This window comes from Lontra canadensis, unplaced genomic scaffold, assembly GCF_010015895.1.
Source record: "Lontra canadensis isolate GAN:19392208 unplaced genomic scaffold, GSC_riverotter_1.0 scaffold60, whole genome shotgun sequence".
NCBI lineage: Eukaryota > Metazoa > Chordata > Mammalia > Carnivora > Mustelidae > Lontra > Lontra canadensis.
In genome coordinates, this window is record NW_022631054.1 from 12,686,885 (window position 1) to 12,824,296 (window position 137,412).

Below are 137,412 nucleotides of genomic sequence, written 5' to 3' on the forward strand. Positions count from 1 at the left end.
TCCATCCCTAGTTGTGGAGAGCAGATCAGTGGTTGCTAGAGTTAGGGTTGGGGAGGAAAGTGTGACTATAAAGACAGGGCAGGGGCTTTCTCTGGGTCACAAGTCTGTGTCCTGATTATGGGTCCATAAACCTATACATGTTGTAAAATTTCATAGAAATATATACAAAAAAAAAAAGAAAAAGAAAAAGGAGGGGATATAAAAACTGGTGAAATCCACATAAACTCTGTAGGTTTTTTTTTTTTTTTAAGATTTTATTTATTTTATTTGAGAGGGGGATGGGAGGTGCAGAGGGAGAGAATATCAAGCAAACTGCATGCTGAGCATGGAGCCAGACACAGGGCTGGAGCTCAGGATCCTAAGATCAAATCCTGAGGCAAAACCAAGAGTCGGCTGCTCAACCGACTACCCAGGCACCCCTAAAGTCTATAGTTTTAATAACATTATACTAATGTCGGTTTCCTGGTTGTGACTCTTAGTGTGATTATGTAAGATGTTGTCACTGGGGGAACCTGAGGGATGGGTACATGAGAACACCATCATTTTTGCAACTCCTATGTGGTCCAAAATTGTTAAAAAAAATTTTTTTTTTTTAAAGTGACCAAAATTCTTATCAATTGCAAGGTATGGATCTTCTCTGGATCCTGATATGAACAAATATATAAAACTATAAAACTATAAAAAATGTTATGAAACAGTTGAGGAAATTTGGATGACTGTACTTTTGATAATATTAAGGAATTGTTGTTACTTACTTTAGGATTTTTTTTAAGTACTTGTCTTTTAGAAATATAAACAGAAGTATGTATGGATGAAACAATACGATGTCCAGGATTTGGAGGGAAAGTGGGTGAGGGTATATATGAAACTAGATTATTATGTATTGAAAAATTTTTATGCTGAGTCACAGGGACTTGGGATTTATCACACTGTTGGCACTACTTCTGTATACATTTTAATACTTCAATAATAAGTTGATACTTATTAACAATAAGAAGTAAACTTGATAATAATATGTATTACTTAAATAATAAATATCTTAAATAATAAGTATTTACTTATTAACAATAATAAGAAAGTTGTTAACAGTAAGTTTAAAAGAGGAACCACACAAGGACAGGTTTCTAGGCATCTCTCACAGTGATTTTGTTTCAGGATCTCTGGAATGGGTTCCAGAATCTGCTACTTAGCAAGCTCCCCAGTGATGTTCATTCAGAAGACTGAGTTTTGAGAACATCTGCTAGAGACTGAATGCTTATATCCCTCCCCTGCAAATTCATATGTTGAAACCTAATCCCCAGTATGATGGTATTTGGAGGTGGGGCCTTTGGGAGGCCACGAGGCCATGAGGATGAAGCCCTCAGGAATGAGATTAGTGACCTTACCAAAGAGACCCTACAGAATACCCTTGCCTCTTCTACCATGTGCGGATACAGCAAAAAAATGGCCATCTGTGAGCTAGGAAGCAGGTCCTCACCAGACAGTGAAACTGTGGACGTCTTGACTTTGACTGCCGAGCCTCCAGAACTGTGAAAGATACATGTCTGTCGCCACACAGTCTATGGCATTCTGTTACAGCAGCCCAGAGTAAGACCACCTCTTCCTGTTCCCTGTATCACCTCTGGCGGGGGTAGAGGGGTAAAGCTGGAGAGCCTCTCAGAGGGTAGGTTGATGTCTTCTAGTAATAATGGTAGTAAGTAAGTATAGCTTCAACATCTTGTGGAGACAGTGTGTGGAGTGAAAAAAGTATGCCTATCTGGTTCATTTGTTCATTTACTCTTTCATCCTGTAGGTATTTACTGAAGGGTCACTAGATGTCAGGCACTGTACGTGGCCCTCACGCAGACCTTGTCCTTTCTTTGTGGGTGATGATAAAAGCCTCGGTCTTCTAAGGATTTTCCACTAGGCCCAGGTATCCCACTTCACAGCTCATAAAACTGAGGCTGCACTGGGGCACCTGGCTGGCTCAGTAGAGCATGTGACTCTTGATCTCAGGGTGGTGAGTTCAAGCCCTACTCTAGGTATAGAGCTTACTTTGAAACAAAACAAAACAAAACAAAAAACCTGAGGCTACAGAAGATCATTATGTGCAATAGGTCATAAAAGGGTTGGCTCTTAAAGGGGAAGGGTCCAGTGACTATTATCACTTCATTTAACTTCCTCAGAATAAATGGGGAAAATGAGGCACGGGGAATGAAAGGGATGGGCCCAAAGATAAATAAGGACAATAAAAGCCTTTTATATACCTGTGCTTGAGATGCATTTTTTATTCCTTCTTCTCATTGACCCTGGGAGGGAGGGAGGTTTGTCTCTCTAGAGCTGTTAAATTGTCCTTCCCTCTACAGGAAGGGACGGAGGCATGGACAAGAGAAAAAGAAGTTATACCAAGGAGGAAAGAAGGCACTGGACATGTTAGGATGACACCCCGCACTCTTGCCTTATAGTTCTCTCTGGGAGAACCCTGAGGTCCCCATCTTGGCTTCATTTCCCAGGAGGAGGGAACACTGCAGCCCCTCCCAGCCAGAAAGCCAAGTGGTCAGGCAGTGGGTGGGGGCCGCCTCTGTGTAGCTTGAGTTCCGCCGCCAGCACGGCTTGTGACTTCCCAAAGTTGTCCTCCAGCTCAGCGGGGTGGGGTGTGAGTTGGGGCGGTGTTGTGTTTAGGGCTTTTCAAGAAGCAACTGGAGGAGTGCAGCTTTGCCCAAGGCAAAGGGAAATCAGGGTGTGCTCTTCTCCTCCAGGGGAGTCTCCTTCCATGACACCATCTGCCTGGAACCAATCCTCCTCATGGGGGAGCCCTTGGCACAGAAAGTTCTTAGTGCTCCGCAGATCCGCTCCCTGGTGAGGCCCATGAGAAGTCTTCCCCTTTGGACAGGAAACCCTGAAAAGTGGGCTGTTACTTATTTTACCTCCTCCCCTGGGTCCCTGTAGCAACAACTGACAGTTGTAAGGTACGTTTTGGTTTACAAAGTGCTCTCACCACTCTGGTCACTTTTGAGTCCTGTAACAACCCCGGGAGGCTAGGACTGGCTCCAAAAGGTGAACTCAAACGGAGGCCTCTGAACTCCAGTCACAGGTCCACCCCCATCTCCCCCTCCCTCCCCACAATCCCCACCCCACACTGAGCACTTAGCAGATGCACAGTTTAACAGCTATTTCATATGGCCCACCCGCTAAGTCAGGGAAAGGAGAACCAATCAGCTTGAAAGGGGGCTACACACTTTTCTAAAAATGGTCTCCTGGGAAAGTAGATGATAACAGACACCTGTACCTGGATCCATGTCAAAGCAGTTAACAGCATTAAGTTCACCCACCATCCTCAGTAACCTTGACACCACCTCAGAGTTCTCGCTCATTCTTTTGATACCCTTGCAAAATCTGCTAGTACAGGTCATATTCCATACATTCTACAGATGGCATCCAAGAAAGGAAGTTGTCAGGGTGAGCTGCAGGTAGAAAAGGAGAAAGACACAAGAAGGAATCCAAACACAGAGAGAAGGGGTTCAGGAACAGAAAGCTATCTGAGGGTCACTTGGTTTCTAGAGTGGAGGGTCTCTGCCTCTGGGAAGAAGGTACATGGTAGACCGCCACTGAGATACCCAGCTTCCCTGACCTTGACAGTAATTCCCTCTCCACAGGGGCGATCAGAGGACCCAGAGCAGGCTGCTGGCCTGAGATAAACTGAGAAGGGCGAGAAAGTTCCAGTCAATCAATCCCAGCTCCAATGGGGTGTGAGTCTCTCAGCCAAGCTCCACAGCTGAGTTCCCATCCATCCCCCATGCCTGCCCAGCTTCCATACATCATCCGCCTCTGCTCCCTCACCACAGGCAAGAGCAAATGTGCACAGGATGGATGGAGAGCTTTGGCCTGCCCAGGCAACATACAATTCTCTGCGCAGCTACAGGAGCTGGGCACAGATAATCCAGCATTTGGCTCCAGGCGTCATAAACTGGGGAATTCTTAGCTCTTACAATCAGACAGGGAAGCCGTGTGGACTCCGAGAGTCTGAGAAGGCCTCTGCTTTTCTCTGTTATCCTTCAAAGTCCTTACCTGGGACATGCTAGGAAGATCTAGTCTCATCCCAGAAATACTGCATAAAGGCAGACAATAAACAAACCCTTGTTTCTCAGATATTTTACAGGTGGGCTGCCTAGAACCAAAGTGGAGAGAAAATTTGCAACAAGGAGAGAGAAGGAATGTTGCTACCAACACACTGTGTGACATTGGGAAAATCATTTCGTCTGGTCTGGGGACTTCTTCAGGGAAAAAATTACTAACTTATTGCAGGAGTTCCCAAACCAGACCAAGCCTCAGAATTACCTGGAGATTTTTTTTTTTTAAATGAATCTTTTCCCAGGCCTCACCCCAGACCAGAAGAATCCATATTTTCATGGTGAGGCCTAAGGCCTAAGAATCAACATCTTTGACAAGTTCTTCAGGTGTTTTTGATGCTCAACCAGGTGGGAAAATTATGGGCTCTGGTCTCTTTAACCTTTAAACTGTTACACCTAATGCTAAGAAAACAAAGGTCTGTAATCTGGAGGAACCTGGTCTCAGGAAAGCCATCCACCATTGGGACACCTGGGTGGCTCAGTCAGTTAAGTGTCTGCCTTCGGTTCAGGTCATGATCCCAGAGTCCTGGGATGGGGTATACCTTGGCCCAAAACTCCAAGAGTCACCTGGTTCCTGACCCTGTTCTAAATATGGGCACTGGGTCCACCCAGCTGGTGATCAGAAGAAATAAATAGTGCTCATTCTAACCTGTGTGCCCTGGACTGGGCTTAACCCAGCCTTCCCCTCCTTGCTCCCACCTGCCAGTTTGTGAATCCAGTCTTGAGATCCCCAAATTCCTCCTGCCATGCTTTCTGGCATGATAACTGTTGCTCAAGCCTCTTCATATCTGTGGAAGAGAATTTCTAGAAATGACAACATAGTGCAGGAAGAATAGTACAAAAGAAACTTGTATTTAGAAGTAGGTACATGTTGGGGTGCCTGAGTGGCTCAGTGGGTTAGGGCCGCTGCCTTCGGCTCGGGTCATGATCCCAGGTCCTAGGATCGAGCCCCACATCGGGCTCTCTGCTCGGGGGTGGGGGGCTGCTTCCTCCTCTCTCTCTGCCTGCCTCTCTGCCTACTTGTGATCTCTGTCTGTCAAATAAATAAATAAAATCTTTAAAAAAAAAAAAAAAGAAGTAGGTACATGTTCTAGAAGTAGATCTATGTTCCAAAAGCAGATCCTACCTCTTCACTATAGGAGATGTGTGCTTTGAAAATATGAAGTACATAATCTAGCAGCTACTATGTTGCACTTTTATAATGTGTGAAGTATAGTGCTAAATGCTGTATATACGCCATATCATTTAATCCGTTCTTTTGAGATAGGACTTTTTTTTTTTTTTAATTTACAGATGAGAACACAAAGGCTCAGAGAGACTGGGTAACTTATCCAAAGGCAGACCTGGGATTCTAATTTATACCTTACTCTTTAGGTCTCTGATGCTGTCTTCTCAATGTCCTCATTTGTAAAATGGGAGTAATATTACCCTGATAGTATTGTTGAAAAAGATCAAATGGAAGAAACTTAAGTAGTGGAAGCAAACATCTCAAGAGTCTCCTGGGAGTCGTGTACCAAGCAAGGCTCAGCAAAACCCCTCTCTGCTCCCTCTCTTTCCCTGCAAAATACAAGATCTGTCAGCTACTTCCCACCATGCCAGAAGGAGGTCAACATGGGAGAATAAATGTGGGTTGAAGAAATATGAATGCAAGACAGGAATTCATGCCATGCAGTAAATGTAGGAATAATAACAACAAGAGCAAAAGTGATGTGGGGATCACAGTGGACCAAAAGCGAAAAATGACCCAGTGGTGATGCAAGGATTTTATTGGGGTGGGGGAGGTTAAGTGAAACACTTGAGGGTACACCTGATCACTGCCATTGCAGAGGTAGAAGACCAAGCAAAAGTGAGTACCACACGTTAAGAGGGACACAGGTGCTGGGCAAAAGAGTCAAGATTCAAGTCAAGATGTTTTGGGAACACTGGCCTGCAACCAGCCAGATGAGAAATAGGGATATGTATAGAAGCCTTGAAGTCAAGAGTTCCAGATGGGAAAAGCCATGTTTGACAGCAGATCGTGGGAAGACAGTGGAGGGTGGGAGTGGGGATAAAAGTGAGAAAAGGACAAGGTGGAGGGGTCAGAAAGGTGACCTTGGTGAGTGGCAGCAATGTGGGGAGATGACTGCCAGGTGGGCCGTGGCAACTCCCAAAGGACTGCCACCTTAAATCCACTCTGTTACCCTACAAGGTCATCTTAGGCTCAGCTCCAGGCCCCAGTGTGAGGCAGACACTGGTGGGTTCGACTTTGCATAAGCAGGGGCTGGGATTTTGACTCATATAAGGAAAGACAGAAGGTGGTTTAATCTGCTGCAAAGACTTCAAGGCAACTTGAGAGCTGTTGCTATACGTCAGCAGGACAGGCTGTGAGGTAGAAAAGTGAACAGACTTTTCTGGGGGCCTCCAGCTATGGTGGGCAGAATGAAGCCAGTGAGATAAGAAGTGAGGGGTGGCTAGGTCTCAGTGCAGGGTGGGGAAGAACTTGTCATTACTCAGAGCTATCTCAGCAGCGCTCAGACCAGCTAGCAGGTGGACAGCTACTAGGCCCTGGAAGTTTCTAAATAGTTGCCTGGTGGCTAGGGGATATTGTAGAGAGGGCTGCTGTCATGGTGGGAGGTTTAACTAGACCACGGTTTTTCAGTCTTTCTTGGAGAAATTGTTTTTTTGAATGACAGCTTAGGGGAAGCCCAGAAAATAAAACACTGCTTCTCTGGTTGAGTTAGGGGTAATAAGGACCAGGCTTCTGGAAGCCCCATCTCTAAGGAACTGTTGGCATTCCCTGAAGCAGTGTTGCAAACTAGCAACTGGACAGTCTCTAAGTCTTTTGTACCATTAAGATTTAGGAAGCCAAGATAGGAGCTTGAACATGCTTTAAAATAATTATCTTGCTCCAAAAGTTTGGACATTGTCTCTCAGTTTCTCCTGCTTATATACCCTGAACCTGGTTGCCTTCTCTGATGGCCCCGTGGTTTTGTTTTCTACGTGCAGCCTCTGTAATAAGAGCAAGCAAAATGCCCACTACCTGGGCTGGGACATAATCACAGTATGTTTTGCTAAGGCTAGATCTCATGGTGTGGGGGATGTTTATGGGTGCAGATGGCCTGAGTTGAGTAGTCATCTAAGATAAATTTAATCCACATTCACTGGTATCTTATCTCTCTGTGTAAGCTTCACGCTGGTCTCTGGGAAGATAATGTCCAGTAAGATATGATCCCTGTCTCCAAAAAGTGTCCAATCTATGGGAGCAATAGCCTTGTAAACACCAAGCACGAAATGCTGGGGAAGCACAAGGACCATGTGATGTGCTGGGAAGCACCGAGGAGGCAGAGGGTAGCAGGGAGGAGGGCAGGTGTCAGGCCGGCTCTGGATGCTTCCAGGGAGCTTTGAAAGGCATGTAAGAATTAACCTGATGAAGAGGGAATGGCATTTGAGGCTGGTAGACACATCCTAAAAGACCAGCACAAAGGTGAGAAGAGCACGGGGTAATTTGGGAACTGCCGCTCATCCAGAATGACTGGAGCTAAGGGAGTACGTCGGGGCCCAGCCCGAGAGGGGCCTGGAGAAGCTGACCAGATCTTGAAGTGCCTTTGTCTTGGGAGCTGATGGAAAGGGACTTGGTTCTGAGAGCTCAGGGGAGCCTGGGAGGATTCATAATGGTATGAACCAATTTTTCTCACAGCTTCCAGCTCCTGATGTCCACAGAACTCAGACATGGTCCTACCCAAGTGATGAGTCGGCTCACTGGATGTCACAAATGACACCATTAAGCCTGGAGCATGGACAGTCGCCTTCTATTCCTGGCTTGGCTCCTGATGCAGGCAGTGACCTTTCAGTCTCTTCCCTTTTTGTGTACCAAGTCTCTCCTTCAGCAGAACAGGGATAAAAATGCTGCCACCAACCTGCCACATTAGGAGAACTGCCAAGACCAAAGGGCTATGGGCAGCACAAAACAACCCAAAACAAGTTCTCCTTGGTTAGGACACGATGCCTTTGGAAATAAGGTTTGGAGAAATCAGGAATGTCTAACACATGCATTTGTTCTTTAGTTGACAGCAGGAAAAACTGGCAAACCTGTGTCTCAGAGCAAGGGCTGATTCAAGAACCCCCATGACTTCTCAGGGCCTGAGCTGGCTGCTGGGGCTAGGCTTAGGCGTAACTAACTACCGTCTTTTCTGAGCTGGAAGTAGAGGAGGTCAGGGCTGGTGCAGAGAGAGCAGCCATGCATCTCACCAACCAGCAGGTTCTACTGATCTCACGGGCTTGTGAGAAGGGTAGATCTAACTCATGCAAAGGGCTTACACAGTGCCTGGCACTTGGTGAGTTTCCGATAATCAGTGCTAGTGGTTACTGTTAATGGGTATAGACTTAAGGCCAGCTCTGAACTCACTGGATCTCTTTGCACAGAGCACATAATCTTTGAAACTTTGATATCATCTACCTGTTACTCTCTTTTAGAACCATAAGCACTTCATGGTGGGTGCCATGGTCCGGGAAGACGTGCATCTCCCCACAGTACCCAGTAGCGTTCTTGAGCCCTCTTTGCCCCTCTTCTGAGATGGCACTGGTCCATTGCCTTATACTATAATTATTCATGTCAGTGTCTTGCCCGCTGAACTGTGAGCTCCTCCAGGGAAAGGAAGGAACCTTGAAATCTGAGCCCAGAAACAATCATGCTTAGCCAGAGCCTGCTGCAAAGGCCTCAGCACTTGCCATTCTTTCTACCTGGCACTTTTCCTCAACTCATGTAGCAGCTCTCACCTCTGCAGACACCACTCTCCTAACCACTAAGTTATTGCTTCCACTCCACATTCTAGCACACTATTTTTTTTTATTTTCATAGCACTGCCAGTATTTGAAATAATCTTATTGGTTTATTCATTTGTCCTCTCCACAAGGGATAAAAGTTTTGCGAAAACAGGGGCCTTATTTGTCCTATTTGTTGCTGCAGTCACTGGTTTCCTATAACTATGCTTGGCATAGAATAGGTGCTCAATAAATATTAATAACTGCTGAATCAATGCTAAATCAAATGGCCGGGGGTGGGCATTTATACCTCTTCTCCAAGACCGAATAAGAGATCAGCATTGTGGAGACTGCAAAAAAACCCAGAACATGTAGTTCCTGCTTCCAAACTGTTAGAGGAAAGCAGCAGCAGCATAAACATCCTGAGAACAGGACAAGGCAAACTATGGCCAAGTGCCAGACCTGAGGCCCGAGGGAAGAGAGACACAGGCAGTGGCCAGAACAGACCTGGAGAGCAGGGATCATCTTCTCCATCTTCCCGTGTCAGCACCTAACATGGCGGCTGGAGCAAGTGCTCTGTGAGGGACTGCTGAACTGCCCTGAGCCCACAGCCTGCCAAGGTCATGCCAGGGAATTGGTGAGATACACAGACTGTATATATAAGCTGGCATCTTGGCTTGCAAACATTACTACTTAGTAAGTTCCAATCTACTTGTCTTGAGAGATTCTCTTAAATTCAGAGTATTTAAATACAGGTACGTAAACATATACATAACAAGATAATGTTTTGGCTAAAATCCATGTCATTTATTTAGTCAACAAACAACTGAGTATCTTCTATGTTCCAGGCCATGTCCTTGGCACTGGGAATGGAGATAAACCCTGGCCCTCAGGGAGCTCACAGTCTAGTGGGGAAAAAGATACATACACACATACTTATACTGGAAAGTATGCAAAGGGAGAACACCATGGGCGGCAAGAGCAAAGGAACCAATCGTAAGTCTAATGTCCATAGGAAAGAGAGATCTGGCTAATGGGAGATTTTTCGTGACGAACAGACAAGGCAATGGTTCTCAACGTGTGACTGGTGAATGACCTAAACTCGAATCATCTGGAGCACGTATTAAATGCAGATTCCCAGCACCTCTGGCAAAGATTATGATCTAGCAGGTTGAGGGACAGGAGAATATGCATTTTAAAGTGCTCTAGGTAATTCTACTGCAATTTAAAGTTTGAGAACTTGTGAGATAGGGTTTGCTCTTGACACGGCAATGGAGAATGATCTGCATGTCTGAAATGCTAATTTGTGCTGGTCTTTAAAGAAAGGAGGGGGATTAGAAAAGAGGAAGGGTGTTTACATTTATTAAGCTCTACCATAGTGTATGTATAAGCCTATTTAATTCTCACCATAATCCTATGAGGTAGATATTATCCACATTTTATAGACAGAGAAACAGAATCAGAGGGTTTAAGTAATTTGTTCAACAGCATACAGCCAATGAAACCCAACACTGACATCTGAACCCAGATTCATTTAACTCAAGCTTGTCCACTTTATATATCATGTTGCACCTGGGTACAAACTTACTGACTGTTAACGATTTTCTTTTGTTCTTTGCCAGACTGTACCAGGTAAATATAAAGAATAGCCAGATGGCATTTTGATCATGTCCCATGTAACTGTCCATGTATATATCCCTTTCTGTCAAGTGGGGATCTAGGGCAAAGCTGGGAGGAATGAGCAGCCAATTCTTATGTCTTTTCCACCTCTGGTGGAGATGTTATAAAATGTACTATGGCCAAGAACTGGGTGTATCTGAAGGGCAAGGCAAACATAACCGGATACCCACAAAGGCAACTCCACCCAGTGTCAAAGATCAAAACATCCAGAGTCAAGTTTCTCAAAAAAGGAACTGTCAGAACTAGAGGCAGGTCCAGAATTTGCCTTAGGAACAGTTCAGCCTGTAGAGAAACTGTGAAAGGGTAGCAGCAATTCCAGGTTAAACAAACAATATCGCTTTCTATGCAGACTCAGAAGTATGACAAAATAAACAGAGCTCAGAAAATAATGCCAAGTCCAAGCCCAGCTAAAGAGCTTGGGGACAGGTCCAACCTATAAGCAAACTTCTGTAATAAAGAAAATACACAAACACACAGGCTGCAAGTACTGGTTACCTTCCCACTTACCAATTCGGGGTCACACAAGCAGACCTCAGGCAGGAGCAGCAAAGTGGGGCATGCCAGGTCAAGAAAAGGAAACACATAGTAAAAGGGGTTGACAACAATACTGGGGGGCCCCTGGGACCTCAGATTCAGAAGGCTGGTGTGTAACCACTGCCTTCTTCTAGCGCTGAGCCTGGAGCCACAGCAGTGACACTACAAACCAAATGTGAGTTTTCAGTGCTGGAGAATACCTTTCTTATTTTTTGCATTTCAAACAACTGCTGAGTCCAAAGATGAGATTTACACTGACACCAAGGATAGCACATAGGTTAGATTTCACTGTTTGGTTAAAAAGACTGTAAGCCAGACTTTATTTTATTGCTACATTTTCCCCATACCCAATATGGGAACATTTGCTTCCACTTACTTTTTCATATAGTACTGGCATGGCTTAGAGTTGTTTAAAACAAATGAAATAAAACACAACATGCAAATCGGGATGGTTCCTCTCTTTTCAAAAGTGTTGATTTACTTACACTGTGCTGATTCACCCTCTCCAGATACACAGCTTCTAATAGGCAAAGTGAGAGGAGCAGGTGTAACAAACTATGGTTTAGAAATGCGCAGGCATTTCTTTTGTGTTTCACTATACCTGAAATCTACTGACCCTCCAAACCAGCTCCATGAAAGGCAACTCTGGAAACATCTAGATGAAGTCTGAATCCTGATGGCAATATCTGGTCATTCTAGAGTCTAAACAGGATATTTGGGCTATACCTTTGGCCAGCCAAGGGGCACACAGGAAGAGTATGCAAAGCCCACATCAAATTATAGCAGGTCTTCAAGCCTACTATCCTGTCACAAATTTATAAATATGAAGAACTAATCATTTGGGAGCTATGAGGTCAAAGGGATACACAGCACTATTATACTGTATAAAGTCACCATCATGTGGATCCTTAGCTCTCTCTGGTTATGACCTCAAACACTTAGAAAGGAAGGCTTAAGTATGCTGGGATATAATTATCAGAATGTTTGGGTACATTCATTCCTGAATATCAAGTAATAGGGCTCACCTCCACGATTACTTCTTGCGATAAGCCTACAAGGCAACCCATCAGAGACTGCTCCTTGCAGCTGCTAAGCTCCCAAAAGTTCAAGGGGCCAGGTGGGCTGCAGAAAACTATCAGGGCTAAGCAGACTCTGTAAGCCAGCCCTCATAGCTCTAAGTCTTATCCTGGTTCTGGGCACATTTCAGTTCTGCTCCAAGTCCACTCTGCTCCAATTCAGCAATGACAGACATGTACTTGAACTCATTTGGTCTGAAGTTAAAGGTCTCCACTAATCCGTAGGTCTCCTTCCGGTCGGTGGCATAGAAGAGCTGAACTTGGTTGGCAATGCACTGTGCCTCAGCAACATTCTGGAAGGTAAAAAGAACAATGAGGTCGTTCCCTACAAAGGGCCATAAACCTCTGTGTCTGAGTCCTGTGGCAAGTAGAGGGCCTTACCTAAGAGTCACTGTTTCCAGAAAGCTTCTCTGACTCCCTGACATCCAAGTCTTGGTAAGGTGCCCCTTGTCTATGCACCCAATTACCCCACGTTAACCTCAACCATATGTATCATACGATATTGTATCTGTCCTTTTCTCTTTTGCTTTTTTGTCCATCTTTCCTAGTATGAATCCCTCAAAGTATATGCTTGCTTTCCATCCCTGCACATGATCCTATCTAGTCAATGTTTGCTGAATACATTAACTCACATGTCTGAAATTTCCCTCTTCATTCAGTTCCTTAAAAACTGTTGTGTAGGGGCGCCTGGGTGGCTCAGTGGTTAAAGCCTCTGCCTTCGGCTCAGGTTATGATCTCAGGGTCCTGGGATCGAGTCCCACATCGGGCTCTCTGCTCAGCAGGGAGCCTGCCTCCTCCTCCTGTCTCTCTCTGCCTGCCTCTCTGCCTACTTGTGATCTGTCTGTCAAATAAATAAAAACAAACAAACAAACAAACAAACAAAAACCTGTTGTGTATTTTCGGGGGGGGGGAGGACGGGGAAGAGCAATAGTTACTTAGCTTCTAGAACCAGTTTATGAGTCAGTACTAAGTTGTTAACTAACCAGGCATACTCTTGAGAAAAGCCTGTTCCTGGTACTACCTCAGTTGGAAAACTAGTGCCAAAGCCAGCTGTGCACTTCTACAATTTGTCCACAAATTCTGACACTTCTCTTTGAGGGAGCCTACTTTCCCTTTCCTTGAGTGTAGGCTGTACTTACTGTCTTCCTTCTTCCAAATGGTGGCAGAATGACTTCTGCTACTAAGTCACAGAAGACACTGTAGCTTGTGTTTTGCCACCTCTCTTGAATTACTTGCTCTGGGGAAAGTCAGCCACCAAAGTCATGAGGATATTCAAGCAGCCCTGCGAAGAAGCCGATGTGACAAGGAAATGAGACTCCTTGCCAACAGCCTCGTGAGTGGGCTTGGAAGTGGATCCTTGAGCCCAGTCAACCTTCTTCAGAGGATTACGGCCTGAGCCAACATCTTGGCAGCAACTTCATGAGAGACTCCACACCAGAGACACCCAGCTCTGCTGCTCCTGAATTCCTGACCCACAGAAACTGGGAGGTAATAAATGTTTCTTTTTTTTTTTTTTTTTTTAAGCCACTAAGTTGAGCAGTAATCTATTCTGCAGCTACTTCTTACTACTGTATCAGCAAAGCTCCAGGGAAGAGAAGGGTCTGCCTTCTCTAAAGCTCAGTGGCAGAGAAATGGTGCACTCTGTGTAACAGAGGTGGGGTCTACTCTCAACATCTTACAAAACAATGTCATCAAACTATTATTACTTTTGCTTCCCATACGTTTCCCTGGTCCCAGCTGGTCAGAGGCACTTACTTACGCATTATCACTGTGTTTGTATGGCTAAAGCTCAACCCCCCCCAAATACTGGAAAATTCCCACCAAAACTATCAAAAGTGTGCTATGTCTAGCTACAGAACGATGAAAACGGATTTATAAATACCAAAGGCTCCTTTACCTCCACTCCGTCCCACAGGGCTTTCAGGTCATTTCTTACTGGCAGGGACTAATCTCTGAGACTGGATTTTTAATCAAAAGCCTTTTTCCAAAATGCTGGCTATTTCAAATTAATAGAATTTTAGAACTAGAAGGGGCCTCAGAGATCACCCAGTCTTCATTTAATAGGCCAGGAAACCAAAGGAGAGGTAGTTCGGGGATGGTCCAAGGTCATACGGCTAGTGAGTGGCAAACTGCATATGGCTAGCAAGTGGCAAACCGCGGGACTACTAGACTGGTACTCCCTCTCCTTCATCCTGATCCTGTTCATGGTGTGGCAAGATAATTAAGACTGATCAAGGTGGTAACTCCACTTCATCAATTTTACCTTTCCTATACTCAAACATGCCTCAAGAGGAAACCATTTCTTTTTTTTTTTTTAAAGACTTTATTTATTTGACAGACAGAGATCACAAGTAGGCAGAGAGGCAGGCAGAGCGAGAGAGGAGGAAACAGGCTCCCTGCTGAGCAGATAGCCCAATGTGGGGCTCGATCCCAAGACCCTGGGATCATTACCTGAGCCGAAGGCAGAGGCTTTAACCCACTGAGCCACCCAGGCGCCCCAAGAGGAAACCATTTCTAAAGCAAGTGCATTGCCATAGTTGGAGACAGATACCACTACTTTCTGGGCCCATGAACTGTAGGGGTCCCTGATAACTGATTTAATTTGAGGCTCAGGTCAGTGGAGGTAGGGGTAGTTTCAGCTGTATTCATTCTAGAACAGTGCTGTTCAAACTGCAGAGTTGTAGGGGCTCTGTGGAGGTGTCTCAGGTCCCTTCACCTCTGTTATAGCTCTATTTTTTTTTAATGTTATTTACTTATTTATCTGAGATAGAGTGAGAGCAATTGAGAAAGAGAGAGAGAGAGATAGCACGAGCAGGGGAGGGGCAGATGGAAAGGTGGAAGTAGCTTCTTCCACTGAGCAGAGAGCCTGACACGGGGCTTGATCCCAGGACTCTGGGATCATGACCTAAACCAAAGGCAGACACTTAACCTATTGAGCCACCCAGGCACCCCTGTTTTAGATGTTGTATCAGAGGTTTCACATAATAAGATCTTGTTTGGAGGCACCGGTGGCTCAGTTGGTTAAACATCTGACTCTTGATTTTGGCTCAGGTCATGATCTCAGGGTCACGAGATCGAGCCCCGCATCAGCAGACTCTTTCCCTCTACTGAGCGTCTTTCCCTCCCCCCACCCTTCTGCTCCACCTCCGCTGCTCTCATGGTCGCTCTCTCTCTCAAATAAATTCTTAAAAAAAAAATAAGATTTTGGGGGCGCCTGGCTCAGTTCTTAAGTGTCTGCCTTTGGCTCAGGTCATGATCCCGGGGTCCTGGGATTGAGCCCCGCATCGGGCTCCCTGCTCAGTGGGAAGCCTGCTTCTCCCTCCCGCACTCCCCCTGCTTGTGTTCCCTCTCTCACTGTATGTCTCTATCAAATAAATAAATAAAATCTTTTAAAAAAATAATATTTTGTTAGGATAAAGGGTTCTGACGACTAGCTTAAAGACCACTAGTATGTTGGGTAAGGAGACATGTGTATTTGTCTCTCAAGGAGGGTTATGGAAAGCCCCCTCCCCACTGCCTTAGTTCTCAACATGAAGCAGTAGTCTCCTCCCTTTCTAGGACCTGAGAAGATAAACATTTAACTCCTGTATTGGTCAAAAAGGAGATATACTAAAAAACCTGATTCCTCCCTTTCTTTCAATCTTCACAGATACCATCACCTTACCAAGTCCTGCCCATTTTATTCCCTAATATATTTTTTTAAGATTTTATTTATTTATTTGACAGACAGAGATCGCAAGTAGGCAGAGAGGCAGGCAGAGAGAAGAGGGGAGGAAGGCTTCCCGCTGAGCAGAGAGCCTGATTCAGGGCTCAATCCCAGGACCCTGGGATCATGACCTGAGCTGAAGGCAGCAGCTTTAACTCACTGAGCCACCCAGGCGCCCCCCTAGTATTTCTGCGGTCATTCTTTCTCCATCATCTTTACTATTCTACTTCAGGTCTTCACTATCTCTTGCTCATACTACTGCAATTGTCTCCTAAATGATCACAATGACCAGGTTAGAACTAAAAAATATTTAGGAAGCAAATAATTAAGATTAATAGCTTTGAAGTCCTACTCTTTACCAGTCACTCCCTGTTCAAAACCCTTTCATGACATTTTCATGTCCTCAGGATAGAGCCAAACCTCTAAACACAACCCACCATATCTTCTTTTTAATATATTAATGAGAGCAAACGGTTTGTAATACCTCAAGTCATTTTATGTGTCCTAACATGTACTTATGTGATTCCCTCTATCTGGAACATTCCTCTTCCCCGCCCCACTTCCTTTATCTGGTTAAACTCCTGCTCATGTTTGAGATTCAGCCCAGGTGTCATCTCTAGGACTTCTCTTTTTCCTCTTTCTGGGCCAGGGAAGAGCCCCTGCACGAGCATCCTAGCATTCTATCTGAGCACTGGCTGCACTCCAATGAAATCATCTATTAACACAGAGGTGGAATCAAGTAAGGTTCAAATATTCTCCTAAATCTCAGCATTAAAGTTATTAGTGCAGAAGAAACCTCTAGTTTCTGTGTATTTCTATTCATTTGCTTTACTGTATTTGGAAGTACTACGCCAAAGTGTAAATTCATGCACGAGTAGCAAAGGATCATATGTTACATTTCTGTTTCCCATCTCTGAACTGCATACCCCGACAATAAATTCTAACATGTCTAGTTCTGTACTGCATAAGAAACTCACAGTCAAATTGATTTCTATGAGGCAAATGTATGTTGTTTGATATGTTTTCCAGTATTATAATGGCAAGAAGCAAATTTTCATTGTTGATGAGGCCTGTGCAGCAGTGTAAGACCACCAGAGTGAGGTGGTAGAAATGCCATAACAGAAGGGCCTCCTGTCACCTCCAGAGTCCACTTTCATTATGGTTAGATGCTGGGCTTTGCTGAAGACCAGAAACTAAAGCCTCTGTGTCACTCCGTCCTTCTTGTGGGAAAATCTTAAACCTTGTCCTTATTGGTAACTATATTCGCTCCAAATCTCAATTTGAAACAGCCACACTCAGCCTACTACTATTTCCTAATGAATTAATTATAGGGGCTTGAATTCAAGACCCTGAGATCATGACCTTGAGATCAAGAGTCAGACACTTAACCTACTGAGCCACCCAGGCACCCCAGCTATTTCCTATCTCTTAAGCTCACTCCCAACTTCGAAAATCCTTTAACTCCACCAGGACTCACAATTCTTATGGTCTCTAACTTTCTTTATGTTTCACCTTCCTCTTTATTCAGCCTGCATTCCATGGTCAGTAATTATCATCATTCTTTTGCACTCACCTTTAACTTTCTGTTCCCTACTTACTTCATTAGATCACTTGGCTGAACCATAACCCCAGGTAAACACAAATCTCAGCCCTCTCTCTCTCTCTCTACACCTGTCCCCACACAGCCATTCTCTCTTCTATTTTTCTAGACCACATGTAGACACTTTCAGGGGATAGCCAGTTAATATTTTAGGTTCTGCTGGCCCTACAGTCTTTGTTGCAACTACTTACCTCTGGTGTGGACCTAAAGCAACCATAGATAATATGTAAATAATAAGCATAATTGTGTTCCAATAAAACTTTATTTCTAGACACTGAAATTTGAATTTCACTTTTCACAGGCCATGAAATATTATTCTTCGTTAGTTCCGCCCCTCTCCCTCCAATTATTTAAGGATGTAGAACAAATTTTTAACTCATGGGCCTTCTAAAAACAGATAATGGATTGGATTTGGCCTACAGGCTGTGGTTTGCTGATTCTGTCCTAGAAAATAATTTCACACTTTTTCTTTTCCACTCAATTATCCAACACCTATTCTTCCATCTTCACTCTCTGCTGCTAAGTCTTAGTCTTTTCACTAAGCAATCTGGAGAGAACTTCTACAAGATACCACCACCCCTCTTCATTTAACTGTATTTGTGTCCTCTTATTTTGGCTTCTCTCCTATTGTTATATTTCTGGCAAAGATCAATCACTTAAAAATACTTCAAAAATTCTCTCCTCTTTCTCCTGCATTATCAGTATTTCCTTCTCTACTGAATCTTTCCATCTGCATACAAATATAATGTTCTTTCTCTCATATTTAAAACAAAACACATTCTTGTTCCCACCCCTCCCTCGCCAGCTAGTGCTCCTACTCTCTCCTTCTCTCCACAGAAACATCCTTGGAAGACTTATGTTTACTCTACAATTTTTCTTCCCAACCTCTTTTAAACATACTCCAATGATGTTTCTGGCCTACCACTCCTCTGAAACTGTCCTTAAAAAGCTCGGTATGACTTCCACGTTGTGACATCTAGTCAGTTCTCAGTCTTCATCTCATTTGGCCTACCAGCAAGTGAGACTTGGCCAGTTGAGTCCTCCTAATTTCTTGAAAAATTTTATCTTAGCTTTCAGGCATTTTACCATCTTAGTTTTCCTTCTATCTCACTATTCCTTTTTAATCTTCTTTGCTGATGCTTCCTCATAGCTCCAGACTCAGTTCTTAGACCTCTTTTCTTTTTATCTTCATTTACTTCCTTAGTGATTTCATTTAGTCTCATGGTTTTAAATAACAATCTGTATGCCGACAACTCTCACATTTCTATCTTCAGTCTGGACCTGTCCCCTGACCTCTAGGCTCATATGTTTAACTACTTACTACCTGGGCATCTAATAGCTATCTTAGATTTAACATGTCCAAAATTGAGCTCCTGATCTCTCTCCCAAATCTGTTCCTCCTTCATTCTTGTCTACCTCAATCAATGGCAACTCCAGGGGCACCTGGGTGGCTCAGTTGGTTGAGCATCTGCCTTTGGCTCAGGTCATGATCTCTGGGTCCTGAGATCAAGCCCCACAATGGGATTCCTGCTCAGCAGGGCGGGCTGGGGTCCTTGTTTCTCCCTCTGTCTCTACCTTGCTATGCTCTCTCTCTCAAACAAGTAAGTAAAATGTTAAAAAAAAAAAAAAAAAGGCATTCTATCCATTCTTTTGGATAGGATTTTGTGTGACTTCCAGCTGAGTGTGATGATGGAAAGAAGAGTTCCAATTCTGTCCCAGGCTTATTGCTACCGTGAAACACTAGTTGAGTGTCATCACTTTTTCCTTCTCTGTATGTAGCTGGTAAGAGAGAGAGGACAAATAAGTGGGTATTGTATTGAAGAATTTTAGGGAGAAGAGGCACTACAGTGTTCACTATTTTGACATCCTGAACTTAAATCCTGCCAGATAAATGAGACGGAAATGAGCAAGGACTAGACAAACCAGTTGTATAACAACCATAAAACGGCTCCTGGCCCTGGATATATAGAGAAAACAAACACAATGGGCATCACCATCTACGGACGTATGGTCAATGCTCTATCCCAGGGAATGGGAAAAGGGGGAAGGGAAATCATTATGTATGCTGAATATAGTACATGTGAACAGTGTGGAGGAAGAGAAAAGATTGAGAACTATTCCAGACTTTGAACTCATCCTGACACTCAGAAACCATTTGCGTGTCCACAGTCTCTTACTTGAAACCCCTAGGGCCAGATGTGTTTTGGAGTCAGAATTACTGTATTCTAGAAAGGCAACAGGTGCATTATGTAACGCCGTATGATCAAACACATTAAAATTTTCTTAGTAAAATGCATGACTATTCCACACCAAGTGGGATTAATAAGGACTACAAGTGGCCTTCTATCAGTTTAAATGAAGATTTAGCTACCAAATAAGTTCAACTCAGATAAGGTCTTGTAACCAAATGAATTATGAGAACTTTGTTTTCAGAGCTTTTAGACTTCAAAATTGTGAGTAAGTGACTGAGTCAGTGATTGCACTAACTTCAACTTGGAAGAGCTCATGCAAGACAAAATTATTGTCAATGTTAAGAAATAAGTACATGTAGGTCTCTGGAATTTTACCTCTCATGATCTTTGACAGAAGAATAGTACCTTCAGGGCTACCAGGTAAATCCAAAGAGGTAAAAATTAATTCTTACCAGAAATGTGGGATCCATTTCTGCTGTCATCAGCACTATGCCCTTTTCTTCCTTAAGTTCAGGGTAGTGATATAAAACCAGCTGGCTGGTTGCAGCATCCCCTCGGGTCTGTAAGAGAAACACTTATCAAGGCTCAATAAGGTACCACCACACAAAACTGCAATTTCAGAGCAATAGAGAGTCTAGAGGAAATTCGGGCTCTTAACAGCCCCTTGGGTGGCTAGTGAGTCAGAGGACTGGTAGGTGGGGGGATGGTCAGGCTTGCCAAGGCACAGTGAAACTGACAGTTCTCACAGTGTTATTTGTGTCTTCAATTGAAAAAGGTTTGGCTTTTTTCCCAGAAAATGTTTACAGTAGGCAGTGAATCCTTCATCATGCCATATATTTAAAAACAAAATGGCACAAGCAGCTACCAAATCAAGTTCTAAAGAAAGCAATATGCCTGTGTAATTGCCACTTTTATGGACTAGTGCATTTCACAGTTGAAATCTACTCCCCTTGGCTGGCTCTGAAGACTGAGCTCTTTTAAGCTGTAGCAAACAGCTGGAGAGTTTGCACATGGGCTAGATTTGTAATGTGCAGTTTTAAAATATAATCTAGATGGGAGACGGGGGAAAAGAAGAATGGGAACATCATAATTTCATGAAGAATGGACAGGGCAGTGGTTATCAGACCTCAGTCCAGACTAGGAAGAGAGGTGGGGTTCAAAGTTAAAGCCCTCATATAGTGTAGGAGGAAACAACTGTATGTTAAAAAAAGATCTCTGGGTTTCATCTTTAAATTTCAGCAAAAGTCCTTCTAATTATTAGCTAATTATTGCTTGGGTTCAGCTCATCTTTCAGTTCTCCCCTATAGGCTTTAAATATACTGATCATTTTTTAAAAAATATTTTATTTATTTATTTGACAGAGAGAGAGAGAGCACGCACAAGTAGGCAGTGAGGCAGACAGAGAGAGAGAGGGGGAAGTAGCCTCCCTGATGAGCAGAGAGCCTGACGTGGGGCTTGATCCCAGGACCCTGAGATCATGACCTGAGCCGAAGGCAGAGGCTTTAAGCCACTGAGCCACCCAGGCGCCCCTATACTGATCACTTTGATTATAATTACGTTTCTGAATCTTCTTCCCATAGTCATCTATATGAGCTTCAGGAGGTCTCACAGGTCTCTAAGTCCTAGCATTGTCTCTAACACAGTGGCATAAGGGTTCATTCAGTTCACAGAATGGAATCAATCAAATCCAGCTCTGCCACCTATTACCACACTCATCCGCACTAGGGACTAACTGCTCTGAGTCCATACTCTTCTCTATAAATAGCAATAACAACAGTGACTATCTTCGTGGGACATCTGTGAGGATTAAATGACATAATGTATACAAAACACCTGGCACATAGTAAGTACATCAAATGTTGGTTATTACAAGATGTGCCCAATAAATGTTATTTTATAATTCACCCAATAATCCAGTAAAAACTGCTCCCTCATTCTGCCTTTTCCTTTTTTTCCTCCTCCCCCCCTTTTTCTTAAACAAACGTAATACAATTTTAGGATACAATTACATGGGATACAGTCATGAGCAAACACTCATTCTATTTTGCATTTCCTTAACTCCAACCTTCAAAGCCATTGAAACATATACTTGGTTTTTTTTTTTTTTTTTTTGGCAATGTGGCCTCCAAATATAGAATGTTAATCCTAGTTATGATCTGATTTAAAATACTGACTTTATTTTTAAAAGCTGCAAATGCTTTGGATTGAACTTAATCCAATATTTGAGAATAAAACAAAGAAAAAAAGAAAGGAAGGAAGCAAACAAAACAACATCTCTGGAATGGAAATGATGCATCTAGCATCTCGAAAAGTGCTGATCCTGTTAATAAAATACAAGTAAAACATGAAGCCTAACTTAGGGTTAAAAAGATAACCATCGTAACTCACCCATGTTTGTTAAGTGAGGCACAAGCAGTAAACGTTATAGAGGTAGGGGGAAGAGACAGGAGAGACCAAATGTGGTCAGAGAATATGTTTTCAGGGTCTTTTCCAATTTCTAGGTATTGAGTAGAGCCTAGAAAGCTAGCCCAATATACAAAGTATAACAATTCATCAACACCAAAGCAAATACTGCTGGGAGTTAGTAGATACTCCGTGTCCTCAAGCCTCAGCAAGGGCTTCAAGTCCCACAAAGGAGTAAGCTTCTTTCTTCTAGGGGATGAGCACAAGCCACCTACCTGAATATTTATAAGTGCAGTGAAGTGGAGTTCAGTACCTGTCCATTGTCCTACAAAGAACTCATAGCCTTCCCTTCTTGGTAGTGCACAGAGAAACTGTGGGAAAGATAGATGAATAAACACAATCATTTGCTCCATATCCAACTGCCTGTATCATTTACTCCATTTTTTTCACATTGGTTTTTAAACATTTTTTTAAAAATTATGAAATTCATGAGTGACAATTTAACAAATACTCATAAACTTCCCAACCTATCTAAGAAAGAAAGCATTAGAGATCTAACTGAAGCTTTCTCTGTAACCCATTCTAATCCCATTCCAGAGTAACATTTATCCTGCATTTGGTGTCTGTCATTCCCTTTCAGGTTTTTACACTTTAAAAGTACACACACACATGCATATCTATACACAAGAACTACTACATGCTTAAAAACTTAAATCTTATCAAATTATATGTCCATTTTGCAACTTGATTTTTTCACTCCACATTATACTTTAGAGATTCATCTATGTTGATGAATACAACTCAAATTCATTAATTTTCATTGCTGTATGGAATTCTATAGAAATTTACCACAACTTATCTATTCTATTGATGAACACTTGAGTTTTTGAATTTCTAATCGTTCTAATGCTGCCGAGTTAACTTTTGTTCCAATTAGAATCATTTCCTATTCTATCATCTGAGGCGGATACTGCAGCATGGCTGTAAACACAAAGAATGATTAGTTTTACGCTATAATGTTTGGAATTGGGGATGAGTGGTGAAGAGAATGGTGTCAGGACAAAACAAAGTATAACCAGTCTAGTACGCCTTAGTCATGGAGCTGTCTCCTTATGGCCAACCACTCAGGTCAGATTTTATCTATTTTATTTTTCTTAGATAATATAATCTCAGTGCCTAGCTAACATATAACTGATTTGATTTCTGTTGCTCCTGGTCACAGTGCATTTTCTAGAAGTTTCTATAAATGGAACCAAAGAATCTAAACTTCTTTTGGGTATGATATCTTTCATTTAGTTTAATTTTTCATGATCTTTCCATGGTATTTCATGTATCAATAGTTCATTCTTCTTATAGCTGAATATTACTCCACTTTATAGGTCTATGTACACACAATCCCTCTCCCCCTACAATATCTTTATATACCTGCGATAGATATCTTTTAGTATTTGGTTATTACAAATAAAGCTGCTATGAACATTTGTGTTATATGAACATATGCTTTCAATTCTTGGGAAATATCTAGGGAGTAGAATAACTAGGTGGTATGGCAGGTATATGCTTAACTTTTAAAGAAACTGTCATTCTGTTTTCTAAGGTGCTTATACTGTTTTACATTATTCTATCATCAGTATATGAGAGTTCCAGTTCTTTCATACCCTCACCAATACTTAGTACAGTCAGTCTTTTTAGTTCTAGTCATTTTAGTGGTATCTCACTGTGGTTTTAATTTGTAATTTGCATTGTGACTAATAATATTGAGCATCTTTTCAGGTGCTTATCTGCCATTCCACTTGACTGGCAAATTGTCTTTTGCTCATTTTTTAATTGGGTTGCCTATCTTAAGTTTTAAGAGTTTTTAACATATTCTAGATACAAGTCACTCGCCAATACGTGTCTTGTAAATATCTTCTCCCAGTCTGTGGGTTGTCTTTTCGTTTTCTCAACAGTGTATTTTGCAAAGTAGAAAATTTTATTTTTTATTTATTGTGGTAAATAAAATAAATAAATAGTATATAAAATTTATAAAATATATAAAAATAAAATAACATTAAAAGTATCATCTTAACTTTTTTTTTTTTAAAGATTTTATTTATTTATTTGACAAAGAGAGAGACAGTGAGAAAGGGAACACAAGCAGGGGGAATGGGCAGAGGGAGAAGCAGGCTTCCCACCAAGCAGGGAGACCGATGTAGGGCTCAATCCCAGGACCCTGGGATCATGACACGAGCTGAATACAGCCGCCCAATGACTGAGCCACACAGGCACCCCATCATTTTAACTATTCTTAAATGTACAATTCAGTGGCATTAAGTATATTCATGTTGCTATGCAAACATCACCATCATCCATCTCCAAAACTTGTAATCTTCCCAAACTGAAATTCCAACCCATTAAATGATAACTCCTCATTCCCGTTTCCCCCATTCCCTGGCAGCCCTCAATCTTTTTTTTTCTTTTTATCATTCTACTTTCTGTCCATTAGTTTGACTATTCTAGGTACCTACACCTATTCTAGATACGTAAGTGGAATCATACAGTATTTGTCCTTTTGCATCTGGCTTATTTTACTTAGTATAATGTCTTCAAGGTTCATCTATGCTATAGCATGTGTCAGAATTTCCTTCCTTTTTAAGGCTGAACATTCTATTGGGTGTATATACCACATTTTGTTATTTCATCTATCAGTGGATACTCGGGTTTCTTCCATCTTTTGACAATTGTGACTAATGCTGCTATAAACATAAGAATACAAATAGAATATTTTAATTTTGATGAAATCTAATTTACTAATTTTTATTTTTTTTATAGTTTGTGTTTTTTGTGACATATTTAAGAAATCTTTGCCTGAGATCACTAACATAAGATAGTATTTTGTAGAAGTTCCATTTATATCTATGATCTATTTTAATTTTTGGATACAGTATGAGGTAAGATTAGAGGTTCATTTTTTACATATGGATATCCAAATTGGAGAGATTATCCTTTCTCCATTTAATTACCTTGGCACCTTTATTAACAAATAACTGACTACACATGTTGGTCTATTTCTGGATTTTTTGTTCTGTTCTATTGATCTATATAGGTCATCTTTTTAAAAAAAATTTTATTTATTTATTTATTTTTAATTTTTATTTTTATTTATTTTTTTTAAGATTTTATTTATTTATTTGTCAGAGAGAGTGAGCACAGGCAGACAGAGTGGCAGGCAGAGGCAGAGGGAGAAGCAGGCTTCCTGCTGAGCAAGGAGCCCGATGTGGGACTTGATCTCAGGATGCTGGGATCATAACCTGAGCCGAAGGCAGCTGCTTAACCAACTGAGCCACCCAGGCGTCCCTTTGTTTTTAATTTTTCAAGACTTCATTTATTTGACAGACAGAGATCACAAATACACAGAGAGGCAGGCAGAGAGAGAGGGGGAAGCAGGCTCCCTGCTGAGCAGAAAACCTGATGAGGGGCTTGATCCCAGGACCCCGAGATCATGACCTGAGTCGAAGGCAGAGGCTTAACCCACTGAGCCATCCAGGCGCCCCACAGGTCTATCTTTATGCCAATATCTTCATTATTGCAGCTTTATTTTTTTTAAAGATTTTATTTATTTATTTGAGAGAGAGCACAGAGGGGAGGGAGTAAGAGAATCAGACTCTCCACTGAGCAGAGAGCCAGATGCTAGGCTCAATCCCAGGACCCCAGGATCATGACCTGAGCCAAAGGTAGACACTCACCTGACTGAGTCACCCAGGCACCCCTGTAGCTTTATAATAAGCCTTGAAATCATGAAATGTAGTCCTCTAATTTATGTTTTTATTTTTTTCAAAATTATTTTGGGGCAACTCCCTTGGGTCCCCTACCTCTTTGGGAGCTTTGTACTATCACTCAATAAACTTTGCTTCACTATCACTCAATAAACCTTGGTTTCTTGCCCACCAAAAACAAAAACAAACCTGTTTCGTTAATCTAGGTCCTTTGGATATCCAAATGTATATTTTTTTTAAATGGCTTGTCAATTTAAGTTTTTTTTTTTTCTTTCTTAATTTGAGAGAGAGAGAGAGAAAGAGAGAAAGAGAGAGCATGAGAGGGGAGAGGGGCAGAGGGAGAAGCAGACTCTCTGCTGAGCAGGAAGCCTGATGCAGGACTTGATCCCGGGACTCTAGGATCATGACCAGAGCAAAGGCAGCTGCCTAACCAACTGAGCCACTGAAGCACCCCTATCAATTTCTTTAAAGAAAAAAAAGCCTACTGGGATTTTGACTGGGATATTTACTCTAGAGATCAACTTGGGGAGAAACGATGACAATACTGAATCATCCAATCCACCATCACAGTCCCCCTCTCCATTTACTTAGATGCTTTTTAATTTCTCTCAGCAATGTTAGGAAAATCTTTCTGAAAATCCTAGAAATTATTACTGACACCAAATCAGATGGTCCACCTCACCAATTCCTTTTCCCTTGGGTCTTCTGGCAGCTCATGACTCCAACAATATCATAATTCCTTAGGCACACCCAGGCAGAATAGCATGGCCAAAAAGGAAAAGACATTGGCAGTAAAACAGAACTTAAAGGAGGGTGAAAATGCGAAGGGCTCAGGTGTTGCCTCCCATGTTCACTTTTACTGACAGAGATCCAAATCAGAAAGGGCTGCGCTGTGTCAGAGAGCTAAAAAGCCTGAGCCACCTACTGGGACAAACCCACATGATTCCTTACAGCTGAAAATCTCACTTATGGAGTCCAGTCAACATGTGAGCATCTTTGTTAAATAAACAGAGTGCTATACCACATGAGACAGGATGGATTATGAAGGGGTAGGTCAGAAAACATCCTTGTTTGGCAGCACTGATAAGCAATCCTCATCTGGTCACTGGAAACTTACTGTTGGACAGGACTGAGCCCGGGACCAGATCAAGTCAAACTTCTCTTTCTGTAGGTTAGAAAAGAATAAAATTCAAAACCAAGAAAATGTAAGGCTGCAACCACATTTAAATTCACCAAACTTAACTGCAGGACGAAGATACAACTAAAAGTATCTCTTACATTCTATCATTTTTAAGTCCCTCTTATGACAGAAAGAAAAACCGGGTGTGTGTTTGGCTGCTCAATGTCAGAATCCATGAGAAGTGGATACTCCAAAGCCTCCAGACTCTGTCAGAGACTTCAGGCCACTGAGGCTAAGGGAGAGCCAAGAAGGCCTATTCAAGCAATGAGTCAGTATTGCAGATCTAAAATATCACAAAAAGTGAAGATCCTTTTGGCGGCGGAACATTTCAAGAGCAAGCGTCTGTGTGTGTAAGAGCTGGGGTAGCAGTACTCTCAGACCAACCACAAGACCCGGCTTTACTTTTCTGTCTCTAAGTTCTCCTCCTTAATCTTGAACTCATACATGTAAACTCAATGTTTGATGTAAACTTAACCTAAACGACTTACTCTTCAGGGAAGAAGAACAATTAAAGAACTAGCCAATAACCCAGGACGGCAAATGCTTTCTTATGCAGAAGTTAGTGTGAGGACGTTAACTAGAAGAAGCTAACAGCACCTGACAAACCTCAGTGGTCAAGAGTGGCCAGTGACTATCTCAAAGACAGCAATTTCAAGAAGGGAAAAAAATAAAGAAAATGCCACTTGCTAAGGGAAAATGCCAGAAAAAGCCTAGGAAGAGGCTTTAAAGTCAGCTCAGTAATAGGTCACTTATAGACAAAGGGGAAGAAAGCTATGCTTGAGGCCCTGTCTGAAATTCCAACAGCGTGGCTAGAAAACACCAAAAAGAAGTAAAACACATTTGGCAATTGCTCAGCAACATGAACTTACACCATGCTCCCTTGTCAGAGACTTGAGTCAAAGAGACATTTCTAAACCAGAAAGAGGGAAAACAAGAGCCATAAATATACCATATGGAGCTTCCAATCTTTGGTGCTTAGGGCATAATAAAAACCCTTGGAGCTATAAATATAAGTTCTCAAGAGGCAATAAACATAGAAAAAGTAAAGACAACTGCCTGCTAAGGTTAGAGCCCTGACCTTCATGCTATAACACATTCATTTTCCCTCCAAACTACTTACAGGAATAACTGCGTAGACCGTATCTTTTGCTGCAAAATACTGCTGCCAAATCTGTACAAAAAAGAGAGGGTGTCTGTGACATGTGGGTAATCTTTTCAACCTGTGCCAAGAAACAGTGACAGCTTTCATTGCTCAGAATTAACATGCTATTTGATAACAAGGAAAAAACCCCAATGTAATGCTTTTATTACTAGTAAATGATTACAAAAAAGATTTAATACCATCTACTGTTATAGATGATTAAACTGTAACTCTTAATAATAAATTCCTGTCAGACAAATGGATTCCATGACCTTGTTAATCATTTCTCTCAAGATGTGCCTGTATGCAACAGACATGTTCTTTTCTCATATCTTCTCTTTTTCTCCCCAAAACCCATATTCCCCAGCCCACTGTGGGCTTCTCAGACAGCCAGGACAACAGTCATTCAGAACCCAATGTCTGGAGTCAGGCAGACCTGGATGCAAATCCCAGCTCCAATCATTTGCTGGCCATGCTACTTAGGGCCAATTACTGAAAATACTAAATAACATAATACTAAACAACATAATCATCAGTAAAACAGCAATAATATCAATCTAACAGGATTATTGTGAGGACTAGTATGTTTGTGCTTAGCACGAGAGCATTACAGTGCAAACCACAGCCAAGGTGCTCTGAGGGCAACAAAGACACACTTAACACAAGTTAGGAAATGAATGGCAGAGGAGGGGACACTTGAACTGTATCCTCAAGAATGATCAGGAGTTAGCCCAGTGAACAAGGAGGCTAGGAAGATGAACAGGTAGGATAGAAGACACACATCTTAAGTAAAGAATGACAGCATTAGCAAAGGCACAGAAGTCAGGGAAGGCATCACAGCCAAGGTGACACCCGAGTGAGCTTTTGAAGAACAGGGCCATCCTCTTCAGAGATGCTCTGCTTTGCCAACATTTTCAATAAGAATGGGAGGGGGGGCCCTAAGTGAAGATACTAATCAAAGTATAATCTAACTAACACAGGGTACGGAAGGACTATTACCTCCCAGGACCTGGGCAAACCACTATCAGTGCAGCCCAAGGTTGTTTTCCCATTTTTTTTTTTTTTTTTTTTTTTACATGTCAGACAGTCTTTTCATTTTAACGACAACATATCCTGCTATTTTTATTTAATCTATATTAGTAGATAATTCATGAATCAACAATGAAACTTATAGACAGATGTTTCCTAACATAACTGACCTTGGTTACTCAAAATTATTTTAACAAACACAAACTTATGTTTAAAATTATAGGTCTGCATGATATTCATCACATGATCAAGGCTCCTGGGCCTGGCTTCTCTCTCTCTCCCCTAAAAAACATGGTTGGTGTCCGCTTTCTATTGGCATCTCTTCCCAAAGACACAGTTTGAGACTTTGCATAAGCCTCTATTAACACATATTAGAACCCTATGCTGTTCTTGTCTGTTTCTGTCTCTGTCCTTCTACGGGCTAAAACTCTTTGAGAGTAGGGGATTCTCTCATTTATTTCCATGTCTGGCATACAACCTGGTATTTAGTAGATATTCAATAAATGCTTCCGCTGATACAAATGACACAGTACCCAAAGGAAACTCATGGCAATTGGCACAACTTTCCATAGGGGAATAGGATGCAGAGTCAAAGAGACATGGGTTTGAGTCCCAGCTCTACCCTAAGCTACTTAATCTCTTTAAATTATAGTTTCCGTGGTTGTAAACTGTAAATAATAGCACCTGCACTTCAAGACAGTTATGAGACTTTAATGAAATAGCGCATAGGAAGCACTTAGTACCTGGCATACAGTCTACTGCTTTATTATTTTGATTTTCTCAATATACCTAAAATAATTCATGGAATTACAAGAAAAGCCAATAAAGAGCTTATAATAGTCTAATTAGAGAGAAAAGGATCACAGATATGAAAATGTAAACAGCAGTGCAAATTAAGGTGTATGGAATAATCAAACAGGTAGGACATAAGTGCTCTGAAGGAAGGTGTCCAGAAAGCTCCCTGAAGAAGGTCCTATAATAACAAAGGACTCTGAATGGCAAGCAAAGGAATACAGGAAGTCACTGAACATTTGCAAGCAGGTCACTGACATAATATTTATTTTTATTCATTTACTTAAAAACAAAAATGTAGCATTTACTCTGTGCCATGCACTGTTCTATGTGCTTTACAAATATGAACTCATTTAATTCCCCAAAGAACTCTACAAGTAAGTACTATCATAACTATTATGAGATAAGTACTATATTTTTTTAAAGATTTTATTTATTTATTTGACAGAGAGAGAGAGATCACAAGTAGGCAGAGAGGCAGGCAGAGAACTGTTGGGCTGAGCAAAGAGCCTGATGTAGGGCTTGATCCCAGGACCCTGAGATCATGACCTGAGCTGAAGGCAGAGGCTTAACCCAATGAGCCACCCAGGTGCCCCAAGATAAGTACTATTAATACCACTATTAGTATTATTATCTCCACTTTACAGAGAGAAACTAAGACTCAGACAGGTTAGGGGTAGGGTTATAACTTATCAAAGTCATTAACGTAGTAAGTGGCAGAGCTAGGACTTAAAACTCGTGGCTTGGCTCTTGAGTCTCTGAGTCTTGGTTTCTTTTTTCTTTTTTTTTTTTGTTAAAGATTTAATTTATTTATTTCACACAGAGAGAGGACACAAACATGGGGAGTGGGAGAGGGAGAACCAGCAGGTGCTCAACTGACTGAGCCACCCAGGCCCCCTAGAGTCTGTGTTCTTAACGAATACACTATGCTTTTTCATATGAAAGCAGAACTTTAAGAGCATTCAACTGGCAAGGCTATGAGAGGTGGAGAAGCAGGGAGGAATAAGAGCAGGGAAACCTAATTAGGTTTCTGAACACAGTACTGACGATTTTAAATAAAATGTGGGCAACGGGTTTGGGGGCACCTTGGTGGCTCACTCATTAAGCGTCTACCTTCAGCTCAGGTCATGATCCCAGGGTCCTGGGATCAAGATCCGCATCAGGCTCCCTGCTCAGCAGGAAGCCCACTTCTCCTTCTCCCACTCCCCCTGCTTGTGTTCCCTCTCTCACTGTGTCTCTCTCTGTCAAATAATAAATAAAATCCTAAAAAAAAGATGTGGGCAATGGTAATGAAAGAGAAGGGGGTAATATGAGTTGATTAGACATATAGGAGTAAAATCAAGAAAGGTTAAGTTTTCTTCTGCCATTTTGTTTCACGTAATTGATCACTTTTGCTTTCTATGACCACCTTTCATTTTGGCTAGAAAGAGGGGTCAAGAAATATATGCTCCTTTCTCCTTTCAGATTTGGCTTAGAGAGCACACATTTTCATGAAGTATGCAAGCCCATTTTCATTCATTACCTGTCTTATTTCTTCTGCAGTTTTGTCTTTCACCATCTCAATGTTGAAGATTGAACTGAGAGTCTGAATGAGAAAACAAAAGGCAATTAACATCCACAATTAAAAAAATAAAACAGTTTAGCTACCTGTAAGCCTTGTGGGAAGCGACAGATCGGGACAGTGGAGCCGATCTTCAGTAAGTACAGAGTGTGTATAATAAAACCTGCATGCTCAGAGAAGTGAACCCTTAAGCCCAGGCAGGTTTTCACAGTCCTATTCCTGGGGGGTATATATAAGTACTTTCCAAATGCTTTACCCTCACTGATGAGCACTGCAGCATTTTGCAGCTGGTAAGAAGAGAAAATCTGGTTGTCACCTTTAACTGCTATTCTACTGGGGTGGCTCCTTATTTGCAAATTAAATGAGTAAACATATTTTGATTTTTAAAAATTACTTCCTATAGAAAGAAAGCATATGACTAGGATTTCCATCATATTTCCTCTAGCAACCCCAGGACCCACACTATGCCAGAAATTATATCAAGGACATAAAAAGTCATAGAAATATTTTTCATCTCCACAGTTGGAAAAAAATCACAAAATCACTGAACCACAGTAAGTATGTTCAAATCTGCAGCCTCCTGTTATATATATTCTATATGACTTCAGATTTAGATCTTTAGAAACCTACCTTGCCCTTAGTGAATCCTCTGCTCACAGGATGTTTCCCCAGGGTGTCTGTCTGAAATACATGATGAGACAGGATATTTATCTGTACACCTTACTCATAAGAAAAAAGACCATCATGCTGGGTGAGGTGCACAATATCTCATTTAGTAATCTGACACTTAAAACCTCACTTTTCTACATTCTATATAGTAACTGTACACACTGTTCTATGAGTTATCGTTTGGAGACAGCTTTTCTATGACTAAGCTTTTGAGATGGAGAGATGAGAAAAGACTTGTTAGTAACTACCATGTTCCAGTACATAGAGTCCATTCTGTACCTGCCACTACGGATAATGAGGGATTCCTTCCCAGAATGAGGCCTGCTTGGGTTTCCTGTGCTCTGCTCTCTGATCTGCTCCACAGCGAGCCACAAGGAGGTGAGCAATGGAAAATTTGTATTTTCGAAGGCTGTTTCTCATCTGTGACACACTTCTGATGGCAGGCATCCTTACCAGACTAGTCTTTCCAGCACTCACTCTTATTATCCCTCTATTAAATTAGTGATTATTTCTTCTCCTAGTTCACTATCTCTGATAAAGGCTACGGCCAGGAAATCCTATTATGAGATTGCTGATAACAGGGATGTGTTGTTTTAAGTCATTCGCTCAATTTTTCAGTTCAAGCCCATGCCTTTCAGGAGGAGTACAATCTACACCTGGGATTCCGAGGCTGAGAAACACTGCATAAAATCTTGTCTTTTGTTACTATGTGCCTCAAGGAATCCAAACCTTTAATGAAGGAAGCCCACAGAACCAGTACCAACAAATTAGGCAAAAGTCTGGTGTAGAAAAATCTGTTGGATATACCATTGTCTTTTTGGTCATACCCCTATATAGTGGCAGCATCCTAATGTAGTCTGTCCTTCACTCATAAACTTTCCAGAAAAAGAGAATTGATTTGCTTTTCATACCACTCACCTTCAGTTGCACTGTGAAAACAAAACAAAAGGAACCCTCCATTTGCACAGCTGCCTTCTCCTTTTTTTTTTTTTTTAATTTCTTTCCAGCGTAACAGTATTCATTGTTTTTGCACCACACCCAGTGTTCCATGCAATCCGTGCCCTCTCCAATACCCACCACCTGGTTTCCCCAACCTCCCACCCCCCACCCCTTCAAAACCCTCAGATTGTTTTTCAGAGTCCATAGTCTCTCATGGTTCATCTCCCCTTCCAATTTCCCTCAACTCCCTTCTCCTCTCTATCTCCCCTTGTCCTCCATGCTATTTGTTATGCTCCACAAATAAGTGAAACCATATGATAATTGACTCTCTCTGCTTGACTTATTTCACTCAGCATAATCTCTTCCAGTCCTGTCCATGTTGCTACAAAAGTTGGGTATTCATCCTTTCTGATGGAGGCATAATACTCCATAGTGTATATGGACCACATCTTCCTTATCCATTCGTCCGTTGAAGGGCATCTTGGTTCTTTCCACAGTTTGGCGACCGTGGCCATTGCTGCTATAAACATTGGGGTACAGATGGCCCTTCTTTTCACTCCATCTGTATCTTTGGGGTAAATACCCAGTAGTGCAATTGCAGGGTCATAGGGAAGCTCTATTTTTAATTTCTTGAGGAATCTCCACACTGTTTTCCAAAGTGGCTGCACCAACTTGCATTCCCACCAACAGTGTAAGAGGGTTCCCCTTTCTCCACATCCTCTCCAAAACATGTTGTTTCCTGTCTTGCTAATTTTGGCCATTCTAACTGGTGTAAGGTGGTATCTCAATGTGGTTTCAATTTGAATCTCCCTGATGGCTAGTGATGATGAACATTTTTTCATGTGTCTGATAGCCATTTGTATGTCTTCATTGGAGAAGTGTTTAATCACCAAACCCGGTATATTCTTTTCCCACAGTGTCCCTCCAATCCATTCTTTATTTCCATTTGTACTTTCAGAAATAACAAATTTAAGCTCCAAGTATAAGCTTATTGCATTTTATTTTAAATTAAGACATTACTTAAGAGAAACCATTATTTTATCTATCAGAAAATGATGCCAACTAAATAATAGCACAATACTGTCATATCACCTCAATTTTAAGATAATTCTGGAAATGTTAAAATGCAAAAAAAAAAAAAGTGGGTTTTAGAACCAATGAAATATGGTAATTAAAATTATAGTTGAAGGTATGTGCCGAAAGCCCTAAGAACACTTAATAAAGCATTTATCTTTTTTAAAATTTTATTTACTTATTAGAGAGCGCATATGCAGGGGGAGTGCCAGAGGGAGAGGGAGAAGCAGACTGCCCACTGAGCAGGAAGCCTGACTGGGGGCTCAATCCTGGGACTCTGGGATCATGACCTGAGCCAAAAGTGTTTCAGATGCTTTAACCAACTAACTACCCAGGGTCCCTTAATAAAACATTTAAATGGGTACTTAACTACTTCCATGTAGATGCTTTGGAAATCCGTGTGGACAACTTTTCTGTTATCACAATAGTTCACTGGATGAGGACATTTGTATTTGTGAGCGGGTAAGCAGTGCCAGGAGCTGCAATCTTATAAAGGAATTCCACATAGTGAAGAATTTTCCCTCACTCTGCACTTTTCAGTGTCTAGTCAGATGTCCTCATAAGTGAAAAACCTTTTTATAATTACCTGGGTCTAGACTCTAACCTCTGTTTTGCTTTTCCTTTTTCTTTTTTAACATGGCTTTAATAAACACCCGAGTTTTTTACAAACACAACTACTATATAACCTAAAAGGTTGCATAGTGTGAAATCTCATGAGGATCACTGATAACACCACTCACAGTTTGGGAGTTTTGAAAAGTAGTAACACAATACCCCTATACCAGTCAGCATTTGCTGCTTACGTATTCATGGTGATTTCACATACAGGTAAGAGCCTCTGATGACTGCATTAGGTTTCACAGCATAATTGTGCTCAAGAATTTATATACTAAAGTTCACTCATAAAAATTTCATTTATATTACTCATTCATTGTAGAAATTTCATATCATCTACCAAATAAGTATTTTATTTAAAAGTTCTTTCCTTGGGACCTCTGGGTGGCTCAGTTGGTTAAGCATCTGACTCTTGGTTTCAGCTCAGGTCATGACCTATGGGTCGTGAGATCGAGCCAAGCATGAGCCCTACATCAGGGCTCCATGCTCAGCAGGGAGTCTGCTTAAAGATTCTCTCTCTCTGCCCTTCCCTCCATTCTTACCTGTGCTCAATCATGCACACTCTCTTGCACACTCAGGCACACACTCTCTCAAATAAATAAATAAATCTTTAAAAAAAAGTTTTTGAGGTGCCTGGATGGCTCAGTTCGTTAAGTATCTGACTTTGGCTCAGGTCATTATCTTGTGGTCCTGGCATCAAGCCCTGTGTCAGGTTGCGGGGAATGCTGGGTCTCATGTGTTAGGGAGCCAATGACTCAGAGCAAAGAAAAGGCTTTGTGAGTGGAGTCATTAGCCCCCTTTATCTAGCTAAATAAGAAAGACAGTAAGTCATTATTTACCCAAGAGTTGCCATACTTTAAGGTAAATCTTGACTTACGTTTGCATCTTATCATCATGAAAGTGAATTTCTATGCCTGTTTACAAAAGAGGGCAAAGAGCTTTCCCATGTCATATTCAAAGTCTATAATACAGTAATATTCCAAGAGCTACTGATTTGTAACCTTGGCACTGTGTTTACCATAGGAAATTACGTTTCTTAAAATATCTGTAATAGAGACTTGTTTGTTCACATAAGGTTGTAAACTATGTTTGTGATAGGAGGTTGGATTTGCTCCCCAACCTTATAATGATTAACCCAGTGACTTGCTTTTGTTCTCATGAACTCAACCAGTAATTAAAAGACTAAGTGGACTCTCTTAAAATTTAGAATACTCAAGGCAAAAAAGTTACTGTCCAAATTAAATAAACATCTTTCATTCTAAAACACAATGCAGAATCCCAATTTTCCACTGTATGTTATTTCAGGCCCAAACAGCTCACACCTGGATTATTGCATATCCTTCCTGGTTTCAGCCTTTCCAACTCCCAATTTGTTCTGTGTACCACCCTAGGTTAGTATTTTTCAAATCTCAGGTTGTGAAATCAATTTCCTGGATTGTGGCCAAAGTTTTTAAAAGAAAAAGAAGTGCACTGCATGTAATAAAAATAAGCATTGCTTTGTAATAGCTCTGCTTTAGTTATAATCACACACATGTATATGCTGAACTGCAGTATAAAATAGGTTTCTTACTGCAGATCACTTCGTTTGAAAAGCACTGTATTAAATTTCAACATGCTCCCTCCCGGCTTTGATTCTTGTTTAGGGCGAGTAGCTATTAGGCACTTTTTTGTCTGGAGCTCCAGAGTCCCCTTGCCATGTGTGCTTTGCCTTAACCATTCTACCACACCCGCCAGGAGCATGGACTGTCATTTTCATCCCTCTGTACCTCTACCATGACCACAGTACTTTGCCAGAAAGAGGAGGATACCATTTATGGTTGGAGACTGAGCTGTGTAGAGAGAGGCTACATTCAGCTCATCCAGCTGACCCATCAGTGAGCCCACTCCCAGCATAGGGTTGGGGATGGGGGTGTAGCACACTGGGGAGCCAATACCACAAAGAGGAGCAGGTCTTACCTTCTGTTCTACACATTTGATAAAGTCACCTTGCCTGGAGTGCCCCACTGGCTGCTTCCGAAACTCAACGCGCTTTTCCAGTCGGGATTCAAAAGCAGCTGGGTCAGACCTGATTAAAGGTAAACCAAAAGTGAAAACGTTTGGGACTTTTTGAATTTAGAAATAACTAAGTATCATGTTGCACTTCCAGAGAGAGAGAGGACACAAGCATTCAAAGGCTGAAGGATTTGCCTATAAATCAAGAAAGTGGAAAAATAAATCCAGTTATTTAATTATTGTTAACCTTCAAGGGGCCTGCATAACATTCTTCTCCTGCAGGTTACTTCTTAGAAGATGTAAACCTTGGTCCCTCAGGTACTAATACTCTGGGTACTTGGAATTCAAATCCTCAAGACGGGAAGGGGACTCTGAAATCATCTCGCTTGGTCATCCTACTCAGGCAGAAATCCAGTAGCCTAGCCGGTGTCAAGCTTTTACATGAACACATCTAGCTCTGGACATCTTCTTCAGCCCATGCAAAGGTTAAACATCTGTTTATTTAGATGCAGGTAATTTAGAGGCATTTTGTAGGAAAAGATTTAGCACCTGAGTTTCTCCCTGACTCTCTCTCCAAAGAACTGGCTCTTGCAGATGAAACATTAGAACTGGTCCTTTATGTCAAAACGAAGCTGGTCTTCCGGCCCAAGTCCAGGTCGGGGCTGCCATCCTTGTTAAGAATTCTTCAGGCTGGGGCGCCTGGGTGGCTCAGAGGGTTAAAGCCTCCGCCTTCGGCTCAGGTCATGATCTCAGGGTCCTGGGATCGAGCCCCGCATCGGGCTCTCTGCTCAGCGGGGAGCCTGCTTCCCTTCCTCTCTCTCTGCCTGCCTCTCTGCCTACTTGTGAACTCTGTCTGTCGGATGAATAAATAAAATCTTAAAAAAGAAAAAAAGAATTCTTTAGGCTGTGTAGTCAACGATGTGGATGTGATATTTGACACTTTGGTGAAGACATCATACAGGGATTACAGCTCCTGGGCCATGAGACCTGTAGTGTCATAGGTGCAGTCTGTAGGATCCAAGAACATCCTGATCACTTTTCTGGTGGAGTGATTCCTGGTCAAGGCATTGTATGGGGCCCCTCTTTCATAAAAATCAGTTCCAGAAGTGACATTAAACACTATGTCCTTCATGCCATTACATGGGCAGATCTTCTTCCTTCCCTCCACAGCAGGCCAGCAACTCAGTGCAGTCATTCCAGGGGTCCTGTCCTGTGGGGTGTGGCACCTGCTGTGGCTGCAAATGCCAGGACCAGGGTTAGTGCTGCAAGCATCCACAGTCAAACCTGGGCTGCCATGGTGAGTGGATAGAGAGTGAGGGGTGGCCTAGGCACTGGAGTCTATGCATTCCCACCTTGGACATCTTTTATTATTAAAATGTTCTGAGCTTAAATCTATTCATCTATATCTTTCACACTCAAGAATAAGAAAAAATGTCTAATCCCTTTTATCTGAGTACTTGGAAATTGCTATTATGACACCCCTGAAAGTTTTCTGTAAGTTAAATTTCCTTAGTTCTTTTGGCCCTTCTTCATACATGTGATTTGTGAGTATTTCCTCACTGTAAACCTGCTCTTTGGACACCCTCCAATTTGTCCACACTCTAGATAAAGTGGGCCTGCAGCTAGATCAAATATTCCCAACTCACCAATGCAAAGTGTGATGCAAAAATCCAGATACTGGGATGAAGGGGTGAAGAGGGCATATAGCCTTGTCCTTTTATTGGCTCACACCAAACTTGTGGCTGGTGCTCCAAGGGCCCAGGTTTTAGTGAATGTAGAGAGACTGACAGATGCTACAGCATGAAAACCTTGTATAGAACACTGAGGAATATGGACATTATCTAGAGTCACTGAGGGTGCTTTGGGATGCTCACTCTTTGAGACAGCAGTGTGTGAAAATATTGATGGGAATGATCTGGTGGGGAAGGAGAATAAAACCAGCCATTCGTTGGTTCATGAGTGGGAATGAGTGGGAACTGTGAAGTATCCAAAGTATAAGTAGACAACTCTCCTAAGATGTAGCCTGTGAAAAGGATCAATGAGAAAAGGCCAGAGGGGAATGTAGGTCAACGAAAGGTTTTAAAGAAGAGAAATCCTTGGGGCGTCTGGGTGGCTCAGTGGGTTGAGTCTCTGCCTTCGGCTCAAGTTATGATCTCAGGGTCCTGGGCTCGAGCCCCACATCAGACTCTGCTCAGCGGGGAGCCTGCTTCCCCATCTCCCTCTGCCTACTTGTGATCTCTATATCTCTGTCAAATAAATAAGTAAAATCTTTTAAAAAAAAGAAAGAAGAGAAATCCTTGAGTATATTTGAATGCTGCTGGAAAGAGGCAAAAATATTCATTCCTTTATTCTGTCAGTTTTTTTCAAAAAGGGAGGAAGGTCACCACAGCAGCAGTGAGACGGACCGGGGTGGAAGAGGGGAAGACTAGCTAGACGATAACTGCAAGAGTCCAGAAGATGATGGAGAAGTATGTTCAGGCCATGGAAGTAGAGATGAGACAGAACTCAAGGAAGTTACGGTATGCAGTTTTTGGTTTCCTTTCTAAGACAACTGCTTGCCTACCCTGCCAGATTCTCTTCAAAGCCACTCTAATTTTCACCTTTCATTTTCTTCACCTCTTTCCACTTTAACTCTTAAGACCGTCTCTTGGTCCCCTTGCACCTACCTCAAGCCTCTTGATCTCCAAGTCCTTTCATCTGGAAGCTGAGGGGTAGTGTTAGAAACCCTGGATTCCAGATCAGATGAATCCCAAGGAGCTGTGTGACCTCTGGCAGGTCTTTGCTGCGGATTCTGTTTCTCCCTCTCAATGAGACGGTTCAGTGGATGATCTGTGACTCCATAAGTCTTTGATGCCTTGCTCTCTCCCCAGCCTCCTTTCCTTGTATTCAGGGCTGTAGCTAGAAGCTTAGGAACCCGAGCTCTAGGCCAGGCCTCAGTGACTCAATATGTGACCTTGAGCAAGTCAAGTCCCTTCTCTAGAAGGCTCTATGTTCCCATTTCTATAATCAGGGCAGGTTTCTTGGAACCGTCTACCTCATTAAGGCTGACACAGGACTCCACCTCAGCGTTTTGAGAACTAGAGCACTGACAACTCGGGGAAGAGCCAGGACTTTGCGGAGACTCTCATTTCTGGGACTAGCTGTGTGATGTTAGCAAGTCATCCTTTTTCTCTGAGCCCACAGACAGACACATCACCCACAGAGTGCGGACAGTAACCGAGCCTGCTTCGCAAGGCTGTTCTAAGCACTGAAGGCGTGGGGTCCACCAGAAACGCGGGTCGCGCGCCGCCCCTCCCCGCCCGCCACTGGCCGGCCGGGGTCCGCACCTGCGCAGCTGCTGGATCTTGTCTCGGTAGCGGTCGTAGAAGGGGTTGGCTTCGAGCTCGGCTCCGACCCCGCTGCCGTCGGCGCCCCCCGCGGGGCCGCCCGAGCCGCGACGCACCGGGAACACGCGCAGCTGCGCGGGGGACACGAGCCCCAGGCCTAGGGCGCGGGTGCGCACGGCGCACAGGCCCCGGTACAGACCAGCCACCTGCAACACGGCCGGGCCTGCACCACCTGCCGCGGCCACGGCAGCCATGGCCGCCCCCGCCTCCTCCTCCTCCTCCTCCGGCGCGTCGGCCTCAGCCCGCGGCCAGCGCGCCTGCTCCATCGCGCTCCGGGTCCGCCACGCCCCTGTTCCGGCACCGAGGTTCCGCGCTCGCAAGGTTCCGGGCCCCCCGGGGCGGGGAGGCGGGGGCTCAGGGCTAGCGGCTCAGGGCTAGCGGCTCCGCCACCCGCTCGGCGGGCGGCTCGGGGTGCCACCGCTTGTCTCCTCCCTTCCCCCCGCCCCAAGTCTGCCCGGCTCCACGCCCTCCCGCTCGGATCCAGCAGCCTCCGCGCTCCCTCTCCTCCGGAAAAGCCGCTCAGATCTGCTGCCTTGCAGATTCTCTTGGCGCTCGCCGGCAGTAGTTGTCTGTCCTTCAGCATCCAAGCCCCTTTCCTCAACTATAATCACAGTAGCAGCTTCTCTTTCCTGGGTGTTTCTTTGTGTAGGACACCATCTGCTTCATATCCTGTGAGGCAGACCTTTTCTGTTTTTTTACAGGTGCAGAAACTGAGGCTGAGCGTCATTAAGAGACTTGCCCAAGTTCTACCCAAGGACTGAACTCTTTGCAAGATGCCAGCTGCCTCCAAAGACTTGTCTTCCTGTGCCTTGACCTAGAGCCAAACCTCCTCTCCAAAGAGACACCTGTGTCTGTCTCTAACAAGTATTGATTTGGGCTGTTTTTGATCCTTGTAATGCTCTTTTTTTCCCTGTTGACCCAATACCACCATCTTCTTCATCCTCTTGAACCAAGTGGGAGTTCCTGGGGTCAGACACAGTGACATCAACATCTCTGTATCTCACTTTCTCCCAGGACAGGGCCAGGCCTGGAGCAAGCCCACTACAATGGCATGATCAGTTTGCCTTTTCGGAAGTCCTTCCTGTCTGGGTCTTACCTGGTAGAAACCCCTCATGAATGGTGGACTCCTCCCGGGCAGGAACAGAGTGCCTTCAACTTTTCTCAGTCCAGCCTGCACTCATAGAGATTGGCCCTAGGCCCTGGCCTGTGCTAGTAGTAGTGTGGTGGACTCGAGATTAGTAAGTCCTTCGAGTGTGCTGACCTAGACCTGCTTCAGGACTCTTGCACTGGCTGATGATCCCTCTGCTTGGATCTGCATGTGGTGGCCTCATCATTGATGGCTCAGTTCATAGGTTGGCACCTCAAAGGAACTTTTCTTGATCCATGCTGTCCCTTTATATTCTTTATCCCATTACCTCATTTTATTTTCTTCGTAGTCATTATGACATAGTAGTTATGATTAGGTATTTATTTCCTTGATTACTACTAATTTATGGATCTTACATTCTAGAAGGATGAAAGACAAAAAACGAAACAGCTGACCCTTGAACAGCACCGGTTTGAGTCACAGGGGTCCACTTACACGTGGATTTTTTACAACACTGTAAATGTGTTTTCTCTTATGATTTCCTTAACATTTTTCTTTTCTCTAGCTTACTTCATTTGTAAGAATACTTATTCTATTGTAAGAATATGACATATGGGGGCAACTGTCGGTTGAGCTCCAACTCTTGATTTTGGCTCAGGCCATGATCTCAGGTGCACCCCCCACCCCATGCTCAGCATGCAGTCTGAGTCTCTTGCCCTCTGCCCCTCCCCCCGCTTGTGTGCATGGGCTCTCTCAAAATAAATCTAAAAAAAAAGTACAGTATATTATATAATACACATACAAAATAGGTGTTAATCAACAGCTTGTGTTATTGGTAAGGTTTCTGGTCAAAAGTAGGCTATTAGTTAAATTTGGGGGAGTCAAAAGTTGCACATGGATTTTCAACTGTGCGGGGATCATAGTCCTAATCCCCATCTTGTTCCAGGGTCAATTGTAAGGTTAGGTGATGATATAAGCTATGCAGGAAAACAAAGCAGGTTAAGAGTGAGAGAGAGAGAGAGATAAGGGGATGCTTGAGCAGAATGCAGATGGAAATGAGGGAATCATCTGTCTGGCTATCTGGGAGAAGGGCCTTCCAGACTGAGGACAGAGCAAGTGCACAGGCCTTGATGCAGGAGCGTACTTGTCCTGCTTGTGGGATAGCAAGGAGGTTCTTACGTGAAGAGGTATGGGGAGGGGCAGTTAGAGCACTCTAGGCCCTGTAGACCTTGGTTAAGGACTTTGGTTTTTTTTCTAAGTAAAATGGAAAGTCACTGTAGGCTTTGAGCAGAGAAGTAACATGCTCTACTTTTATTTTTTAAATTTACTTTTGTAAAGGATCATTCTGGCTGCTGGCAAAATACAGAACGTGGAGGGAGGCGGGGGCAAGGATGGAAGCTCTCCCAAAGGTGACCAATTTGTCCTAGTTTACCTGACTTCCCTGGTTTTGGCGTTGAAAATCCTATGTCCTGGAAACCTCCTCAGTTTCAGGCAAAGTGGGATGGCTAGTCACCCAACGGGGAGACCAGTACTCCAAGTGGTGGAGGGTGGTGGGTAGAATGCAGTGATAGTGATGGGAAAGGGGTCACGTTCCGGATGTGTGTTGAAGGTAAGACCTAATGATTGTGGAACGGAGTGAATGTGGCTATGAGGAACTGAAAGGAGTCAAGGGTGACTTACAGGCTTTTGGCCTGAACAACTGGAAGGACAGAGTTGCCATTTACAGACAGGAGAAGGCTGAGATAGGTTTTGGAGGATGGCTGATCTGGAGTTTGGTTTGGGGTGTGTTCCTTCGAGATAACTTAATAGACTTAATCCCCTTAATGGTAGGCCTGTCAGCCAGGCTGTTAGGTGAAGGAGTCCAAAGTCTGGAGGAGCCGTTTGGGCTGGAGATAGTGTGAGTTGTCAGTACTTGTGTAATATTTAAAGCCATGAGTCTGGAGGTGATCACTGACAGAAGGAATGAGACAGAGGGCAGAGGACCCAGTCCTGGGGCATGCTGGCATTTAGAAATCAGGGAAAAGAGAGATCAGCAAAGAGACTGAAAAGCAGGAGCCAGTGAGCTAAGAGAGCTGAGCTTAAGCGGAACCTGGAGGGAAATCAGAGCTGAATAGTGCCCCGAGGCCCATGCTGGGCGACTAGAAAGGGTGAAGTAATTAAGTGGTCCCACTCGCTGGCCTAGGCCCAGGGGTGCAACCTCAGGGAGGGGGACTTGGGCTTCACTAAGGCAAGGCTTTCTAACTGAGCTGCCCCGGGAGGCGTGGCAAGTCTCCAACTCTTGGGTGAGTCCTTGCCCTGCTGACTCCCGGGTGGGGGACCTCTACCTCCAGGGCTCAAGCATCTGACAGGAACTGCCCTTGGAACTGGAGAGGATGGGATTCAGGGAAGCCAACAGAAATGACTGTGACAGAGTTGGGGGACTGAGCTGGGCCTTGAAGGATAAGTAGGTATTCAGTCCGGGGGAAGTGGGGAGGCACTCCTGGGTGGAGGAGCAGCGCGGGCAGAACTCCAGAGATGTGAAGAGGCCGAGTCTGTTTTCAAGAGTCTGGTCTGGTCAGAAGGCAAGGTGTGTGAAGGATAGGGAGGATGGTGAGGCTGGAAAGAGATGTAGGGCTGGATGGTGGGGAGTTCCTACAGGGCCTGATGCCCAGGAAACACTTGCTGAAGGAAGGTAACTAAACAAAAGAGAGATTGTAAGAGCCAAGGATGGAGGCACTGATCACTTAGTATCCTTGAGCAGGTTTTCTCCTGCAACTTGGTCATAGAAGTCTTGAAGGCAGGGCGCCTGGGTGGCTCAGTTGGTTAAGCATCTGCCTTTGGCTCAGGTCATGATCTCAGGGGCCTGGGATAGAGCCCCGCATCAGGCTCCTGGCTCAATGGGGAGGCTGTTTCTCCCTCTGCCTGCCACTCCCCGTTTGTGCTCTCAAATAAAATCTTAAAAAAAAAAAAAAAAAAAGGTTTTGAAGGCAAGGCTGCCCAAAGCTGTGTGTGCTCCCTGCCCCACTCCTCCACTGGCGACAGGTAACCATCAACTGTTTCTTGAAGCCCAGAAACATGGATAGACCCCTGAAACACCTGGGGGCTCTTTCCTGGGGGCTTCTCTGTGGGCTCATCATAAGAGGTGGAGGGCAGACCGTTCAGTGGGTGGGTCATTCCCCAGCAGTAGAGACACACTAGGCCTATGAGACATCATTGGATAGAGTCCCTTGCTTCCATTAACCCAAGACTTCACAAGCCCTGCCCCTAGAATGTTTACTGCTCAGAATCCAGAGACCTCACCTTTAGGGAACAATGGGACTAAGTATTCCAGGGCCTTCTATTGGCAGGGCAGATGGGTAGGTGAGCTCCCTCTCCCCAGAGCTATCAGCTGGGTACCAAGGCTTGACCTTATGGATTCCCAGCAGAAGGACCTGAGCCTCCCTGGTGGTAAATGCCCTTCTAGTCCCCGCCTCTTGCCTTGTGCCCTTAGCAAGGGGCAGACACTCAGGGAAGAGCTTTTACATGGATGGGGGGGGGGGGGTAGCCCGTATGGAGGAGTGCTAAGCAGTTAAGATATACTTTCCTCTAGAAAACTACAGATTGAGGGCAGAGATTATGTTTCTCTACTGAACCGGGGGCGGGGGCAGGGTACGATGAATACCCTAGAAACATCACAGTTGAATGGGTAAGGGGTATGGTGGAATGGGATGGGACACTGGTGTCTAGACTTACTCTAGACTTACCTCTAGACTTACTTCCTTGATGGGCTTTGCCTTTATTTAATAAGTCTTCTACATCGGATGGATTGGATGGGTCCAGGGTTGGGAACAAGAGGCTTGACCAAGTCTGGGCAGGTCATGCCCCCTCCAGACCTAGCTTTCTTGATCTGTAAAGGGCTAGCAGTGGCCTGAAATCATAGCACTGACCGAATAAGAGAATGATGAGACAAGCCAATGAGGAGGGAAGGGAGGAATGGAGACAGTGGTTGAGTGGATGGGATAACTGATGACTGGGTTAGGGAGAGGCATAAGAAATAGCTCAGGTTCCAAGTTAGAGTTATCAGCCCACTTGCCTCTTTTTCTTTCTTGCCTTAGTGTGGGTCTCACTGTACTTCGGCTTCCTGGGGCTGTGTTCTGTCGTAACCGGTGGCTGCATTCTCTTTCTGCACTGGAGGAAGAACTTGCGGCGGGAAGAGCGCGCCCAGGAGTGGGTGGAGGTGATGAGAGCTGCCACATTCACCTACAGCCCGCTGTTGTACTGGATCAACAAGCGTCGACATTATGGCATGAACACAGCCATTAACACAGGCCCTCCCCCTACTGTCACCAAGACCGAGACTGAGGTCCAGAATGCAGATCCTCTGTGGGAGCTGGACATCCCCGAGAGCAGGAGCTCTGCTGCCCAAGACAGCAGTCCCAAGCCGGAGGTCCCCACCCTGCTACAACCTCCGCTGCAGCCCCTACCTTCCCCCATGCTGCCATCCCACACCAGTGACCCAGTTCCGATTCCCATCTTTCAGGAGGTACCCTTTGCTCCTTCCCTGTGCAACCTGCCCCCAATGCTGAACCACTCAGTCTCCTACCCTTTGGACACCTGTCCTGAAAGGAATGTCCACTTCCATTCCCTCCCCACTATGGCCCATGGAGACCACTGCTTCAGTACCAAGCCTCTCGCTTCAGAATTATAGCCTCCTCTCCAGGGTGGGAGCTGGAGGGACCGGGGGCAGGGCAGGAAAATACAGCTAATCCCAGGGAGGTGGGATTGACACAGAGGCCAGAGCCCATCTGGATGTCACATTATGAAAGACTGAAAAAAGCCCAAGGTTCCCTTGTGTCTCATTTGTCGTTAGAAGGGCAATGTCCTTCCCCTGTTTGATGGGGGCACTTTGCAAAACAGCTGAAGGTCGTAAATGGGAACTGGAGGGTTGGATGTGGGGTGAGACACCAATCAGTACACATGAGTTCACCATCCCTCTGTTCAGTATTTAAGACCAAAAATGTATGCCAGACTGTGGGCCAGGTATCCAGTGGTATTGCTGTTCTGTGGGACATTAAGCACAGCTGTCACCAGAGAGCGAGCTGCTGGGGGTGCATGAGCGATGGCAATTCACAGTGGCCGTGTCACATGTAAAACAAGTCACCGTGACATCCAGGAGCCATGCTGCATTGCTGGCTGAATCACATTCTTTATTAATATTGATGATGTACTGAGTTCTTTTACGGTTGTCTCCACATGTCTAATACAAGAAAACTGCCAAATGGACCTCACAATCCTCCACGTATAAAAGAGTTTCCAAGGGCATACTGTTTTCATGTTGCAGAGTTAGGTCTCAAATTCACATCTGCCTGGCATCAAGTTCTTGGTCTTCTCAGCATACACCATAGTGTCCCTTCCTGATGAAAAGTCCGGTTAGAAAACACGTGGCAAATGATTGTGTTTGTGTGTGTGCACATGCACATCTGCAGGGTATAATGAACTTGGACCATGGATTGGCTTAGGGGGAGGGCTGGTTATTGAACCCTTCAAAATTACACACAAAATGTATTTTTTTTTAAATCTTTCTCAAAGGGATCCATGGACCTTCCAAAAGTTAACATCCAGACTATATGGAGATATTTTTGTGCATTTTGGAAACAATCCTAAAAGGAGAGACAAAGAGAATACTGGTTATTTGGTCCCACTTTAAAGATAAGCAAGCCCAGGGGCGCCTGGGTGGCTCAATTGGTTAAGTGTTTCCCTTCAGCTCAGGTCATTATCCCAGGGTCCTGGGCTGGAGACCCCTTATCAGGCTCCCTGCTCAGTGGGAAGCCTCCTCCTTCCTCTCCCTCTGCTGCTCCCCCTACTTGTGCTCTCTCTCTCAAATATTAAATAAAACCTTAAAAAAAAAAAGATCCCAGCTCCATCCCTAGGAGATAAATTTTCCCCTTCACTTTGGGAATGAGGAAGTCATCTGACCATATTTGTAAATGAGTTAAGCTTTATGTTGTCTTCCTTGAAAGGAAATGCCACCCTGACCGGGTATGTTTGCTTATGTGTGTATGATCCTAGAACACCAGCAAACTTGTAGAGTTAATTTTTCTTATTCTTTTTTCTGTGTGTGAAAAAGCCCCAGCCCCTATATGACCATTCTCTTGGAATGGGTTTCACACACCCGCCCCCACCCGGTATAAGAAGGCAACGGAACATTCCTTGTCAACACTCTCTTCTACTGAATCTTAAAAAACAAACAAAATACCTCCAAGAAGCAAACAAAACAAAACAAAAAACCAACAAACCCTCAACCAGCCAACCAAACAAAAAAAAAAGACCCAAAACACAAACACCAATGAAGACCCAAGTGGAGCTTGGCTGATACAGAGAGAGGAAGGGACTCCCTCCCCGCTTAACCCACCCCCTCCAACCCCGAAGATGCCCAAGCAGCAGCCTTCTCTTCTTCAGGCTAGATGCTGCAGTTTTTTTTTTTTTTTTAAAGATTTTATTTGCCAGAGAAAGAGGGAGGAAGCAGCATAGGGGAAGCGGGCTTGCTGCTGAGCAAGAAGCCTGATGTGGGACTTGATCCCAGGCCCCTGGAATCATGATCTGACTTGAAGGCAGAGGCTTAACCAACTGAGCCATCCATGCGCCCCTAGATGCTGCAGTTCTTAAGGCAGATTCTTCACCATCTGTTAGTTCTTGCTTTAAAAAGGAGAGTCTATAAAAATAGGGATCAAAGTAGATTCTTGTTTTCTTAGTAATCGAAGGTATGGCGGGGGAGGGGGAACCATTAGTCACAGACACAGTGGGAGAAAAAGGAAATGTTTTATTTAGATAAATTAAAATAGCTGTATTACTGATATGAAATAAGCAAAGCTCAAGTCACAGACACCTTGAATTCACTCTCCACAAAGAAGCAAAATTGCTCAGACATTACCAAAATAGCTCCGCTAAAGCAAAGTAGATTTACATTTCTTAATATGAGAAAACAACAAAGGTAGGTTAGGTTCGTATAACAAACAATACACACTCTATATAAGTCTCAGGAATACCCAAATGTGTTCTGGTTTGGATACGAAAGAAGGGACCACATCTAGCTGGTGTTGGTAAGTAAGCCAATGAGGTGTGTAGCAAACAAAAGCTGTCACTAAAAACAACTCAACAGCAGCCCATTATGAGTATGAGCCCATCACAGTCAAAGTCTTCAACTGTGACCGGCAAGACCAGCAGTGGCAGGTGGGAGCATCGGAGTTCCATCCAGCAAAGCAACTTAAAATGAGGAAATGGCCGCAGGTGTAGGGTGTCCTGTCCTAAGTGCCGGGTCTGGTGCCCTTAAGAGGATGCTACCTTTTCCCCCTAAGTCAGGTTCTCTACTCCTTTGACTCTTCTCTTCCTAGAAGACCTTTTTGGTCCTCTGATTTCTAGGGAGGCTCTCGAAGTAAACATTATCCCAGAGAGTACAGGCAAAAAAAAAAAAAAAAAAAAAAAAAGGACCGAGAAGCCATGCTTTGGGTCACTAAGGAAAGCAGCAGGAGGAGCTGCCACGGTGAAAAGGTGAAAGTATTTAAAACAAACACCAAAATCCAATCTTCCTCTCAGAGCTGAGACGTGAGGCAAAGAGGCTTGAGTACAGCTCAAGTCACAGGTTAGGGAAGTTAAGACAACTTCCAAAGAAAACTCCCAAATTGTCACTGAAGAATAGGTTCGTCAAACTCTTTAAGCCAATGAATCTCCTCAACCTGGGACAAGAGTTCCAGATGCCCTCGTTCTGCCTGGAAGCTAGGGCAGTGGCACGGCAAGGATATTCACAGTCTGAGAGTGTGGCCGGAACACCTCTGCCAAAGGCGACAGGAAGTCCAGCGGGCTTCAGGACCATGCGAGCCAGATGAGCTCGAGGTGGGGGCAAACAGCTGAGAAACTGAAGAACAAAACTGAATTCTCCAGGTGGAACTATCTGATACAAAAGAAAAGTACAGACCACAAAGAGTTAAGGGGTCCTCAGAGTATCTGCCCATGAATAAGAATTTGAAACTAAAATGGACAAGCTACATTACCCTCAAGTATATTTCATATAAATCAGTTCTCAAAAAAATACCTTCCAGGTACAGACATACTATTTATGGTACAGTATATACAAATATAGCAGTATAATTCAATTTATTGCTAGAATTTTATTTGGTTGTTACAAAATCTGTAAGGGTATATATATTTAAAAGGGGAGGGGGTGTTCATGGAAGGCAGCCAGAAGAAAAAGAGTTGTCTTCAAGTTGCCTAAAGTGCCAGGCTAATTTTATGCTATATTTTAACCTTTCTAAGAAAGAGAAAGAGCTCAATAGGAAAAAAAAAAAAAAAAAAAATTTTTTTTTTTTTTTTTAAAGAGAGAAACACAAGCCATAGTGAGGTAAGCAGACACATTCATGGGAAAAGACTTCATCTTGCTTTAACTAAATGTTCATCCTTTCAGAAAAAAAAAATCAAAGTCAACATTAAACTGAACACCACATAAAGAAAAAACCAGCCCTTAAATGTTTGAAGGTGCTCAATGGCATCCCTGGGTAACAGGGCAACTTGGATGAAGTTAAAATGGAAACGAGCTCTACTAAAGAAGTCTGTGCCATGAAAGCTCTAGTTTCTCCCTGACTTGGTCTACAGAACAGTTAAGTTCCACAAAATTCTTCCTTTTGTGTTGCCCAAGGCCTGTTTCTAAGAACAGCACAGCACACACACACACACACACACACACAGGTGACACGGAGATGTGGTTCCTTCCAGTCTGGGGACCTTTTGTACCAGACCCATGGAAGCATTCAAAGGGAAGAGTATTGCACATGCTTGTTATGAGATTTGAAAAAACTTGCTACCATCATGTGATGCCCCCTGCTTGATACTGTTCAGCATCCTCTGGACAGAATGCCTCTAGCTCCTTGAGCTGACAACTGTAAGGGAACCTGACCTGATTTCATGTGCTGCATTTCACAGCAGAGCCCACAGAAGAACATACGAAGTTCTTCTTGGTAAGCCTCCAGGCGAAATGTCAAGGGGTTTCCGGGGTTACAATGAGGGGCAAAGCTATCCCCTAAAGCCCCACCTGGGTAGCCAGGTGGAGACAGTGAGCGGAGGAGCACAGACCTGCCATTCAGAATTGGAGGCTGGGCCTGAGGCGGCAGCCAGCTTACAGCTGAGAGAGGGTTGAGTGGGTGGGTGGGGGAAGACAACGTAGCTCACTCAGTGGGGAAAATGCAGCTCCCCACTGCAGAACTGTTTATGCTCATAAACCCTGAAATAGGATTAAAAGTGAGAAAAACCCCCAATAAGACTTGTCTGGTTCACAGGTTGGGATCAGCTGAGGGTACAGCAACAAAGAGCCAGACTCTTACTTTCCTGAGCCTGGAGGCAGCACAGTCCTGACAGGGTCACCTCCCCATATCTGGTCCTCCAGCTTCCAGGCCAAACCCCACAGCAGCACCTGAAGGAGGTACCTTAAGGAGACATGGACATAGTTTTAGCTGTTACCACATTAGTGATTTTTAATTAACAAGTCATTTGTTCACAGCCTGTTTCAAGCCATTCTTCTGACGTCCCACAAAATATGCACAATTCTTTCTTTCATTTTAAATATTTACAAACAGAAAAGGTCTAGCTTTTAAAAGAAGACATTTTCTGAGTCTGTATAAAGTGCAGCTAATTTAAGGCAAATTTAAGTGAAATATAAAAGGTGGCTTAGTCTCTCTATATACACATTTTCCAGTTTTAAAAGAGAAGGTCTCCTTCCCTAAAAAAAAAATTTAAAAAGGAAAGAGAAAAGAAAAAGAGGGCCTGACTTTTTTTTTTCCTGGCAATTTTGAAATTAAGATCTTATTGGCATTAGGAAATAATAGATTTCTGAATATCATATAGGTAAAATGGCCTTTTTTAAAAAAATAACTTTTCTTTATAGCTTTTCAAACAAGTTAAAAGGTGGCAATGTGTCTGCTACAGTAGTCTGGAGGACTGGAGGATCGATGGGTAAGTAAAAGGGTTGTTTGTGTTAGGTGAGTAGATGTTAGGTAGTCCTGGGTATATACCCATTTCTAAAATATGCCTGATGAGGCTAGACACCTAAAGCTACCCTTAGCTCCAGGAAAGAGTATCTTCCATCGTCATCAGAATCAAATGCTCTCAAAGTCTCTAGTTCTGGCACAGGAGAACCTAAGGAGTTCCTGATTTCCTGGTAGGTCAGCTTCCCATCCATGTCCTGGCCAGTCTTGTGGAATAAATCCTGAAGATCTGTTAAAAAGGAATTACAAAAAAATGTTTATGTCTATACATATAGCTAAATTTACTCAACAGTTTAAAAAGTAGTCTCAGTTGAATGCAAAGCACTAAAAGCTATTTTGTGGACTTTGTTTCCAAAAGGTAAGGCTTACTATCTCACTGAATCAGATGAATTCTTGACTCTTTAAGAATGAGAGGAACAGGGACACCTGGGTGGCTTAGTCGGTTAAGTGTCTGCCTTTGGCTCAGGTCCCTGGGATGGAGCCCCACATCAGGCTCCTTGCTCAGTGGGGAGCCTGCTTCTTCCTCTGCCTGTTCTGCCTGCTGCTCTCCATGCTTCAGTCCTCTCTCTGACAAATAAGTAAATAAAATCTTTTAAAAAGGAACAAGAGGAACACTGGAACTATCCTTCCAAAATAGAAGCAGTGACAGATAATCACAGAGAGAAATGAATGGGCTGGCATTCTCTCTGTCCACGGCTTTCCTTTTAGATTTGCCAGATTCTATTCTTCTGCTGAATGGGTAAAAAGGACTGGAGAAGCCTTAAAAGCTAATGATAGGAGCTGAGCCTGTAAAACAAACTATGGCATACTATTAGTCAAAACAGGGTTATCATATGACCCAGCAATTCCATTCCTAGGTATATACACAAAAGAAATGAATACATATCCCCACATCAACACTTGTACATGAATGTTCAGAGCTGCATTATTCCTACTAGCCAAAAAGTAGAAACAATCCACATGTCCATCAACCGATGAATGGATAAAATGTAGTATATCCATACGATGGAATATTTATTATTTGGTCATATAATGGAATGAAACACTGCTACAGGCCACAACATGGGTGGACCCTGAAAACATTATGCTAAGGGAAAGAAGCATGTTGAAAGAAGCATGGATACGAGGCTATGGATCATATGATTCCAATTATATGAAATACCCAGAACAGGCAAACCCAAATTTTGGTTGAAGGATTAGTGGTTGCCAGGGGCTAGTGGGTTGGAGAGTAGGGAGTGACGATTTAATGTTTAATGCGTACAGGATTTCTTTCCAGGATGATAAAAAATGTTCTGGAATTAGATGGTGGTGATGGTTGTACAACATGTGAATATACTAAAAACTGTGAATTATTTAAAAGGGTGATTACTATGGTATGTGAATTCTATCTCAATTAAAAAGAAAAGGCAGAAGACTACAGATCTCTTCGAAGTGATACATACAGTATATATAAAGCGTCAGGCACCTGTGTGCTATTTCTCTCTCTCCCACCTGAGAGAGTAGTATCACCCATTGATCTGTAGCTTCTTTCAGATTTCAAAGATATTATTTGAGTCAACCAACAAGACTGGACAGTTTCTATCAATAGTCTCTTCTGGTATTTTCTCCAAGGCCTCATAATGAACACTTAGGAAGGCTGATTACTTACATAATATTTTAAAAGGACTTGATTATGTCCGCACAGAATGACTTAATAGATTTAGTCTCTAATACTAGAAGATAGTCATGAGGCTTGTTTCTTTAGAATTCTTCCCTAAACCCTTCTCCTCTTTTCATTTAGTTAACCCCACACCTAGATTCTATAGGCCTCCTGCTGTTTGGTACTTAGGAAGAATGGAAATGGCCTGGGGGGATAAGGTGGTGAGCTTTTGAAGAAGGTCCTGCTTTCAGTCCTGAGACAGATCCAGAGAAGCAGCAGGAAAATCTCAAAAGCTCCGAAAGCCAGAAAAAGCAGGTGGGACTGCCTGCCACCAAGTGGCTAGCTGGAAAATGTTTTTTGTGTATATGGGGCATGAGCTTATAAAATTGGTAGTAGTAGTCAAATAAAAATCTTATTGCTGCTTTGGGTCATTTCAAAAGTATAGTCATCCAAAGTACATAATGCCTACGTTAGAGATTGAAGTACAAGTGTTAAGATGCCTATTTCTTAATCTGCTCTAATAGTCTCTCTTCCATTCATTCTCATCAATTCTTGATGTAATAAACAGCAAGTGGGAGGAGATACTTGTATTGAAAAATAAACAATTTAACACTCTCCTGTCTCCCCAGAAAATATAGAGAAAAAAAAAAAACTGGGGATAAGGGGAAAAAGTAATTGCATTTATATGGCAATATAAATGAAAGTCTTCTATGCTTTAAGCATTAATTATAGACTGTAGGTAATTCATTCACTTAACAAATACGTGTACCAGGCACTATGCTAGAGGCTGGGAGTAAAGTTAATTTTCTATCTTCCCAGGAAATTACATGTCAACAGAGTGACATGTGCTAAACAGGGGTAAATATAAAATATTCTAAGAGGGCATACACGGGAAGCACCTAATCCACTCCTAGGAGGTAAGATAATGTTTCCTGGTGGAACGACACCTAAGTTAAGGTGGAGAGCCCAGCGAAGGTAGGGGGCGGTGGGAATGGGAGATTTTACAGGCAGTTGGCAAATGCAAGATCAGGAGACTCAGCAGCACAATGAAGGACAGCACATACGCTGCTGGAGGCAAGGTAGACTCGTTTACTGCGAATCATCTCCTTCCTACTAATATTTATCTTTCTGATTTTCAGCCAAAGGACGCTCATTTTTGGAAGGCCTTAGCAAACAGGGTCAACTTGCACTTCCCTAATCTCACAGTGTTGTGGTTGCCTGTTTGCCTTCTCCACTAAACTCACATCTTTGAGGAGAGTGAGATCGTATCTTAAACTGTATCTTCAGTGCTGATCACTGGGCCTAATTAGGCACTCACTGAAGGAATGAAGGCTCTCTAATGCACTGGTTAAGAGTGCAAACTTCAGTGTCAGACTGTCTCCGTGTAAATTCTGCCTCAGTCCATTGTGTGCTCTGTGGACTTAGGCAGTCTTCCTATCGAGAAAAATGGGTGTAACACATGAAAATACTTATGTTCCCAGGACTGTTAACGGGATTATATGATGTGGCACAGTATATCAAATATCTGGCTCACAGGAAGTACTCAGTCAATGTCAGATAGGATTCTTTTTCTTATAAGTTAAAAAAATTATGAAGTTTTAGCTTTGAACATTTTCCCTATTACTCCATGGTATAAAAATTTACCTTCAATGCTAGAAATTCCTGGTAGGGCAATAGGTCTTAGCTGCGCAGCTTTCTCAGTTTGACCTCCAAGAGACTGTGGAAATTTTGGCGACGCCGACGGCTTTGATGTGAAACTCTGTACTTGCTCTGTAACAAACACATACTGCTGTAGCATCATCAAATCTGACACTATATTAAATGAGTTCTGAAGGTTACTTTTTAGGGCAATTGCGTATGTACTTAATTTAAGAGAAATAGTTGAGAATTAAGTAGCACAGTGACTACATGAAGCTCAAGGCATGGACTGAGATATGTTTTGTGGACAAGTGAAGATCAATCAGTATCATATAACACTAGGTTTAAGCTGTGGGAAGCCCATGGGAAACTCTTACAGTACAAGTTAGCATTTATAGGTTGACGTGCTAAGAGTTCAAGCTGCAAGTGAGAACACCACTGGATATTTCATATCCCAGGAGCCATACCATAAGCCTGATCTGGGGTATGTGCCACCAGATCAGCTGGTGTGGAAAGAGGGCTTTCATACGATTATGCAGTGTGATGTTAGAACAAGGCCTCCCATTGTAGTGTCCCCCATCCAAAAGAGAGTAAGAGAGGTTGAATGCTTTCCCCCAAATGAAAAAGTATTTGCGGGGAGTGGGGGTCAAGGCCAACCCAGTCCAGTTACATCCTTGGGGCTAATATTGATTAGGTATGTCCCTACCTAGAGCCAAGGGCCTTTCCAACTATGATCCTACTTATCGTTATTTGTTAATGGTTTTTCAGAAGGACTAATATTCATTTTTAAGTAAATTTTATGCACTTAGAGTAATGAAAAGACTCCGTAAACAACATTTAGGCCTGGTTTAATATACGCTATGACAGTTACATTTTTGCCTATAATTGGATGCAGACAGCATGGAGAAGTCTATTTCAAGCTAAACATTACCCATTCTTTCCTTAATAGACTGGAATACAAATCATGTACAAAATGGGCTTTTTCTAAATGAAACCAAAGTGTATCAGCTTCATGTCGATGCACTCAGGCATCATTCCCTCAGTTTGATCGGTCCTGCTACAACACCTTTCCCCACTCCCTGTGTGGGAGGCAAGCTGCCCAAGCCTGCGTGAAATATTTAGGAGCCAGCCCTGAGTATCTCACCTTTGTCAGCAGTGTCTGAAGGCCTGTTGCTCTCAGGTTTGTTTGTGAGAGCACTGATCAGCTGCAGTTTCTCTCTTAGCTTGGATACTTGAGAATCTGAACTATCTTCTTTCTGCCCAAAATAAAGATCACAAAAGGCTTAAGGTGGAAATAAGACCTTATCTGATTCTTCATTATATTCCCAGAGCCCATTTAGCATGTAGTGCTTGACTTCCAGTATGTTCCCTACTAAAAGTAAAAAAGAATAAATCAACAAATACTAGAGATACCTTTGGTACTCAGAGTTGATAAGGGCCTAGCAGGATTTGAGGCTAGACCATTAAGGGGAACATTATGCGACAGATGACCTGGTTCACTGTGAACATTTGGCTGATGGGGGAAGGCATGCATGTGTCAGCAGTAAAGGAAATGTACCCTTGCTCAGGTGGCCATGCAACACCCATTTCCTAAATGAGTAGATATTATTTTCTAGGAACTATTTCACACTAAATAATTTTCCTGATATCTTACTTCACCTTGTGACTAGACAAATTTAGGAACAGCATTATACTCTTATCACCTTAAGAAAAAAAAACAACCAATCCTGGCTTTTCCTTCTCTCCCCCCACAGTGAGGATTCAACTGGTGGCAGGAACTGCTGAAAACATGCAAAAGGAACTGCAAAATTCCTAATTCATTGATTTACTTATATCTTTTTAAAAAGTTTCTTCTCTATGCCCTTTCTCATTCCCAGGATGATCCAAGTGGCATATAAAAAATACATTTAATTGTTTAAAAAAAAATAGAGAAGTCTGGTTTTATGAGGCTTAGGCTTTTTAAACTGCTCAGTCTAGTGTGAAACATCCTGATCTTATATTCAATTAGACCACCGACTTATTACATGTTTCTTTTATTTAATTATTTCTCTCTGATCTTTATTTCTACTCTCATAATTACTATATAGAAGACCACTCTTGGTTTATTAAGGAGCTAATATATGGACACAGGTGACTAAAGCTAGGTACTAAATACTTGAATTACAAAGAAATTTGAGAGGAATTATATCCACTTGGGATGCTTAGATGAGGGATGCTTAGGACAAAGGGACCAACACACTGGGATGACAGTTTAAAACACAAAGAGTCTGAAAACAAAACCAGGAAATTTAGGCAAAAAATGTATAAGAGCTGCATATGATTCTGAGGTTTACTATTAAAATCTGGACCGTTGCTGATATCATTATGAATCTCCAGCAATAACCACCTGTTACTGTTTGAGCTCAACATTTACATATGGATCTTTGGTTTTTCTTGTCATTCCCCAGGTGGATTATTTTTATTCATTTTTGTGCAGAAGCAGTTAGAAAATTCAACAAAAGCCTAGCTCACAAAGCATTAAAATCTTAATATATCTAGACTATATGAAACAGTTAAAGAAGAACGAATAGAGATGGAAAGTATTACATTGAAAACTGCCTGTACCTATGGTTCATTTCCAAGTGCATTTCCTCTGAACCTCATATCCTTGAGCTCCTCACATACAATGGGCATCTCAGATGGTATTTTAGTCACTCAGCCACAATCTTCCTGGCTTTTACTTTATCCTAGTCCATATCTTATAATATTAACACTCTAATCACAGAGAATGTTGCAAATAAACTTTCTTTCCTGGGATATCAAAGCATATCACAGATTGCCTTACCTTGACAATCTATCAGGTAAGAACTTAAAAAAACAGGGGAAGGGACACAGTGAAAGGAACGGGCTGGGGCTTAAATGGACTATGTATGTACTGAGTCGGCAAACTAAAAATAAATGCTGATCAGACACCAGTTTTCAATGATCTCCACCTCTATTCTTTGTCATGAGTACAGATAATTTACTCTCTTAGATGAAGTCATTTCCTGGGACGCCTGGGTGTCTTAGTTGGTTAAGTGTCTGCCTTCTGCTCAGGTCATGATCCCAGGGTCCTTGGATGGAGTCCCACATCAGGCTCCTTACTGGGGAGCTTCTCCCTCTCCTGCTTGTGCACTCCCCTTCTCTCTCTCAGACAAATAAATGAATAAAAAAATCTTAAAAAAAAAATTCATTTCCTTAGGGAAGCTTTCCTGGTCCCTGCTAACATCTTCATCATACCCTGTATTTTTCCTTTGTAGCACATATCATATTCTTGCTTAACTAATTATCTGTTCAATTAGGTATTAATGATTTTCTGACTTTAAGTTCTACCAAAATAAAGGTCTCATGTCTGTCCTGTTCACTGTGGTCACCCCAATTCCTTGCAATGACCAGGCACAGGGCAGATGCCTGATAAAATACTCTCTTGTTCACTAATATACTAATTTACTTATCACTTTGTCTTGAAGTTGCAGCCAATGGGAGACCAAAGTGCTCATTTTGAGAAAGAAACAGTAGCTCAAAAGCACAAAGATGCTGGTGTGGTTTGTTTTTAAGTGACCTCTATCCTCCATGTGGGGCTTGGACTCATAATCCTGAGATCGAGAGCTGCCCGCTCTACCAACTGAGCCGGCCAGGCACCCTTCAAAAGCATGGAGATAATACTGCATCATTTTTACCTCAAAATAAGCCCCCCTTATATACCTTGATGCTTTGGGTTTTTAATGTATCTGGTTTGTTGGTCACTTGATGCAAGGACTCTCTTTTCAGAGTGGTGGCTCTTTCATCCATCTTAAAGGGTAAAAACAACAAGATTAAAGGCAAACATTACAACTTAAACAACATCTAACACTTTTAAAACAAACTGGTCAAACTTCTTTAAAGGTTCTCAGAGCACTTTCAACAGAAATACCAGTAGGTGAACGAGAGGGGAGGGAGAAATGTTGCTGAGATACAAAGCTGAAACTGGTGCTCACAAACCTTAAAACTTCTGAAGCATAAACAGTGAGAGGACTTACACCCAGAAGCATGCTAGGTAGGATGCTGCTGGAAGACACAGCAGGACAAATGGTACTACCAACAATTTCCTCTCTGGAGGAAAAAAAAGTGGAGAGGAGAGGGACAGGACGGGCAGTTTGGGGCAGAAAGTCCTCACTGTGAGCCTTGAAATCCTTCAAGGCCTACTAACTCATAAAATCACCCCAAATTCCTAGCCCTGACTTAGCTGAGTTCAAAAGTGCTTTTTAAAATAAGACTCCTTGGGGCGCCTGGGTGGCTCAGTCGTTAAGCGCCCGCCTTCTGCTCAGGTCATGATCCCAGGGTCCTAGGATCGAGTCCCGAGTCAGGCTCCCTGCTCAGCGGGAAGCCTGCTTCTCCCCCTCCCTCTGCCCCTGCTTGTGTTCCCTCTCCTGTGGTCTCTCTCTGTCAAATAAAGAAAATCTAAAATAAAATAAAATAAAATAAAATAAAATGAAATAAAATAAGGCTCCTTTAATCTTCCCAGCTTTGCAGTATATGACACACCTTTGTAAAGCAGGAGGGGGAACAGGTCTTCTGATCCCACCCTCCAAGCAAGCTGCCACGGCTCCACTGTGCCTGAGCAGGCTCACAACCTGATGTCTGGGTGTCGGGCTTCAATTTTCCTCGTGGGCTTGCTTCTAGCTCTGCTACTTTCCTCCCATTTATGGTACAATTTCTTGTTTTAGGTTTGCATTTCTTTACATATGCCTGTGTCTTTGCTGCAGGACATCTTTAAGGGTGGGGCTTGCAGCTATTTAAAAAATAATCCCCGTGGAGGGGCGCCTGGGTGGCTCAGTGGGTTAAACCTCTGCCTTCGGCTCAGGTCGTGATCTCAGGGTCCTGGGATCGAGCCCCGCATAGGGCTCTCTGCTCAGCAGGGGGCCTGCTTCCCCCTCTCTCTCTGCCTGCCTCTCTGCCTACTTGTGATGTCTCTCTGTGTGTCAAATAAATAAATAAAAAATCTAAAAATAAAATAAAAATAATCCCTGTGGATCCCAGCACAAAGTCCATATGAAGGGGATTAAAAAGCACACATTTTATTGACAATAACATGAAAACCAGTAAAACCCACGGTCTGCCAGCATCAGTGACTTAGGTTACTTAGTATGCTTGTGTAAAATGAGAGGATGGACTCAATGATCTCTCAAGTGGAGGAGCTGGTCTGGTCTGTTTTAAATGGCTTTCCTGTGTTACATGTAAAAGGTTCACCCTAACATGCAGACCAAGCAGGATAAATCTGAAAGTCAAGTTCAGGCTTAAAGCAATGGCAAAAGATTCTTTAGTCATTGTCACTGTCAATGCTCCCACCCTTACCAATTTATTAAAAAAGAGCAAGAAGACCTCCCTTGGAAGTATGTGCCAGAGCTTCCGCACCAGACTGGTCACTGGTAACATGACAGGAGGCTTGTCATTCCTGCCAATGACTTGTGGTGTGGCCCTGGCAAGCCATGCAACTCCTCCTTCACACCTCCCTTTCCAGATCAGGGCTAACTCTGCCTGTGCTACTCTTTATCACAAAGCTAGTGTGAAGCATGGTATGAACACGTAGCCTCTCAAACATGCCAGGGGACTGGATCTGGAAAGTCTGTGGAGTGTCATCCACGTACAGACAAAACACACTGCCACACAGAACATATCACAAAGGATCCAAAAAGGCTTACCATGCTGAGGGACAGGTTCACTTGCTTTTCTACCTTGCTCACAGCAACAAGATCTGTTTCTATCAAGTTGATTCTCTGGGTAAGGTTACTGACTGTCTCATTCATCCCCTCGAGTTTAAGATCATTCTGCCTCTGGTACCCAACTAGGGCACTGTTTACCTCCTCTAAAGAGTTGTGAAGGTAGAGGATATCCTGGAGTGGAAATAAATCAAATTGTGGAATCCAGCTAAAGACATACACTCGACAAGCAGGCCAGGAGCACTAAACAACCATTACTATGTCACGTTACTGAAGTAAACTCCTTTTCCTGGTTTAGACCATTGATTGTCTGTCTTGGCTTTGTTCCTCCACTCTAAATTGCTCCGAGTCACTCCCTCTGGAATTGTTTGACCTCAGCTAGACAAGAGGGGAAAGGGGACTACCTACATGATTCACTCTCTGGTCCCAGAAAGCTGAGAGCTTGGAAATTGATTTCCCAATGTTTACCTCACCTGCTGGCAGGAAAGCTTGCTGGGTTATTAACTGAAACGCCTATTAACCTAATCTGTCAGAACAAAACTACCTTAGGAACAATACCAATTACCGAATTGGCTCATGTAGCAAAACCATAACAAGTAGTGCATTATTTAGTACAAGATTCAATTATTTTTATTGACATCCTCTAGTACTGATCGCCACTTAAAAAGGAATGATGACTATAGGTTTTAGAGGGCATTAAACTCAGGACAGGAATTCTTCTTAGTGAAGACTGCCTTTATTCTCTTTAATGTGATTCTGAATTCAATAGCGTTTTCCCTCCTCTTGTCTTTAGAAAATCTTGACTTCCAGGGATATGCTTTCCAACATTTTAGAAATGTTAACTTGCCCAGATTGTTACTTTTCATAAACAGTTTCAGGATAATGTGGCTATCCTATGTCTTCCAAGATGTGAAAAGGAATTTACTCCACTGATTGACATGCAGGGGAAAAAAGCAGAGTGCCAAAGAAGAGCCAGGATGGCATCTTGGATTCCTAAGATAGCAAAACACATTGCTGTCTGCTCAGCTCTCAGGCAGGCAAATATATGCCTGGGATGAGGCGTGACAACACTGAGCCCAATTATTCAGGCAGCCCCCAAAGTCCACTGTGGGCACAGGGAGTTAAGCCAGAAACAGAAAAGTACCTGTTTCAAATTCTCACTGTAGGTTTTATTGTCAAATTCTGATGTAGCCGAAGGTGATGGAATGAGCTGGTTGCTTCCACTTGTCTCTTTCAAGAAGTGCCGATTCTGTTAACAGAAATGGAGGTTAGTATAGGCAACAACTAATTACCAGGCCTACTTAACCATCTGGGATGGTCCGAGGATGTTCTAGTTTCCCAGAGAGGGCATTCACAGATTAATCAATAATTATTTCCCAGGAGTCTACAGTGTGACCAGTCTTGTCACTGGTCACAGTGACAGACTGTGGGGCAGCAGATTCTTTTGGGAATGCCAGCCTGAAGCATGGACTGGACCAGCAGCACCCAGACACATCAGGGAACTGAGATCTGCCCAGTCTGTTTCTTGTCTCTGAATGGAATGAACTCCCCAGAACCAGTCCTTCTCTCCTCTATTACCTATACTCCCAGAGAAACTACAGAATCACTAGAACCTCCCAAGGGCCAACTCAGTCTGGACCTGGCTAGTGTCATCACTTCCCCAGGACTAAAGAGGTTTGTGCACTCAAGGAATAGCCAGTCATGTAACCACTAGCCTTGGGCTCTAAGTACAACAACCAATCATATACATTTTTCATTTTTCAGCTTTTACAGCACATGCCAAGATTTATGTCTGAGTGTTACCCTTCCCTTCCCATCTCCTTCCCACTGCTAAAGTCTCTCTTGGCAGAGACTGAAGTATAACACATTGATATACACTTTTTTCCTCTAGTGGAAAAACTCTGGATGGCTTAATCTTTCAGAGCTCGTATCTATGACTTAGTATAAAATGTGCCAGTGGCAAGGATTACCATTGGCAACCATGGAAGTTTAAAAGACGCAGATTTAATTATACCAAAATGCAATTAGGGAAAATAAACAGTTTTCCCTGAAATTTGAAATCTTAGACATTTATCAATCCTGCTTTTGTAAGAAACAAAAGGCAACAATAAAGAAAAAAGAGAGGTGGGAGAAAAAACCCAATGGTCTAGAGCTGAATTTTTGACTTAGGAAACACATGTATTTTAGAAAATATTTATTACTTTGAGAAAATGCTCAAGATATTAACATAAGAGTAATGAAAAAATTATTGAGATTATTATGTACCCCACTGTTACTCAGCAGCAGAGGTAGAACTGGAATCCAGAGTGTCTGAACACTAGCTCAATGTCTGTTCCTCTGGGTCAGCCCCATTAAATATCAGTGAGGAGTACCTGTTTTGAAGAAATGAAAACCCCCTTCTAGACCTTCTGGAGCTCTAATATAACCCAGATCTCCTTGGTACAAATTGCCCAGTTTAAACTTAAAACTCCAAAGCTGGAAAAGAGTATGTGGGCTAGACCTAGAAATTAGTGGAAAAGCTGGGGAACTTTTGTGTGCCTTGAACAGTTCTGATTTCATGTACATATAGCAAGGCGAGGGCTATGCCATCCTTTTCTCCCTTTATAAATCTTTCATGGGACAGAGTACTCTGCCCCATGATTGATAAGGTCTCTGAATGACTATAGACCACTTAGACCCCACAACATAAAGAGACATTTGAAAACAATTCCTGAGCACTGCAGGGGTTTGCTTCTGTCTCACTTATCTGCTGCTGCATAACAAATCATCCCCAAACTTTGTGGCTTAAAACAATTTATTATTTGCCATGATTCGTGGGTTGACTGGGCTCAGGGGGTGGGGGTATTCTTCTGTTTCACATGGTGCAGGCTCAAGTCTTTCTCTCTTTCACACATACACACACACACACGGCTGCATTCAACTGAGTGTCTGGCTAGTGCCAGGACATCCCAAATAGCCTTTCATTTATAGAGTCCTTTTCACTTGGCCTCTCATCATTTCATAGTCTGAGTTCTGTCCAAATTCCCGACCCACAAAACAGTGAGAAATGATAATGTGTTGTTTTAAGCCACTAAGTTTAGGGTGATTTGTTATGTAGCAATCAATACTTGTGACACTTCCCTTTCCTTCTACTCCATTCTCCTTCCTATACATTCTATTCTATACATTCGAACTGTATCTTACTGCTGTTACTTTCTCCACTATGTTCACAGAAGACTCAGCTTTCAATTTTATCCTCCTTGACTGTATAATTTACAGATTATATCTTTTAAAAAGGTGCACAGTAAGGTCTGTTGAGATGAATGGGAAGATGGCATCACTCCTATTACACAGAAGAGGGCAGGCAGAATGCTGACTTCCTGTAGCATTTGATTTCCTTACCATGTCACTCTGCAGTGACTCCATGGTTTTCTTGTGTTCATCCACAGTCTTCTGTATTGCCTCCACAGCAAGATGGACGCTGTTTAAAGTGTTGCCAATGGTAGCTACACTCTGAACAGAAATACGTTGTAAGGCCAGTGTCTTTTTCTTTTTGAAATTTCTAACAGTGTTACTAAGATGTAACTGGTATACAATGACCGGCACATATTCAAAAAGGTTGGCAAGTTTTGACATATACACCTAGGAAACCATTAGCATGATCAAGATAACGAACAATCATTGCCCAAGTTTCCTTAGACCCCTTTGTGATTCTTCCCTCCCCCACCTCCAGGCAGCCACTGATCCACCATATATCAGTTTGCATGTTCTAGAATGTTGTATAAATAGGGCCAGTGAGTGAGTATGTGGGTTTTGGTTTTGTTTCTTCTTTCACTCAGCTTCACATTTTAAGATTTATCCATGTTGTAGCCACTTAGCTTGTTGCTGAGCATTCCATCACATGGATACAACAGAGTTTAACTACTCACCTGTTGATGGACATTTAGGTTGCTTTCAGTATTTGACTAGTACAAACAAAGCTGCTATCAACATTCATGTGCAAGTCTTTATGTGGGCCTGTGTTTTCATTTCTCTCTGTTGTATGCTTTTTCATCATCATAATGCCTAGAAGGTGAATGGCCAATCATACGGTAGATATATGCTTAACTTTGTAAAAAGATGCCAAGATGTGCTCTAAAATGGTTATACCATTTTACATTCCTACCAGCAGTGTAGGAGAATTCCAGTTCTTCATATATGCATCAATACTGGTACTCTCAGTCTTTTACATTTAAGCCATTCTTTTAGGAATGCAGTGGTCTATCACTGTTATTTTATTTTACATCAAACACTGACCTAAAGAAGCTCAGTGTTTCTAATTATTTCAAGTCTCTTCAAACTGAATTTCATGTAGCTTATGCAGACACAATTAACAGGAAACTACACGTTTGTTTATATATAGTTGACCCTTCAACCACGCAGTTGTTCAATTTTGCGAATGATAATCTACATGTAACTTTTTTACATGTAACTTCTAACTCCCCCAAAACTTAACTACTAATAGCTTGTTGACCAGACGCCTACCAATAGCATAAATTGCTAACACATATTGTATATATTATATGTATTATACATTATATTCTAACCATAAAGCTAAAGAAAATGTTAAGAAAATCGTAAGAGAAAATACATTTATGGTATTGTACTCTATTTACCAAAAAAAAAAAAAAAAAAATCCAGAGAAGTGGACTGCATAGTTTCAGGGTCACCTGTATATGTAAAATACATATATATATATATATATATATATATATATATATATGTATATATATATAAAACAAATAGTTTTCCCAATTTAAAGGATTTTCCTAGAGAAAAACGATTCTTTTTCTTAAAAAACAAACACTAGTTCATAAATCTGGGACCCACTGATAAGGGTCTCCCACAAACTGCCCTTACCAAGCCATGTGGTAGGTAGCAGAAGGTCACAGCTAATGATATACTGCTACTGTGTCAGGAGCAAATGATGACTTTTGAATGACAATGGGTAGAACCATTTTTGGCTTTGGGAAACCCAGTGTTGCAGAGATGAAGGAAAAATTCCATTTGGCAGCATTTGTTCCTCTTTTGCTTTAGAATCACACCAGCAACTGCTGAGTGGAATGAGATGCAAGTCTTCACTAGGCTTAAGGAGCCCAAGGGGACTGGTACTTGGAAAATATGATTCAGAAACCATCATTTTAAAAAGACCTGTCCTAAAAGAACATCCACAAGACTATTTGGTGGGTGTTGACCTATTATTAAGATATACTGGCAGTTTCATAGTTTTATTTTTTTTTAAGTTTTTGTTTTTTTATTTGAGAGAGAGAGCATGTGCATAAAAGCAGAGGGAGGGGCAGAGGAAGAAGAGGGAGCCTGATGAAGGGCTCGATCCAGGACCCTGGGATCATGACCTGAGCCAAAAGCAGATGCTTAACTGACTGAGCCTCCCAGGTGTTCCAGTTTTATAGTTTTATGGTAAATACATTAGTATTTTTAACCAAGGTTGTTTTTATTATACTGACAGCCAAGAACCCAAAAGACCAAGAAATGACATTTTCAAAATTAAAAAAAAAAATCAGGGTGTGCCTGGGTGGCTCAGTGGGTTAAGCCTCTACCTTCGGCTCAGGTCATGATCCCAAGGTCCTGGGATCAAGCCCTGCATCGGGCTCTCTGCTACGCAGGGAGCCTGCTTCCTCCTCTCTCTCTCTGCCTGCCTCTCTGCCTACTTGTCATCTCTATCTGTCAAATAAATAAATAAACCTTAAAATAAAAAATCACGAGATACATTGAAGTCAGGTGTTTGAGAAGATCTTCCACTTCAAAATGGAGCCACTTGTATTAAAAGTAGTATCTGACATTTTAAGTGTACAGATTCCCAAAGAGAAAACACACTGGGTAGAAGTCTCTAAGCTGGGGTGTTATGTATGAGAACTCTGTTGTTAGAGAAGCTATGGGCATTCAAAGACATCTACTGTTAGACAATCCTGCCTTGCTGGATGTATGAGCCCATTAGGATGCAGGATAGTAAGCTCTTGTTTAAGATTTTTTTTTTTTTTTTTTTTTTAAAGGAAGCAGCTGACAGAGCCATGTGAACTCTAGAGCAATACTCTGGAACTAGTATTCTCACCACAGCAAAGTGCCTGGCACAAACTGGAGGAAGCTCCACAAATGTTTACTGAATTAATTAAGATAATAAACCAGTATCATTTTCTAATGCAAGACTGCCATAGTTGCTTCTGTATTAAAGACCACAGAAGCCTACCTTTTTTCCATTTGACCCTGGGGAATAATAGCAAGCACTTGCCTCATCACAGTTCTTTCCTTGCCTTCCCCTACTCCCATCATCCTCCCCCACCCCCCCACCCCACTTTTAACTTGTAAGCAGATGACCATCTTGGATAAATAGCAAACTGTGAAGACTGAGCACACACAGGTGGAATGACTACAAAGTAGCAAGTTCTGTTTCTGCATGTGGAAACAATTGATATGTTTATAGAGCCTGGCATATAGTCAAATCAAACTTCTATACACTAACTTTGAAAAGTCAAAGATCTTAGATTTGACACCCATTTTTTTTTTTTAAGATTTTATTTATTTATTTGACAGACAGAGATCACAAGTAGGCAGAGAGGCAGACAGAGAGAGAGAGGGGGAAGCAGGCTCCCTGATGAGAAGAGAGCCCGATATGGGGCTTGATCCCAGGACCCTGAGATCATGACCTGAGCTGAAGGCAGAGGCTTAACCCTCTGAGCCACCCAGGCGCCCTTGACACACATTTTTTAAGGTCCCCTTAACTCCAGAATCCCTTCTTCCATTTCCTGCTACAGGGGTTGATGCTGTTTGTGTCCCAATTAGGTACCCTTCTTTCCTTCCTACCTCCATCCACTCTCCCCATCCAGCTCTCCCGACTGCTGTATACTATTTGTCTGGTTGGTTGCTGCCTCTTGCTTTGTGCCTGAATCCTAGAGATCAAGTAAATAAATGTTCCAAATCATTTTTTCCTAGGCCCTAGAGTTTAGGGTACATCAGAGTGAATTACTTAGAGGATGTGCACCTTTACCTTTATAAAATAATATCTAATGTTTTCCAAAATGCTTTGTACTAGATTATACTCCCAGCAAGACTGTTTTAAAGTTACCTTTGCTCCATATCCTTGCCAACACTTACTATACCCTAAACTGTGAAATTCTGCATTTTCTCCAATTATCAATCTTATGTTTTTAAAAAAATTTCTTTGTCAACCATGAAAAAAAAAATAGCCATCTAGAGCAACTCTCTTCTACAGTTGGTCTGCTTTCATGAAGACACTGTGGATGATGAATTGAGAATGCAAGTGATGAGAAGCAAACCCATGTATGTTAACCTCTAGGAGCCCCAGAACAGCAATCTCGGGATTCAGAGAGCCAAATAAAAAGGTGTAAATCCATTAAAAAAAAAAAAAAAAAAAAAAAAAAAAGACAAAAACAACTAAACTCACCTGTTGCAAATTAAATGCCCAACTAACCAAACCAAAACAGAGAAGTTCTGAACTGTTTAGAACACAGTGATATACTCGATTACTGCCCTCTGGGAATAGCTGATTTCAAATGCCATGCTTTCAAAGAAGATTTGTTAGAAGCTGTAGCAATAAGTTAATCTCAGTGCGCACATGTAGCACTTACCTTCTGAAGGCCCTCTACAGTGCTAGGCAGACTAATTAAGTCTGCAGCTGATTTAACATTGGCTTTGAGGTGGTTTACTGCAGAAGTCAACAGGGAAATCTGAAAGGAAGAGAGTAACAATGAAAAGAGAATTTGGAGAATGAATACTTCCTCCACAAACTCAAGGCGCCCTCGGCTTTTAAGCATTTCTGTGATCCAGACATTATACCTTGCCACCTCACAAGAGTGGAGGAACTGTAATATCTTGGATAGAGCTGAGATCTAGAAGGCAGCTGTAATACCTCTTCTTTCCCTGCCCCCATTTAAAAAAAATAATAAAGATTTATTTATTTATTTGAGAGAGATGGGGAGAGAGGGGGAGAGAGAAAAAAACAACCAGATTCCATGCTGAGTGTGGAGCCCAACTCAGGGCTCAATCTCAGGACCCTGAGATGACAACCTGAGTGGAAACCCCGAGTTGGACGCTTAACCAATGTGCTACCCAGGCACACTTTCCCTGCCCAATTTAAACACCAGTGCCAAAGAGGGAAAGGCAAGTATTATTCCTTACCCTACTCCTGGCAGCTACAAGATCCAAGTCTTGTTACCGAAAAGTTGCAGTGATTACAACACGATCCCTCAACAATTGGACAGGGAGAAAGCTAATGATCAAGAACCCCGGAAAGATTTCATTTTGGTAAAAAATAACACCTTGGTTATTTACTGAACTTTTGTTCCTGACCAAGTGGGAACATATATTATAAAGTAAAAGCCCATCACCACAAAATACAGTCTACAGAAACTTGTGCAACACTTTAAACTACTTGGAGATTCAGTTTGGTTTAACAATGTGATTAATATTTCAAACTCAATAGCTCAACCAAAGTACTATTCTGTACCTAAAGGGGCTCCATAAATACCCACTGACACGCTGACTGATGCAGTACTTGTATTAAAATAGGAATTGAATAAAAAGAAAATGTGTCTTCCCTTCTGCTATGTAGGGGTAGAATTCTAAATGGCTAGACTTCTCTCTTGGTGGAGGACTGGGGGAACCTGTATAATTTCAGGCAGCAGAGATCACATCCTAACACCTTTGTAGTGTGGCTCAAAACATTCTTCAAAGAGTCTTAGTTCCAAACTGCTTTCCTGCCCCAAATTCGAGGATGAAGACAAAGATCTACCGATAGCAATTATATTCCGAATGGCCTCACACAATAACCACTGAAGTTTCTGGGCACCTGTTATGTGCCTAACACTGTGGTAGGCAGTAGCAGATGGACAGCAGACAAAGTGAACCTGATCCCTTCTTCTTTCCTTCAACCAGTGCTGGGTGCCTCTGTGTTAGGCACTGCCGCAGGCACTGTGCAGACAGTCACAAACAAGACCGTGAGGTTTTACTCTCAAGGAGCTTACATCCTAGTAGAAGGTGAAAGAAAAATAAAGAGGAAAAGTATCAGATGAGCAAGGAATTTCAACAGGCATCCTGGAGCAAGCGGCAGCATGTTCTGAACCAGGAAGTCCACTGAAGCCCAGGATCTCAGGCCTCTTTCCCTCTTGCTTTTTAAGAGGGATATATGCAGGAGCTTCAGGCCATTTTTCATTCATTCATGACTGCAACAAATGAGCCCTATTCCATACCAGTGGTGAAAATACAGTGATCTTGCAGTATTTACATTTTAGTGCAAAGAGACAGACAATTTTATATAAGAAAAACACGGGATGGTGGGGTGCATTAGAAGAAAATTTAAATAAGGTGACTTTAGATTGTCAGATGAGATAAAATTTGAACTGAGATCTTAATACCAAGAAGGAATTAGTCAAAGACTGAATGAGTGCATTTCAGGGCAGAGGGAACTGCTAGGGCAAATGCCCCAGTGCAGGGAAGAGCTTGGCATATTTGAAGAACAGAAAGGAGGCTTGGTGGGAGGAACACATAATGTGAGTAAGAAAGGGAGAGGAGAAGGGAGACACAAAGAGGGGGAGGTAGAAGAGTAGAGGTAGGTAGGTAACATTTTTTTATTTTAGAGATTTTATTTATTTGACAGAGAGAGAGAGGAGAAGCAGGCTCCCTGCTGAGCAGAGAGCCTGATGTGGGGCTCGATCCTAGGACCCTGAGATCATGACTTGAGCCCAAGGCAGAGGCTTTAACCCACTGAGCCACCCAGGTGCCCTGTTAGGTAACATTAAAGAAATAATTAAGTACTAGATGTGATACTGAATAAAGTTCAAAGAAAAAGATATTTGTGTAGGCCAAAAGGGACAGGCTTCACTGAAGTGGGATTCAAATTAGACTCTGATGGAGAAATAAGACTTTTATATATAAAAATAAAACAGGTTTCCTTTCTAGGTTAAATAGGTGAGTGTGGCATTAGGATATCAGTAGGGAACGACAGCATGAATAGGCCCAAGGATACCTTTTCTTCACGGTCTTTCTCAAAGAGACAATGACTTACTTATTTGTGTGATGACTTGATTAAAGATTCTGTCTTGCACTAGACTATAGGCTCCATGACATACGGACCATGTCTATTTCAGCATTTTCCATAATATGCCCGGCATACAGACAAGCATCAGTTAAGTATTCACTGAATGAACGTATGGCTGAGAAAGAACACTCTGTCTAGGAGGACAGTGAGAAGACTACTCTAAGCAGAGTAGAAGATAGAGGCCAGGAAGGAGGAGATACGCCTAAATAAGAAGTCGACTCATTTTTCTCACCAGTAAAATGGCTGGAACAATAAAAATTGTTTAACAATCATCTCATAGGGATATATGAATGTTTTAAAATATGTCTACAAATTCTCTGATAGTCTTCTCTTCAACAGCTGGAACGTAATCCCCTTCCCTTGAACATGGCCCATTCCCACTGACTCACTTTTAGCCAATAAAGTGGAAGAGAAAATGGGCAACTTTGGAAACTAGTTCGTTAAAAGCACCAGGGCTGCTTCTTGGCTGTCTTTTGGATCACTCACTCATGGAAGCCAGCTGCTGTGTTGTGAGAACACACAAGCAGCCCAGTGGAGAAGCCCACGTTGAGAGGAACTAAGAACTGTGGCCAACAGCCATGTGGGTGAAGATCCTCCAAGTGTAGGGAAGCCTTCAGATGATGCAGTCTTGGCCTAGACCTTAAAAGCAACCTTAGAGAGATCTTAGCCAGAACTACTCAACTAAGCAGCTCCCAAATTCCTGACCCACAGAAACTGTGAGGCAATAAATGCTTCTTCTGTTAAGTCATTAAGTTTTGGGATGAAGGTAACATAGAGACAGATGACTAATACAGGCCATGAGGATGAAATGAGATATGTAACTAAAGCTCTTAGCACAGTACATAGTACAAACAAAATACCAAATTAGTATTAGTTCTTTAACAGTGAAATTTAATAAGCACTTAAAACATGTCATTCTCCATAAATGCGCTAAAATATTCAGACTAATCTTCAACATTCCAACTCTAGCCATTCATTTTTTTTATTTTTATTTTTTTTTTAAAGATTTTATTTATTTATTCGACAGATCACAAGCAGGCAGAGAGGCAGGCAGAGAGAGAGGAGGAAGCAGGCTCCCCGCTGAGCAGAGAGCCCGACGCGGGGCGGGCTCGATCCCAGGACCCTGGGATCATGACCTGAGCCGAAGGCAGCGGCTTAACCCACTGAGCCACCCAGGCGCCCCGACTCTAGCCATTTAAAAACAAGATGGGTGAGAAACCTCAGCAAACAGAGAGATACTCTCAGCAAACAATAAACCTCTTAAGGGTAGCGATTACATCACGGAGATTGTTTTAATCCACACCTTTAAAAAGATATGCATAATACTGAGGTTTGAAAAGGACTTAAAGGAAACAGGCATTCTTATGTATAGGGTGTCTGCCTTTGACTCAGGTCATGATCCTAGAGTCCTGGGACTGAGTCCCCCATTGGGCTCCTTGCTCAGCAGAGTGTCTGCTGCTCCCTCTGCCCCCCAACTTCGGCTCACTTGCTCTCTTTCTCTCTCTCTGGCAAATAAAAATAAAATAAATAAAAATATCCTTTAATTAAGCAATTTCATTTCTAGAACTCTATCTACACAATCCTTGCTCATGTACACATAGATGTATGCACAACAGAATCCACTGTTTCCCCTATTTGTAACAGTAAACCCTAGAAACCACCCAAATGTCTACTAAGGATGAGGAGATATATTCAGTGAACAAAGGAAGTTGTGGGACAATATACAGGGAATAACTCCATCCATCTGGTCTCTCACACACACATACACACACACAAATGCATAAACTAATTCTTATTAAAAGCTATTAAGATTTTCACAGAAAGGAGGCTAGAAGAATGCAGCCCAGACTAATGGCAGTGGACACCTGTGGGGCCTGGAAATGTGTGTGATGGGGGAACACACTGAGATGTGCATTAAAGGGAAATTTTCTTAAGGAGTTCCTTATGTATTTTATTGTTTAAACCTTATGTAAGAATACACACATATATTACTCATAAAATTTTAAAGACAAAAGATGGAAGAGAAATACACACATAGAAAAAAGACACCATGACTCTGGAAGCATTTAACAGAATTCCTAGGCTGGCCCTTTCTTCCATGCCCTTCACTGGGTCTTCCAAGACTATCTTAATGTGCTTAGTCATAAAGTGCAAGGAAGGAGGCCTTCCCCAGGTATGTTTTACTCAGTGCCCCAAAGTATGTATACAATTGACTCAATACCAACTTGATGGGCAAGAATACAGTAATTCCAAATGCCCTATCAATTGTGTGGTTATCTTTTGGAGACCTAAGGGAACATACTGCTTCCACTGACAACTGGCCAGATCCTAAAAGACACAAACTGTGTTTTGGGTGGAGTGATCTAGGTAGAAACTATTCTCCCAGGAATAGATCCTGAAGCTAATCAGAAGCATCTCAAGAATGGTAATGGCCTCCCAAATGGCCAGTGTGGCTGGAGGCAGCTACCACTTCACCCAAAAGCAGAGGAGCAGGTGCAAGTCAATGCAAGTAGGACAAGGTAAAGTATTGTTCCACTTCTCCCCATCCCCCAAACACCCCAGGCCTAGGGTATCAGCTGCTTCCCTGAAAGAGTATGCCCTGGAGAGCTGACCATTAACTCTCTAAATACCAAACATCACTTAGGACTTCTTACTCATTTACAAGACCTGAACCCCACATTGGTCACTAAGACTCAGCTACATTCTCAAACTGCAAAGCCGGATTCCATTTTTCAGCATTCCTCTTGTGAGAGCGAAGAAAAGTCAGTATCTGTGGAAAAGTACAGCAAAGCTACATGTTTAACTAGAATGGAGAGACAAGGGGAACTCTCCTTTTACTGCTCTAGTCTCTGATAGATATTCTAGAATGTCAGATCAGATTCAAGCACTACAGAATCTATCTCTAAAAGTCACAAAATATAGTTCAAAGAGTCTAAAAAGTTGAATTAAGTAGAAACCATTAAGAAAAAAACCCACATTCCTGCCAAAAGATGAATCATGACTTTTATGCATATTACATGACTTTTCATTAGCAGAATTAAAAATAACTACTGTAGACCATTTGCTTATTAGACCATTTTATACTATAGAGCCTGAAACGCTGTTTTTTTTTTTTAACTTTGGGATTAAAATTAAGGATTCTTTATATAGTAAGTAAAAGAGTTACTAAAACAGATAATCATCAATGATGAATATGTGCCCTAATAGGACCTGATATACAGCCTTCCAACTCGATCTACTGACACCTACTGCATCCTTAATATAAAGATGTAAGGCAGAATGAAAAACTGGAAAGAAAACATGCTCCTAGGCCTTAAATATTTTAATATTAGTACTGCTACACAGCTGTGCAACCTTGAGCCAACCATTTAACCTCTTTGAGCCTAGTTTTCTTATCTGTAAAATGGAGATACCACCTCCTACTTCATAGGGCTATTGAAGCAAAAAAGGAGATCTCACATGTGGCCTGCACAAAGAAAACATTTAATGAATGGCAGTTATCATCTTAATTGTTCTCATTATTGCCATCATCATGCTTAAAACTCACAAGTTCTAGTATAATTAGAGGCATACACAAATAACTATCATATAAGCTATCAGGACTGAGTGCCAAGACAAAGAGAGCATACAGAAGAGCACTCAAGGTCCTTCTTGATATGGCTCTTCCTGACATATCCTTACTTCTGGCCTCTTTGCACCAAACTTAGCTATGATGAACTACTAAAATTCCCCAAATGCGTTGTTTTTCATTTGTCTTTTCTTCTGGACATGCAGTAAATTCTCGTTATTCACAATAGTTATGCTCTAGAAAGTTGCAGCAAACACTGAATTAGTGAATACTGAACCACTGCTCCTAAGGGAAGTATAGGGTTAGGTTCTTGAGAGCTGTCTGGTCACATTTTTGTCAACTGTTCAATATAATATATAACCTTGTTTTATAGCTGTTTCTATTTAAAGACATCTTATTAAATATACATTGCTGAACTCATGCCTGAAGCTGATCTAACACATGTATTTTCTCTGTGAGACACATCACGGCCTTGGGACGCCTGGGTGGCTTGTTGGTTAAGCCTCTGCCTTCATCCCGGGGTCCTGGGTTGGAGCCCTGCTTCAGGCTCCTTGCTCCTTGCTCAGCAGAGAGCCTGCTTCCCGCTGCCTATATGTGTTCCTGTGCTCTCTCTCTGACCAAAGGGGGAAAAAAAAGACACATCACAGCCTTCTTGCACTTAGGAATACTAGACAGTACTTGAGCACTATGCTAGGGGGACATGTCAAGCAGTGTAGTCACCAAAAAGAACCCCATGAGGTGTGAAAACATGGCAGTAAATATAGTTCGAAAAGGGTATCTGTTTACAGTATGACAGCTGAAACAAAGCAGAATGTCACCTTGCTTGACATCAACTGGAAATGTCTGTGCTGGGTGACTCAAATATTCTGCCACTGTACACCTGTTGGTGAAGGACTACAAAAGCAGTACAAGTATAGATTTTGGGGTTACAAATTTTAGCAAGTAGGTGAATTCACAAATATGGAATCTGCAAATGAGGATCAACTCTACTCATGTTTTATCTAGGACACCCTTCTCTCTTTCTGCAGAATTCCCCTGGCCAACTCTTATGTGCCCTTCAGGACTCAGCTCATGATGTGAGAGAACCCTGCCTGGCCCCAGCCATTCTGGATAGACACAGCCTTAAAAGTGTCCATCTAGCACTCATCTGGACCTACTTCTTATTGCCCATAAGGCTGTTTTATAATTGTTTACTTTTCTGTCTCCTCCATTTGGCTATAAGAGCCTTGGGGACAGGAATCATCATTTTTGGTTTTGAATCCAAGGCCTAACTCTATAAAAAGCAGCTCATTAAGCACTGGTTGAATTAATAGTCTTCAAAGAAGGAGGAGGACACTCCCTGTACCAGCTAAGAAAGGCAATGGGTATGAAATCAGAGGTTTCATGAATAAAACAGAAAAGTAAGCAAGATTTTTAACTACTAGTTTAAAAGTTTTTAATATAAAATTTGATTTTAACTTATTTCAAACTAAGGCTTTTTTTTTTTTTTTTTTTTCCAGTTAGCATTAACTTCAGCTCACACTGGGCTAAGGACAGTTCTTATTAACTGATGTACTCCATTTTCTTATTAAGCCACTTTGAATTGCTTTTTAAAAAATAATTTGCCAATAAAAGCACCTTAACTGACAGTTACCCTTAGACACAGAAACATAGAAATTAAATACGGATTTTATTTTTATATCTATTCTGATTTAGGACGAATGCCTTTTACTTGAACAGACCATCAGATAATGTGTAACAGTAATTTCAGAAAATCACTCAGAGAGCGAAGAGCTCCCCTTGGACCAACATGAAGCTCACTGCACTACCACCAGCCTCCTGCGCCCATGCCAGCTCTGGGTGGTCTCAGCAGTCACCACCCTCAGCTCTGAAGGTCTAGGAGACTAAAATGGAAAGGGTTTCAGTTCAGTCTCTCCCTGTTTTATATATGAAGCACTGGGACTGGAGTAAACTTTTCCTGCATACCTGCCTTCCCAGGTACTTATTGCATTAAAACTAAGAGCCAATCCAAGAACAAAATGATTCTTTTGTTGCTAGATCCCTGGTTAAAGAGAATTCAAAGCCAAAATATGGAGGAAAAACAAAGCCAAAATATGTAGCAAAGGTTTGATAAACTGTATGTCCTTTCACACCGAGTACCAATTTCCCCTTTCGATTCTTTCCACAATGCTGATTTACGTGAATGAGATGAGAAAGAGTTGACATAGACTTTTCATCTTGAAAGATTTCATCCCTGCCTCAGAAGAGTGATCTCCGTGATGGATTCTCTCAATGGAATCCACGGTTTGGCCCAGTGAGAGATGCTAATGAACTATTTCTCAGTGCTTCACTGTGGTCTGTTTTCACTTGATATCATCTCTGACCAAACTGCTAATTTGCTCTGTCAATAAAAGCAAGGCCACAATTTATCCTATTCTTTTTACAAAAGGGAGTGAATATTGGCTTCTCCCTAATTACTGAGAATCCAAAGATAAATGATAACAAGCAAATAGTGGGTGCTACAACCCATCAGTTATTTCACCAGTAATTTAAAAAAGTGAAACAGAACTGAATAGGAAATAAAATATCGCAAGGCATACTAAGGGTAAGTTATCGTTTTCAGAAACTTTTATTTTAGTTACACATATATGTATGTAGGTATGTGTTTATTGGGTAATGACAGAAAACATTTCTTCTTGTGAGTTCCAGGAGAATTCTGAAAGCCACTGCTACAGGCCACTGACCCCTGGCCTTAAGTGCTGACCTGCCACACTACCCCCTGCTGCTGAGAGCTGGCTGTAGCTTTGGAAATGTCTGTAAGCGCTTAATTCCAGCACGGCGCTCTCTGCCAGTGGCTGGTTCTGAACTTTAGGACTCCCTTCTGAAGAACAGAGTATCTGCTTAGCCCCAACGAAGATGGTATATTTATTTATTTTTTTAAAGACTGACTGATTGATTTGCCAGAGAGAGACAGTGAGAGAGCACAAGCAGGAACCAACTGCAGGAAGAGAGGGAGAAGTAAGCCCCCCGCTGAGCAGGGAGCCCAGTGCCTTAGTGGGGCTCAGTCCCAGGACCCTGGGCTCACAACCTGAGCCGAAGGCAGACACTTAACCGACTGAGCCCCGCAGTGCATCTGTTTCTAAGCACTCCACAGGTGTACCATTCCTCTGGTGCTTGATTCTTCTTGCCAGTGTACATCTTTTCTAACTAAACTGCAAAAACTGAGAACGGCGGCTACAGGATCTAGCGACAACTCTAGCACCTGATACACAGGAGATGCTCAATTAATATCCTCTGCATTAGCCCCTTCCCTCTGTCAGAATCCCTCTTTTGGAATCAATGCCTACTGAGATCTGGTCAACTTAGGGACTGAAAATGTTTTTGCTCTAGGCTTCCTTGCCTGGCCAAGGTATTTAACCAACTCTGCTACCTCCTCCTGTGTGAGTCTAGAATAACTATCATTAGCTGCAGATGGTTTATAGGCTTGTTTTACTACAGTGTACACCACTACACCCAAGCTGCATCTGTGAGTTTGTGAACTCTATTAAACCAAGTGAGCTCTTATTACCTAATACAAACAGACTACCCATTTTTCTTTGAGGTCAGAATGACATTCTATTTGATACCTACACTGCTCCTTAGGAAAAACTGACTCAAGAATTTCCAACTCCCTCCAAACTACTCTACTTGATAAAACCATTCCTTTGCAGAAAGGGTTAACATTTTATATATTTGGTAATGCATTACTATTATCCATTTTACCTAACCTTAATGTGCTGGGATCACAGTATGTAAAATGTCATCTCAAAAAGTAAAACAATCAGAAGTGAGTGCTGCTCTATATCTACAAATTCATACTAAACAAAACTAAACATTCACAGCTTACACAGAAATAAAATCACACATTTGCTACCTGCTTATTCATTTCTGTGATGTTTATCCAGACTTTGTTCAAGCCCAGCTCCCCAGATTCAATCTTCTCAAGTTGCTTTTGTTCGCTGAGTAGTTCTTCATTAAGTTTGGGAATTTCTTGGAATGAGCTTTTCTGATTAGATTCCACTAAAAGCAAAAATACGAATAATAATAAATAACCACAGAGTACTCTCTTGACTCCAAGATGAAAAGATGATCTTACAGTAGGGAGGAAGACAGATTAATAGAAGTCAATCCTGGTAGGACGACTGAATTCCTATCTACCAGCTACACTGTTTTTTAAAATTTATGTAAATGTATATTTTTAATATGAAAGCACCACTTTAACTGGGCTACTTCACTACTGGAGTACAACTTTTAATTAAAAGTCAGATGGCTAAAAGTGATAACAAAGTATCAGCAGAAACAGCTGGACTCTGTAACTTACTGTGATCCTGAGTAAATTACTCAAATTCTTTGAGCTCAGTTTCCTCATCTGTAATACAGAGATAAAATATACTTTATAGGATTTTTAGAATTAAGTGAAAGAATGGTTGTGAAGTACTAAACAGGGCTGAGCAGGCATACAACAGGTCATAAATTAATACTAAGTATTAACCAGAGCAATTAAGGAGCTCTGTGATTAGTCGAGTGGAGATTTATAAACCTCACTCCATTAATTCTTAAGGTGGTGTCAAAAATTATATCCCTAAATGCTTAAATCTAACTTTTTTTTTTCTCTCTCAAACTGGTCAAATGCAAGATGGGTTCTTAACCACCTTTCAAGTGCTGTTATGAGGATTATGATTTTAAATTTTTTCATAAACAGCAAATAGTGTTTTCTTAAATCTTAAATCAACCCAAAAGCCCAAAGTGAAACAGAAGATAAACGAACATGTTAGGTGAAGTGTAGGGTGATATTTGGCTTTTCCTTTGGGAAAAAGTATCTCCTGACTGGTTTAGAGATTTGCCAGCCTAAAGGCAGAAGCCTGAAAGAGTGCTTTCTCTTCTGTTTTTAAAGATATTTTTCCTTTTCATGAAAAATAAAATACTGATCATGGCTGATCCTCCAAAATAAAACCCACATCACTTTTTTTAAAGCCACAGATTGCCTGATTAGTTGTTACATACTTTCTTTAAAACCAAAAAACCCTGGCATACAGGAAAGATATAAAACAATTTACTAAAATTTAAGTGCCATGATTTTTTTTTTTTTTTTTTGGTTCCTCTCTGTAGGGTCAGCATTTGGAATACAACTGGCACATTTTAGGCACTCGTTAAGCATCACTAACTGCATAAATCTGGCCTTTGCTTACCTCCCAACCACTTTTTGCATCACTTTACCTTCCTCTTCAATCTATTTTCTGGTAAAGTGGATTTTCCAGACATACCGACCTCTTTAAGTCTCAGTGACTCTGTACACACTATTCTTTCTTCCTAGATGCCCTTGGCTTCTCCCTTCTCCATTTCTGTTACCTTAGCCTATTTATTTCCTTTTAAGATTCACCACAAATAGCTGGGCTCCCATCTTGGACGCCCACCACCACTTCACCACTGCAAACTCTATCAAGCACTTAACACACTGTGCTATAACTATTTACTTGCGTGTCTCCTTTACCAGACTAAGAGAGACAGAGAGTTGCTAAAGGACAGGGACCAGGACTTATTTGTGATGTATTTCCAGGGCCCAGCACAGTGCCAGGTACACAGAAGCACTCTAGTGCTTGTCCAGGGAAATGATTGTAGGGTATGAAATGGAGTTAGTGTTGTCCTATTAAGTTAAACAAAGAAAATTCAATCAAACTCAACAACAAAAAATCCCCACAAAAATCGGGGGCGGGGTGGTGGAGGTATCCCTGCCAGAAACAAGCCCACTCTCTCCAAATTCAGAATTATTAAAAAAGAAAATTAGATATTTTTAGTTTTCAAAAACATGCATGAAAGGATTTCTGTATAAGTAAAAGATTTCCCTCAGTGCTTTTACTGTAACATTTGATTTACATCAGTTTGCAGGAGTACATGCATCTTACAGAGTGAGAACATTCTGTTAGTCCAAATTAATACAGCATTTCAATGATTTACTTCTACATTTTCAGTGAGGTTGTAAAGCAAAACTTTGTCTGCCACAAGTAAAACCATTCATGTCTGCCGTTCTCGGGGGGTCAAATGTCCCAAGAGCCGGGGTGAGGGTGGGAGTAGAAGTAGAAGTAGAATGTGGAAGTGTTAGAGGAAATAAGACAAAACATAAATAACCTGGGTTACAGTTATTAACTAACAAACATATGAAGCTGACAAGCCCTGAAAACTCTCTGGATAACTTAGAATTCTATGAGCCAAGAGAGGGTCATTTTCATTATATGACTTGGGGCTTTTAAGGAGACAGTAGCCAAGTCAAGGCACTTTGGCTACCTAAATGGGAGGAAGTGTAACAAACAACTTATGATTATAATTTATGTTCTTTCAACTTGGAAAGCAACTCATTTAAAATCCAGTACATTAATACTCAAAAGAACTTATCACCTCTTTTCCTGATCTCGAAGATCAGGAAATAGAGATTTCTGCACACACTCTTTAGTCAGAAGACATATAATGCTAACAGCAGTATTTTATACTTAAACGCCTTCAGTTTGCAATAAACTTTTATGTAATCATTCAACTTGTTACTGAGTCCCTATCATGTGCCCAGCCCTGCACTCAGCACTAGTGCTAGTGCACTAGCACTAGACCCCGAAGCTCTCAGTCTGGGGGATGGGAGTGAGGCAAGGAGTCGTTACAGAGTAACTACACAGTGGGATGGATGGTATGACAGAGAGATGCCCAAAGTGTTTTGGTGGCATAAATATGTCTTTGGGTTTTATGGATGGGAAAATGTAGGCTCAGAAAGAATAAGGGACTTATCCATACTTTATAGCTAGTAATGAGCAACCCAGGATTCGACAGTCAAACCTTCTGCTCTTAGGACCAGCACTCTCTCTAGTGTACTCCAGTTGTCAGACACTTACACCCTAATGCCCTCCTTACTACAAGACCATTTTTAAGTTCTGTACTAAATGACCAAACTGCTACCCTGGCCGTGTAATCGAAAAGGAAATGGACTGATTTATTCTTTCCTTCTCTTCTGAATTCTTTCCCTCCACTCTAGCGTTCCATTGTTGAGTGACAGGGAGAGATGGTTGAGAACAGAATCTCCCTTAGAATAATTGTGGAGGTTTTCTGAAGTACTTGGTTCTGGAAAGAACTAAGTTTCAAGACCAATGAGTACCTTCAGCTTAAGGATCAAGTTGCTCCTTGACCATAAGGAAAAATACCAACTCTATCTGCTTTGCTTTCTATTTCAGACATTTCAGCAATCCTGCCTCCCTTCCTGACAAATGTCTTTGAAAATTTATTGAAATAAAGAACAAGGGCTCTGAATTTCTCAAAAAGGTATGAAAGCCAGACCAGTATGTGGTCTTCTTTGAATCTGTGACTTCCACTGTCCTCTTGAAAAACAAGAAATAAAAATAAACTTACTGAAATATATCTAAAGTAGAAATATAATTCAAAGAAAGACTATTTAAGCTTAACCAGACTGACCTCATTTACTCAAGATGATGGTTTTCACAAAAAACTCTTGGGCAAGTGGTCCACAATTGTTCAGCCAATGGATTGACTATGCCCCAGGCTCCACCCCCAGAAATTACAAGGCTGGCACTTCTACTGCAGCAAATGAAAGACAACAAAGCAGCTGGACTGACAATTCCAAATCTGCTTCATTCAGCTGGCTAACAAATGTAGTCAGGGTCCCAGGGGACTGTTGCTCAGTGGTAGAATGCAGGTCTCACAGTTCAGAGTACATGTCCTGGCATCTCCTGAATATAGTGTTTCCAGGGATTGGTATTAGCAAATGATTGACAAATATTTGTTAGGACTGACTGCCAGGTCTATGACCTGTGTGCACTTTAAATATACATTTCTAAAAAAAGAAATTCCCTGAAAAGCTCAGCTAAGGTATAAGTTACATGGGCGTCCTGTAAACACAGCCATAGAGCAGTCAGGGAAAGGAGTCCCTGGGGGTAGAAGTGAGCAATGTTTTGAAATGTATAAAAAAAATGATTGCTATATGTGATCAAAACAAGCTCTAGTACAAGCCTAGTAGGCCCAATTAATTACAGAGAGATGAGGGCACAGATAGGGGTCTTCAGCGATTATTCATAGTTAAACACTCTTTCTGAGAACCTCACTTCCAAGTTACCATTACCACTTACAAAGAAAACACCGGCTTTAAAAAATTTTTGCAATTCTGGTATGGACAATCATTAAAGAAGGAAATTAACTAGAATACAAAATCTCATTCTTTCTTATACTGTACTCTGATTCCACCAGTTGATTAAATATATAGGTCAAGATGATTCTGGCAGAGAACTGTGGTTTACCCAATTCCTTTTCTTGAATCAGAAGAAAACCAAAATTAGTATTTCAACATTTTTTTCAAGCAACATCAGTAAGAACATCATTAACACAGTAACTAAAGGTGAGCTGCCCCTAGGTCAGGTTCGGAACTTGACTAACTGCAGGCAGCAAGGCGAAGCTGGGGTGAAGGACAGCCTGGAAGTTGTGATCTCCTAAGACTTAAGATGGGAAATGAGGACACAACTCTGATTCCAGTTCTGGGGCCAGATTTTGCTATGGCATTGAGAAAGCCTAGTGGTCAGTTTCCCCATGTGCTAATGCTGCTAACCTTAAGGCATCTGTGATTAACTTGAAACTGGTTCTTTAGCTTAGAAAAGCTAAAACCCTGAAACCTCGAACCAAAGATCTGTGTTGCTAAAGGAAGATAGGTCAAATGTGGTTGAAGCTACTATGCAAACACACCTTTCGGATAAAGTACCTTAGATGCAGCAAAATACAACTTTCTAATTTAGAATATATGAAACTCTACAACATAAAGTCTCTTAAGCTTTAAAACTCATGAGAAAAATATTTATTTGTGATTTGGTACACATTAAACGCTCCATAAATGCTAGCTATTATTATTGTCCATTCCATACAGTTTTTCTTGAGAAGGAAATTGTCTGACAAATACTCCCACATGGCCCTACGAGGAGGAAGGAAATAGCCTGATGTTGGTATTGCCACTTCATACCTGAGGAAGTATACTTGGGGAAGTGTAAAGTGGCAACAGGTGGAGGTTGACCAAGGTTCTAGATTCCTGGACCTTAGCACTTCCTTTCTGCACTTTAGGTGTTGACTGCAATGCCAGTATTTCAGATGCTATCTGCACTGATGGTGCATAAGCACCATTTTTGTTTGTGGGTTTAAAAAGAAGCAAACAAACAACTGTTCCCACATTCAAGCTGATAGCTAAGAAAGAGTATAAGAAGGCTGGAAGGAATATATAATTGTTTCATCAGCATGGGCAAAACTCTTAATTCTGCATGGTTCACTTTGTGTTAACCTGGAAGTAAGATAAAATTCTGAAAAAGGCAACCACTTACTTGTTCTAAATTTTTCCTTGAGGGCATCCAGATCCTCCTTCAGGGCAACTTGCATCCACACCAAGCCAACGCAGGCCACAACACAGGCGGCAAGGATGACAAAAGCACAGAGGGGATAACAGATCTTGCAGCATCGTAAATAGTCTCCCCTGATCATAAGAACAAATTCAACCAGGAGTACAAGAGTGATTATGAGTATAGCTGTATTAGAAATAGCATACATGTTTCACCATATGGCTATTTACCAGAGAACACACGGTACCACATTCTTAAATCTGAACAGCAGGTTGAAAGTTACTAAATAAGATGACCTATGAAGAGTTCATCTTTTGGATATAAAGGTTTCAAACTTCACACGACACAGAAAGAGATCCTGTGGGCACTGCAGCCCACAACCGTCATCACGGATTTCCCCCAAGTTCAGGACGAAGTTCAGGTTAGGGAAGTGTCACTTTCCCAACAAGTTCAGGTTAGGGAAGAGTCAAGATCAGAGCGTCTCTGCAATAAATCACAGCACCGTAATTTACCTATTTCTTGATTTCTTTCTTTCTTTCTTTTTTTTTTTTTTTTTCTATTTCTTGATTTCTAACATGTATCCTCTCCAGGGGAGCCTGTTTCAAATTACTGAAACTTCATAAACTTTTGAGCAAGTTTTACTGCAAGTGCATGAAAGAAATCGGCACTGCAGGTTTAAGTGGATACCTGGTATACTCTAGCTTATTGGCCTAGAAGGCAGGAAACATGGAAAGGTGTTAGATTTCACACCAAACTTCAAACAGCACTCAAACTCAACAGGGCAGTAAACAGTAAAGAGTAAACAAACTGAACAAGGCAACTCTTCCAGTGGAAATGTTCCATTTCATCAGACCTTCATATCCCAAATCTACGATCGCCCTTAACTACTTAATCTGACAAAGCTCATTAGAAACCAAAATCTTCCTTTAACAAAATAAAAGGACAAAGACATTCTAAACAAAAAAACTCAAAGGATTTAATCTCTTTCAGCGCCCCAACCTTCTGTCTAGCCCTTGCTTCCTCATCCTCAGACTAATGTTCTTTCCTTTCAGTGTGCTCCCTGAGAGGGTCCAAGGACACCTTCAAGGTTCCCTTCAGCCTTTTCCCACCCTGGGACCCAATTCTTAATGTCCTCAAAGCTCACTACTGGATTTGCCTAGGGGGCTGCACCATCTAAAAGTGGTTTGGGAGGAAGTTGCCTCTTCTTTTTGTTTCCTACTCTCCACATATTCTCGAGGCTCATACTTTGTAAGTTCCTCACCATTTCACCTCACTTTCAAGATCTGGACTCATCAAGAGTGCAAAGAATAATCTGAAGTCTTAAAGTTCCTGTCTCTACTACACGTTTTAAAAAGTTCTAGTTCCCAAAGCTTCTTTGCTCCCGGGTACCTATTCTTGGCTTTACTGCCACTCCCAGCTTGCTCTTTGGGCTCTTGGCACATTCCCCAAGTCAATATTGCTACCCTGGATTCAGAGTTCTTCATACACTTAAAAACAGATCTAACTTATCCTTCATTCAGAACCTGAGCTCATCACCTTAACATCTTCCTCTTTGCCGCCCAAGGTCTACACCCTTCTTCTTTTCTAAGAACACCCTTCTTCCTTTCAATTTTCCCCACTGGTAGTATAAGGTAATGCCTTTTCCCCACCCACCCCTCCCCACTGCATCACTCACTTGACAAAGCGAGAGCGATTTCCAACTACGCCGAATTCCTCTTCCTCTTCGGAGCTGGATTCAGAGTCTGAGTCAGGAGGCTCAGTGCGAAGGAGGCGGTGGCCTGAGCCTTTCTTGGGCTTCTTTCTCCGACTGTCCCCAGCCAAGCCAATCAATGCATTGAGCTCTTTGCGCTTCTTCATCTTTTTGTGTGGGGTGAGTGGTGCACCCACTCCTGAGCTGCCAGGGTCGTACCCGACGCCCAATTCTCTCGCTGCCTTGGAGCTGCCTTCCAGGGTGGGGAATCTGGGCTAGAGCCCTGGGTCACTCCCACCCAGGGGTGGGACTGACCAGATCCGGGGGGGCTAGAGCCTGGAGTCCAGAGGAAAGTGATACTCAGATGGGTGGGGGAGGTCACATAGAGATGGCCAAGGAGCTGGTGATAAAAATGGGTAAGGCTCTGGGCATGGAGTCTCAGATAAGTGGGTGGCAAGGGAAGCAATCTTTATCTCCGAATAGGTAGGTTATATTTCTAAGTGTGTTCTGGGAGCTGGGGAAGGACACGCAGATGGGTGTTTTGGCCTTCTGGGGCAGGACTTCCAGCAGAGAGCGAAAAGAAACTTGTTCTTGATGGGAGAAGAAGGGGAGGTGCAGAGCTGAACAGTGAGAACGCGCTAGTCGCTCCCTAGCTGGAGAGGTGGCAGCAGAAGAGGGCTCGAAGCCCCTACAACCCGACACAGCTTGGGCGCCAAAGAAAAGGACCCGGTCTTGGGGTGATCACCGTTCTCCGGCCTCCGCCTTGAGTTTGAAGGGGCCCGAGACTGAAGAAGGCCTAGAACACGGCTCCGAGGGCTCAGCTTGCCAACGGCCAGTCCCGCACCTGGGAGACCCCAGCCCTACTGACTGGGCCGGGAGGGTAGTGCGGTGCGGAGGGGCGACAGCGGCTCAGCCCACCTGAAGCGCTCCCGCCGAGTTTGAGGTGTTCTGGCGACTCTGGGCAACTCACACGCGCCGCCTCCACTCCAGCCGCGACTCCGGCCCCCACTCCGGCTGCAGCCGCAGCTGCTCCCAACTTGCTGGTGGTGGTGGTGGCGGCGGCGGCCGCAGGCTCCAAACCCGGGCCATCGCTCCAGCCCTAGCTCACTTCCCCTTTGGCAGCAGCCGCCGACACCGCCTGCCAGTAAGCCGCGCTTCCATTGGCCCTCCGCCGGTGACGTCACACCAGGGGGCGCAAGAGTTGGTGGGAGGCGGGGCGTTAAAGGGGCCGTGGCTCCGGCGAGGGCTGGGTCCCGCCTACCGGTTGAGGAGGCCCCGCCCCCAGGAAGGCTGCCTGGGCCTTGCCGCTGACCTGTCCCGGGGCTGGAATCTTTTACCAGGAGCAGCAATACCTGCTCCTGGCAAAACACTCAGCTGCTTGACCTGCTTGGAAAGTTCAGAAGCCGCCAGACCCCTAGTTGTGATCTGGGCTGACACAGTCCAGAGGCTCCGCCCTTCTGACTCACTTGCTGTTTGTGAAAAATTTAGGCGTGTTACAGATTAATGACCCAGTTGAACACATTCATTCCATAAATATTTATTGAGAGCTTACTACTTGTCAGGGGCAGCTCTGGCACTGGGGACACAGCAATGAACTAAATAACCACATGCCTTCCTGTGTAGGATTGCCAGGTTTAAAAACACACACATACACAGGACACCAGGAAAACTTGAATTTCAGATCAAGAACGAATTTTTTTTTCAAAGTGTAAGTATATTCTATGCAACATCTGGGACATCTTCATAATGAAAAGTTAATTCTTTTTTCATTTTTTTAAATTTTCTAAAAGATTTTTATTTATTTGACAGAGACAGTGAGAGGGGGGAACACAAGCAGGGGGATTGGGGGAGGGAGAAGCAGGCTTCCTGCAAGGAGCAGGGAGCCTGATGCGGGGCTCCATCCCAGGACCCTGGGATCATGACCTGAGCTGAAGGCAGATGCTTAACGACTGAGCCACCCAGGCACCCCAAAAGCTAATTCTTTTTTAAAACTAAAATTCAAATTTAACTGGGTGTCCCATATTTTATCTGTCAACCCCATTTCTGCAGCTTATACTTTAGTGGGAGGAGAGCAATAATAGGCAAATTCATTAAATGTCAGGAGGTGATGAATATTATGAGGAAAATTGAAATATGATAAGGGGATAGGGAGTGGCTCATGATAAGGCGACATTTGGTCAGATACCAGGAGGAAAGGAGGGAGGCAGTTTTGCGATGGCCTCGAGGAAGAAGGGACCTGGAAGATCTGGTGTGGCCGGACCCGAAGAACAAAGAGGAGAGATGTAGGAAATGAGAAAAGCATCAAGGGCCAGATCTTGTAGGACTTTATGGACCATAGATCGTAGGCCAAGACTTTGGGAAACCATTGGTGCTTAAAGCTATGTCAAAATTTCAGAAATAACAGAAGTAAAACCAATGGATCATAGAAGCAGTAATTAGTAAAAGTGTACTGTGCACACACTAAAAAGCCAGTTTGCAAACTAGAAGCACTCAAACCAAAACTTAGAATTAGGCTCAAGAGTGTATCATTACAGAGAAGCTTATATAGTGATAAAATAGTGGCTGTTTATTCTTCACAGTGGTTAATTATAAATATTAGAATTTTCTTTTTTTTAAAGACATTTTATTTTATTTATTTGACAGGCAGAGATCACAGGTAGGCAGAGAGGCAGCCAGAGAGAGAGGAAGGGAAGCAGGCTCCCTGCTGAGCAAAGAGCCCGATGCGGGGCTCGATCCCACGACCCTGAGATCATGACCTGAGCTGAAGGCAGAGGCTTAAACCACTGAGCCACCCAGGTGCCCCATAAATATTAAGTGATAGGGAATCGGCCAGTGGTTACCTCTACCAACCTTGGGAAACAGTTTTAGTTTTGCTTATGGTTTTCAGAGGCACAAGCAAGAAATAACCCAGATCAAGTTAGCCTTGCTAATTTAAGGCTAAATGAAGCTTTGTTTGCATGATTAGGCTGGTTTTGTCTGCCCAGGGAATTTTCAAGGCTGGTCTCCATTTGTTTTTTTTATTTGAATAATCTGCCTCCCTTGGTCATTGTCTCTGCACCCTGAGAGTATGACCAACCAGTATAGCATTATTCTCAATTACCACCTCTGATATAGTCAGGCTGAAGAATCACACATTCTGTGTTTCCTCTAGTTGAGTCATCAGGCTAGAGGGCCATGTAGTTCCCATCTTCATCATTTATGTGCTTATTGATGGTTTCATCCATTTGTCTGATCCTGATGGTTACCATTTGGCATATGCGTGGCTGCTGACAGGCATTTAAAACCCTCTAGAGTTTACAACACACTAGGGAGTTTAATATGATGACTGTAAGGAAAACAATAACCAAGGACTGAGAAATTTCCCAGAGCAGAGATTCCCAGGACCGAAGATTTAACCAACTAAATAACTCAAATGGGTTATAATCTGATCCATGTTTTACTTAAGCCAATCTACCTTTTTTTGAATAATGTGTAATTGGGTTTCGATTTTTTCTGAGTTATTTATTTACATAGGCACAATACGACATATTAGTAAACACATACCCTCATGATAAGTTAGGAAGTTGAACTTGAGGATGTTGTATTTCAGAAGGTGATGTTGCAGGTGAGTAATTTAATGAGAGATATTTCTATGGAAACAAAAGGAAAACAAAGGTTAATAGCTCAAGCAAATTATAAGTACTGTTTCTGAGTTTGGAGAGCAGCCAGTTGAGAAAATTTCTAGATGTCAGGTTTGGAACATCTTCAGGTGGAATGAGGGCAAGCATGGCGATCAGACAGATTTTTGTGGTTTGCAGTATGAATGTCTCTGCGATTTTTCTGAGTGGCTACACAGAAGCAGGCACAAAGTCTGTCCACTCATGAGCTGTTGCGGTGATCTGTCTGAAGTTTATATCAAGTCGTCCTGCTTTAGTTGGCATGGCTTTGGGAAAATAACAGCATTTGTTTCATAGTGATTCAAAAAGAGTCAAAAAGAGTAGGAGAAAATTGAAAATGTTAGTTTGGAGAGTTCTGGTCAAATATTGAAGGAAAACGGAAGACTTCAGGATCTAGACGCATAATCAAACTTATGCGTCTGCCTTCAGCTCAGGGTCCACTGATGTAGCCCTGCATCCAACCTCCCTGCTCAGTGGCGAGTTTGCTTCTTCCTCTCCCTCTCCTTCTGCCCCTCCCCTCAGCTCCTGTTCTCTTTCTCTCTCAGATAAATAAATAACATCTTAAAAAACAAAACAAAACAAGTTCAACAAGAATAGTGATTGACCATATGGCTCTTTTAAATCTGTTTTGCTAGGGGTGCCTAGGTGGCCCAGTCATTAAGCGGCTTCCCCTGGCTCAGGTCATGATCCCAGGGTCCTGGGATCTAGCCCCTCTTAGGGCTCCCTGCTCAGTGGGAAGCCTGCTTCTCCCTCTCCCCTTCCCCCTGCTTGTTTCCCCCCTCTTTCTGTTAAACAAATAAATAAAATCTTTAAAAAAGATAAAATAAATAAATCTGCTTTGCTAGAAATTGTCACAAGGACTATCAGAGTGGACTTTCTAAAGCCTCTGGAAGCTAGGAAGCCAAGTCAAGGAAGTGTCCAGTTGTGTCCTGTTACAAGGAGGATAGAATCTTATTGAACTTATGCAAATATATATTTTTCAAAAAAATAAGAATATCTAATAAGAGTTTCTGAATCCTGGAGGGATCAGGTAGGAAGAAAAATGTTTTAACCTTTGTCACAAAGACATTTTACCAAATTGCTGTAAGTGATAGCATTAAAAGAAGGAGAAAAGGGGGTCCTTTAATCTAGAAAATAAAACACTATAGAACTAGCACTGTTTTAAATGATATCATAAAAATTATAATCATCTCATCAGTTCATTCAGTATTGTGTAAATAATCTTTATTTTGCTTCATCTTGAGTTGGCAGATTGGTTCTTTATGAACCAACCAGTTTTCCAGTGGAGCTTTAGAAATTCTTAACTTACGTTGTGTTATGATCTTAAAGATGTCAGAAACCTGAATTTTAGAATACTTGTCAGGGTCTTTTCCATAAATCTCTTTGAAGATCAAGCATTTTTGCAGGAATACTTTTGCAAAATCATCGGAGTAAAGTAGTAGCCATCTGTAAGTGAAAAAAGACCTTAGAAGATCTGGTGAGAGTTCACATACACATACAAAGAGAGTGATGTTATTGACAACTAAATTTGTTTATTTTTGTGACATACATTTTAAAATCATGACTGATAACATTATACCAGAACACTCTAGATTTCATACCATCTCTGGAATACTTGTGTTAACATATATAAGTAGAAGCTAAAGAAAGTTTAACATTACTTATTTGACAATGCTTCCCACGTAATTTAACACCTGAAATGACCCTAAATAAATTAGCCTTTCTCTTTTTACCTTTTTAAGAATTTCATTTGGGGAAGTTTGTTAAAAATGTCAAAAGACTTAAAGCATTTGATAAAATACAATCATAGATCTCTGTGAGACAATACTTAGTTATCTATTAAACCAAAGTGACAATTAAAAGATTAAAAAAGCAAATACAGAAAGTTACACAGTTGTAAAAAAAAATAAATAAAAACCTTAGCTCTTTTAATAAAGAAGACTTGGGTTTTTTGTTTTTTATTTTTTAATAATCAAAGAGTTGATAAAGACAAAGCACAGAATCTTTTCTAGGCAGATTACATTAAAGGTAAAGAAAAACCTTTGTTAATAATTTTTTATTAAGAACAGATTAATAATTTAAGAAAACTTTGTCCTTTTTATTTATTTTATTTTAAAAAAGATTTTATTTATTTATATAACAAAGCTAGAGAAAGAGCACAAGTAGAACAGCAGTCAGAGGGAGAGAGAGAAGGAGGCTCTCTGCTTAGCAGGGAGCCTGACATGGATCTTGATCCCAGGACCTTAGACTCATGACCCAAACCAAAGACAGATGCTTAACTGGCTGAGCCACACAGGCATCCCAAAAACTTTGTCCTTTAAACAGAGAGAAAACTAAATTCTAATTTTGTATTAGTTGACTTTTGATATTAAACCTCTCCTTTTTGGGGAACATAAATCCATTTCAATCTTAATCAGCTTGACTGAAATTCTCAAGATTGCTTTTCCAAAACCTTATACAACTTTCTGTATCCATTTAGGTTTTGTCTTACTTTTTCCTTTCTTAATCAGGGATAATGGTTTTACTTTAGGACAAAATTACTTTTTTTTTTCTCTTAAGAGAACAACCAAAATCCAAACCAAAAAACTCCCCATGTTCTTCTTTCCTTCCCCTACCCAAAAACACCTTCTACTTTCCTTACCTGCTTTCCATAGCCAGTTGTGTTTTTTTAACCCTTAATATTTCTAGCAGTTTTCATTACATATATTAGTTAAAATTCTTAACTCTTAGAATCCTTAATTCCTAGTGAAAACTAAAAAGTCAATCATTGTTGGACTAGCGAATTTATAAGCACATTTCATAAATTTCTAGAAGTATATTTTTCCTCATGATAAATTTTTAAATGTGGCACAAAACATGGTTAATAAATACCTTTTGCCTCTCTGTGAAAAATTAAAAAGTCAGAAGTAGATAAACTTATGTTTAGCATTTAATGTTTATTTGGAGATGATTTATATATTCAATTGAATATCCATTATTTAGCTAATTTTGTATAACCTTTTAGTTATATTTAGTTGAATTACTTGCTTTTAACAATTATGCTTGGATTAGACATTAAACAACTGATCATCCTGTTATTTTTCTTGTTGACAAATTTGAGGACAGGCCTGCTTTTATTAAATCAACAAATTTAAACTAGCTTTTATTTATCAAAGATTATCTCAAATCACATGAACTTGAAAAACATTTGGATTTGTTTCTGTATTTCTGAGAGCATATTTGATTTGTCTAAATGCTTAGTTTTCTTTTTAAAAAATCTTGCTCTGTATGTGTCCTTCAGTCTTTTATTTTATTTTATTTTTTTAAAGGTTTTATTTATTTACTTGACAGAGAGAGAGAGAGAGACAGAGCAAAAGAGCACAAGCAGGGGGAGCTACAGAGGGAGAGGGAGAACCAGACTCCCTGCTGAGGGAAAGGAAGAAGCAGGCTCCCTGAGGAGCAGAGAGCCCAATGCTGGGCTTAATCCCTGGACCCTAGGATCATGACCAGAGCTGAAGGTCAGACGCTTAACTGACTGAACCACACAGGCACCCCTAAATGCTTAATCTTCTTTAAGCCAATTAAACAGATCTCTCTACAAATTAATTTTTACAGATTAATACAAAATTTTTTTTACAAAATTTATTATGTATAATACAAATGTATTTTGTGCAATACAAATTTTTTTCACAAAATAAATTTTACAAGTTAATACAAATTAATATCACATACATATGTGGACATACATGAATACACAGATGACCAACACAAACAGAGACCTTAACACTTTTGTTTTAAATAGTTTAGCCATGTTTCAGGTACAAAACTCAAAAGAACAGTTGGATCCAAACTGTGTTTCTGGCGGACAGACCAAATTAAGGCTATCTGCTCAGATGACCAAAGAATTTTTACTTAAGATTTTTTATTTGCATACTCTAAGAATCCTTTAAGAGCTGTTTTTGGAGTCTTTGCCTTTTAGAAGCTTCTACATTATCAATTAAAGAATGCATCTTACTGTCACTGAGAGGTTTGGAATCATCTCTTTTAAGGGTACCCCCGAAAGGTGGACTTACCTAAGTGAAAGTTTTCACAACAATTCCAAAAGTTCGCCCATTTAAAAAAAAAAAAAGATTTTATTTATTTATTTGACAGAGAGAGATCACAAGTAGACAGAGAGGCAGGCAGAGAGAGAGAGAGAGAAGCAGGCTCCCTGCTGAGCAGAGAGCCCAATGTGGGACTCGATCCCAGGACCCTGAGATCATGACCTGAGCCGAAGGCAGCGGCTTAACCCACTGAGCCACCCAGGCGCCCCTCGCCCATTTTTTTTTGAAACGGCACAAGATCATGGTCCATAGATCAAGTGGAAATCGTCTTTGCTTTAGATTCTCTAAGACATCCTAACTCCAAGGCTCCATTTTTTCCAACAGTTCTTCCAAAACACAAGGAATCATGTATTCCGCCCCCTCCAACTTTTGAACACAATAGGGTCACTTACCTAGAAGCTTCAACAAAATGCCAGCATGTACAATAAAGTTGGAGAGCCCAAAACACAAACAGTGGGGCTTGGATCCAAGACAGACTCCTCCACAAGCTCCAGGGTGGGTGAGAAAGCACTGAGCTCAGGGGGCTCTGTGGGTACCAACACCTGTTGTTTCACCAGCTTTGAAAGTGTTTGAGGTCTTCTTTGGGACCCACTTCAGATGACCTGAAATGTCAGAAGTTCAGGAATAACAGAAGTAAAACCAATGGATCACTGAAGCAGTAATTAGTAAAAATGTCTGGTGCACACACCAAGCAGACAGTTTGCAAACTGGGAGCACTCAGACCAAAACCTGGAATGAGGCTCAGGGTTATGTGATCATAAGGCAGCTTATATAGTAAGAAAGCAGTGATTGTTTGTTCTTCAATGTGACTGGTTATAATATTAGAGTTTCCTAAGTGATAGGGAATTGGCTTTTAGTTTTAGTTTCGCTTATGATTTCCAGACGCACGAGCAAGAAATAGTTCAGGTCAAGTTAACCTCGCTAACTTAAAGCTAAATGAAACTTTGTTTGTATGATTAAACTGATTTTGTCTGTTCAGGGAATTTTCAAGGCTAGTCTCTAGTTGTTTTTGATTTCAAAAACTAAGAGGAGTCATGCTCTGGCTTAGATTTTGAAAAAGAGCACTCTGGCTTTTTGAAGACAGAACTAACAATATTTGCTGAGCGAGTACATAAAAGGTATGAAAAAGAAAGGAATACTAGATGACTCCAGAGGCTTAGCATGGAACAAATGGAAGAAGGAAATTGCCGTTTACTGAGATGGTGAAGGGCAGTTTGGGGTTAACTTGAGAGCCAATTCAACATTCAAATGAGCTGTGGTATACAGGCATACCTTGGAGATATTGTGGGCTCGGTTCCCTACCGCCACAATAAAGCGAATTTCTAATAAAGTGACTCAAATGAATTTTTTGGTTTCCCAGTGCATATAAAAGTTTTGTTGACACTATACTGTCATCTCCTAAGTGTGCAATAGCGTGTCTAAAAAACAGTCTACATACTTTAAATAAAAATACTTTATTGCTAAAAAAATGTTAACCATCATCTGAGCTTTCAGTGTTTGCGATCACTGATCATGATCACCATAACAAATATAATAATGACAAAGTTTGAAATACTGTGAGACTTACCAAAATGTGATGGAGAGACACAAAGAGAACACATGTTGTTGGGAAAATGGCGCTGGTAGACTTGCTTAACTTGGGGTTACCACAAAACCCCAGTTTGTAAAAAATGCACTACCTGTGAAATGCAATTATATGAAGTACAATAAAATGGGATATGCCTGTGTCCATTTGGAGTTCTGGGTGGAGGCTGGGGCCTGAAGTATAAATCTGAGCGCTATCAAATGTAGGTGATTTAAAGCAAAATGCCGGGGTGATGGGGTGGCTCAGTAGGTTAAGTGTCTGTCTGAGTTTGGTTCAGGTCGGGATGTTAGGGTCCTGAGATCGAGTCCCTCGTTGGGCTCCCTGCTCAGTGGGGAGCCTGCTTCCTGCTCTCCCTCTGCCCCTCCCCCCAAAACTAGTACACACACTCTCTCTCAAATAAGTAAATAAAAATCTTTTAAAAAAATAAAGCAAAATGGGGCACCTGGGTGGTTCAGTATTAAGCGTCTGCCTTCGGCTCAGGTCATGATCCCGGGGTCCTGGGATTAAGCCCCTCACCAGTCTTCCTGCTCCTCGGGAAGCCTGCTTCTCCCTCTCCCACTCCCCTGCTTATGTTCCCTCTCTTGCTGTGTCTCTCTCTGTCAAATAAATAAAATCTTAAAAAAAAAAAAAAAGCAAAGTGCTTCAAAGTCAGTTGAAGTAATTTTTATACCTACATTAATTGAAATAATTTTTATATCCACATTTTATACCCACACAATAAAATCTATCTTCGTCTGGGTATCCCAATAAATATGCAATGCGTACATAAGTGGACAGCATTAAGTAGAGGTACCGGCAGAGATTTGGAATCAAGAGATGTGGGATGAAATCATGCTTCTTGTACTAGCTCTGTGAGCATGAAAGCTATTTACATTCTCTGGCTTTTAGTTTTCTCCTCTGCAAAATGGGATTAACATCTGCTTCACAGGACAGACAATGAGAAGATGCTTGTGAAAGTGCTTTGGGAGCTCCAATTATGGTGTAGTTATTCTGTTTTTTGTTGTCTCCTTTTGTTTGTAGAAATGAGATGCCCAATATGGTAGCCACAAACCACACATGGCAATTTAAACTGATACTTAACTTAATTAAAATTAAATAAGAAGTTTTAATTAGTTCCTTAGTCTCACTGCTGTTGTGCCCCGTGGACATATGTGGCCGGCGGCTCTCAGGCAGCACAGAACTTTTCCATCACTACAGAACATTTTATTGGACACTCCATTCTAGTGCATCCTAGAAGGTCTGTGGGTGGGCAGGAAGGGTCCTGACCTCAAGGACCACTTCACAAACTCATTCTGGGGGCAGGCGAAACCCCATGCAAGAGAGGTGGCTAGCCCAGGATAGCCCAGAACAGCCCTTCCCATGGCCCTCCAGCCTCATAGATGTCACAACCTCATCTAGGGAATCAGGGGCTGAGGAACCCAGGGGAGTGAGGCAAGGCCAAGGATGCATGACCTATCTGCAATGACTTCTGGTCAGTCAGACACAGACCTCTCTGCAGATGGGGCCCTCCCCCGGACTGGCCAGTGGGCTAGTCATGGGTGGGGAGGCTTGAGGAGTAGAGGTGAGAGCTTAAGGGGATGCTTCTGCTCCATCTGTTATTTGGTCCCTCTGTCTGCCTGTTTGTTGATCTGTGGATAACAGTCCTCCAGTGTTGGATAAACAACCCAAAGGATTATAAGAACCTTTGAAATTTGCAGGCCTGGTGTCTTCTCTCTGGCCTCCTCCCTCATACCTGGGATTCTCAAAGCCAGAGATGAAGCCAATCTTCTCAGAGCAAGGGTTTCTGCACTGAGAAGCCCATGGTGGGCTCCCACACCAGGACTCCCCAGTGTTGTGATCCATCTTTTCACTTAGGGATGTTTACATGTCTGTGGAGCCCTGTTACCCTTCCAAGACCTGAAAGCTGAAATGCAGCGTGAACTTGGCTAAGGCATTCTGCAGCTCTGGGGCTTCAACTTTCCTGTCTGTAAAAAGAGAATGAGAATATTCCTTTTCCTGCTTTCTGTTCAGTGCTTTTTAGGGAAGGGAGCTGTATGGAAGTGCTTGCTAGGCTGTGAAGTGATGGGGGATGGGTGATGCCTACTAAATCCTCTTAGCAGTTCAGGGAACGTGGGCAAAGATGATATTCCTGTGTTCAAAATCCCAACTTGTGTAAGTGGCAAAGCCAAATCTTGAGACCTTTCTTGTGTTGTGGCTCTTTAAGGTCTCAGAATCCTCTCCCCTGGGATCTAAGTCCATGCTTGAACTTTGTCACTTGGTGGCTGCGTGATCTCAGGGAAATTACTGAGCCTCTCTGAGCCTCCACTTTTGTGAAATGGTGACAGTAATAATAACGAGGACCAGCTACTTAATATATTGGGCCCAGTGCAAATGAAAATGCAGGGCTCTTTCTTCAAAAAGCAAGAAAAGGAGTTTTTTCCCTTTCTTCCATGATTTCTCACTCAACCTGTTTATTATTCACTATTTAATATTATATTCCTTTGAGCATGATACTCACAGGGGGCATAGGGTCCTGCATCATGACTTTGGCAGTCATCCTCAACCCAATTTTCCTTATGCTTGCATCCAAGCCCCTACCTGGGCCAGAGGCCAGGGAACAGGCAGCCAAGAACCCTTTCTGGGGAGGGTGTTTTGGGGAGGGGCGGCGACAATGGGAGGCAGAACTCTGTGTAGCTGCATTTCCAAGTCCCCAGTGCATGCTTCATTATTTCCTTTGGACTTCATTTACAAAACCCAAGTTCAAAGATGAAATTGTTAAGAATTTCAAGATGGTGACCAGAGGGCTTTAAACCCCAGTTATGGAGCGCCTTTCTGAGTGGAGGGCTCTGTGTACCTGCACTGCTCACAGGTCTATGAACCTGGCCCTGATCATACCTAGCTGTCCCCTAGTAAGTGTCAATAAATGTCTCAATAAATGTCAGCTGTTCCATTAAGGTCATTGTTAATTATTAAGTAATTTATTACAGATTATTAAAATTTGATTTTGATGATGACTCAGTGGGTAATACATCTTCATTTACTTAATAGAAAGTGCTGGTTCCATCTGCTATAAGCAGCCTCTCTGCCATCATCATATTTCTTGGTGGTTTGCTATGGTTAAAGTTGGGGGGAAGGAAGATACATGAACATTTAAAAATACTTGCGGGGCAGGGGGTAGAGCGTCTGGGTGGCTCAATCAGTTAAGTTTCTGATTCTTGATTTTGGTTCAGGTCATGATCTCAGGGTTGTGAGATCGAGCCCCGCGTGGGGCGTGGAGCCTGCTTGAGATTTTCTCTCTCCTTCTCCCTCTGCCCCTCTTCTCACTCACTCTCTGTCTCTCTCTCTCTCAAATAAATTAAAGAAATACTTAGGTATCAGGTTTTTGTGTTAATCATCACCACAAGAAGCCAATCCTCAGTAGGCAAGACTCTTACCTTGCTCTAACTGAGAAGGAAATTGATGTTCAGAATGAGAGTCTTGTCCAGAGACACACAGCACATCAGGGGCAGATGCTGGGGCCTGAATCTGGACCTGTTTGCCTCTGAAGCCTGAGTTCTGCGCCCAGGGAGCCTGCTGCCTAAAGCCTTTGTCTGCCACTCATCTGGGAAGGGACCACCAGTAAGTGTCTCTCCTCTCCTGGGATGGCCTCATCTGCTTCCCCCAACCCTTTCCACCATTCTTTTTGCTGCTTTGCCAGCAGCTGCATCCTGTACCCCGATGAGAGGCCTAAGGACAATGGGAAGGGGAAGGATTGGTTGGTAGGAAAGGGGCCAAGCTCCAAGCTAAACAATGCTTTCTCTCCCAGTGGGTCCCAGGCAGCAGGAAACAGCAACTGGTTCCCAGCATTATTGTGGGCAGGGGTGCGAGCGGCCCCCGCTGGAATTCTCCTTCTATTCTGGGCACAGCCTCCCCTGAGTTGCTGCAAGCTTTCCTGTCTTGGCTGTATAATAACCTCAGTTTCCCCACTATCGACTATGTCTTTAGCCTCCAGAACAGGACCCAGTGGAGGACTTCAGGGACTATTTGCTGAATTACATTATTGGAGGAGTAGATGAAACCCTAAAGAGCTTCTGGGCATTGTCCTTTTTGCTTACTTATCCCTCTTGCCATCCATCCAGCAACCCTGCTCTGAGAGACCCCTGCAACGTGCTGCGTGAAGCTCAGGAGCACACCAGTAACATCCATGCTCTGCCCTGATAGCCTTCCCAGGAAGCAGGCTGTGGCCCCAGGAGGTAAATGCCACAAAAGAGGTTTATACTGGAAGAAAAAAAAAATAAGCAAGTCCAGAGTGACAGGGCTTATTTTAAGATGAGAACAATAATCCTGAGAGGAAGAACATGCACTGGGTTCTCCAGCCCACCTGCCTTCTTCCCCTGGGGCTTGAGCTGGAGAAGGGCTGCAAATAGCCATGGGAGCCCTGGACTAGCATATCTGGGGTCAGGTCTCACCCTTTCCACCCACCAGCTGTGTGACCTTAGGCAAATTCCTTCTCCTCTCTGAGCCTGTTTCCTCATCTATAAATTGGAACTAACAAAACTTACCTCCTCACAGTGCCTATGGTAAGTATTAGATTTAAATAGGGAGCATTAATAAGCTACAGGGGAATTGCCGAGTGCACTGAGTGAACGGGGAGGCCAGGAAACAGACCTCTGAGAAATCCCATTTGAACCACGAAACTTAAATAGCACAGGCTGGGAGAGAAGGTGATGGGAGCATGAAAGGAGGGCTCTTCTATAAAGTGGAACTCTGGGTGTGTGTGTGTGTGTGTGTGTGTGTGTGTTCAGCTTCCTCAATCAAGGTTGGATGTTTATGGATGAAGGAGTAAATGATGGGAGATGTTAAGTCAGCAAAGCCATGTGACAGGACAACCAAGGGCAGGCTTCCTGGGCCCTCCTGAGTCCTTTTTTTGGGGCGGGGGGAGGGAGATAGCACTAATTCTGTGCGTCTAAACCTAAGCTGGAAGGTCCAGCTCCATCTGAGACCAACCCCTGCTTAGAGAAGATGCCCTGGGAGACCATAAAGACATGCATGGCCTTGTGCTGTCCTCTGCTGGTTATCTTGAGAACTGCACTTTTGGAATGACAATTTCCGTTCATACAAATGGTAATTTTCCTGTGACCAGCCCAGTGACTGGTGCTGGGAGCTGGAAACTCACAGATAGACAAAATCACATTCTTGCTATTCAAGAACTCCTGATGTGGAATACCTGGGTGGCTCAGTCAGTTAAGCGTGTGCCTTCGGCTCAGGTCCTGGGATCGAGTTCAGCATCGGTCTCCCTGCTCAGTGGGGAGTCTGCTTCTCCCTTTGCCCGCTGCTCCCCCTGCTTGTACCCTCTCCGGCAAATAAAATCTTAAAAAAAAAAAAAAAAAGAACTTCTGATGTATATGCATTTGTGTGTGTGAAAGAGACACACACACACAGAGTAAGAGAGAAAGAGAGAGAGAGAGAGAGAGAGAAACAGACACATACACAGTAAAGTTATATCAGCACCATGACATAAGAAGCAGAAAGGGTAGAGATGCATTAAGCATAGTTTTTGGAAAGTGGTGATTTTTCATCTATCCATCCATTCATACATTACATATTTATTGAGTACTTGATGTATTATAAAAACTAATATTTGTGCTTGAGCTACAATGGGTAACGAAATATACAAAAATCCCTGTGTGCATGGAACATTTATTCTAATGAAGGGAAATAATGCAAAAATTAGACAGGTAAATATATATAGTGTTGGATGATGAGTACTAAAGGGGAAAATGAAGCAGGAAAGGAGGACAGGGAGTATTGGAGTGATTGCAACCTTTGAAGTAACATCTGAATAAAGACCTAAGGAAGAGGAATTTTCATTTCTGAACATGACCGAGTAAGTTGTCCTGGACTTTCTTTCCTGTATAAATAACTAGAAGACTGAACAAATATTATGAAATAATTGTTCAGACATTGGACAATACTAGCACAGGACCATGATCCCTGACAGAAGGAAAGCAAACAAGGTGAGTCTAATGATTACCCTGGCTTTATGCCTGAAGACACTTTCTGGCAGAGCAGGGAGAGGAAACTCAAGTAGAGTGCAGGGGTAGAGTACCTGAGAGGAAGGAGCTACTTAGAAAAAAGCTGCAAAAATCTGTGTAAGGGTCTCCCTTGAGTCTTTGTCTAAATCCTAAGTTGTACATGCACAGGCTGATACTCCATGAATGTGGGCAGATAATAACTACTAAGGAGTTATAATGTGGGGAAATTTAAGTTGAACAGACTGGGAGACATTAAAATTCCAGCTGATTACAGGGGAGAGAACTTGTTGAACACCTGGATATTCAGTAGAGACCTCAAAAGGGTCATAGTAGTAGGGCTAACATAGCCTCAGAGTAAAAGCTACTCTAGAAGTACTTTAATAAAGCTTAAAAAAAGGATAAAACTGACCCACAAGTAACTTAATTGCCTGCCCAAACAAAACAAACCTCAACATTCTTTAAATGAAGGGAACAAAATTCAGGCCCTCAACAAGGGAACATTCACAATATCTAACACTTAATAAAAAATGATTAGACATGGAAGGAAGCAGGAAAATATGACCTATAACCAGGAGAAAAGTTAATTTATAGAAATAGACCCAGAAATAACAAAGATGATGGAATTAGTAGACATAGACTTTGAAATAGCTTTTATATATATATATATATATTTTTTTTAAGTGAAAACATGAACATACGAGGAAAGAAATGGAAGTTACCAAATGGAACTTTAAGAGTTTACAAGTATAATATCTGAACTAAGTTACATTGTATAACTTAAAAACCAGATTAGATACTGAAGAAGAAAACATCAGTGATCTTGAAGACACAGTAATAAAAAAATATCCAAACTGTTGCAGAGAAAGGAAAAAAAGACTTGTCTTTAAAAAGTGAATAGATCCTCATTACTGGTGGCAAACTGCAAGTTATTTATGTGTAATCAGGGTCTCAGAAAATGTAGTGGCAGAAAAGTATTTGAAGAAATAGTAGCCAAGTTTTTTAAAACATGAAAGCTATTAACAATAGACCCTAGAAACTCAACAAACTCTAGCAGGATAACCATACCAAGGTACCTCATAACAAATTTACTAAAAACCTAGTTAAAGAGAAAATGTTTGAAGCAGGTGGAAAAGAAGCTATATTTACAAGGGAATAGAGATAAGAATTGTCATTGATTCCTCACTTGGAACAACACAAGCTAAAAGATCAGGGGATAACCATCTCTTTTAAAAGTAGAAAGGCACGGGGAGGGGGTGGGGGGGAAGATGTCAATTTAGCATTATACAGTGGTGAAAATACACTTCAAAAATGAAGGAAAGTATGGGACACCTAGGTGGTGCAGTGGGTTAAGTGTCTGCCTTTGGCTCAGGTCATGATCCCAGGGGTCCTGGGATCAAGTTCTCCATTGGGCTTCTTGCTCAGCACGGAGACTGCTTCTCCTTCTGCCTGCTTTCTCCCTCTGCGTGTGGCTCCCCCTGCCTGTGCTCACTCTCCCTTTCTCTCTCTGACAAATACATAAAATCTTAAAAAAAAATGAAGGCAAGTAAAGACATTTTCAGACAAACAATAGCTGAGAGAATTTATAGTTTTTCACTATAAAAAAGGCTAAAGGAAATTATTTGAGTGGAAGTAAATTAATACCAGTTGAAAATTTGGACCTATACAAAGGAGTGAAGAGCACCAGGAATGTTAAATATAGAATTTTTTCTTAGTTAAAAAATTTTTAATTAACTTTAATGAAAAAAACTATGTATTGTGGTGTTTATCACATGTGAAGTAAAATATATAACAAAGGATAAGAAGAATACAGAGGCATATTATTATGTTTCAATATGTATGGAGCAGTATAATATTGTTTGAAAATGATTGTGATAAGTTACAGATGAATATTGTAAGGTGAAGGGAAACCACTAAAATTAAGAGATGCATGACTAATAGGCTAATGATGGAAATAAGATAAAATAATAATGAACAAGAACTCTACCCAAAGGAAGGCAGGAAAAGGGAACAAAGGACATCAAAATTTGAGGGTTGTGGCTAATACTACATTGGAGAAAATTCATAATTTAAATTCTTATGTTAGAAAAGAAGAAAGGTTGAAAATTAATTATATAAATGTTTACCTTGATATGCTAGGAAAAGAAGGGCAAATTAAATTAAAATAAACAGAAGGAAAGAAATAATAAAGATAAGAGTGGGAATCATTTAATAGAAAACAAACAATTGAAAAAATTAGGCTAAAGTCTGGTTCTTCGAAAATACCAATAAAATGAGATATATCTGTAGTTAGACTGATCAAGAGAAAAGAGAGAATATCACTACATATCTTTTAGATGTGAAAAGAATAATAAGGTAATAACAAGGTGATATTTTGAAAGAATTCATGCCAATAAGTTTGAAAATTTAGATGAAATGGACAAATTTATTGAAAGGTAAAAGCTACAAAGCTTACAAAAAGGGGGGGTGTCCTGAATAGCCCTCTACCATAAAATAAATTAAATTTATAATTAAAATCTCTTTCCTCTCTCCCCAAAAAATAATAAAGGAGAAGAAAATCTGGGCCTAAATAGCTTCACTGGTGAAATTTATTAAACATTAAAGGAAGAAATAATTTTAATCCACACAAATTCATTCAAAAAATAAGGGAGGAAGGGAACTTCCTCTAACTTATCTTTGGAGATCAATATTATCCTGATATTAAAAAAAGACAAAGGCATTACAAAGTAAGAAAATCACTCACTTTTTCTATGAAAATAGATGCAAAAATCTTTAAGAAATATTAGCAAATTGTAGCCAGCTACATATGAAAGGATATATCATGACCAAGTAGGGATTCATCTTAGAAACTAAAGTTGGTTTAATGTTAGAAAACTAGTGTAATTTCCCATATTATAGAGTGAAGGGAGAAAAACAATACAGTTAGCACAATACAGGCAAAAAAACCCCATTAACAACATTCACTGTCTATTCTTAGGGAAAACTCTAAGACAAAATTAAGAGTAGAAGAGAAGTTCCTTAGTGTGATAAGGGACAAGTATGAAAAACCTACAGCTAGTACAGTTAACGATGAAAGATGAAATACTTATACTATTAGATTAGGGGCAAGTCAAGGATGCCTGCTCTCACTGCTTCTACTCAACATTATATTAAGGTCCTAGTCAGTGTTATATGAAAAAAAAAGGCACATAGTTAGATATAAAAAAGTAAAACTTTTAAAATTACAGGTGATATGATCATATCCTATAAATAAGAAATCATAGGGGATCTACAAAAGAACTATTAGAACTAACATATTAATTTAGAAAGTCACAAGATAACAGGTCACAATTGTATTTTTAAAAAAGGTTTTATTTATTTCAGAGAGAGAGGGAGAGAGAGAGTGAGTGAGCAAGAGAACACAAGCAAGGGGAGCTGCAGAGGGAGAGGGACAAGCAGACTTTCCACTGGGGAGGGACCCCAATGTGGGGCTTGATCCTAGGATCCTGATATCATGACCTGAGCCAAAGGCAGAGGCCCCACTGCCTAAGCCACCCAGGTGACCCCACAATTGTATTTTTATATACTAGGAATGAACAATTAGAAAATAAAACTAAAAAAAATCAATAACATTTACAATAACAAAAACATGGAATATTTATAAATCAGTTTAACAAATTATGTGTAAAATCTGTACACTGAAACTTCAAATTATTGCTGAAACCAAAGTAAGACCTAAATAAAGGAAGACATATACCATGTTCAGTGATTGGAAGACAATATAATTACTATGTCAATTATTCTCAAATTGGTTATAGACTCAGAGTAGACTTCAGCAAAATGCCAGCAGGGGTGGAGAAATTGATGAGATGGTTCTAAAATATATGTAGAATGCAAAGAACCTAGAATAGCCAAAAACTTTTTGAAGAACAACGTTAGAAGATTTACACTATTTGATTCTAAGACAATAGAAGGCAACAGTTATGGAAATCTGGGGGAAGTGAGAGAATAAGCCATATGAAAATCCAGGGATAAAGTATTTCAAGGAGGGAGATGAGAACACGCAAAAGTCCTAAGGTGGACGCATGTTTGGCACATTTGAGGAACAGCGAAAGATGCTGCTACGGCTGCAGCAGAATTATCCATGCAAAAGTAGCAGGAGATGAGGTCAGACAGCTAACAGGAGGCCAGATAACTTAGGGTTGTGTAGGCTATTGCAAAGATTATAGATTTTACTTTAAGTGAATTAGGAAGCCATTAGAGGATTTTGATAAAAGAAACTATATGTTCCCACTTAATGTTTTAACTAGATCACTCTGGTTGATATGATCAGAATAGAATGGAAGGAAATAGGGAAGAAACAGGGAATCTGTTTAGAGGCTGCTACAATAATAGAGAGGTGATGGTGATTCGGGTCAAGGGGAGGTGGTGAGAAATTATTGGTTTATGGACACTTTTGCAGGTAGAGCTGACTAAATTTGTTGATGGACTGGATATGGGAAATGAATGAAAGAAAGGGAGAAGTTAAGGCCTGAGCAATTAGAAGACAAAGTTGCTAATTACTGCCATGAGGAAAATGGTGATAGGAGTCATTTTGTGAAAATGATGTGAAGTGTTTTGTTAGAGGTGTTGTAAATTTGAGATGTCTGTTGGACACCCAAGTGGAGCTATCAAGTAGTTAGTTGGAGATACAAATCTGAAGTCCAGGGTAGAGGTCTGGGTTAGATATATTTAAAGTCAAGGGACTGGATGAGATGACTAATGGAATGAGTGGAAATAGAAGGAGAAAGCTTCCAAGGATGAGTCCTGGGGATCTTCCAACTTGTAGGGCTTGGAAGATAGAGGGGATCATCAGAGAAATAGGAGGAAAAGCTTTGCCATTAATCAGATTCAAGATGTAGAAAGATTGTTCTGGTAGCACCGAGGGGATGAAACAGAGGTTAGGGTGGTGTGAGCCTGGAGGCAGGAAGACCGGGGGGAGGCAAGAGCAATCATGAGGTTATTATATGAGAATAGGTAAGGTTTCTTGGTTTTCAATTTTCCAGTCCATGGGCTCCTCCAGCCTGAAGTGTTAAAAGTCTCCAGGGATTTGTCTGCCAAAGATTTCAGCCTGCACCCGGAGTAGAAACGCATTGGTGAGGTCTCCGTCCATGGTAATGACTTGTTAGTCTTCTACCTCCACTTCTTCTTAAAGGCACACTGACATTCCCATCTCAGCTCTCAGGACTAGCACAGAATCAACATTCCCAGAATCATCCCACATATGGTCAGAGGCTCAGAGGTCTTGGGTTTTGATAAAAGATGGTTTGGGATTGTGTGCCTGGCTTTACCTCGGCTCAGATTCCCCAGGTCATAGGTGCTTTTGCTGGGGTCCATTATCAAAGGAACGAGGCCGATATAAAGCGAAGGTCAAAAGCAAAGCTTTATTCATGCCAAGCATCAAGAATCGACTGACCTGTCAGGACTACCTTTAAAGAGAGCGACCCCTCCCAGTCTCACAGACTAACTTTTATAGAGCAAAGGCCATGTGGTTAAGCGGGGCCACACACAGGTGGCCAATGAGATTGTAACACACACAGAAAGTTGCATAGTCATGTTAGACCACACGCAGGTGGCCAATTGAATTACAATTTGCACTATAGTAGCTGTTTGAACTAGCCTATCATTATGGTCAGAATTGGTGCCCAAGTTTGGCGCCCAAAAGTCGGGGTTTACATTCTTTGGTGGTTAGGGAGATAGTATGTGTACTTTCTACTGCTTGGATGTCTCCGCCTGGCCTGACTCGTCCTTATATTCTGGGCTCTGTTATTAGGAACTGGCCAACCATATTTTACTGGTCCTCTGGGGGGCAGGGTCAATATAAGTTTACTGCATAAACAACAAAATGGCTGTTTAACCAAGATGGAGTTGCTCTGGCTAAGTAGGCCCTTACACTTTGATGAAATCTTGCTGGCCAGATCGAGAAAAACTTCATACCTAGGGAATGGAGGGTCCTGACCCAGTCACTTTCCTCGACCCCACTCCACCTCTGTGCTTGAGGTTGTTGGAGGTGACTTAAACCTTCATAGTTCTTTAGTCTTGTTTCTTACAGTGGCCTGTTCCCACTCTGCTCAGCAGGTATTTTTAGCAACCAGTAGACACAAACTTTTCTGGCCTCTTGTCTTTGTATGTTAATTTTTCCTGGAAAGTCCTTTTATCCCTCCTTCACCTGGGTAAATCTTAGGTGCTCTTCAGTGCTTACCTTAGGTATACCCGATTCTGGAAAGCCTTCCCTGATCCCTCCCAGGTTGCTTCCTTCTCCTCTTCTTTTTAAGATTTACTTATTTATTTATTTGTGAGAGAGAAAGAGTGAGCACAAGTGGGGGGAAGGCAGAGGGAGAGTGAGAGGATCTCAAGCAGACTTCCCACTAAGCATGGACCCCCAACTCTGGGCTCAGTCTCACAATCCTGAGATCATGACCCGAACCGAAATTGAGTTGGTCGCTTACCTGACTGAACCACCCAGGTGCCCCCTCTTTTCTTTTTTCTTAATTGACATCAGTTACACAAAACTGACTTATCTATAACCTTGGCTCATAACACTGTTATCATTCATCCTTGCACAACCCCCCCTTCCTCCCTCCCTCTTTCCTTCTTTTCTCTCTTTCTCCTTCTCACCTTTCTTTTTCTTTACATGTATGCACACATGCACACATACATGTACAGTATTTTAAAATAATTTTAGTTCTTTTGAAATTTATAAAAAGAGTATCATGCTGTATGCAATCGACTGAGACTTGCTTTTTACTTTCAATACAAATGTTACCAAGATTCACCCAAATTTTAATATGGATGATAGTTCATTCAATTTTGCTGCTACATATATTCTTTTGTGCAAATACTATATCACAATTTATTTATCCATTTCCTGTCAATGGACATTGGATTTGTTTCAATTATTTTGCTATTACAAACAGTACTGCTAAAAATATTATTATGCATGTCTCTTGGTGCATGTCTCCTTGTACACGCTCACACTTCCACACACGTGTCTTGAAGAGGAATTTCTGGGTTGTAGAGTATATGACAATTGAGTTTTTAAAGATAATACTATATATTGTTTTTCAAAATGTTTGTATCAATTGACCCTCTCACCCAACTATATAGTCAATGTACAGTAGAATGGTTGACCCACATTCTCTCTAACATTTGTTATTGTCAGACTTCTTTATCTTTGTAAACTGAGTGGGAATAATTGGGATTTCATTGTAGTCTTTCTTTTCATTTACTCGATTACTAATGAAAATGAACATATGTTTATTGAAGATTTGGTTTCCTTTTCTGTGAAATGTACAATCATGACTTTTGTTATTTTTGTTATTATTTATTGTTTTTCCTTCTCTGAATGATTTGAGGCATTTACAGGTTCTTGATATAAATACTTAGTTGGTTATATATAAAACAATATAATTGTTTTCCCCCAGTTAGTAAATTATTGCATTCCTTTCTTTAAAATGTCTTTTCATGACCAGAAGTAATTATTTTAGTATAATTCAGTTTATTATTCTTTTTCTTTTATGATTATCTCTTTTTGTAAATTGCTTAAGAAATTATTCCCTAGATGTGATCTGCCTGTCAAATAAATAAATAAAAATCTTAAAAAAAAAGAAATTATTCCCTAGATAAAAGTTATAAAGATTTTAACCTACATTTTGTATTATATGTTTTAAAGTTTAATATTTTCCATTTTGGTTCTTAATCCATTTTGAGTGGACTTTTTGTGTGTATGGGGGAAAATAGGGATCTAATTCCATATTTTTCATTTCTGTCATATTATATTATAGGTATGTTTTGGGATTATCTATTCTAATCTATATTGGCCAATATGTACCATCATACTGTCTTAATTACCTTTGTTACATAATATGTTCTGATAATTGGTAGGCCACATCCTTCCTCCCTATTCTTCTTCTTCAGAAATAACTAGGATATTCTTGGCCCTTTTCTCTTCCATATTAATTTACAATCAGCTTGTTAAGTTTAATTTTTAAAGAGCTCTGTGGCATTTTTGATTGGGGTTCCATTGAATTTAAAATTAACCATATTGAAGTATTTCTATTTAGAAGCATGGGTAGATACTATTTCCATTTACCTAAATATTTTAAAATAGCTCTCATAAGGTTTTTTTCCCCTCAACTTTTTATTCTAGAACAATGTCAGGGCTATATAGAATATCCACAAGAGTAGTAAATCAGTAGCTGCATAACCTTGGAACATTTGCCTTAGCTCTCTATATTTATATAAGTATTAATATGTTCTTTTACTCTGAACCATTTGAGAGTACCTTATATTCAGTTTATGAACTGTTACTCTCAAGTATTTCTGCATATGACTCTCAAGTATAAGGACATTCTTCTGTATGAGTACAACATAATTATCCCAGGTAATTTAACACTAATATATTATTATTCTTTAACATACAGTCCACCTTAAAAATTCTCCGATTGTTCTCTTAATGTCTTTTGTAGCTGTTTTTTTTTTAAATGACAGTTTTCAGCCTGTCATTGACTTATGTGAATTTTATCTTTCATGATATTTGAAAGTATAGGCTACTTGTTTTACAAAAATGTCCTTCAGTTTAGATTAAAACAATTGTGCTGACGTACACTTTTACCAGCAATTGTTGTTTGATTGTTTCCTCATGTTTAGACTCAAGTTAACTATTTTTGGCAGAAATACCGTATCACTGAGTTTCACATCTCCAAGGGCACACAATGCTGTTTGTCTAATTTAATCACTCAGTGCAGGAAGTATCTCTCAATAATGTATTGTGATTTTTTTGGTATATAGATCCTATAGAACTTCTAGTTACAATTATGCTTAAGTCTTTTATAATTTTGTTGCTCTTTCTTAAATACTGGTTTTTATGGCAATTGTTTGTTGCTGGCATATAGAAATGCAATGATCTTTGTGTATTGACATTACATCTGGTTGCCTTGTCATTATTTTCCTAATAATCCTAATAATTTCCAGATTTTTCTGTTTTGTTTCATTTTATGAAGATAGTTTATTACCTGTACATAACGACAGCTTTATTTCTCCCCTTTCAATTGTTTATGCCTAGATGTCTTTTTTACTTATCAGGGTTACAGTTTCTTCTTCCTTTGTGCTCTCAGCCCTATATTTCCCTCACTCTTTGGCACTGGTAGAATTGTATTGTTATTGCCTGATCAAGTATCTGTCTCCTTTACTAGCCTCAGAATTCTTTAAGGACATAGATCAATTTGTCTCTGAATCCATGGTTCTCACACAAGTCTTGTCCTAGAGTGAATGTCTGAGAATAATAACCATCTATTGAACACTGTGCTATGTATTTTACATAAACAATTCTATTTAATTAATTAATTATTTTAAAAGATTTTATTCTTTTGAGAGAGAGAAAGAGAGAGAGAGCATGAGCGTGCAAGTGGGGGAGGAGTAGAGGGAGAGAGAGAAGCAGGCTCCCCTCTGAGCAGGGACGGCCAACAGAGGGCAACATGGGGTTTGACTCGGGGCTTGATCCCAGGACCCTGAGATCATGACCTGAGCAGAAGATAGATGCTTAACAGACTGAGCCACCCAGATGCCCCATAAACAATTTTATTTAATACTCCCAATAATCCTACAAGATGGGTAAAATTATTATCTACATTTTTAAATGAGGAAACTGAGACTCGGAAAGCAAAGGCCACATAGCCAGAAAGAGGTGAGCTTAGATATGAGCTCAGATCTAACTCCTGATACTTTTCTCTTAATCGCTATTTTTTACAGCTTCTGCAGTGAACTAATGAGCAAATGAGTAGGAAGAAGGATGGGGTGCTTGCTTCCATGCCCAGGACTTAGGAAGATCTCTGGGGTCCCTCTTTCTTTGGAAAGGTTTGAGCACAAAGGCTACTGGTCCTAGATCGTCTTGGGAAGAAGTCCTAGTGGTCTCTCCACTAACATAGTGAAATCTACCCTGCGTTCTGGGGTCCCTCCAGCTGTCCTTGGGAGCAGAAATGTGCCAGGGGTTTAGGATCTAGCAGGGACGTTATAGGGGCTGCTATCCTGGGACAACCCTTACCAATTCAGGCCATTCAAGAGATGGGCTAAGGCTTTTCCACTGGCCCAAAGGGTGGCCAGATAGCTCTGATTCCTCATGGATAATGAGTCACCATCTATCCTGGCTGTCCACAACTTTGGCAGCAGATGGCCTGTAAGCCTTCAGCCTAGGAATTTCCTGGAGGGAGTCCCTTAAGGGCCCATTCTTGGCTTTTAGCCTTTGTGCTGGAAAGTCCAGTTGAATCTGCCTCTTGCCTTGCAGCTTTTGTAGGACTGGGAATAGTCAGACCTAGGATTCAGGGACTTATATTAGTGAACATGGTCTAGACCCTAAGGGTAATGAGGGGCGAGAGGAATTATTTTCCTATTTTCAGTAGCATCTATGCTATATTGCTATGAAAAACATCTGTCTTATCCAGGAGTCCTGAAATATTATTGGGGGAGATAATTATGTCTCAAATCTAAGCTACAAACTTCTTGCAATTACCCATGAGCATTATGGTTAGCATTGAGTTCCTTGGAAGCCAAGGCATAAAGGGAACCATAATAGATATCAGCATTTTCTTTCACAAAATCCACATGTCTCATCACATATTAATAAGTGTGCTTTTAATAAACAGATCCTTAGTCAAATAAACCCCCAAAACATTGCATATACTATAGCCCACGTCCTGTTTAAAAATTCTTGATGGCATTAAACATTGAAGGCTCTGAGACTTCTTGCAGCAAAACTGAATTCCTTTTATTCAGAGGTTCTCTAATGTAATTGATTACAGAGTCCCCTTTTCATGGAAAATTTATTAGTATCTTATAAGGAATCAGCATTTTGAGTTGTTCAGTTAGAAAAATACTCATTTATACAGTTTTCCTCGCCAGGCAAAAAAAATTTTTCTTGATGCTAAATTCTAAGGTAGAGCCTACTTAAAAAAAAAAAAAAGAATGTGGGCACCTGTGTGCCTCAGTTGGTTAGCATCTGACTCTTGGTTTCAGCTCAGGTCATGATCTCAGGGTCATGAGATCAAGCCCCGCACTGGGCTTCATTCTGGAGTCTGCCTGAGATTCTTTTCCCCTCCTTTCCCTCTCCCCATCCTCCCCCTTCTCACATGCGCACTCTCTTTCTCTCTCTCAAATAAATAAGTGAATACATATATACATACATAAAATCTAAAAAAAAAAAATAAGGTAAGGCCAAGCATATCTCTGTTTTCCTGCCAAGTTGTCTTTGTCTGTTTGTTTGAAGCTTTGTCCCTGTGATTTTTTGTCAATTTCCATGCCCTCAAAAATGTCTATAGGTTTGGGGTCTGGGATACATTTCCTGGGTGAAAATCCACCTCTTGGTGATCTAACAAGATCATTGAGGTGGAGTCAAGACAAAGCTTTGGATGTGAGGATATCTTCCTTGGGAGTTGGACCAGGAATTCTAGTGAGGGGGTAAGGTCTTGAGAACCTTACCCAAATAGGAGCTGGGTTTATACTCAGAGGCAGCTGTGGCTTTTGCCAGGTGACTCTGGTGACCCCTTTCCACATTTCCCTCTTCACTGCTTTGGGGAAGAGGGGCTTGAGGAGCCGGAAGAAGGATTATGCCAAGAGATGCAGCGATTAAAAATCTTCAGGTCATCCTGGATTTGGCTTTAAGCTCTGCACTTTCAGGGCTGAACTAACTAACCGCCCTAACAACGGGTCTTTCCCTGACTAGTCCAGACACTCACAGCCTCCAGCCTACCCCCATCAATACCTGCCTGAAGCCTGGCTGTCTCTCCCAGCACACTGGCGCTCCTCCCGAAGCTTCCTATATCTTCCTGGGACGCCCAGCACCCAGCATGGTGAGCTAGGGGCATCAGAAAGTGTTGACCATTAATGTTTGTGGGGTAGCTCATGTTTCCTAAAACTTCCATGTTTATCATCTTGTTTGTGATTTACAGAAAATCTCTGAAACGTGGCAGGGAATATCAATTCATTTTATAGCCAAGGAAACGGACTCAGAGAGGTGAAGAGATGCATCTAGCTTCCCAGTCCTGGGAAGTGGCTGGCCATCTATGCATCGCACCGCATCTGCTACCTCTGGAGGGACCCACACTCAGGCTAGTATCCCCCAACTGGGTATTCTCCTGGCAGGGGGATTCCTACTCAGGATGGGAGACAGGAAGTTCTGTATTGTCTTAGCATCCTGCCATTCTCTCCGCAGTGGAGTCTGCCCCTTTTGGCCGGCAGAGGGAAGCACAGAAATACTGAATTTTCTAAAACGCCAAGACTGGTCTGTGTTTACCCTCCCTTTATGGGATCAGAATCTCAGCTGAGTTCTAGGCAAATAGTAACGACTGCTACTTATGGAATACCTACTATGTGCCATAATATTAGTAATATTAATATTATTTCTAATCCTAATAACAACTATGTGTGGAAAGGATGACCGGTTCCATTTTCCAGATGGGGAAACTGGCTCAGAGATTTAGTCACTTGCTTGAGGCCATGAATTTGGTAAGTGGCATATTTGGGATGTGAATCAGGTCTGTTGTCTCCAAAGGATTGGTGCATCTCCATTTGCGGGCCCAGGACAAATATCCATTGAAGGAACTTGCTGAATGAAGTCAAGAAAGGATCCTCCCTGCTTCCAGCCATCCTACTGTTCCAAGTCAACACCACACAGGGCTGAGTGCATATCCCCAGCTCAAGGAAGAAGTCATCCTGCTCCCTGACTCCCCTTCTGGGTTCTGTCACTGCCTAGTGTCTCCCATGATGCCTTCCTCTCTCTTTTCTTTCTGAAGCTGGCCCCAATCCTTCTAAAATGGACAAACCTTCAGCTTTTTATCTGTGCCGGAAAAGCTGGGTTCTTTCCTACTGTGCATTTCCTTCCCGTGAGTCTCCTTTACTACCCACACAGAACACGTCACTTCTGGTCACCAAATGTGTGGGGGTTTCTCTCCACCCCAAGCAATTCTCTGGACACCAATCGAGTGCCCTACAATATCAGTCGATTCTAACACTATCTGCCTGGAAATAGCCCTCAGGTTAAGGGCTCAGTCTTACAAGTACCCCTTGTCTTCAGGCACCAGTCACAAGTCCAGCTTGTCATCTGTGCTCCTGACCAATTGGCTATATGTAGATTGACAGTTCCAATGATCCCCTCCTTGAATTCAATTAGTTTGCTGGAGTGGCTCACAAACTCAGGAAAACAGCTGAATTATGTTTATCGGTTTATTATAAAGAATATGGTAAAGGATACAGACAAACGTCTAGGTGAGGAGGTCCATAGGGCGAGGTCTGAGAAGGTTCTGAGCTTAAGAGTTTTTGTCTTCCTGCTGTGGTTGTGTTCACCCAACTCTGAACCCTGCACTATTGGGATTTTAGGGAAGAGTCATCTCCTAGACATCGTGGATCATTAACTCCATTTGTAGCCCTTCACGCTTCTCAAGAGAATAGGAGGCAGGGCTGAAAATTCAAAGCTTCTAGTTAGGCTTTGTTTTTCTGGTGATTAACTCCCATTCAGGAGCCACCCAGGATCCACTCGCAGTAACCTTGTTAGAGCAAAAGACACTCCTATCACCCAGGAAATTATAAGGGTTCCAGGAGCCCTGTGTCAGGAACTGGGGTCAAAGAGCAAATATTAGAACAAAAGATGTTCCTATCACTTAGATTTTACAGAGTGTTAAGGAGCTCTGTGCCAGGAACCAAGGGCAGAATTATATATATATTTCTTATTATAAATCACAATATCACATCTTCTTTCTATCCAAAGATGGGATTGGAACCAGGTGCTTGGGGCTAGAATCTGGGACACTGGACAGGGCTGGATCCTGACTCCTGGCATCTGGCCTCTGCCTTTGTCAGTTGTCCTGGTCTTGCTGCAGCTAGTCCTGCTTTCAGGTGTCCCTCAATAGCCCTGTCCACCATCTCTTGTCAGTCCTCTCCACTGATCTCCCACCCTCCAGACCTTTCCACCTCCTCACATGGATCCTCACATCATAGCCAGAGTGGGCCTCGCTGACAATGCCTTAATTCCCTCCAATCCTTCCAGCGCTCCCCATGAACTTTAGGGTAAAGCTCCAATTCCTCCATCTCTACAAAGCTGGGCATGATGTGGGCCTGAGTTGCCCTTCTATGCTCTTCTTTCAGTCTGCCCCAGTCTCAACCTAGTGCCCCAGCTTTATCCAACAACTGGACAGTTGTCCCCCACCTCTGTGGTCTTGGCCATCCACATTACTTCTTCTGCTAGGGCATGCTTTTTTATCTCTCTAGACTCTGTTCTAGTTACCACTACCTGGGAAGGCTTCCATGACCTTTCCTTTCACTCCAGCTAGAACAGATTCCTCCTCCCCTTCTGTGGTTCCAGCACCAAAAATACTTGACTGCTTAATTTGTTCTGTGTCTTTCTCTCCCACTCATCCCAGGAACCATGTCTGCGATAGCTTTGTCCCCAGCCTTCCTTCAGCACTGCATCTGGCACACAGTAGTACCTTGGCAGGTGTCTGTTGTATGAACTTGACCTCAGATGTTTTCGCTGCTCAGGCCCATGGCTTTAGGTTCCCACTGCTCCAATCTCCTCTGAGGTTTTGGGAAAACTGTACCAAGTGATATGAAGAAAGAGCTAACTCCAGTGTCCCTGCTGGTAAGGCTCCCCATTCCTTCAGGCACCCCTACCATGATTAGGGCACACCCCCCACCAGACCCTGCCATGGCCAGAGAGAGAACCTAGCTTTGAGTTCTGTCCTGGAGTAAGATTTGAGGCACATTCCCTTCTTCCTTCTCTCCAGCTACTTCCCCTACAGAAGTTTGCCCACAGTCTTTATAAAGTCTCTGTGCAGTTCCTGGCCTCCACATTACTCGTTCCCTGTCATTGTTTATCAGGAGAGAAGGCAAGGGAGAAGATGAGGCTGGAGACTGGAGAGGGCGAAGTGGAGAGGTGGAGTAATATGTGTATGTTCTAGGCTTCCCTCTTCCGGGTGAAGGGGCAAGCACTGATGAAGCAGAAGTAATTCCTCCTCTTCTGCACTTGCTGCAGGTAAGGAGATGAGCAATTTACTATGGGAGCCTCAGAATCTCCCCAAGGAAGGGTCCTCAGAGGCAATAGAAGCAGGCAAGTCCTAGGCTTTTTTTTTTTTCTTCTTCTTTTTCTTTTTTTGTTTTCTTTTGGCAGAACCTGATTCACATTTTCTGCCCTTGTCCTATCCTCTCCCACTCACAAACATGTTTGCAATACATATGGTCTGATTGTTTTATGATTAGACACTAATCATGTTGTGGAGGGAACAATTTTTCCATCTAGCCCTGCTGATTTTAGCTGTCTGGTTTAATTGGGAGTTTGGATCACTGGAGGAACCACCCTGGGTGTGTCCCAAAGAGACCCGGTCAGTCCCAAAGTCAATTCCAGATGCTCATTCCCATGTCTAGAAGAGGAGAAAGCAAAGTACAGATCTCAAGACTTTCTCCCTATGATTCTTTAGTCTTGCAGTTAATTTAATTTTTTTTCAGTTTTTTTCTTCTGCTGCTAATTTTTTTTAACATTTACCCTTTTCTTTTTTAATGTTTTTTAACTAGTTTATCTAACATATATATATTTTTTCTTTTTTATATTGTTTCTTTATTCATTTTCTTTTTTTAATTGTTTATTTATTTATTTATTTTTCTGAACCTCTTTTTATCCCCTTTCTCCCTCCCACGATTTAGGATCTCTTCTGATTTGGTTAAAGCATATTTTCCTGGGGTCTTTGCCACCCTTTTAGTATTTTACTTGCTCCTTCATATACTCTTATCTGGACAAAATGATAGGGCAGAAAAATTCACCACAAAAAAAGGAACAAGAGGCAGTACCGAAGGCTAGGGACCTAATCAATACAGACATTGGTAATATGTCAGATATAGAGTTCAGAATGACGATTCTCAAGGTTCTAGCTGGGCTTGAAAAAGGCATGGAAGATATTACAGAAACCCTCTCGGGAGATATAAAAGCCTTTTCTGGAGAAATAAAAGAACTAAAATCTAACCAAGTTGAAATAAAAAAAGCTATTAATGAGGTGCAGTAAAAAATGGAGGCTCTCATTGCTAGGATAAATGAGGCAGAAGAAAGAATTAGCGATATAGAAGACCAAATGACAGAGAATAAGAAGCTGAGCAAAAGAGGGACAAACAGCTACTGGACCATGAGAGGAGAATTTGAGAGATAAGTGACACCATAAGACAAAACAACATTAGAATAGTTGGGATTCCAGAAGAAGAAGAAAGAGAGAGAGGGGAGCAGAAGGTATATTGGAGAGAATTATTGGAGAGAATTTCCCTAATATGGCAAAGGGAACAAGCATCAAAATCCAGGAGGTGCAGAGAACCCCCCTCAAAATAAAAAAGAATAGGTCCACACCTCGTCACCTAATAGTAAAATTTACAAGTCTTAGTGACAAAGAGAAAATCCTGAAAGCAGCCCGGGAAAAGAAGTCTGTAATGTACAATGGTAAACATATTAGATTGGCAGCAGACTTATCCACAGAGACCTGGCAGGCCAGAAAGAGCTGGCATGATATATTCAGAGCACTAAACGAGAAAAACATGCAGCCAAGAATACTCTATCCAGCTAGGCTATCATTGAAAGTAGAAGGAGAGATCAAAAGCTTCCAGGACAAACAAAAACTGAAAGAATTGGAAACACCAAACCAGCTCTACAGGAAATATTGAAAGGGGTGCTCTAAGCAATGAGAGAGCCTAAAAGTAGTAGATCAGAAAGGAACAGAGACAGTATACAGTAACAGTCACCTTACAGGCAATACCATGGCACTAAATTCATATCTCTCAATAGTTACCCTGAATGTTAATGGGCTAAATGCCCCAATCAAAAGACACAGGGTATCAGAATGGATAAAAAAACAAAACCCATCTATATGTTGGCAACAAGAAACTCATTTTAGACCCGAAGACATCTCCACATTTAAAGTGAGGGGGTGGAAAATAATTCACCATGCTAATGGACATCAGAAGAAAGCTGTGGTGGCAATCCTTATATCAGATCAAATAGATTTTAAGCCAAAGACTATAATAAGAGATGAGGAAGGACACTATATCATACTCAAAGGATCTGTCCAACAAGAAGATCTAACAATTTTAAATATCTATGCCCCTAATGTGGGAGCAGCCAACTATATAAACCAACTAATAACAAAATCAAAGAAACACATCAAGAATAATACAATAATAGTAGGGGACTTTAACACTCCCCTCACTGAAATGGACAGATCATCCAAGCAAAAGATCATCAAGGAAATAAAGGCCTTAAATGACACACTGGACCAGATGGACATCACAAATATATTCAGAGCATATCATCCCAAAGCAACAGAATACACATTCTTCTCTAGTGCCCATGGAACATTCTCCAGAATAGATCACATCCTCGGTCCTAAATCAGGTCTCAACCAGTATCAAAAGATTGGGGTCATTCCCTGCATATTTTCAGACCACAATGCTCTGAAGCTAGAACTCAATCACAAGAAGAAATTTGGAAAGAACCCAAATACATGGAGACTAAACAGCATCCTTCTAAAGAATGAATGGGTCAACCAGGAAATTAAAGAAGAATTGAAAAAATTCATGGAAACAAATGATAATGAAAACACAACAGCTCAAAATCTGTGGGACACAACAAAGGCAGTCCTGAGAGGAAAATATATAGCGGTACAAGCCTTTCTCAAGAAACAAGAAAGGTCTCAAGTACACAACCTAACGCTACACCTAAAAGAGCTGGAGAAAGAACAAGAAAGAAACCCTAAACCCAGCAGGAGAAGAGAAATCATAAAGATCAGAGCAGAAATCAATGAAATAGAAGCCAAAAAAACAATAGAACAAATCAATGAAACTAGGAGCTGGTTCTTTGAAAGAATTAATAAGATTGATAAACCCCTGGCCAGACCTATCAAAAAGAAAAGAGAAAGGACCCAAATTAATAAAATCATGAATGAAAGAGGAGAGATCACAACCAACACCGAAGAAATACAGACAATTATAAGAACATACTATGAGCAACTCTACGCCAACAAATTTGACAATCTGGAAGAAATGGATGCATTCCTAGAGACATATAAACTACCACAACTGAACCAGGAAGAAATAGAAAACCTGAACAGACCCATAACCAGTAAGGAGATTGAAACAGTCATCAAAAATCTCCAAACAAACAGAAGCCCAGGGCCAGATGGCTTCCCAGGGAAATTCTACCAAACATTTAAAGAAGAACTAATTCCTATTCTCCTGAAACTGTTCAAAAAAATAGAAATGGAAGGAAAACTTCCAAACTCATTTTATGAGGCCAGCATCACCTTGATCCCAAAACCAGACAAGGATCTCATCAAAAAAGAGAACTACAGACCAATATCCTTAATGAACACAGACGCAAAAATTCTCACCAAAATACTAGCCAATAGGATTCAACAGTACATTAAAAGGATTATTCACCACGACCAAGTGGGATTTATTCCAGGGCTGCAAGGTTGGTTCAACATCCGCAAATCAATCAATGTGATACAACACAATAAAAGAAAGAACAAGAACCATATGATATTCTAAATAGATCCTGAAAAAGCAATTGACAAAGTACAGCATCCCTTCCTGGTCAAAACTCTTCAAAGTGCAGGGATAGAGGGCACATACCTCAATATTATCAAAGCCATCTATGAAAAACCCACCGCAAATATCATTCTCAATGGAGAAAAACTGAAACCTTTTCCACTAAGGTCAGAAACACGGCAGGGATGTCCATTATCACCACTGCTATTCGACATAGTACTAGAAGTCCTAGCCTCAGCAATCAGACAACAAAAGGAAATTAAAGGCACCCAAATCAGCAAAGAAGAAGTCAAACTATCATTCTTTGCAGATGATATGATACTATATGTGGAAAACCCAAAAGACTCCACTCCAAAACTGCTAGAACTTGTACAGGAACTCAGTAAAGTGTCAGGATATAAAATCAATGCACAGAAATCAGTTGCCTTTCTCTACACCAACAACAAGACAGAAGAAAGAGAAATTAAAGAGTCAGTCCCATTTACAACTGCACCCAAAACTATAAGATACCTATAAATAAACCTAACAAAAGAGGCTAAGAGTCTATACTCAGAAAACTATAAAGTACTCATGAAAGAAATTGAGGAAGACACAAAGAAATGGAAAAATGTTCCATGCTCCTGGATTGGAAGAGTAAATATTGTGAAAATGTCTATGCTACCTAAAGCAATCTACACATTTAATGCAATTCCTATCAAAATACCATCCATTTTTCTCAAAGAAATGGAACAAATAATCCTAAAATTTATATGGAACCAGAAAAGACCTCGAATAGCCAAAGGAATATTGAAAAAGAAAGCCAAAGTTGGTGGCATCACAATCCCGGACTTCAAGCTCTACTACAAAGCTGTCATCATCAAGACAGCATGGTACCGGCACAAAAACAGACACATAGATCAATGGAACAGAATAGAGAGCCCAGAAATAGACCCTCAACTCTATGTTCCACTAATCTTCGACAAAGCAGGAAAGAATGTCCAATGGAAAAAAGACAGCCTCTTCAATAAATGGTGTTGGGAAAATTGGACAGCCACATGCAGAAAAATGAAATTGGACCATTTCCTTACACCACACACGAAAATAGACTCAAAATAGATGAAGGACCTCAATGTGAGAAAGGAATCCATCAAAATCCTTGAGGAGAACACAGGCAGCAACCTCTTCGACCTCAGCTGCAGCAACATCTTTCTAGGAACATCACCAAAGGCAAGGGAAGCAAGGGCAAAAATGAACTATTGGGATTTCATCAAGATCAAAAGCTTCTGCACAGCAAAGGAAACAGTTAACAAAACCAAAAGACAACTGACAGAATGGGAGAAGATATTTGCAAATGACATAGCAGATAAAGGGCTAGTGTCCAAAATCTATAAAAAACTTAGCAAACTCAACACCCAAAGAACAAATAATCCAATCAAGAAATGGGCAGAGGACATGAACAGACATTTCTGCAAAGAAGACATCCAGATGGCCAACAGACACGTGAAAAAGTGCTCCATATCACTCGGCATCAGGGAAATACAAATCAAAACCACAATGAGATATCACCTCACACCAGTCAGAATGGCTAAAATTAACAAGTCAGGAAACGACAGATGCTGGCGAGGATGCGGAGAAAGGGGAACCCTCCTACACTGTTGGTGGGAATGCAAGCTGATGCAACCACTCTGGAAAACAGCATGGAGGTTCTTCAAAATGTTGACAATAGAGCTCCCCTATGACCCAGCAATTGCACTACTGGGTATTTACCCTAAAGATACAAACGTAGTGATCTGAAGGGGCACATGCACCCAAATGTTTATAGCAGCAATGTCTACAATAGCCAAATTGTGGAAAGAACCTAGATGTCCATCAACAGATGAATGGATAAAGAAGATGTGGCATATATACACAATGGAATACTATGCAGCCATCAAAAGAAATTAAATCTTGCCATTTGCGACGACGTGGATGGAACTAGAGGGTATCATGCTTAGCGAAATAAGTCAATTGGAGAAAAACAATTATCATATGATCTCCCTGATATGAGGGAGAGGAGATGCAACATGCGGGGTTAAGGGGGTAGGAGAAGAGTAAATGAAGCAAGATGGGATTGGGAGGGAGACAAACCATAAGTGACTCTTAATCTCACAAAACAAACTGAGGGTTGCTGGGGGAAGGGGGGTTGGGAGAGGGGGGTGGGGTTATGGACATTGGGGATGGTATGTGCTGGGGTGAGTGCTGTGAAGTGTGTAAACCTGGCATTTCACAGACCTGTACCCCTGGGGATAAAAACATAGTATATGTTTATAAAAAATAAAAATAAAAAACAAATTAAAAAAAAAAAAAGAACAGAATGAGGCAGAAGTGATGCTGCCCCATCCTGGAGTCCAGATCATAGAGCTTCTGTCAAGCCCTCTCTTCAGCCACTAGCTTTCAGAATTCAGCTGCCATGTTCTGAGGGAGCCCAGGCCACACAGATAGGCCACGTGTATGTTCTGGCCAACAGCCTCAGCTGATATCCCAGGGGACGTGTGAGTGGCATGCGAGGGAGGGAGCCTTTGAGAAGACCCCAGCCCCAACGCCAGGCTGGCCTCACCCACTCTATGTCCGTGCAGTGCATGGTTCCACACACACCGTTGTCCCTCCCCCTTCATCCTCACAAAGCATCATTAATGCAAGGCTACTGTCTGCAGGGGGTCGGAGAGGGGAGCTGTGGAAAAGACCAGAACAAACAGGAACTTAACTGAGAGTTAGACTGACCCCAGTGTTAGTTTGCAGGCACCCAGCACCAAAGGGGATTTCTGCTGGTCCTGTCCACCTTTGGGTCAAAGTTCTGTGCTGTCATCTTGGCCTCTCTTTCTCCCCCCACCCTCAGCCCTCCCGTCCCTCTTTAGCTGCAGCAATTCTTGTTTTCATATGCAGAGCCACCCAATGGCTAGATTCTTAGTCCCTACACGCCACGGTAGGGCTGCAAGACATGAAATGTTATTTCTCAGCATTTAAACTCCTCTCCTTCTTCCGACATCCTCCCTCCAGGCAGCAGAGGCGTGTTGAGCTGCTTCAGTGTGTGTCGAGTTCTAGGAATCACCACAGTAGTGGGGCGCCTGGGGTTTGGGGTGCCTGATCGTGGGGGCACACCCTGAGCTGTACGTGCTTCTGTCTCACTTTCATTGTCAGCTCTAGAGGGTGGCTGCCAGGTCTCCCCTCATTTCCTACTGCAAGCTTCTCTAGGTCCACCCCTCTTCCAGTCGTCCCTGCGCCCCACCTGGGTGCACAGAATACACTCGGTTTGCTCCCAGGCAGTGGGGCTAAGAGCCGTCAGCCCAGAAGCCCCATGCTACCCACTTCTATGCCACGTTTTCAAAGACATGCTCAGCGTTGCTGCTTTCCTGGGCTTGTCCCAGGTGAGGCAGGTGTCCTTTATTTACTCTCCTGATTTCCCACATTGACAACACAAAGAACTTTCTTGGGGACTTCCCAGCCTTTTCTCCCCCCACCCCACCGCTGCCCACCTTCAGCTCAGTTCTGGTCTTACCTGCAAGGCAGGGGCCGCGGTTGATCACATATTTCTCCAGATCTACTATTTACGTTATAGACCTGATGCTCCAAAATCTTCCAGGCTTTAGGCTTGGAAGTTCAAAACTTAGGTTTTTGCAATTCAAGTCTCAGCGTTTGAATCCCCAAATCAAGAACTTAGCTCTGGTTGTAAAGATCCCAGGCCTCACTGGCTGGGTGGGGACTGGAAAGGAAGGGGAGAGTGGCCCACAGAGACAGCAGAGCACTGGGAAGGAAACTTCGCACAGAGCAATTTAGACCCTGTCCATTCAGCTCACATCTAACATATGGCTAGGACATTTCATCAAAAGTGATCTCTTCAGATCCTTTCTCCAACCAGAACATTTTTGCCCTAAGAACAGCTCTACATTTTTCCTTAGCAAGTTGGCCCAGATTGCAGATGACTTTTAAAGATAACACTTTTCCCCTTCCTGATATATAATTATAAAACTGTGTAAACAGATCTGCAGTGGAGTCAGCACTGGGGACCTTGTGGCAGACAGCAAGGAGAGTCAGGTTGCAAGGGTAGGCTATGGAAGGCTTCCTGGAGGAAGTGACATTTGCACTGGTGAGAGCATTCCAGGCAGAGGCAACAGCATGAGCAGAGCTGCAGAGTTCGTCCTAGGTGTGAGGAGGAGGATGTAAGGAGGAGACGCCAAGGTGGCCTGCAGGAATCTGCTTGTGCCAGTCCTGGGGGAGAGAGGATTTGGCTTCCATTCAGAGAGTGAGAGGTATGATCTCATGGGTAGCTTCTAGACTGAGCAGTGATGTGATTGAAACAGTTTTCTCTTGCTCATTCCACTCTCCCTACCTCAAGTGCCCAACGCCATTCTCTTCCTTGCATGGGAAGGATTTCTGGCCTCCTTCAACCCTGTATGTGATCTCCTCCATGCTGTCTCCACACCTCCATTCAGCGACCCTGAACTTGTGATGTTATTCTCACTTTTCAACTGCCTTTATTCTTGCTGTGCCTGCCACCTGAAATGCCCTTCCCACACCCTGTGGTGTCTGGCTATCTCTTACACATCCTTCAGGTCTTGGCCCTGTAGCTACTTCTCTAAATCATAGCTGGGCCCCTTCCTTCAGATGTTTCTGATCTCTGACTGCTCTATTGTCCCCAAGGGGGCTCCAGCCTAACCTTTGGCCTGTGGGCTCAGCTCCCAGCTCAGATTTCCGGGACAGGGTGGCTGCATGGCTTCCTGGAATGGTTTCCCTTAGTAGAAGGAGCAGGGAGGTGTGGTGGGCAGACTTCCCAGTTCCAGAGTCTGTTTCTGAGCTAGTATACAATAGGATTTCTGGGCAAATAACTAGCTGCAAGTGAGGGTGTGGCCACAGGGAAAGGAACAAAATCTTACTTTGGGTTCTGTGGGCCTAGCACTGGCTTCAGGGTCAGAAGATCTGTGTCCTGACCCAGTACCAGTGGTGACTTGCCAAGTGACCAAGGTGAGTCCCTCTCCCTCTCCTGAGCCTCAGTTTCCTTATCAGTCTGAAAGGGTCACACTGGGTGATCTGTTTCTGGAGTTTTCTAAACAGATATTCCTGAGCACTGGGCTTGGTCTTCTGTCCCCATTCCTGCCCTCGTGGAGCCCACAGGTCATGAGATCAGAGTCATGGCAAAGTGGAAGGGATGGACTTTGTGGTCAGAGTGACCTGGGTGAGCCCTGGCTGAGTCATTGTGGGCAATGTCTCCATCTTTCTCTCTCTCTCTCTTTTTAAAAATATTATTATATAATGTATTATTTTTTCAGGGGTACAGTTTTGTGATTCATCAGTCTTACACAATTCACAATGCTCACCATAGCACATACCCTCCACAACGTCCATAACCCAGCCTCTCCATCCCTGTGACCCCCTTCCCATCCAGCAACCCTCAGTTTGTTTCCTGAGACCAAGAATGTCTTAAGGTTTTTCTCCCTCTCTGGTTTCATTTGTTGCATTTCTCCCTCCCTTTCTCTATGATCCTCTGTCTTGTTTCTCCAATTCCTCATATCAGTGAGATCATATGATAATTGTCCCCCTCTGATTGATTTAGTTCGCTTAGCATAATACCCTCTAGTTCCATCAATGTTGTTGCAAATGGCAAGATTTCGTGTTTTGTTTTTTGATGGCTGCATAATATTCCATTGTATATATATACCATTCTTCTTTGTCCATTCATCTGTTGATGAACATCTGGGCTCTTTCCATAGTTTGGCTATTGTGGACATTGCTGCTATAAACATTCGGGTGCATGTGCCCCTTTGGATCACTACATTTGTATCTTTGGGGTAAATACCCAGTAGCACAATTGCTGGTTCATAGGGTAGCTCTATTTTAAACTTTTGAGGAACCTCCACACTGTTTTCCAGAGTGGCTGCACCAGCTTGCATTCCCACCAACAGTGTAGGAGGGTTCCTCTTTCTCCGAATCTTTGTCAACACCTGTTGTTTCCTGACCTGTTAATTTTAGCCATTCTAACTGGTATGAGGTGGTATCTCACTGTGGTTTTTATTTGTATTTCCCTGATGCTGAGTGATATTGAGCACTTTTTCACATGTCTGTTGGCCATCTAGATGTCTTCTTTGCAGAAATGTCTGTTCTTGTCTTCTGCCCATTTCTTGATTGGATTATTTGTTCTTTGGGTGTTGAGTTTGATAAGTTCTTTATAGATTTGGCTACTAGCCCTTTATCTGATAAGACATTTGTAAGTGTCCTCTCCCATTCTGTCTGTTGTCTTTTGGTTTTGTTGACTGTTTCCTTTGCTGTGCAAAAGCTTTTGATCTTGATGAAGTCCCCTGTAATTCATTTTTGCCCTTGCTTCCCTTGCCTTTGGCGGTGTGTTTAGGAGAAAGTTGCTGCAGCTGAGGTGGAAGATGTTGCTGCGTGGGTTCTCCTCAAGGATTTTGATGGATTCCTGTCTCACATTTAGGGCTTTCATCCATTTTGAGTCTATTTTTTGTCTCCATCTCTCTTAGCCTCAGTTCTACCTTTGGTAAAATGAGGATGGACAGTGCGTTAAATGAATCCTCCTTAAATGAAACCCTCGTTAAATGAACAATAAATCAACATATCTAAAAGAACTGGGTGCTCCAGGCGTTGTTGCAGGGGTTGCAATCTCGGGATAGGCCTGCAGGGGGCACTCAGGAGAGGTGTTCCCTCTACCTGGGTGATGGTGGATCTGGTAGATCTTGGGGAAGGCTTCCCAGGAGGAGTCTTGAAGGATGAAAAGCAGCCTCGGAGGACCAGCCAGTGGGGGTAGTGTGGGCTGGTCCTCAGAACCCATCAGTGCTCACCACAGGGCTCAGCTTTCTATCCGGGGAGCTGTAGACCCCACAGACTCTGTGCCCCCCACTCCAGGCAGGTTCTGTTCTCCTTTATCTGCCCTCAGGATGCTGGGCCCGAGCTAATGCTCTGCCTTGTGTCCTTTCTCTGTGACTGTTCCCAGGCTTCTGTGGTGGCCACCATTTTCTATTCACTTCTACTCAGGCTAGTCTCTCCTCTGCCTGAAATCTGGCTTCTGCCCTGAGAAGGACAGAGCATCCTTTTCAGTCCCCTGAGAACCCCACCTTCACCCTACCTTCTCCACTTCGGTGTGGCCAATTCTGTAGTGTAGTATCCGTGTCCTCCAGCCTGCTTGGGCTGCGGGTCCATCTCTTAGCCCCCTGCGATGCATCCTCAACCTTGTTCTCTCCCAGCATCCTCCCTTCAGCATTAAAAAAATGCTCAGGTGTCTCCACCTTCAAAGGAAAGCACGCTTAGGTGCTCTTTTGCCTCTTCCCAGCCCTGCTCAGTTGGTCCTTGACCCTCACTGTCCGTGTTCTTCACTCTGCACTCACTCCTCCATCCACTGTGTTCTGATTCTGGCAGCAGTGCTGTTCCTCAGACGTGGCTCTGGCCCAGGTCACCAAGGCACACCCCTACCCTCATTCCTGCTCAACCACAGGACCTTTCTTGGAGCCCAGCCCTTTTTCTAAACCTGCTTAGCGTCCCCTCAGCAGACCCGAGGGTCAGACAGTGTTTGCTAACCGCAGAAAAGGGTGTCATTCACAGGGTAGGACAAAGGTCCTTAGCGAGCTTGCCTGAGTTTTTGGAAGCCGCCTTAACTCTAAGTACTGCCTACCTGCCTAAGTGGCCACAGGGCAGGCACAGGACCCACAGGATGGCAGAGCTGCAAACTGAGCTGGGTAACTTGATTACTTGCCCAGACCTGCCCCTGCCCCTGTCAGGGGCGTTGTCTCTGCCCGAGAATGGGCCACCAGCAGGCCTGCTTTGCTGAAGCGGAGCCCTGTTCTCCCAGCATGAGAGGAAGGAGTTTCTGTGACCCCCGCCCTACTTGCTCACTCCCAATGATGGGGAGCTTACACTTCAAAGCTCAAAGGTGCCTGCCTAGCAGGCTGGTTGTATAATGGGCCTGGAATGGTAAGAGTTCAGTAACTGTGAGCTCTAGTTCTCTTGTCCTATCTCCAGGCTGCACTGCATGTCCAAAGGCTTTCCCCCATTGGGTCTGATACCAAGCCTCTTACAGATATTTTTCAAGAGTTTATTTTAAGTAATCTTTATTCCCAATGTGGGGCTCGAACTCACAACCCTGAGATCAAGAGTCTCATGCTCTACCGCTTGAGCCAGCCAGATGCCCCAAGCCTCATATATATATATATATATATATATATTTTAAATATTTTATTTATTTATTTATTTATTTGACAGAGAGAGAGAGAGAGATCACAAGCAGGCAGAGAGAGAGGGGAGGAAGCAGGCTCCCCGCTGAGCAGAGAGCCCGACGTGGGGCTCCATCACAGGACCCTGGGATCATGACCTGAGCCGAAGGCAGAGGCTTAACCAACTGAACCACCCAGGTGCCCCGCCTCTTATATTTTTTATGAGCCTCTAAAGTTGGCTCAGCCCTGTCCTGTGGCTTAGGAGAAACCCCAGAAAGGCCCACTAAATTGACTGGAGCACCTTCTTTCTTTGAATGTGCAAATTAAACCTTAGCATCTAATCTGCCCCAACCCCCTCTGTTGGAATGAGTGGTATGTTTTGGGGGAGGAGTAGGGACTACCAAGAGCATTGGTTTTCTGCATTTACATAACAAGTGTTTGCTTTTACTTAAATTGTATTTCTTTTTTCTTTTTTTAAAGATTTTATTTATTTATTTGATAGATCACAAGTAGGCAGAGAGGCAGGCAGAGAGAGAGAGAGAGGAGGAAGCAGGCTCCCTGCCAAGCAGAAAGCCCGATGCGGGACTCAATCCTAGGACCCTGAGATCATGAACCGAGCCCAAGGCAGAAGCTTAACCCACTGAGCCAACCAGGCGCCCCTTAAATTGTATTTCTGAAGGGCACCTGGGTTCCTGGCGGGTCAGGGAGTCAAAGTCAGGAAAGTGCTCTTGGTATGCATCTGCAGATTTCCCCAAGCTCCCTCTCTAAGCCAGGTGAAGTATTGCCCCTTCCCCTGCCCTCCCTCATGGGGTTCTAGCATCTTCTTTCCATTTTATTTTGTGCTTTCCATTTTCTAGTTCTATAAAAGAAGGTGTTCCTCACCTTTTCTGTATTTGTCTCTCTTGCTTTCTTTTGGACTGATTGAACATTTTCGCTCATTCCCTTTTCCACCATGTTTAGAATTTGTTAAACTATATTCTTAAGTGGCTATCTAGAAATTTTAACGTATATACTTTACATATCGGTTTAAAATTAAAGTAAAATTAATACTTTATCTCCTCCTGAATAATATAAGGACCTTGAACACTTTACTCTTACATTCCCTTCCTCTATCTATACTATCAATTTATTTGGTAATATCTTTTTTAAAAATCTTTTTATCTTTTTTAACATTCTGTGAGTCAATGTTTATTTACATTTTTAAATTTTATTTATTTTTTGAAAAGAATTTATTTATTTATTTGACAGATCACAAGAAGGCAGAGAGGCAGGCAAAGAGAAAGGAAGGGAAGCAGGCTCCCTGCAATGCGGGGCTGGATGCGGGGCTGGATGCGGGGCTTGATCCCAGGACCCTGGGATCATGACCTGAGCCGAAGGCAGAGGCTTTAACCCACTGAGCCACCCAGGTGCCCCTTTATTTACATTTTTTAAAAAAATTTTATCTATTTATTTGCTAGAGAGAAAGAGAGAGTACAAGCAGGGGGAGCAACAGGCAGAGGAAGAAACAGGCTTGCTGCTGATCAGGGAACCCAACACCAGACTCCATCCCAGGACCTTGGAATCATGACCTGAGCTTAACCAACTGAGCCACCCAGGTGTCCCAGTGTTAATTTACATTTGCCATGGGTTTGCCACTTATTCTACTCACTACTGCAACTCAGACTTTCTGTCTGGGATCAACTTTCCTTCGTTTTGAAGTATATTCTCTTTTTTATCTGAAAATGTTATTTCCTCTTCATTCTTGAAAGATAATTTCTCTGGGTATTCAAATCTAGGTTGATGGTTATTTTTTCCTAACACTTTGCAGAACAGCAGAGACAGAGGTGATTACCAATGAAGGAAGGAAATTAGACTAATGACTTTCTTTTCAGCTGCCATAATAAAGCACGAAAGATGAAGAACACTATCTTCAGACTCACTGTGAAGTGTTAAGGTGTGGATTTCTTCTTCATTTGTCCCACTTGGAATTTATTAAAGATCTTGTTCCTAAGGATTGTGTCTCATTAGTTCTGAAAATTCCCACTTATTACTTACTTAATTGGTTTTTCCTCCATGCTCTTTCTTCTAATTCCAGAATTTTCCCAGCTGCCTCCAGATTCACCCATGACTTGGGGACTAGTTCTGTTCTCTTTTTCAGGTGTCAGACTCCTTCAGTTATGTCTTAGAGCAAGAAGGGACCTTGTCCAACCCTCCCATTGAACACATGGGAGTAAGTCCATGGCTGAGACAGACCTGGGATTCAGCTTCCCAGCCCAACAGGCTGCCCATCCCATCCCAAATCAGTGATTCCAGGGACTTAATCTTATACTCTCAGCCAAAGTCCCTCAGGCCACTCCAGAGGCAGAATCCTGGCTTGTCTAACTGGGTAGTGTCAGAATGGAATATGGCCAGCTTCCAGGCCTCCTGATCCTGCCCTGCCCTGCCCACATTCTGTAGCTTGAGCTGTCTCCCTCTGCTAGCACACACCTGGGCCTAAAGACCAGCTAGGGCAGCTGGGATCACTCTGAAGCAAGCCTATCTGAGTGGGAGCAAGCTGTTCTGAAGATAAAGGCTGTTCATTGATTATACCTATCCAAAAACAACTGGAAGAACATCATTAGGCTTAGATTTACTAAGCATTCAATGTGGGAGCTAGGTGTTTTATACACTTTATCTCATTTAATCCTCAGTCTTATAAGATCATTACTGTCTGTAACCTCTGTAGTACAGATAAGCAAACAGGGAGCTAGAGAGGCTAAGAAACTTGCCCAGTGCTGGGTGTGTGCCTCAGCCCACCCAGAAACCCTAGATGATGGAGCTCCTGGCTGTCCCAGGTAGCTTAGGTGTCTGATGAGGAGGGGGAGGGGCCAAGCAAGGCTTAGATGATGAGTGGTCTGAATGCCAGGGTAAGGGTTTAGCCTTTTCCTGGCTGTCCCAGGCAGGCCCCCAAGGGCAGAAACTAAAGAAAGTTTATATCTGGGAAATATCAAGTGGGGTAGAACTGAGCAGGGCACAAGGGGAGGGATGTACAAGCCCACATACCAGAGATCACACCCATGGGGAAACTTGCCCTTCTACCTGGGTTCCTCCAGAGAAGAACAGAAGCCTTGTTTGCCAGAGTTTACACTGCCAACCAGTCTAGCTGTTCCTCAGTGGGAAACAATCAGGGAAAGTGCTGAGTCATCCCTGATGGGAGAGTGTTAAAAAAGGGACAACAGTTGGCCCTCTTTAGCATATGAAAACTCCTTGAAACCTCCCTTTCCCTCAGCTTCCCCCAACTGCAGGGTACATAACCTGCCATCCCTCACAATCCGGGGCAGCAGCTCTTCCTGCCCACGGGTCCTGTCCCCATGCTTTAATAAACCACCATTTTGCACCAAAAAAAAAAAAAAAAAAAAAAAAAAAAAAAGGGACAACAGTCCCCAAATGGAGTCATTCATGCTGAGCCAACATCACCAAACCGAGATTTTAATGCTTAACATAATTCACTTTCAATCTCTCCCAGGAGTGGAACCTTAGACTAGTCAGTCTGGACTCACCTAGCCAGCACTAATGAGGTAATCTGCCTGAAAGATCCCTGCTGTCCCCTAAGGGAAAGTGACCTTACCACAAAGAACCCACTCTTTAATCCTAAATTCCTTGTCCTGCCCACTCCTCCTTATAAAGTCTTCCATATTGTGTAGCTCCTTGGGGCTCCTTGTCATCTTCTAGATGGTTTGCTGCCCCATTCCAGTCAGTTTTTGCTCAAATAAACTCTTAAAATTTTTCATATGCCTCAGTTTATCTCTTAGCAAAAGGGGAGAGAAAAAGAGAGTAGAAGAGAAAGAAGGGGGAGACACAAGCAAATATACAACATCAGAGTTCCCTCTGATGCCCAGCACACGCTTTCCCCCTGTGGGTTCTAAAGCCATTGAGAAATACCCATGTCTGTTTCTCTTGGAACCTAGGAAATGGGCTATTCCTCTGGGGGTTCCAGAGCTTCATATTTCCTCAGGACCAGGCTGTAAGAGCTACCCCTAGACTCAGGGTCTACTGCACTAATCAGTGCAATAAAATGGGATTAGCACATACATGTAGCATTCACACATAAACTGCACCCCTGCCTTCTGACCTCTGTCACTCCAGCACCCTCCATCCACACAGAGTCATATTACCATAAGTCTCATAGTCATATGTCTCAGCTTGGGTTTCTCCAAAATGCAGAGCTGAGGGAAAGGCTCATTTGTGGATAGTTGATCCCAGAACATAGGAGCGGCCTGCCTGGGATGAGTCAACAGGGAGAAGGCAAAGCTGACCCAAGGTGTGTTATTCAACTGGTTACTCCTGGAGGCAACCAGCCCAGTCCTGCTAGCAGACCCTCCAAGGAACTGTGCAGAATGCACCTCAGAATTGTTTGCCCAGGGCATGGGAGACAAGAATATTTATCTCCTCACTTCTGGTTTTCATTGGTTAAAGCTTGCCTCAAGGGTGTCAACTCTAGGGCCCCACCCCCGGTAGTACCTGTAGCAGTAAGGAAGTCCTGGGGCAAGGACAAGAGACATGAATTGACTCGAGGTGCCAATAGACTACACCTGCATACAGTTGGCTGCTGCAGGAATGATTGGAGCAAAACTGATGTAAGATGGGACAAAAATGGTGCCAGAGCAGATGGACCATAGTCTGTATGGTGACAGCGGAGAGCATTGCAATGCTCTCGGGATCCTCACCAAAACCCTGTTGACCCCTAGACATCGTCTGAGCCACTGACATGGTTTGGACAAACTGAGGCACTGAGAGCAGCACTGAGGTCACCCAGTGGGCCACAAGACTTGCAACCCAAACCTGAATTTCCTGTCTCCCCCCGCACCCCCTGCCAAATGTCTTAATTTTACTGGGCTTATATAGCAGTGATCTTCTCAGGGAATGGGTCACATGGCAGGCAGGGGAATGCCTCAATTCTGGACCCAAGCTCCTGGGAATGCAGGGAGAAATCTGTTTCCAGCAGAACAACATTAGAACGTGAACTCCTTGTCTATTTTGTTTATCCTCTTTTTTTCAAGCATTCAACATAATACTGGTTTATGGTAGGAGCTCAATACATACATTTTAATGAATGAATGAGTGAATTTGTTGCCTGATGGGAGAAACATGGTGCCACTCCTGGCTCCTCTCTTCTTGGATGCAGATAAAGGCAATCTACTCTTTGAGGTGTATCTTCATGATCACTGACCTGTCTTTGTTTACTTGCTGTAACTCAGGTCTGCTGCAGGAAAGGAAAGGTTTTTAAAGGCAGAGGGAAGGCATAAAAAATTGCCAGCTGGGAATGCATTGTTCAGGCAAGGCAGCCCTCCTAAGGGGGAAAGGGTCTCTGAGGGGGTTGCCTCTAGGAAATCCCAGTTCGGCTGATTAAAGGTTACATGTCTAAGGACGTTGGGAACTGCAGTTCGGTTAGGTATTAAATTGTAGACTACTGACATGGGGCCCTAACTTAAGTGGCTCCATTATGGTCCTGTGGTTTTCTTTTTAACTCAACCAGTGTTCCGTTCAGTACTCAGTCACTGCAGGTTGGGATTGCCTGTGAGCAAACATAGCTTAGGTGGAAGGAGCTGGGCAGATCCCAAAGATCAGGAAGTCCCAGATGCCAGGGCAGGGAGCCATCTTCCTTGCTTTCCTCCACTCACTTTGGGCATTGACTGTCACAGTGAAAACCATCCTGACCTGTGCACTGAACTTACACTGTGCACAGAGCATTGCCACACTCTCAGGGTCCTCACCCCACCTCTGTGTAGAAGACCATGTAACCAGAAGAGACAGATATGGGCAAGCACAGAGGATGGGCATGTATCAAGAACATTGGATTTTTGTAAAGCTCCCAGGTGATTCCAATATGCAGTCAAGACCGAGAATGAGTGGGTCTGGACACAACTCTCTTCTCGAATGTAATCTCATCTCATCTCTCTCCTACTAAGGGTTTCATACTTATCACTCCCTCATTTGGCCTGACATCCCTGGGAAATGGAGGGGGTCAGGTGGAGGCGGTGGTGTTTTGGTCTTCCTACCAAACGGAAACTGATGCGACCCATCTATAAGGGGTGTCAACAGCATCATCCAGAAGGACACCAGTAGGGCATTTCCCATATATTTTGCATTGGCCAGTCAACCCCTTCCACCTCCTCCCCACATCCTATGCAATAGCAGTCAACCCCTTCTGTCTCCATTTAACAGACCAGTATTTATTAAGTGCCCCTTTGTGCTGGTGTTGGGCAAGCAGAGAGGGCCTGACACAGAGCCTCCCTTGAATGTTTATGGAGTGGGTGGGAGCAGGGTGGTTCAGTGGGTGCACGTTGCCAACGTTCTCTTTGTTAGGTCGGCGGGCTCCAGGAGTGCAGGAGGAACAATAGAAATGACCACGGGGTCCGCCGTCTTCCAGCCTCCTCTCCCCCCGCCCCGTTCCTTCACCCTTGACTCTCCTGCCAAAAGGATGTATGCCCAGTTCACGTCTCCACAGGTAACCTGATACCTATGCAGGAAATAGATAAAAGACCCCCGCCAACTCCCTCCCAGTGCGACTTCCCCCTCTCCCCTTTCAGGAGTCAAGGAACCTCACCCGATGGTGCCCACCTCCTCCAGGTGGCAACTTTCCTGGCTCCCCTTCTCCTGAGCCCTGAAACTTCGCGGGAGAGTGCCTTTAATAAATCTTGCCTTGCACCCACTTCTCCTATAAAAACCTTTTCTCCTATAAAACCTTACATTTGGTGATGAAACCTGGGAGGAGATTGAGCCCCCAACCCAGTGGGGAGGCTCTTTCCTCTTCCTAGCCGGACCTGGACCTGCCTTTCCCAACACCACTTCTGAAGCTGTGGTGAGTTTCCCCGGATTCTGCGCCTCCGTCTGGAAAGCCCTGCCTTAATCGTGGGCGCATCAGGGCGGACCCCGCTGGTCACCAGGTGACCTCCATGACTCCAAGAGGCTGGGAGACGTCTTAACCTCTACGGCAGTCAACAGTTCTTCTGCAACCCAGTGGTGGATGAGGGGACGCCTTCCTCCAGCCCTCAGGTTGTCCGGCAACGAATCGTGGGGACCTCCCAATCCAAATTCGATCCTAAAACATCCCGGGGGTGTTTTAGGCCTGTTGACCAATCTTAAAACCCTGTAACTGGACCAGGACCTGCAAAAACGACGTTACTGTACTGTCGCTTGGCCACAATACCGATTAGACAATCAGTCCCAATGGCTTCCGGAAGGCACGTTTAATTATCAGATTCTCATGGACCTAAATAACCTCAGCAGACACCAAGGCAGATGGGCCAAGGTCCCTTATGTTCAGGATTTCTGAACCGGTGCCCTCATCTACCCCTCCCCTCCCCACTCCTATCTGAACTCCTGACAAAGTTATCCGCAGTAAACGTGAAACTCCAATCAAAGTTTACTGAAGGTCAAATAAGCTCTTGTTATTTGTTAAAATCTGTTAGCAAAGAAATGACTAAACTGATGGTTAATTGTCTGTCTCAAAGTTTTAATGGGTTATTGCTGAGATAGCTTTCAAAGTCTTTGGTAACCCGAAAGTTTAAAGTTTTGCTTGGATGACAAATGGAATTAAATTTGTTGGACATTTAGGTCTTTTCCAAAGAGGATAAAGTGCCAAGTCATTGATTACTGAACATAGGTTTGTGCTTTTGACTTCTTACAGCAAAGAAAATAAGAATATTTAAATCTGTTAGTAAGCATGGTTTGTGCTTAACTGATTCATAAATTGGCATCTAAAGAATTCTGTTATAACCGTTCACAATTGATTAGTAACTGACTGGAGGTTAATAACTAAAGGTGTTTCCAAGAGTACAAAATTCTGCTAACTGTAAGACTGATGGAAATAAAGGAAGCCGCTCTGTATGTAGGAAAGTAGAAGATATAAAAGAAAGATTTAAGGAATGGGAGTACATTTTATTGAAAGTAAAAGGAGATAATTTTGTCCTAAATGAGATGGTTGTTTGGGACAAAACCTGAATGCAAAGGAAAGTTGTAGAAGGTTTGTGAAAGGAAATCATTCAGGAACCCAATGAAAACCCGGCCACGTTTCTTAACCGACTTACTGAGGCTCTGACTCAATACACTCGCCTAGACCTGGCCTCTCTGGCAGGGGCGACTGTTTTAGCTACTCACTTTATTTCTCAGTCAGCTGTCGACATTCGGAAAAAATTAAATAAAATGGAGGAGGGCCCTCAAACTCCCATTTCTGATCTGGTGAAAATGGCACTTAAAGTCTTTAACTCCCAAGAGGAGGCAGCAGAACTTAAGCACCAAGACAGACTCCAACAGAAGGTTCAACTGCAGACCCAAGCCCTGGTAGCAGCCCTGAGGCCGGCAGGTTCTAGGGGTCAACAGAAGGAAGCACCTAACTGCGTCCCTCCGGGGGCCTGTTTCAAGTGCGGAGCCGAGGGACACTGGGCCCGTCAATGCCCCAATCCAAAAGCGCCTACTAGGCTGTGCCCTCAATGCCTCATGATGGGCCACTGGAAATCGGACTGCCCCAGCCTTGGGGGATTCCGGGCTCCTCCACATGGGGGAGACCCTGAGACGGTAAGTCCTGCCTTCCAACTTCTCGGATTGGAGGATGACTGATGGAGCCCAGACTCGGACACCCCTCTCACCCATGGTCACACTCCAGGTAGCGGGTAAGTCCATTTCCTTTCTGTTGGACAAGGGACATTCTGTCCTGCCTTCCTATTTGGGTACTACTAGTCCCTCCCCAGTTGCAGTTATGGGAATTGATGGTACTTCCTCCACTCCAAAGAACAGCCCACCCCTTACATGCAGCCTGGATGGATTCCCCTTCTCACACTCCTTCCTCATTATCCCTTCCTGCCCTGTTCCCCCTACTAGGCAGGGACATCCTCCATAAACTTCAGGCCACCATTCGTCTCTCTCCCTCTCCCTTGACTTCTGCTCACCTCATCCTCCCTCTACTCCCCTCTGACTCGTCCTCTATCCCAGACTGTCTCCCCTCCGTAGACCTGCAGGTATGGGACATTTCCAGACCTGTAGTAGCAACCCACCTGCGAGGACTTAAGCCCATCATTGACTGCCTCCTGCAACAGGGTCTCCTTATCCCCATTAACTCTCCAAGCAACTAGTGTCACCGCCCAGGGATGGCAGCCCTGACTCAGAGGCCTAGCGGCAGCTGCTTCTCTGACAAAAGAGGCCCTCAAACTTAACCCTAGGACAGCCCATCATGGTCTTTTCCCCCCATCGACTAATGGACTTAGCCACAAATTCTTGGCACAACTCACTCCTTCCCATCTCCAACTCTACCACCTGCTGTTCATAGAATACCCCCAGGTCACACTCTCTGTCTCCCCTCGCCTAAATCCCGCCACTCTCTTGCTGACACCTTCGTCTACCCCCACTCCTTCCCATTCCTGCTCTCAACTCCTGGAAGAACTCTCTTCCTCCCATCCAGGACTTTCGGACCGGCCGCTGCCTGACCCCGATCGCACTCTGTTCGTGGATGGGAGCTCCTCATAGTGCCAGATGGATGGCCACACACGGCCTATGCAGTGGTCACCCTGGACGCTGTCATAGAAGTGGCCCCCCTTCCCATTGGGACTACTTCTCAAAAGGCAGAACTCGTGGCTCTCACCAGGGCACTTCACTTATCTGAGGGATAATGGGTCACTATTTATACTGACTTCAAGTATGCTTTCCTTATTACTCACACTCACTCTGTCCTCTGGTGAGAAAAGGAATTTCTCACGACCAAGGGAACCTCCATAGTCAATGGGCCTCTTATTGCCAAACTCCTTGAGGCCCTCAATTGCCCTACTGAGGTGACTATTGTCCACTGCCATGGACTGCCATCAGTCCTCCAAGGACCCCATCTCTTTGGGGAACAACAAGGCTGACTCTGTTGCCCAACAGACGGCCTTAAACTCCTCTCCAGCCCCTCTCCTGTTTCTCAACACTCCTCACAGTCCCTCATACACTGATGAGGAGACTCGGGCCCTCAAAACATTAGGTGGCAGGTTGGGTGACAAGGGATGGTATTAGGTCCAGAACAAAATTGCCCTCCCAAACAGCCTAATCCACACCCTCATTACTGATATCCACCAGTCTCTCCACATCGGTCCAAAGGCCCTATACCAATTTCTCCAACCTCTCTTTCACCACCCCCTCCTCCAAAAGACCACTAAGGAGGTACACTAGGCCTGCAGAACCTGTTTTGCGGTCAATGCCCAGGGCGGCCTCCGCAGACTGGGACCCACACACCAGCTCCGTGGGCATCAGCCAGGCTAGGACTGGCAACTTGACTTCACTCACATGCCTCGACACAAAACCTTCAGATACCTGCTAACTCTTGTGGACACCTTAACAGGCTGGATCGAGGCATTCCCCACCGCTAGGGAAATAGCAGATGTGG

General features: G+C 42.5%; 3 protein-coding genes across 7 annotated transcripts; 1 reads left to right on the forward strand and 2 right to left on the reverse strand.

Moving 5' to 3' along the window:
* Positions 1–11,341: 11,341 nt before the first annotated feature.
* Positions 11,342–40,439, reverse strand: ATPAF1 (ATP synthase mitochondrial F1 complex assembly factor 1). Of its 2 annotated transcripts, XM_032877692.1 has the most exons (9): positions 40,114–40,439; positions 36,752–36,860; positions 32,129–32,179; positions 31,460–31,522; positions 28,096–28,146; positions 26,913–26,960; positions 22,316–22,411; positions 20,090–20,197; positions 11,342–12,432 (listed from the first exon to the last, which is right to left on the reverse strand). In XM_032877692.1, the coding sequence occupies exons 1-9, from the start codon at positions 40,437–40,439 to the stop codon at positions 12,238–12,240; spliced, it is 1,047 nt and encodes a 348-aa protein (XP_032733583.1). In that variant the 3' UTR covers positions 11,342–12,237. The 2 variants fall into 2 exon arrangements, with proteins under 2 accessions (XP_032733583.1, XP_032733584.1); XM_032877693.1 differs by lacking the exon at positions 22,316–22,411.
* A 4,134-nt stretch (positions 40,440–44,573) lies between these two features.
* TEX38 (testis expressed 38) lies at positions 44,574–46,052 on the forward strand. Of its 2 annotated transcripts, none has more exons than XM_032877694.1 (2): positions 44,574–44,595; positions 45,334–46,052. In XM_032877694.1, the coding sequence occupies exons 1-2, from the start codon at positions 44,592–44,594 to the stop codon at positions 45,924–45,926; spliced, it is 597 nt and encodes a 198-aa protein (XP_032733585.1). In that variant the 5' UTR covers positions 44,574–44,591; the 3' UTR covers positions 45,927–46,052. The 2 variants fall into 2 exon arrangements, with proteins under 2 accessions (XP_032733585.1, XP_032733586.1); XM_032877695.1 differs by having other exon boundaries at positions 44,593–44,686.
* Positions 46,053–50,709: 4,657 nt separating this feature from the next.
* EFCAB14 (EF-hand calcium binding domain 14) lies at positions 50,710–86,105 on the reverse strand. 3 transcript variants are annotated; one of them, XM_032877688.1, is made up of 11 exons: positions 84,960–86,105; positions 83,270–83,418; positions 77,794–77,939; positions 67,866–67,964; positions 63,625–63,735; positions 61,388–61,492; positions 60,226–60,417; positions 58,250–58,336; positions 55,671–55,782; positions 54,533–54,658; positions 50,710–51,478 (listed from the first exon to the last, which is right to left on the reverse strand). In XM_032877688.1, exons 1-11 carry the CDS (start codon positions 85,139–85,141, stop codon positions 51,303–51,305), a joined length of 1,485 nt encoding a protein of 494 aa, XP_032733579.1. In that variant the 5' UTR covers positions 85,142–86,105; the 3' UTR covers positions 50,710–51,302. The 3 variants fall into 3 exon arrangements, with proteins under 3 accessions (XP_032733579.1, XP_032733580.1, XP_032733582.1); XM_032877689.1 differs by lacking the exon at positions 60,226–60,417 and having other exon boundaries at positions 84,960–86,104; XM_032877691.1 differs by lacking the exons at positions 58,250–58,336; positions 60,226–60,417.
* Positions 86,106–137,412: the final 51,307 nt, after the last annotated feature.

Excerpts from the sequence above, each read along its gene's own strand:
- ATPAF1 (XM_032877692.1), bottom strand. The coding sequence starts at position 40,439 with ATGGAGCAGGCGCGCTGGCCGCGGGCTGAGGCCGACGCGCCGGAGGAG. Across the intron at positions 32,180-36,751 it reads TCAAATGTGTAGAACAGAAG|ACAGACACCCTGGGGAAACA; the intron begins GTAAGACCTGCT and ends CATGTATTTCAG. Across the intron at positions 31,523-32,128 it reads GAGGATTCACTAAGGGCAAG|ACTCTCAGTTCAATCTTCAA; the intron begins GTAGGTTTCTAA and ends TTTCTCATTCAG.
- TEX38 (XM_032877695.1), top strand. The coding sequence starts at position 44,650 with ATGGATTCCCAGCAGAAGGACCTGAGCCTCCCTGGTG. Across the intron at positions 44,687-45,333 it reads GGACCTGAGCCTCCCTGGTG|TGTGGGTCTCACTGTACTTC; the intron begins GTAAATGCCCTT and ends TTCTTGCCTTAG.
- EFCAB14 (XM_032877688.1), bottom strand. The coding sequence starts at position 85,141 with ATGAAGAAGCGCAAAGAGCTCAATGCATTGATTGGCTTGGCTGGGGAC. Across the intron at positions 67,965-77,793 it reads TCACAGAAATGAATAAGCAG|ATTTCCCTGTTGACTTCTGC; the intron begins GTAGCAAATGTG and ends TCTTCCTTTCAG. Across the intron at positions 51,479-54,532 it reads AGGAATTTCTAGCATTGAAG|ATCTTCAGGATTTATTCCAC; the intron begins GTAAATTTTTAT and ends CCTTTTTAACAG.